Here is a 144,179-nt window from a genome sequence, read left to right on the forward strand (position 1 = left end):
ACCGAATATTTGGATTTGTGTTTTTTCTTTGTAATGGAAACGAAATATTTGAACAAAATACAATAACTGATTTTACACTGGCTATTTGAATTGTTTCTCGCTGCACTGTAATACAATTACAAGATGTATAACACTTAGAACACATACATGCTTTTTGACGTGAATTGTATTTACATTGTGCTCGCATATACTTTTCTACATTTGCATAGAACTATATGTAATCTGCCATAATGATGAGAAAATTTGCCATGTCCTTACATTGTCAAAATATTGGATTACTAAATGTTTTAAATCGTCGAGTTTTTTTAAAGAGATGATAATTTGCAATTTTGTTTTATTTTTTTTTGGGTGTGTTTTCGCAATTTTTGTAACTTTTCATCAATCTTGAAATATTCTCCTCCCCCCCCCCCCCACCGCTCCGGTGGCCTAGTGGTTAGAGCGTCCGCCACGGATGTGGGAGGTCGTGGGTTCGATCCCCGATCGAGTCATACCAAAGACTTACGAAAATGGTACTAACAGTTGCCTCGCTTGGCGCTCAGCATTAAGAGGTTAGTGTTAGGACTGGTCGGCCTGGTGTCAGAATAATGTGACTGAGTGGGACATCATGCTACATGTCTGCGGCATGATGCCCCAGTGCTAGACATCACTATAAACTGCCACATTGCAGACATCGTAGCAATATTACTGAAAAATTGTTAAAACTACGTTAAAAATCCAAATCACATCACACACACGCCCTCTCTGACTGAAGAGCACGAAGAAACTTGTGAATCTCGACAACTTGAGTTTCGAGGCAAAATATAAAACAATTAATCCTAGGCGGCATGTTCATAAGTAGAACGAGCCAGAAATGTTATTGTAACTTTGTCACGCTCTACTGCTTTATCAGAAAGGCGGACAGAGATATTCATCGGAAAGAATAGACACTTACAAGAAAATATAGCTGTTAACATTTTTAAGCAAACATAATTAGAATAGAGATAAAATTCCCGTTTCTAAAATTAAATCGTTTTCTCTCAGCGATAAGATCTCTCTCTCTCTCTTTCTCTTTTCACATTCCGTACTGTATGTTAATGTCTTTTCTATTGTTGAACAACCTGTCATGCTCTGTAATTGAAAGGTGAGGAAAAGTTTAATGGATATATGTTTGTTTTAAATTGGCGTCGGTATTCACAATAAGCTATTTTGACTCTGAATCTCATTTTTGTTAAAGAATGTGAGAAAAAAATAATCGTCCATTATGTGTGTATGTTTAAACGGAAAATTCCACCTTCGTGATCAGAAGTGTGCATGAAATACACGAACTTGACGTAGAATTCTGACTCGCTGATTGGGTTTTCCAATCGTAGAGCATGCATTGGAAGGATCATAATATTCACACATTCCTATATATGTATGATATGGTTCCCATTGCATAAATCGATGGAGGATATTTTTATCTTCATCACGTGACAGCTGTCTTTCTCATATGACTTTCTACTGCAATCAAAGTACACCAACTACTTGATTTTCGTTATGACTCGGGCAGTCTTTCCCAATAATTTAAGATCAACATTAAATTTCAACAATTTACATCCTAAAATGTTTACATTAAGTCCCCAGACTAGGCGTTGTTCACTGACTGTCCTAGCCAGATGTCCAGATTATATGTTCATTTTTTGAAATAAAATCATCCTATCTTTATTATTTGTAAATGGGAAATACATTCTAGATAAAAGTTAAATCGTTGACTATGTATGTATTTGTTAACTGTCTCCTTCAATCGTGGTATAAGCATTTGACTTTAGTTTCGGACCTGTTCGCATTTGTGTCATTGCTCTAACTGTCGTCAGTTCACAATTTTTGGACGTTGTATATGGCCATCATTTCCACGGTGTAAATTATCTTTATTTGGACAATGAAACGTCACTTCAAATGTACACTGAATTTTTCGGTGTAAACCTATCATTGCACTGTATCTTAAATGAGAAAATTGTTAATTGGCGTTTTTTGTTTCTTTCAAAGATGCACCACTATCCACAGAACATCAAACTGACTTCGAACCTAATTTTTCTTTTAGGAATGTATGTTGGCTATGACAATCTTTGGATGAGAATTTTGCAAAGTGTCGTGTCTGACGCAGACTTCTTACTCTACGGCGGAGTTTCCGATCTAACATCAATGCATATATATGAAGGATTCAATTAATCTTGCACAAAATATACGTTTCGTAGGTATCGCTAACACTAACGCTTACTTAGTGTGGCTTGGTAACTCGACTCATCATGGGTGTGTGTAGATAATGGTTGGTCTAATGACTCGAATCATCACAGGAGTGTATAAGCAATGGTTTACCTAATCCCTCGACTCATCACAGTAGTGGGTAGCCAATGGTTGAGGTAATTACGCGAAGAAATTATAATGTCAGCAAAGTGTACTTTGCGTAAAGCAGACGAAGTTTGCTTATTTTCATGTTTGAATCGAAATAAGAGCTTACTAAGAGGTATATATTTCAAGCGATTTACCATTAATTCTAAGGTAATCGATTATAGAAATGTGCATAAAAACTGCAACTTTTTACCATTGTCTTGATCATTAAAATTACTTATACCTCAAGTCAAAGGAAAATTTATTGTTTTGAAACCTATTTTTAAACAGTGTATCAAGTTGCACCAGTATCTATGGATCTCAATAGAATATATAAACAGTGTTAGATAAAAAAAAAATATTATCAACCCTGTTGTAAATACTTTGACTGTTTTATTCGTAGCGCGAACTTTTGTGACATCTACTTAATTATCCATGATTAAACATTTTCTTTGATCGTTGGTGAAGACTGCTTTAGAAATTGTTAAAATAAAGTTTGAATAAAGAGAGATCACTGTGATAAGAAATGCTGCTATTATCTGTGCATACGGTAGTTGCAATAAAGTCAAATTCAAGCACTGTTCGTTTTCACACAGTGATTTTGACGAATCACTTAAATGCCCTATATTTCAGTAACTAAACATTATGCATTGAATAATTCATAATGAGCGGCAATCTTGTAACGAACAGTATTTTAGAGATTCACACAGACAGACAGACAGACAGACAGACAGACACACACACACACACACACACATATATATATATATATATATATATATATATATATATATATATATATATATATATACATACATATATACATAATGGTCTTAAAATAATAAATAGAAAAGAGTGAGAAGTAACAAGCTTTGTAAAATTCAACAAATATATTTTCTCCTAGAATAAAAAACTGAATATGTAAACTTAACTTACGGCATTGTGAATGAAATCACAAATAATCATAGAATTACTAACACAAGTCCTAATTAATAAAGTTCTGAATAAACTTTAATGGTATTCCAAATAATTTCCAATGCTGAAGTTGTTAATGTACCTGTAATGGCCGGTAGTCTCTAATGTACTAATGTACCTATGGCCTGAATTGTAATGAAGGGTCAACAGTCTTTGTTTGAATTCACTATAATTGTCATCCACTGTATCTGTCCAAGAATATTATATAGCTAATTGTATTTCCAGTGAAAAAATTTATAAAATTCCAGCCCAAATCAAATACTCAACACAACAAATGATCCTGCTACATGATTTTAGAGCACGAATGCATAATTTCTAGATTTCCAGAACAATCCAAGCTTTAATTAGACGAGATCTGTTACTAAAATTATAATAATGGTAAACTTAATGTCATAGACGAGAGAGAGAGACAGAGAGAGAGAGAGTTCCCAACAAACATACCGAGTTATTCACGATAATATCTGCGATAGCACGGTAAATATCAACGTGGTAAAATTCAATAAAACGTTTTGTTTGAAACTTTAACTCAATAGATCACGCATAACCTTTATATTCGACAAGTTTATTCTGTTTTGCTTAAATCGTTCAATATTTCTCCGGTTAATGTTTTGATGACCATAGGACGTTTGATTGAGATTTTCAGTCTTGCGACGTCTGCGAGAGTAGCGACATGCGTATGAACTTTTGATTCTCATTGTGAAATTTTAAACGTCGTCGTTCCGTTAATCCATTTCCACGGACGGCATTGGTAAAATGTTCAAATATACGCTACGGCCAAAATAATGTGTGTTTCTTCTTGCACTGGTATTAAAATTGGGGTAGTCAGGTGGTGTATTAAAACAATTTGATATTTTTTTAAGCATCAAACGTATTTAATGTGATTCTTTACCCTTGGGAAAACATTGCATGGGTTGGCAATGAGAAACATGGACAGTGGGCCGACCGGAAACACGTGCATTGTGTAGCTTAAGAAAATCAATGCATATTACCATCACTCGTCGGAGAATGTTTGTTAAAAGTTTGGCTCGTTCATCGTGTAAATTCAATGCATGAATGCGGTCACGTAATATGCATATTTATAGTAAACTTGATCAATCACAGTCAATGAACATGGTAATGAATTTCTGGACAACTCAATAACGTGTCCTCAACGACGTATTAGACTGACTTCATTAAGTCATGAAAATTAACAAAGTAATTGAGTCACGTGTATGGAACTAATGTGTTGCTATTAATGTACATACGTGACATCAGAGTTTGTCGGCGTAGGGATAATATCCATAACTGGATTGTAAATCGCCAGACAACAGAGTCTCTAATTCATGGACTATGGCACAAAGTATGGTTCCATTAAGTTCACGGTAAGCTCCAAGTTCCTGTATTATACCCGGATTGTGTTGTCCAAGCTGACGCGTTCAACTGACTCACGCTGTGCTATATAAATCTCACCATACTCGTTTTGTATCATTGCGGTATGACCTGTGCTCATCTCACGTTGTCCTGAAATTATATATATTATGAAAGTCATGTTATATAAGGACACGAAATATATTTAACAGGAGATAATTCAATCGATTACATTCTTTATTGATGTTCCGATGTTTTGTGCAGAAGTTTTGTTGGATTGATTTATCCGGACTTCCCCTAGGCCTGGACAATTTAATAAATTCCGGAATAACTATGCCCAATTTTTTCTTTCTAGGACGGCCTTCTATGTCAGAAAGCATTAGTTTATATATGGCAAATTTATATTTTCTATTGTTTGAGGATATAAGCTTAATCCAGTATTTCAGAACGCACTAAAATCTTTTGAACTTTAGGGGTGTCCTCTCCAATTCGCCATATACAAAATTATTTTAGATTGTTTAAACCCCATGATAAGTTCTACAAAGGTTTAATTGCAACCTTTCAATAGGAATTGAAGAAATTTATATTTTCTAGAATGAACATGTTTTATCTCCTCATATATCGCATGATGGGAATGGTGTCTTTGTTAGATTCCAAGTTCGCATCTACCCAACATTTCGGTGGAATATTACTCAGAAAAACAACAAAACAAAAAAACCGATAAAAAGTTATTATTTTTTTTTTTCTGTTTATTTTTGTGTGTTTAGATTGTCAAATTGGATCATTTTTAACTCCAATACACATCCTATGTTGTTATCTTTTTTAAATATTATATTTTATCATCTTTAAAAGTTTTGAAATTCTTGAGGAAATACACCATAAATGTGTATTGTTGACAATCATGTATATCACGAAGTTTTATTTCATAACAATGCCACAAAATAAGGTTTTACATGGTTTAACGCCATTTTCAGCACGTGATTGGGGTAATCTAGTATTAGAAGAACCCGAGAAAAACACCTTCTAGATCAGAATATTGGGATATACGTGATCAGATATCAACTTAAGTTTCCATTATAAACCAGCTAAACATAAAAATGTCTGAATTACACCTGTGCATATAGTATTTATTAGAATCTTTTGATTTCATATGACACTCGTAACATCTTTTATTTTGCTACTAGTTTAGATAAGTTACCATGCAAAAGAACGTGTATTTACAAATAATTGTGAAATTGACATGGAACATTATATATAAAATAACTTCACATAAGTATTACCAATATATGGTCATAAGCAAAGTAATAGAAAAAAGCGAAAACCAACACGTTTTGTGAATATACACAAACCATTTATTTCCATACAATATAAAGTGAAAAATGTAATACAAAATAGTTTCCGGTATTGCGAATTATATCCGAAATAATCCGATAATTTTTAATTCAAGTCCGAATGATAAAAGTTTTGAATAAACTTGATTGGTATTCCAACGTAAACTCAACGCTATAAGTTTTTATGTGCCTGTTATGACCTGTGTCGTATTGATGGTCCAACAGTCTTTTAGCGAATCACAATACACAGTCCAAGAATATATCCTTATTTGCATTTCACTATAAATCCAAGTCTCTATTTCCAAGCATGCTATTTCTGAAATCACTGTATTTCCAGAGAAGAATATCTTGAATGAAATAATTTGAATAAATAAATTCCAGCTCAAATGAAATACCAGACACAACAATAATATAATTGATTCTGCCAAGATCTTACGGCGCAAATTAATGATTTCTAGATAACCAAGATTACATTGTCCTCTACTTGACATGCGGTCGCAATTAACATTTTTTTAAAGAAAAACTACTATTTATTGGAAAAATTCATTCTGGAAGGGTCCAAATGTTTACAAGATTAAACCTTAGTTATGATTAGAAGATCTGTTACTAACTACTGTTATCATATAAAATGTGGTAAACAAGAGGCAAATCCGGCGTTTCGTTTGGGATTTACAATGCCCTGGACTCAAATTGAGATAAGCATGTTGTTTACATAAACGAAACCAATAATTCAGGTCAGGTAGAAAATAAACTTGATTTGAGACAGGATCAAATCCGAAATAGAATTATCCAAAGAAAATAATGAATTTAAAAACAAAAACAAAACTCTAATTGAGAAAAAATGCACTAGGCAGTATGTGAGCACAAACTTCAGTAGTCAACTAACTGAGAACAAAATGCACTAGGCACTATGTGAGCACGAACTTCAGCAGACCTCTAATTGAGAACAATATGCACTAGGCACTATGCGAGCACGAACTTCAGTAGACCTCTAATTCAGAATGCACCAGGTACTATGTGAGCATGAACTTCAGTAGACCTCTAACTAAGAAGAAAGGCACTAGGCACTATGTGACCACGAACTTCAGTAAAACTTTAAATGAGAATGCACTAGGTACTATGTGAGCGTAAATTTCAGAATATATCTAATCGAGAACAGAATGCACTAGGCACTTAGTGAACATGAAGTTCAGTAAATCTCTAACTGAGAATGTACTATGTATTCTGTGATCATAAACTTCTGAAGACATCTAATTGAAAACAAAATGCTCTAGGCTCTGTGTAAGCACGAACTTCAGTAGACCTCAAATTTACAATGCACTAGGTACTATGTGAGCATGAACTTCATTAGACCTCTAATTTAAAACAAAATGCACAATGCACTATATGAGCACGAGCTTCAGTAGACCTCTAATTGAGAACAAATGCAATAGGCCTTATGTGAGTAAGACCTTCAACAGATCTTTAATTGAGAACGAAATGCACTAGGCACTATGTGTGCTCGAACTTCAGTAGACTGCTAATTTAGAACAAAATGAACTAGGTACTATATGAGCATGATATTCAGTAGACCTCTATCCGAGAACAAAATTCATTAGGACATATGTGAGTATGAACTTCAATTGACCTGTAACTGAGAAATAAATACACTAGGCAATATGTGAGAATGAACCTCAGCAGACCTCTAATTGACAACAAAATGTACTAGGTACAATGTGAGCACAAATTTCAGTAGACCTCTGCTTGAGAACAAAATACACTAAGCACTATGTGAGCACGAACTTCAGTAGACCCCTGCCTGAGAACAAAATGCACTGGGCACTATGTGAGCACGAACTTCAGTAGGCCTCTAATTGAGAACAAAATACAATAGGTACTATGTGAGCATGAACTTCAGTAGACCTCTGATCCCGAACAAAATTCACTAGGCTCTATGTGAACATAGACCTCTAATTAAGAACAAAATGAACTAGGCACAAAGTGAGCACAAACTTCAGTAGACCTTTAAAATCTAAATGCATTAGAAACTGTGTCAGCATGAACTTCAGCAGAACACTAATTGAGAATGCACGAGATACTACGTGATGGGGAACTTCAGTAGACTACTAACTGAGATCAAAATGCAGTAGGTAGTATGTGAGCTTGAAATTCAGTAGACCTCTAACTGAGGACAAAATGCACTAAGCCGTATGTGCGCATGAACTTCAGTACACTGCCTACTGAGAATGCACTAGGCACTATGTGAGCATGAAGTTCAGTAGACCTCTGATTTCTAACAACATGCATTGGGCACTATTTGAGAATGAACCTCACTAGACCTTTAATTGAGAACAGAATGCACTAGGCACGAAATGAGCATGAACTTCAGTAGACCTCTAATAGAGAAAAAATTTACTAGGCACTATGTGAGCATTAACTACAGCAGACCTCTAACTGAGAACAAAATGCACTAGGCCATATGTGTGCATGAACCTCAGTAGACCTCTAATTGAAAACAAAATGAACTAGGTATAATGTGAGCACGAATTTCAGTAGACCTCTGATTGAGAACAAAATGCACTAGGCACTATGTAGGCATGAAATAAAGTAGACCTCTAATTGAGAACAAAATGCACTAGGCACTATATGAGCACTAACTTAAGTAGACCCTTAATTGAGAACAAAATTCACTAGACACTATGTGAGCACGAACTTCAGTAGACTAGTAATTGAGAACACAATGCACTAAGTACTATATGAGCATACATTTCAGTAGACCTCTGATCGAGAACACAATTCATTAGGCACTATGTGAGCATGAACTTCAGTAGACCTCTAATCGGGAACAAGGTGCACTAGGCACTATGTGCAGCGAACTTCAGTCGACCTCTAAATGAGAACAAAATGCACTAGGCACTATGTGAGCACGAACTTCAGTAGACCTTTAATTGAAAATGTACTAGGTACTATGTGAGCATGAACTTCAGTAGACCTTTAATTGAGAATAAAATGTACTAGGCACTATGTGAGTCCGAACGTCAGTAGACAACTGATTGAGAACAATATGCACTAGACACTATGTGAGCACGATCCACAGTAGACATCTAATTGGGGACAAAATGCACGAACTTTCGTAGATCTCTAATTGAGAATGAACTAGGTACTAAGTGGGCACGAATATCAGTAGACCTCTAATAGAAAATGCACTAGGCACTATGTGAGCACGAACTTCAGTAGACAATTAATTAAGAACAATATGCACTAGACACATAGTGAGCACGAACTTCAGTAGATCTCTAATTGAGGACAAAATGCACTAGGCACTATGTGAGCACGAACTTCAGTAGATCTCTTACTGAGAATGCACTAGGTACTATGTGAGCATGAACTACAGTAGACCTCTAATCGAGAACTAAATTCACTAGACGCTATGTGAGCACGACCTTCAGTAGATGTCTTATAGAGAATGCACTAGGCACTATGTGAGCATGAGCTTCAGTAGACCTCTTATAGAGAACAAAATGCACTTGGCACTCTGTGACATGAACTTCAACAGACCTCTTATAGAGAACAAAATGCACCAGGCACTATGTGAGCACGAACTTCAGTAGACCTCTAAATGAGAATAAATTGCACTAGGCACTATGTGAGCACGAACTTCAGTAGACAACTAATTGAGAACAATATGCAATAGGCACTATGTGAACATGAACTTCAGGAAACCTCTAATTAAAAATAAAATGCGCTAGCCACTTATGTGAGCACGAACTTCAGTAGACCTCTATTTGAAAATTCACTAGGTACTATGTGAGCATTAACTTCAGTAAACCTCTAACTGAGAACAAAATGCAATAGGCACTATGTGAGCACGAACTTCAGTAGACAACTAATTGAGAACAATATGCAATAGGCACTATGTGAGCACGAACTTCGGTAGATCTCTGACTGAGGACAAAATGCACTAGGCTCCATGTGAGCATGAACTTCATTAGACCTCTTATTGAGAATGCACTAGGTACTATGTGAGCATGAAATACAGTAGACCTCTAATCGATAACTAAATGCACTAGGCACTTAGTGAGTATGAACATCAGTAGACCTTAGGTTAGGAACAAAAGTTATATATAGAATCCTAGCAGAAGATATGACAACATAGCTATATAAAGAGCATACTACGTTGGATTTAAATCCTCGGTGGAAATGTTTTCAGTTTTAATATAATTTAAAATTTAGTATGACCCAACTTTGATTAGCACTGATGGAACATTTAGGATGGAACCTACTTTGATTAGCACCGATGGAGCATTTAATATGTAACCTACTTTGATTAGCAATGATGGAACATTTATTATTATATGCTCATTTTTTTCCGTTAACTTTACATTGTCAGAATCGTTTAGTATTAACCGATACTGAACTCGCGCGACAATACACATGTAGCATTCACGTGCATAAAGGAACTACTTTCTATTGTAAACAAACAATGGACGCACACGTCAGCACTTTTGATTTGTACACAAATCATGTACACTCGCGTAAGAGGCTCTTTACGTTGTGGTTGTTTAGATTTATTTCTGAATGAACTAAAACAGATGTTTCGTGGACTGCCACATACCAGCTGCTTTGGCACATTCCGCGTTGATACAATGTTACGGATTTAGGCTAGCTACGGTATATAACAGACAGATAAGGTCCTTACAAATAACATACAAGTGACGTGTCATATACTCTCTTCTTTAGCTGGTGATAAGAATGGCAAGATAAAATATACGTACAGTTTTACATCCCGAATTTCCTCAAAATGTATTTTCTTAATTTTGCCAATCCGAATTACATGAGCCATGTCATAGGTTTTCAATCTGGATTACACATTTCGAAATTGTACTGTAATTTCGATGATAAGTGCAATTGTATCCTCCTTACTGCACTCAAAATGAAATAAGCATTAAATTCCATAGCGTCTTTTTGATAATTGCAATTGAAAGACTACATATTTTCCCACGTTATGATTTCAAACATTCAATGACAGAAACAGAAACACATTTGCAGACGTAAACACGCTTATCCTCGTGTATTTCATGTGGAATCGTCACATACAAATCCAGTCGATAATCACGAAATTTCCTATAAACGATAAAAATACCAAAATCTATTCATTCCAGATCAAATGGAAAAGTCGTTGCAATGCACATTCATTCACAATATGACTGCAAATTTCAATTTTAACTAGACACGCCATTTTCTTTCGAAAGTTATGTCGAGCGCGCGACAAAGTTCAAATTTATCTGGACTGAGTTATGTGCGCAGTAATAATGTTGATTTGTGTAATGATGAATATGCGCTTGTGTATTTAGTTTGGAATGCGGCATACATTCATTTACGTTGTTTCTTGTAGTGTATTGTGTTTATATATAATTAAACCTTAGGTAGAATAAAAAGAAATGAGCATATAATAAAAATGTTATTGCATTTGTATGGGAAAATATGACTTCGTTTTGTCGGAAGGATATACCGCACTCCCAAGGTCGTGGAGTATTCTATCCCAAAAACTCGTTCATATTTTCCCATACAAATGCAGTAACCTATAAGTATGGAACCTACTTTGATTAGAACGGATTGAACATTTAGTAAGGGATCTGTTTTGATTAGCATTGATATAAAATATAGTATGTAACCTACTTTAATTAGCACAGATGGGAAATATAGCATTTAACCTACTTTGATTAGCACTGATAGAAAATATAGAATTTAACCTACTTTGACTAGCACTGATGAAAAATTTATGGAAAATGGTTAATAGTAATAATAAGTTGAAGAGCAACAGCAATTCAGCATTATCATCACTATCATCATCGCTACTGTGGTAACCTTTTTTCAAATTGTATGTAGTGTATAAAAACTGAAAATTTTCACATTGGGGCGATTTCTACAAATGTCAATATTGTATCATTTTGAGAAATTTCAGACGTTCTTTTAACCTGGATTTTAAACACCCCCCCCCCCACACCTATTATAAAGTGCAAGTGTATCAGACATGTAAAATTTGAATTAAAGGAAGTCGCTCATACCTTATGCAGTGAGAACTTCAGTATTTTGGTCTGCATGATCAGCGAAAGAGGTTCATTGCTAATATCACATCCCTGTTTTTGTATTCCGCTTTTAAGTGGATTGGCTTGTAATGAAGTATACCTGTGATATTTTCACAAAATGTCATATATGCCTTTGAAGAAAAACGAATAAATACATAATTTCATACTGCCAATGCATAGTTCTTTTTCTATGTACTTTTAGAAATTAATATAATTGGTTATTATGTATTAATTGCGTATTAAACAAATCTATTTATAAATTTGCACAATTCCTTTCATATCTTAAAGCAAAATACCACGTGACATCAAACAATTCAAATACGATATTTTCGCTTCCAGTGTACGTTAATCATCATCATCATCATCATCACAACAACAACAATCACTACTGCTTACTTTTTTCATACTACTACCGTAGCTGTTGTTATTATTACACCTACAATAATAACGGTAGCAGCAACAGCAACAAAATCAACAACAACACACACACACACACACACACACACACAGCCTATGGGATAGGATCATAGTGACCCTTGACTATAGGGTGATAACTACGACATAAATTATAATGACTATGGTAGTGATGGGGCGGTGTTGACGATTCTGGTGACAATGACTAAGACTGCAACAGGGTGCTTTTAAAAGAAGTGCAGCTACTCGAATATACACTTTACAAAAAAAGGACACGTTAGTAATACTTTTAAAACATGGTTATGTAGCAGTCGATTGATACCATTCAAGTTTGATTTAGTTGTACGATACAATCAATAGCAAAAAGCTGTACACTCGAAATTTCACAAAAATACAGTTAAGTAAATTGGAAAGTTTCCTTGAGTAAGTTTAGATCATGGGTCCCCACCCAGTTTTAGCCGTGAACCTCAAAATATAGTTTTTTTTCTGAGCCTCACGACTCCGCTACCGCATTTTGATAAGTTTTGCCACCCTCAAACAAATACCTGGCGACCCTCCAGATCGTTTCCTGGACCCTGATTTGGGTCAAGACCTGGGGGTTGGGAAACACTGGTTTAACTTATTCCCTTAGAACTTTTAAAATATAGAGATTGGGGAGGGGGGCTTTCGGCCTTTGGGCCCCTACCAGGTGCCATCTCACAGACCCCTTGCCTACTTGTTTACGTCCCACCCACCTACTGAAAAAGAAAGAAAAAAAAGAGAAACAATATTACTGGTTCCATACTTGTAAAACTAGATGAAAGTAGATAAACACCACATTAGTTTATGAGTCCATAGTTCCAGAATATCGCATACAAATAATCGATACCCCCACCCGCTTTAAGTAAACCAGACCCATCGACATGCTTGGAAACTTCCTTTTAGCTTTTTAAATGTATCATTAACTGGTTTTTGTTTATTAACTTGGAAATCGATATGCAAGGCAAAAATCACAACTTATTGCGTACTGATTCTGCCTAGTTTTTGCACACGTGCCGCTTTTGTGGCATCAGAAAGTTACCTTGAAATAAGGACATCATCCGTAAAATAAATAAATGACAGCCCGTCCTTTGAATTTACAATTATTTTCATCATTAAATGTTTGTTGTTAGTCGCTTATTTCCATTCACTAATGAGTTGGAGACGGTATCAATGCAGTAACAGTCATCACGTCTTTGTCCTTACAGGCAAATTACTGCTTATGTACTTGCGAAATAAATTCACGTCAAACTTCATACCTCAGAACCTCATGTACCTTTCTTTGGTTTCTCGAACATGAATTCGTAAGCACCACAATTGCCTTTTAAGATGCATAGCTGTGTTCTTTAATTTAGAAGAACACATCAGGCCCGGAGGAAAACGAAGTGAACTGTTAATGAGCACAGCGGACAAAGGGCGACAACTCATTGACAACTTATCAGACCCTGAGAAGTTAACAACAAATGACTACTCTAATTTAAAAACCTTCATGAGATTCGTAGTTGCAGAAAAGGCTGGTTTGACAGTATTGTGTAGCCACGCTTTATGTATATTTTCCCATGTGATTTTCTTCTGTGTAATTTACATTCTTGCTTTTCTAATTCATTCCATTGTTTAATCTAATTAACTATTTTAAATAATTGGCTAGCAAAACAAGACTAATTTATTATTCATACACATTTAGTCTCTCGTTTTCCTTTCGTCGATGGTCGTTTATTCGTTCATATTCATATTGTAGTTTGATTTCGTCCTCTGAGACTTAATTATTGGTACTTTCATTTTAAGAATAAACAGAAAAGTATTTACCACCAAAATTTGCTCTGTTTCTTCACAACCTCACGATCACTTGCTATTATTGACATATTGTATTGCATGTATTAGTTTTAAAGAAAGGACTAGGCACAAGTTCTTTTCCGAAATAAATAGAAACACAAATTATTTCCTTCTTGAGGTCGAACTTTTAAAAAAAATTCAAGTGATATTTGCATGAGTTTGAGAACTATAATGATGTAAAGCAATCAGTGTTCGAGGTACGAAATGATAAAGGAATAAAGAAAGGTATAGTCCCTCTGAGAACAAGGTCATAAGAAAATTGTACAGATACATCTATACAAATACATAATAGTTCTTTTATTGTATATTATTTAACTTTTCATTGGCATTCAAAATTCAAACTAATTTAATCAAATTAGAACTGTAGTATACATATACACACATATGCAGACATGTACACTATATAGGCATATACACACATGTAGACATATTCAGTATAAAGACATATACACTATAACGACATATACAAACATATAGACATACATATATTTGCATATGCAAATACATATACATATACACATGCATATATACGCATGCAAGCATTTCTTACACATACGAACGATTATTGGGCAAAGATGAAAATCAAGGAAATCCTTTGCGGAAAATAATAATAATAATAATAATAATAATAATAATAATAATAATAAACATTGCTCAAATTTTAAAATCTAGGCAATGATATTAAATAAAGAAAAGAAACACTTGCACACTCACATTTAGATTTATCTTTCTCGAAATCTACTGTTAGATCTGTAGGCTCAAAAACTGTTAGTGGACCTGCTTAAGAAACGTCAGTATTAACTGGATCATCAAGAATATCGTCGGCATCCAAAGGATGTCTAGGTCAGTATGAACTGGAAGTTTGAGTAGGTTATTAATCAGAATAATTCGAGAATAGTTGTACAGTTTACATTCAAAGAAATAGTGATCAGGTTAAAAAATATCTCTGATCCTCACCTCATGTAACTTAGCCACTCCCATAAAACATCAGCATACTCTACAATTGGTCTCTCTTTATTCTGAACCCCAGCGTTCTCATTATTTCAATCATCTTGGATGCTCTCTGAATAAGTTATTCAATGTGGTTTTGCAAACTTACATCTCCCGTCAGAGGAACTTCAATGTGTCTGTGGTTTTCTACAAAGGCGATTGATGTTTTTCCTAAACATAATTTCTGATGAGGAATTTGAGTAAGTGATGCAGTTTTTAAAAACAATACAGCGTTTGTTTTCGATGGATTTGAATATACAATACATCTGGTATTAAATTTTGTTAATATCTAATAAAACCTAAGACATAACTGTTCTGACATGAGATGACTTCTTCAGTTCTGAGCAGTTTTCTTTCCACTACGCACCAAGCTTTCACATAGAAAGGTCCAATACTTGCCCTGTATAATATGAAACAATCACCTATTAACCCTGTATAACATGAAATAATCACATATTAGCCCCGAATGACATGAAACATTCACGTATTAGCCATGTATAACATGAAATAATCACATATTAGCCCCATATAACATGAAACAATCACCTATTAGCCCTGTATAACATGAAATAATCATCTATTCGGGAATATGCTAATTTAATGAAAAAGTCAAAATGGGATGGTTAATGGTTCTCGAATTCGTCCCAAGTTGTTGTCGTCGTAGATCGAAAGAGAGGGAGAAAAGGTGTCATTCTGACTTCCTTAAGCGGCGGTGTCACTCTAGCGATCTTGGTGCTTTATCACTAATATGTGCGAAGAGTTACTGGATCGAACTGGAAAACAAGAAGTTGTGCTCTAAGTGTACGGCAGCAATTCTTTTATTAAAATTAAACAAACTACACTAGATATAGAAGAAAAATTACACACAATTCATTCAATATATATATTAAAAGTGTTTCATATAATTAGAGCTAACCAACTTCACACAATTCTATAATTTCAGTATTTCAGCATTAAAAGCCAAATAAATTGCAAATAGTACAAAAATCCTCAAGAGTAAAATATGAAAAATGAATATCAAGGTTATTTTCAATCAATTCATATTATTAAAAATTAATTCTGAACTAGAATATTATTTCCTGTAATTTCGAATGTATTTATGTTTCAAAAAATATTTTTTGTAACATGAAGTTGGTACATTTCCATTTCTACAAAAACTAAGCTTAATATTCTAAATTAACACAAATTCCAAATAAATGTAAACAATCCAAAAAAACACCATACTTAAAAATTCATATTGTATAGTAATAATACGACTAATAATAATGTTACAAGCTTTCCAGAGGTGGATGAAAAATAATCTCTAAATGTGTTTCACAGAAAAATCTTTAACTATAACTAATTACATTACTGTTGCCTGGAAAACAGGAAGTCGTTGTCTAAGTGTACGGCAGCAATTCTTGACGAAGCCGTGCGGACCAAGACTATATACCAGGGGTGGGCAAACTACGGGCCGCGGGCCGCATGCTGCCCGCCAAGGGTTTTCATGCGGCCTAGGAACAAATCGTCATTCGCACTGACTCTATTTATGTTACTCTGTTTATCAAATAAATGTGCTTCTTTTGAAGTTTAAGTTTTCAAATATTAACAATATATTAACAGATGAAAATTAATTATGATGTTATTTAGAAAAACCTTTTGTTTTTGCTATTTCAAATATTAATTATTTTACGTAATGAACTATGCGGCCCGTGACAAGGTGTAAATTTGTGTATGCGGCACTTGCACTGGAAAGTTTGCCCACCTCTGGTATATACAGTGCCAGGTTTCAGGTCGTTGTTCTCTTAATTATTAAAGTTGGGAATCGCATGCCATTTCGTACTTTTGCAAACATTACTTGATTTTCATATAATAATTTCAAAATATTTGGTATAACAACATGAGAAAGAGGGTTTTGCTGATATTACATAACTACTGGACTCTGATGTTATAGGCATGTTATAGGCATGTAGGTTGCCAGAATTGGCTAGTCATGTGATTATCAATGCAAACGGCGAGTACCGGGTCTAATTTCATCAACATTATAATTTCGTCTTGTCTGTCAGAGGATTAAACATATAACTAATGTCATGTTCATAATTTATCAGACAATATATCATCTGCCTATGGACTTAACGCAGATACGGCCATTGTAAGTCCTTAACGTTTGCTGGGTCATCTAACAAGCGGCAACCCTATGTCGACACTGCGCGGTGGCGGTAAATTCCACTATTTGATAGGCAATGGGCTCAAACGTCCCGCCGCAACGTAAATATCAAAATATTTTAAATGGGTAGAAGGTGTCAGATGAAACTTGGACTAATCTCGGAAATGCAAATTGTTTGCAAAATACTTACTTATGACCTGCACACGAATAATATGAATTAATGACAAATGAAGTAATTTGTATGCTTGTAAAAAATTAAATATTAACTTTGGAGCATTATTTGCGGTCTAAAATATTTTCACACTAAATACAGTTTTGCCTATTAATTCCAAAGTAGCAATTTCAATTTAATATTCTACATCAAAGTTGACTGTAAGCTTCATCATTATTCATCGATGCGTACTAAATAAATTACCCTTTTATATATTTGTACAAGCTCCTACTTCGCACCTTTAAAGTAGTTAATAAATTATGTCTCTTTGCAAGAGAGGTAACTCCATGCCCCGAAAATGACACATTTTTATTATATTTCGCTACGGTGTGTCCCTGAAAATTATGTCCCTTAAGCATCTCATCATGCGAAATTTGGAAGATTCCAAATGCAGATTTTGTTGTATTGCGTACATTGTGAATCTCTCGGAAATCAAAATCTGCATTTTAATGGTGATTTATATATTTTGTTACGATTGAGAAAGTTTGCACTGACTGTTAATATAATAATTTTTATTTAGCAGACACATTCCCAGCATAAGATAAAAACCAAATATTGCACTTGTAGATCTAAATGGAATGATTTGCCTTAAGAAAGAACAGGGGCAATTTTCACCCACTCGCAGTGAGAGAAGTATTTGGAATACTGCACATTGACACGATAAATTATAGTCCTTTCAGAAATTGACACTGTCGAGTTATAATAACAAAGGCGGATTGCGACTAATACTGATCTCTCTCTCTCTCTCTCTCTCTCTCGTCGAGACCCCTTCGTGGTAAAACTTGGCTTGACTCCAAGTTTTAGTCGAAAGTTTTATGAGGAATCAATGAGTTCTGTTTGCACATTTCTAGTTTAATTTGAGTAAAGGTTATTTTCAAGTATGAAGTAACATGTATCACTCGACGTGCTGAGTAAAGTTTTATCGCGGTGTGGCAAAGAATTGAACGCATGCCACGTAAAATGAAATATAACGCCTTGTTTCCTCCCTTGCCACTCAGCCAATGTTTTATCACTATGAAAAGATAGAAAGTTGAAAGAAGGGCCAGGAAGTGGACAGCAACCCATCCGCCAGTGGAGCGAAAACTAACACTCCTATATGCATTAAACCTACTGAAATTCTACATAGAAATGCAAGGTCAAAACACGAATAATATACGAGAAGACTGCTAGATAATGTATGTAGCGACATTGTATATGCGTATTTATTATTTAATTATGCCCCTTTCAATTACTATGCATCTGTTTCACAAGTAAGAATTAGTTCAGTCACTGTGTAAAGACAATAGAGAGTCAACAGTGCATTAGAACTGTTATCGTATCACCTTTAGTCCTGAACGGCAAACGTCGATAATACACAAATCTCTTGACGACTCTATTTACAATCAGTGATCCATATTGCATGGGTGGTTTGCCCTTTATTTCATGTCGTAAGCCGAATTCTGAAACTATCTGCATCTATAACACATTTAATTAGGTTATCGCTTAGTTTCTGAACCCTTTCACAGCGAACATATTCCTCATCGCAACAGTTGTAGATAATACAATTTAAATTGTACACGTAACAGATGTTAGGTTGCATGTTTACAAACCAGTCTGAAAGACAAACATTTCATAACGCGTTATATCTCATTTGATTTCTATAAGATAATGTCAGTTGTTTTTATTTTTCAAAATGAGAATGATATTTTATTTTTACTTAATATACATACTAATTCTGACTTGTAACGATTTAGCTTGTATTCTATTATGTAAAAATAACTATTCATGTATACACCATTTTCGTCATTTTTACATTTTGAATTGACAAACAAACCTTTCCTAATGAATTAACTCTGATCACAGAATTCAGTCATGCCATTATTAATAATTTATCTGACAAAAGTGTTTATTTATATATGACATAGTTTGCTGTAATTTAATTTATACATTTTATGCTATAAAGGTTGCGACCTATATATATCCAAACACCTGCTCTTTAAAAGAAAGTTTTGCGAGTATATTTCAAAGCTATGAGGTGCAACGTTGATTTTCAACAAATACTTCAGGCTATGCCGAAAAGACAAAAGTGGCACGCTTTCTATAGCTTGGGTTTCAAACATTATACATTTCAAAAGACATAAATTTAACAATAAAAATGAAATAAGCGTAGAGAGGTTATTCTTTCTGGTGTGACACATTTATACGCCTGATATTTCTCATTGTATACACTATGGAAACGTTAACACATAACAAGGGCACATGAAAACATAATATAACTTGGGATTTAATTATGAATTCTACATTGTTTTCTTTAATTTATCATGGACAATGTTTTTAACAGAACTTTGAGTATACTTTGCTCACCATGTAGATACAGAGGCTAATTTCGTTCATAGATTTGTCATCTTGTTCATTTGCTGTCAGTTGCTCATTACACAATGTCTCATGGAATGGACAGAGAATGTGTTCTATTCTAATAATGAGGACGAGTGTAATACTCACTCTGCTAACATCGCTCTTTGTACATGCCGGTAAGTTGTGAAAATTATCTTCCTATTCGATACCTAATTTTATTATTTTCGATCTCTCTCCAACCCCCCAACCCCCCCCATCTAACCATTAATACCATATATCTTTCAACTTATCTCCCCTTCGGATAAATATATACCAGTAAGGGCTAGAACATCTAAATTTCTAAATGAATTTTTAAAAATCTTTATATATTTTTAAAGAAATGAGCATGCACATTTATATAAAAAAATCACGAAGAAACGATGTTGGGGGATATTTCATTTATTCCGTTCGTGTGTTCGTTCGTTCGTTAAACCCACGATTTCATAGACCCTATTTCACTAACAGTAATCAAAATTGTTATATGGATACATATGAACCAAAGTAACAAAACTACATCATCAAAATATTTCAGTGGTCTCCAGATGTCATACAAATATCCGGGGATTTTCATCTATCAATTCCGATAGGACCTAATTTACTTGGACATTATTTATTTACGCACACTGTTGAAATTGGTAAATGGACCTCAAACAAAATATACAACCATAAGGTCAGTGCGATATAATATTAACACTTTAATAACTTTTCAATATTAAGTTACACATTTGTTACATCCTGAATGTTCTGGACCCTATTTTGTTTTTGCTATTTTCGTTGTTGGTGTTGGTGGTGCTGTTTTTTATTATTATTACTATTATTATTATTATTACCAGATGGTGCCTGTTCCTTCCCTAGCGCATTACAAGGCACATGGACAAGCAGCAACTACGGGGCTTTTACTATTGGATCTAATTACCTCTATATGACAAAAGTAATCATAACTGGGAGTACCGGCACGAATTTTACGTGCGTTTTGAACTCCGAAAACTTCTATGTTGTGCAGTAAGTGTTTCTCTATCAAATGCCTTATATTGATATTTAGACATTTCCCTCTAGGTTACGTTTTGTAGGAAAAATTTTTAGAAGTAATTGGATACAATTAGAAGTACTTGGATACAATTAGAAGTAATTGGATACAGATTTCTGATGATACTTGCCATATTTATTTTAAAACACATATCCTTAATAAAAACATTCTATTTGGAAACAAATGATTATTTTACTGCTATTGATCCGCCCCAAAGCAAAGACGTCCTTACATTGACAAATGGACATACAAATTGTACAATATAAAAATACATTCATTTGGATTAGCTGAAACAAATATACAAAATAATGTGCATATGTAAGACTAACTAGTTATAGAGTAATATGTTGCATGAACACGCACACACACACGAACGAACACACAAGCCTTCACACTTTCTACTGTCAAGCCGGGATCTGATTTATAACATAACAACGTTTATAGGGGTTTCACGGTTAGTATCTCCCCTTGAAAACACCAGAGGGCATATCGGTGCAACTCACTTCCGGATAGTTCAGTCAATTAAGATGGCAGATGTAGATCAAGAAAATGTGACAGACCGCTCACATTATGTAAGCAGGATCGATATCTCACTATCTTTAAAAGGAATTCTATCAATATTTGATCAATTATTTTTACATCTTTTTTTCTTCACTAACTTGCGCTGCTCACAACTTTCAAATAAATATTCTCTGCCCATTTCAGAACTTCATTATCTTTTCATTACAATCTTATGCTCTAGTTTGTATTATTTGATTCTGCGAAAGTTTATCGCTGCGTAAAAAGGTCTTGCAAGTTATCTCGCTTGAAGAATAATGATAATATGTTTATTTTGTACAGCTTCAATCAAAGCAGTTAATGGAGGATGAACGACAACGAGAAAAATATTCTAACTTCTTAAGGTTTTTATTATTATTGATTTAGACTGTTGCTTTTCTATTAATGTTCATTATATTTTTCATGAAACAACTTGAGTTTTTTTCTTCAAAATGCACAAATGTCAACTACACTTGAACAGACAGGCGCACGTACGAGTCTCCTTGATGATTATTTTAATTTTATTTCTTTGAACAGTTGGAAATTTCAGAGTATACAATTTAGAGAAATATCGATGTTAGACACACTATGCATGTATAGGACATTTGTGGCTCTCACCTATCTGCCTGTCTGTCTGTATGTATAACTGTCTTCTTTTATCTGGTGCATGGGTATGTATATCCTCGAATGAATGTGTTCGCGTACGTATATTACATAAACATACTTCTGGTTAAAAACGAGTATAAAATGAGACTAAGTTAGAAAGAGTGACTGATAGATAAAGACAATAAATATGAATATTTGTGAGTATCCATTTATTATTGACATGTAGAGTATGTTCTTACAAGCAGTCTCTTTTTTAAATCACATGTTTGCAATTTTACATCCGGTCAAGTGTATCAATATTGATTTAAAAGGCTAACCTTAGTAATATGACGGAATCTGTGAAATAAATGGATATTTAAGACTTACATATTTGATGCAAGGAAAGTTAAACAGAATTAAACTTATTTTAAGCGGGCTGTTCTAGATGAAGTTGCTGGCGGCAATCAGAAATGTTGTCTAATGACCCCAGCAAATTTGAGAGTTATTACGTGTCAGCATAAGCAAAGAAAAATCATGCTGAAAGTTATTGCATGTACCGTCCTATATTTGATGTTTCAAAAGTCAAAAAGAAAATTAAAAAAAACAAAAAAACAAAAACGTCATTAGGCATGTTCTTTAATCTGAATATTGTACGATATTTATGATAGCTAATGTAATTATTACTCTGCTAAGTTCCTCTGAATACATTAAAATACTGTGTTCCATTAAAAAAAAACTTTCTAGTTTAAAATATTCAGCATTACAAATCAGCTGACGTATTGAATTCGTGTTATAATTTTCTTATCGAACTTGTGTTATAACTTTCTTAACTCATATTATAAACGAACTATTACCTTGCGAAAGTAACTGAGAAAGAAGGATATATCAACATATGAAAAATGCAAATTGTTAAGATTGTTTTCGTTAAAGTTATATAACCAAAATTGTGCAGTAAATGTTTAAAATCGGAAAGCAGCGTGAAATGTTCCTACAACTGTATCTGAAATTATGGATAATGAATCTTAATTATCAGGTATGGACAGTGTATTTAATTTAATTATTATCTGATATCATTTAAGTATGGAAAGTAAATATTATTTAATTATCTGATATAATGTAAGTATGGACACCGAATCTAATTATCTGATTTAATGTCTATAATTATTCTTCAGGTATGAACAAAAGATGTTTGTCATATATAATTGATTCATCGGTTTAACCATAATGATCTACAGCTAAGATACCTTCCTTTGTTGACTTTATGTTTCGCTAACCATGTGTAGAACGGTTAACTATCCGGAACTGGACTTTTTTGTGGGCATGCGCATTGGACCTAAGGGAGATAATTTTAGGCGCTACGATCAGTAACTCCGTTGCAACCATGAAACCCGTATAGTGTTTTGCTAGTTAAGTTATAATGCTGGTTAACGGATGGTCTGCAAAAAGGCTTAAAGCATGTTTAAAGGTCACCATGACATCATTACTGACTTGGTTACTTTGATGTCGCTAGTGGCTGATCTGGCCAATTTGCGCTTTGAACTGTATGTTGCACATTTACAGGAGCTGCCTCCGGGGTTGTTTGGTCAATAAAAGACGCCCTGTTGTTATAAGAATTGTGTTACTTGCGCACTTGCACAGCTTGTGCAATTCTCCTTAGTTCAAAGTCTGTAGCCCCAGGAATGAGACTGCGCCAGAGAGAGCAATCCAGTGCAAGAGCTTCTCATGACTCGGGTACAAAGTTAAAGTGCTACAAGGATAACTTAAGGGAGTTTGACGCCTTCTTTCTGACAAATGAGATTGCTTTCCCTCCTTCGGCCTACCTCAGGCGATGTTATTTAGTAATCGCTCTTCCGACATCTTGTTGACTTGACCGCGCATCTCATTCGTGATTTCATTAGCAGAATGTGGATGCTTGGGATGCCCGCCCGTGTGAGAACCTCAGTGTATTGGATCATATCAGCCATCCTCTCCTTATCAGTTATTGATATTAAGTCTGATCCTACACTTTGTTAGTTTTCTGACAATGGCTGTTATTACTTTTGGAATTTGGACGATGTGGCAGTGTATAGCCGAGATCGGCGAATGTGTCCAGTACCAGGAGGGTTTGGTCATTTACTGTGATGGTATGCTATACATAAAGCTTATATGGTGCAGTTTGGTGATCACATCTGACTATTTATTGCTGACCGCGAGACCGAAACTGTCACAAGCTGAAGAGAAATCGTTTGTATTCTGATGCATACAATAATCAGATTTGAATAGACTACTGCAACTTCTTTTTCACCGTAGTCTTTTCAGTTTGAAGAGTTCGTCCATCAGTCCGGTATCTGATGTTGATCCTAGTGTAATTGTTACAGAAGACATCAGTAAGCAAGGCAGAAAATATGATGTTAAAGAGGGTTGGGGCCATCACATAGTCTTTCTTGACTCAATTAGTGACTGAGAACTGGTCAGATTACGTATAGTCGACCACGGCACAAGCGAGGATGCCATCGTGGATTTCCAAACCTGATGAATGTTCTAAGAGCATCCAACTTTTGCCTTGATTTTCCAGAGACCCACACACACGACAGACTCTATTAAAGGCATTTGTCAGGTCGACAAATATCATGTAAATTTTGTATTTCTGTTTCTGGCATTTCTCCTTGATTTGACGAGCTTCAAGCATCATGTCTGTGGTCTCACTTTATTTCTCGAAGTCACTTTGACTCTCAGGCAGAAACCCTTGTTCGACATGATATACAAGGCGATTTCTGTCAGCGTTAGAGAATCTCTCAGTTAACATTGCTCAGTTCTCGAGATGTTGTTGATGTCTGCCTTCCTAGATGATGAAGTGCTGTCTTGTAAATATCTTATTCAGTAGTCCTTTTATAAGAGCATCGTTCTTATCAAACCAGTTTTGATGTTTACGTGTCTTGAGATCCAAGGTTTTGGATGCAACTTTTTACGCGGAGTCTCTGAAAGATGCCCAGTTTTCTTCAATATTTTCAGAGTTCATACCAATTGTTTCTTGTGGACTGCACATTTCTTAGTCAAATTCTTCTTTACCATGCTCCTGTTTCAATTTGAGACATTTAGTACGTTTTGGCACATATTTCCGTTGTGGTCATCCGCTATCTGATTCTGGATATTGAGCTTTTGGAGACCATGAGCTTGTGGTCAGTCCAGCATTCTGCACTTTCCATTGTCTTCGCATTTCAGACATTCTGCCTGTCTCTACTCCTGACGAGATACCACTGCTTGGTATGTGGGTGCATCTATGAGGTCTTGTTGCGGTTTGTCATGCGGATGAATGTTGTTGAATGGGAGGTTGTTTTCAACGCAGTTCCTCATGCGAATTCCGGTGCTGTAGCATATGTGTGTGTGTGTGTCTGTGTGTGTGATATTTAACGTAGCTTTAACAATGTTTCAGTCATATCGCTACGATGCCTGCAGTGTAGCACTTTATAGTGATGTCTAGCACTGGGGAATCATGCCGCAGACATGTAGCATGTTGTCCCACCCAGTCACATTATCCTGACAACAGGCCGACCAGTCCTAACACTAACCTCTTAATGCTGAGCACCAAGCGAGGAAGCTGTTATTACTAATTTTGTAAGTCTTTGGTAAGTCTTTGGGATCATGATGCCACAGTGGTAGACATCACTATAAACTGCCACACTGCAGACATCGTAACGATATGACTGAGTAATTGTGAAAGCTACGTTAAAAATCCAAATCACACACACACACACACACACACACACACACACTACAGCACCGGAATTCTAATGAGGAACTGCGCTGAAAACAACTTCCTGTAGCATGTGCCAAAGGTATTTGTTTCCCATGACAGTTGTCGATTTTCGGTGATCTGTACCAACTCGTGCATTGAAATGAGTAAGGATGATGAACTTGTCTGCCTTCGGTACTTAGCGATAAAATACTCCAGATCTTCAAAAATGTTGTTTTTAATCTCATCTGAGTTGGTGTCTGCATAGGCACTGATGATAGATATGTCTTTTTTCAGACGATCGGTGTCTCATCTGCATTGGTCTGACATTCATGCCATTTATGAGATTTTCGAGCTTGCTGGCTACATGGCAAACCCAACACCAGCTTCCCTCTGCTTTTATTCTGAGAACCCAGAAGAAGGATTAATCGGCTTCTGCTTAGGTGAATTTTCCTTCTTCATTTAAGTGAGGCTTTCTGGATGCTAAATATGGGCAGTTTGCTACAACCAGAGCTGTTCTTCTTTGTCTATCTGCTGAGGCACGGTCCATTTTCGTATGCACACTCTAGACAACGATGATCAGTTGTATCATCCTTGTCTAGTCTGATGTTCGACCGTTAATGTGGGATTCCAGTCACCCGATGTCTGCTGACGAGGGCTAGTGTGCAGCAGGCAAGGTTTAGGGCGACAAAATTCAAACGGATGATCTGTCACTTTGTCCTGTTTTACTATATGACACGTACAAACTAAAACTTGTATAATTTTTCTATCTTTCCTCTAAGAAAATTTGATGATTAGCTAACAAGAAATTTATTTTGTAATTAGTGTGCGTGATTACCTCTGAGTTAAGTGAGTCGTCAGTTATAATTCGCCGTCATGTTATGTGTTTGCCAGTATGGTCGTTTCTAGAGATGAACACCGATATTATTTAAACAAGTGTATTTATATTAAATGCAGTAGCTATTTATAGAATAATTATTTACCAAAAGCTGATTTTCTTATTGACTATTTTCACCAAATCAATGCAGCGTATATGTCCAGAAGATATCCTCTTCAAATTCCGATCAGCAGCAGTTATGAATTCTACGGTGTTTATTGAACTTACTTTCTGTATTCTTCTATAATCGTATTAAATGTGATTTTAAAGCACATAATGAATTTCACCCTGCCTGTAATAATGCTAGGCTCTCATTAAAACAACCGTGGATGAAAAAAATTGATGGTTAATATCATTCCACCTTGAGCTGTCTTTCACGAGATAATCGTTTACATAAAGTATTAAATTCCATCTACATACCTAATGGCTTTACTTCACCACTTTTTCATTGCTTTTTTAATTCACATATTTATTGTCCATGTCTATTTTAATTCATTTGTATCGATTTTTTAAGATAGTTTTACATAATCTCACATGTTTCTTTAAACTAAATACTAACGTTATTATTTTCAGATCAATTCAGGCATTTGTGCCATTCACAGGGGCTACCACATACTACCAAGCTTATATATGCTTTGATATGAGGGCTGTTACGTCATACTCCTACTATTATTATCAACAGTCGGGTAAGTTGCATTCATGGCACATGAAATAACGGGTCCTCGGCGTCTTTCAAACGTTTTCAGTGCCTAATTATCATTTAGTGGGTGTATTTATGACGAATTTGTATGGAATTCTTTTAACCTCCGTCCGTCATAGACAATGAAAATGCACTGACGTCACACACATTTATGAAACTAAGGTCCCAATTTATTTTTTGCGTCACATTTACCCGGAAATAGCTAAGATAACCCTTTTGGCATTAAATGTTTACCCATGTAGTTCAACATGCACAGATACAATATATGAAACTGTACTTTTTAATTAAAATCGAAATTCAAGGTTTATTTAATTTACAATTTGGTGGAATTTTGATGTTGTTTGTTGGTTCCCGGTGGAATACTGATGTTGTTTATTGGTTTCCTGTGGAGTATCGATATTGTTTGTTGGTTCCCTGTGAATCATTGATGTTGCTTGTGGGTTCTCTGTGGAGTATTGATGTTGTTTATTGGTTTCCTGTGAGCATTGATCTTGTTTATTTGTTCCATGCGGAGCATTGATGTTATTTCATTGTTCCATGCGGAGTATTGCTGTTGTTTATTAGTTCGCTGTGGAGTATTGATATTTTTTAATGATTCAGAGTGGAGTATTGATGTTACCTATTGGTGATTGACGTGAACCAGGATCGCGACGTAGCTACATAACAGGCAAAAATGATCCCATTATTGAAAGGTTCAGCTATGAATGATATCTTTGTAGAAGTTGTAATACAAAGACTTGTCTGTGTGTCGCACACTTAACTTAGCAAAGCTTTTCCAAAACAGATTTAGCAAGGTAGCTTTACTCTGCCATTGCCCTAAATGTAGATTTGATTTGACGTTTTGACTGAAGCTTGCAGTCTTTCGTTTGTCTTTCTTTTTCATTTAAAATTTGTACAAAAGGAAGAATCATAAAATACAATGGCCGACAGTTTCTTATTGCTATTATTGATTTTTGCTATCAACTGTAATTGTTCATCAGAATTCTCTTTTGTAAACTGTAAATACTGTCTTAAATTTAATATCTGCGTTCAACAACTTCGGTATTTATTTTTGTCGATTGATAGAAAAAGGAAAATGATATGATAGACTTCTCTAGGAGAATGTCTAGTGCATTCACAGAGAAAATAAGAAGTGATAGAATTCTCTAAGAGAATCTATAGTGCTTTGACGGATAAATTAAGGTGATGTGATATAAAAATCTGTTTTAATTGCTATTTTCTATCGTCACTACTACTTACTCTGGAAAACAAATAATTCCCACCATTTTAAATTCTGAAGCATTTTGTTTTGTTTTGTACTTTATAAATCAGCACATTCTGTAACCATGTAAGCTCTGTTAGCAGAGGATCGTGCTTGTATGGGCTGCGAATTCGTTATCCGAGCAGTCCAGCTAGGGTTGGCTGTCTCGATGCCATGATAAATCAAAAGATACTGAAAGTACCTTTAAAGACAACAACAACCCCCTAAAAACAACCAACATAAACGTTCATTTGGTTAATCGCCAGAGAGTAAATAAATTTTGGCTATAATTTCTTATCGTAGTTTCCTTCCATAATCTAAGCAGGGAAGGCAAATGTTTCTTATGCTTTTCTGATCGCAATTTGCTTCTATAACTTAAACGGAGAAGGCAGATGCTTGTAATGCCTTTGTAATCGCAATTTATTTCCATAATCTAACAGATAAGGAAACTGGATTTAACGGCGAGAGAATAGTTGCTTTGGCGAACGGCACAACTGTGACCTCGACCTCACAAGTATGCAAGACGACCGTGGATGTATCGGAGTATCACACTCTAGTCAAAAGTGGTGAGTGCATATTTAAAGATGAGACACTGTCTGATTTAGACAGACCAAGTAAAGACTAGTTTATAGCTATCACCATTTCCCATTGCCATTTACTTTCTTTAAAAAGACTTTTAGGACAGAGGAGTAACAAGATGAGAAGTTACATTGCCCTTGACATACATTATGTGCAGGATTCTAAATCGAACGTGTTGCAAAGTAAGAAGAAAATGAACTAACTTGGGGCTTTACTTGCAGAATCTGGAGGATCGGTAAACACAAGTCTTATTTCTCAGTTGTGAAGTTTTGAATCAGCAGCAGAATTTATTCACTAGAATTCTTCATTATCATGAAGACTAAAGTTTTACTACCGTAATATTGATCGTAAGAGGTTTTGTACAAATTAGAATGATGAATCACAGAGAGTGATCAAAGCGCAAAAGAATCCTGGCGGATTGTGTCTCTCCATATTATTAACATCTTACTTGCTGTACTTCCTTGCAGTTCAAGAGACGTCAAAGTCTTGCCATATTTGACGCTTATCCCATCGTTACTGTGCTGAACATGTCACCCAATCATTTAGCATATTAATTTCTTTTACTTTTTCAAAGTTAACGACAACACAGGTAGCGCTCTGTCAAATTCGTCCCATTCATTCGGAATTTTACATATGCATCTGATCTTCATTTAAATTTGTCTTACAGGTGCTGGATACTCAGCCTTGGTGACCTGCCCGGATGTAATGCTGGGAAATTACAACTACAAGTATACAGATACCACCGGTTCATACTGTACTAATACTACAGTAATGGATGTCTGTTCCAATAAGTCTGTTATAACTTTCAACTACACCCAGTGTTCTCAAAGAATTGCATACTCAGGTAGGTCAATTTAGCAATTAATTATAATTAACGTAGTGGAACATGTGCCCAAGACGTTCGGACGTTGTATCGAATGGAGTCTAATATTGAAGATGTATCAGGCGCATACACTTTGATCACAATTTTTCAAAGACAGTTAAAGCGCTCAATATCTTGACATTTTTCTGCCCCTCAATGAGCTTGAGCGTATATATACTTTTTCTTATAATTTAGTGAAAATCGTTAATCGTTGCACAACTAATATAGACACACATAATCTAAACGACGCAACTATTCGTGTCAGGTGACCATTGAAAGAAAGAAAAACTGAAAAATCCAGAAACCACAATGATCATTCATGACCAGTCTTCGGTCATTGTATGTGCAGTTTTATTTTGTACTGCGATATTCAGGCCTCAGTGTTTACTGTACATGTTTAATTCGGGTCATTTTGGACATGTTCTAGTCGGTTTTGGAAAACAGTTTAGTTTTGTCTGGTATCGGATGTTATGGCTCAAGTAGGATCATAGTTTGCATAACATACCTCATTAATGACAAGAAGCAGCCTAATTACTAAAGTTGAATATGTTGGTGTTTTAATTCAGTATGCTTTTCGTTTCATGCGAGACACAGAGTTTAAGCTGCAATTAATGTAAATGGCACAATTAACCAGTTTTGTATGCAAATCTACAATATTCACGGCTACACAGATCTAGATATATTTCATCCAATAAATACCGACATAATTTAAGCCATAATTTGCAATAATTTCGTCAACACATAATGTACGAACAAAAAGGACCTTTCCATTATTAGTTCTGATTTGTTAGAACCTTGCCCAGTGAGAAAAAACTTTGTGTTATAAATATTCGTTATAGCCTGTAGAGAGCCGAAGGCAGCTATAAGCCAATTTTACTAAAAATGCTTGCTCCACGAGGCAGTGCGCATGGACTAACCTAGGCCCAAAAATCATCCCTTCATCCGTGATGATACTGATTTTCGGGTGAGGGGCTGATATCACATATTCATTAAAAGCTGCAATTATCTGCATGCAAATTACGCTGCACACATCGATGTATATTGTATGCACTTACCTGTATTTCTCGTGGCTGTGCAGCTACTGTCAGCTGAAGGGTTCTTTTGGTGACATGTAGATTATATTTCCTGAGCAAATCATATGTTTGGTGACTTGTAAATCCACCTGGAATAGCACAACCATCTGTCCTGTGGCCATTTTGAATTTCGCGTTTGATATGGCTGTTACCAATTACCGGTATGTGTCTAAACTGTACGTGGGTTTGTTTTGGAATGATTTGCATACAACAAAATTGCATATTTTAATAAACAGGTGACATCAGACACACAATATCGTCCATCAGTATCAACACAGATTTGTGGGGTTGGTTTATCGGACTAGGACTAACCTTATACTCTCTCTTATGGACGAAAGTTTTTTTTTATACAGCATTCATTTGATTTGAAATCTTAAGTATAAGCATTTCAACGTCCTAAACATTATACATAATAATGGAAACATCAAGTGATAGCAATATTTTGTGGCTAATAAGTGAGTGACACACCACCTCAACAAATGCTTCCTGTTTTTGTCTGACACGATCGTATATTATAGGTAAATATGTTTTCATTATGTCTATTTTATCGGCTTACGGACCATTGCTGTTGTTCGCAAATACGAGAAAATGCAGTGTTTACTTGCTCAATTGACAGTTCAACTTCGATTAGATTTCAGTCAATAAATAAAATAAATTTTAAACATTTTTTATTTCGAGTATTTATCACGCACTCTGCGATTCATGTGAACCAAACAAAAAAGGAAAACGTGGAAAGGTTTATGAGTTTGTTTCCTTTCTCGTTTCTATGGGAAACGTTCATATGAACACATTTTATATCATATCATAATATATTATAAACATTGAATATATAGCAACTTTAAAGTCACACATTTCACTCCTTAATGTATCCTACCTCAATACTTTTCGTGAAGCAAAATTACAATAGATGATAACACTAGTGAGTATGGCGCAGATCAACATAAACAATCGTCGTCAGTCGTACCAGACACGAACGATTCCCAGCAGTCAGTATAAAGCAATCACATCCGCCCTACTGGACACGATTGTTACTTACCTATCGTTACAGGGGAAATAAATATTTGTCATAATCATATGATGCATTGGAGATAACACGTGCCAGCCAGTAGGCTAGTAAGAGCTTTTATATTATTGACAAATGACTAAAGTTTTCATTGGCTGATACGTCTCTAATGTTTAAAATCGATTGGAGGGTAACATGTCTTATGGATAAACATTAACTGTTCACTGACATGAGGCTGTGTTTGTACCGAAGGATAAAATATAAACTTTAGCTCTATCTTGCGGTGAAACAGGATTTCGAGTCATCAAGAGTCATCAAATGCTTTGTCTTTGAAAAAATAACCCCACCTAAAACGATTGAACTAAAAGATAAACATTCGATGCTCACTAGAAGAATCAATATTATTCGATCCGTTCTGTAGTGTGCAAAAATCTGTAGTATTTATGAGAGAAATCATTTATACAAATATTGTTAATTTTGTTATTAATATTTAAGTATCAAATTTTACTTTTGACACAAGTACTTTGAATAACCTTTACTCAAAAATGGAACACGTATTTGTTATGTCGCTCTGGCCAGAATCAGGTTTTGGTAGATGCATATAATCTATGTTAGACAAAATTACTTTGAGTCCTTTCGACTATAATTAAGTGCCAGTGTCATTTGTTACCTTGATTTATTTTCTCGCTATTCCTACAATACTGCAATACCATGATTCGTTATACTGCTATTTTATTCAGGAGAAACTACACAATATTTCTTTTCTTTCGCGGCATTATTTGTGTCTCTCCCGGCTTATGCAAGAGATAGTCGATGTCTTCATATTTTATTCTAGTGCGATGACGATGACAATGAATTATTATTATTATTATTGCAGCTAGTGGTATTATTGGTTGTATAATTACCTTATCCAGTAGCTCTACCACCTATGTGACAACATACAACTTTGACACGAGTGTGGACGGCTCGACAACTTACAGATTTACATGTTGGGTATGACACACACACACATACACACACCCACACACACACCGAGGATAATGATAATACTCAATCAATTTCCAAAGAATTATTCAAGCCAGTCGATGATGAAACTAATAAGCTTGACTTAATTTGAATACATTTTTGAAATTTTGGATCAAAAATCGATGCAGACTTTAATCTTTGCAAAGTAATATGGGATTTGTTCATTGTAGGATCTGAGTCTGTATCTCAAGTTTTGATTATGTTGAGAGTTGATGCTTTGTGTTAATCATGTATCACTTTGATGAATATTTGTTTTACGAGCCGTAGCATGCATACAATTCAAAATTACTAGCAAATTAGTCATGCTACATTTCAATATTTAGTTGAGCACAATTTCAAGATTCAGCTAGTCCTTGCTATTATTTCTTATGAATGTGTCATAAAACAAAAATTACATTCGGATGACGTGAAATGTAAGATTATTACTTGTGTAACATCAACAATTTTACTACAGTATAACATGGAAATTAAGAGATAGGTGTTACATGCAGGAAATATCATATCAAGGACTCCATCACACGAATCGTAATTAAACACCTTTCGCCAACCCACATTACTTATTCGGCATCACTTTCTGATAGTGACGTTCAATACCCTACTTAAAAACATGTGATATTTTAGTTTGTAATTTTGAAAACGTCATCTCAGCTAGGTGTCAAATACGAATCGTGGAAAAGTCAGCATCTTGAGTCTGTATGGGCAACGTAAAGTATTTTAGGAATACAGGCAATGAGTCTAATCTAATCCTTGGTTTTAGCTATGTTTATATCTACATACATTAAATAAATATAAGTTTTAGAGAAAGAATGAACTGAGAAATCCATATTATTATTGTTTTTAATTCCACTGGACCATTTATTTTATGACTCAAAAATATATAAGTAAATATTTTGGTTCTAATGTTTGCTTAGTAGATATCATACTTTCCGCGTATAACAGTAACATAATTAATCCAAATAACTGAGGCACATAATAATTCCTATTGATAAAATTGAATTTTTCTCTATGATTATTATAAAATCCTAAACTTGTTTAGGATTTCTGAAATGTTTTACTTGGTATGCATTTGAATATAGAAACTGATAGTTGAATATATGTGTTCAAACAGGCGATGGCATACAATGGAAGTAACGTAATAGCGAGCATAAAACCCACTGATTGTGATAATCAACAGAGTCCCACAACGCTTCCTACAGGAGGCGCTATAGTTGCGATGACACCCTATTGTAAGTCTCTCTCTCTCTCTCTCTCTCTCTCAGCCAAGGCTGGAAAAACTACTGATTGCTTAATGTTTGACTTCTCTGTATATGTAAGGAATAAAGAATGCACATAAAGCAAACCATTTTCTGTCTAATATCGAAACCATCTATGATTTTTTGAAAAGAAGTCTTAAAAGACAAATTAATGAAGTCTTACATATCTAACAAAATTGCTTTATTACCTAAGAATGCATCGATACTAAAGTAAATCGAAGCATTGCATTATTTATTAATGTGGGCAGAAAAGATGACCGCTGTCTGTATATAATTCCAAATCTCAGTTTAAAAAAGCGTTGCATGTCATTATTCGTTTTTCATTAACTCCCCAAACATTCTTCTAAGATGGAGTTATGTTATGTTAATTGTTTGTCATTATTATATCTTTATCTGAGCAATACAATTGCCAGATATGTAATATTAAAATTATCTTTCCCTCCGTTTTCAGATACATGTAAGTGCGCCTTAGAAATCTGTGGTTGAGTTAGCAGTGAGGAATCTCAGGACAGGTTTCTTTTAAAGAGTTTAATACGACTTTTCGTTAGCTCGATAAAGTTTTCTCAAAATTAATTTTATCGTCATTGTCTTGAAGGGATCTTAGAAATAAAGCTTCCTTCCAAGATTTATCACTCCTTCCTTGAACACACAAGGGTAAGTAGTCGACCGACTCTATGTTATGGTCATTTCCATAACCCGAAATTCACATAGGATGTATAAAAAAGGCAACCTTTATGAGAAAAGGTGGTGATTTAAGAATGGAGACATTTCGAATTTTTTCCTGTAACACTGGGAAATACCTCAGGTATTCCGATCAGCTTGACAACCCTTCAATATTCTGACTGATTCCTAGTAAGCAATCTTGCAATAGATGTTATGATTATAGTCACCTATGCATGGTGTATGGTATCCTTAGCCTTCTGGTTTCAGCCACCACATAGAAGACTTCAGACTAATACCTGAGCTGATAAGAGTCCCTAGTAACATATGATCTACAATCGACAAATATATATATATATATATATATATATATATATATATATATATATATATATATATATATATATATATATATATATATATATATAATACTAATCATATGGCAAATAACAGTCCTTTCAAGTGCACTGGATCCTGCAAGGGATCACGTGGGTCAGGGATTGATTAAGATAAATGCGTTGTCAGTTTATTGCATATATATATATATATATATATATATATATATATATATATATATATATATATATAAATTTAGCATCATACTATATCCGATATAAACAATCAATTTTTGGGTCATAAATATGAATATTAGCAAGTCATGAGAATCTCAGTGACCTAGGTATATTTATAGTTACATCTTATACGACTCAAAACTTTGCTTCCGACAATTAAGAGAGAAATCTTGTAATTTAAAAGTATGAGGTGCATATGGAAGATTTCATGCTTTTGATTCATTTCACATGGAGTTTTAAAACGTTTTGTTTTATTGTGTACGTTGGATGCTTTTGATTCATTTCACATGGAGTTTTAAAACGTTTTGTTTTATTGTGTACGTTGGATGCTATTAGAATTTCTGGCCTGGCAGATATGACAAAAGAATTTACAACGTGGCCAGTTTGGGCTGACAAAAGAGATAGATATTATCATAAGATAAAACAGACGATCTAAATAACGTTCAGATTTCATGGAAAATATCTAATATTCAGAGTGCAGTTGAATATTTCCTTCGAAGAATTGTCTCATATTCAATTTAAGAAGATACAGCTAGATTTGAAGGGATTTTTTTTTTATATATATACTTAACAGGTGTCCCGACGACGTCTACAAAGTCTAAGACAGATTATACAGGGCTCATTGTGGGACTTGTTCTGGGTTTTATCATCCTTATCATCATTATCATCCTCATAATCTACTTCTGTTGTTGCTGGTGGCCACCTAGGAGGAGGAATAAGCTAATCAGAGCAAAGAAACAGTTGGAAGTTGGTGAGACAGATTTTAAAAAAATATTTTCTATATTCAGTTTGTATTTTTGTTTTACATACAATGCGTAGGATAAAACAGTATAAAATGTAACAATTACGAGAAGAGCAATAACAGCTACGGATACTGTAATAATAATAATAATAATAATAAGTAATGATAACAATTATTCTAGTAAATTTAATAATTCACCGTAGTATGATTGCCAGCGTCGAAGATAAAATCAGTATGTCATATTAAGCAAGACACATAACAAAACTACTAAAGCTGCAAATGATTATGGTGTTGATTATAATCATCACCGTCATTGTCGTTATCATCATCATCACCATAATCATCATCATCATCATCATCATTAGTGTTACCACAGTCATGTTAGCACGATCATTGTTAGCAGCAACACCGTAATATCATCATCAAAAACATCGTCATTTTCATTATCATATTGTTCCTGCGAGGAGATACAGAATAATAGTTTCAATAATAAAAGATAATTTTGTTATATATTTATCTCATCTATTGTGTTGATGGGTGGCAGATGGTCTAAAGCGCTCATCATTGCCGATCACTGCCATCTCACCTCTGTCGCGTGGATTCGATACTCGGGCTAGACCAATGTAGGTATATGAGAAAGCAGCCAGTAGCTCCCCTTGGTCGGGGGTGGGTGGGTATTATCGGGATTTTTTCCCCGATTCTTCTTCTACCCAATATATTGTCCAACTTGTGTAGCCTGTCTTGAGCTGAGAAATGGCTTTAAACTCAAAACAACTATTGCTACGATTTCTTTGTTTGTACAGAGGATCATCCAATGGCGGAGAAGTCACTGGAACTTGATGCCCCTATTTCCTTAGATCCTGTCCCAGACTCAAAGGCAAAGCCTAATAAGGCCAAAGGAAAGAAAGGTATTCCTCTGTTTCTATTTATATGCAGTTGATAATAATAATTACTGTCTTTAATAAATACTAAATCCGTGGCATACGATTTTAGATCTAACTGATGAAAATCCAAGATCTTTCCCATAATCAACCTTTTGAATTCGTTGACAACAAACCTTTTTCATGTTAAAAAGCAGCCGTATGTCTTGTTTGCATGTTTGGATCTGTGTTTGATCGTCCGACAACTATAAACTACATTATTTCCATTGCCTGTAGAACATATTGAATAAAGATGGATTATTTACAAGTGTTGCTTGAGTCCAAAAGAGCCAAAGAACTTTATAGATTGCATTCTTAATTATACCGTCAGCACAAGATACTGATACCATAGCATATGCATCCTGTTAATGGTTGAATGGTTGACCAAAGTGCTGTTCCTGTGACAGTTTTGTAGATATTAAAACATCGCTATTGCGAAGATCTCAAAGGCAAGCGAGATAATTCAAGATTTGAGGCGGATTCTTAAATGCGCTTATCATCTCTTTTGTTGATACTCCAAACATCAACATTCTTTTTCTTCAGGACAAAATGGAATTCCCGATCCCATGAGAGAAACCTCAATGATGCTGAATTTGAAAGAACGAACATGGATTTTGGGAGAGAAGCAGATGGCTAATGGAAAGCATATTCCAAATGGAATAGCAAATGGAGGCCCCATCCGTCATGGTGGCTTAACTGTAGCTGACTTGGAGACAGGATCAGTTATTGGTCCCAGTTTGGAAGAAGCTGTACTATCCTCTAGAAGTAACGCCGAGGTTAGACTTAAATTTAGATCTAGCACTTACAAAGGGTACAAATAAGAGGTAAAGTCTGGTACAAGAAACCTTTTCATTTGCATTTATTAAGCCACAAAAGATAGTCTGGTTTCATTTTAGTGGATATTACCCATGATTCTTATGCATTCAATGTACAGTAATTTGCCGTCCGCATGAAGTTTGCTGTGTTTTGTTTTTGAGTGGTAATGGAGGGCTGATTTGGCTGTGTTTCCTCCATCCACCAAAAGTTTCCATCGCCATATTTGCTTCTTTGTTTTTTTTTTCCAGATTGACGAAATTTGCATTTTTGAACATTGTTTTTGCATACAAAACATTGTTTTATAAACTGGAATAAACCCCTCCAAAATATAACAATTCTACATCGAAATACGATTAAATAAATCATTGTTCGTCCTGTATAATTTTCTGGGCCTTTTAAATTGAGGTTTTGAATGTATGGCTACGGTTTTATAGAATAAAATTTATATCCTGGCTGTATTTAGATGCTTTACTTGTTTAAGTTTAAAACCTATCTATCTCTATGATAATATAATTCTTAAAAATTATTTCTTATGTGCTTACTTTATGTTACACTAAAGTTACTTTTGTAACAGTTTCAGTTTTCGTGAGGAAAGATAATTCACATATTTTTGCTTAAAACCGTGGAAGGAATGACTGCATACAACCGAAAGGATATTGTATTTTTCGCATTAAAATTAGGGCAGAAGTCAAATGTACCTTATAATGTGACTTTCAGATGACATTAGCCTCTTATCGGGATTATTTTCCGACTTTGAATAGGAAATTAACAGACAAACCATGTTCATTTTCTTCAGCACGTAGAATTGCACCATATTTGTCGATTTGTCAGGTGTGAACTGCTATTGTTTTCCTATAAATCGAGAGAAATCAAAGTGCTGATAATACTCTAGCTGAAACATTTTTTTGCAACTGGCATAACATATTTACTACTGATTATACAAGTAAATATACGAGTCATCATTGGGAGAAAACTTAATTCTAGAAATGAAAAGGAAGATGAGTATCAAGGAATTATCGAGTCATTTGCGTGATTCTGTAGTCCAAGTTATAATAAATGAGACAACACTGGCAGGTACTTGCAGTCTATTTCAGGAGACACCATCAAATTCATTGTTTCGCATATCAGCCTGTCACGATGTCGGCATCTTGGACAGGAATGTATCCACTACATCAATGTCATATCACTGAGTGAGTTTCCGGAAATCTCGACTTATGAGTTTAATGTCATTACCTTTTGCCTGATCTTCAATTGTAATACATTGCATACATCAACACACAAAAATAATGCAACATCTGGGGTTGGCATTCCGCCTTCGTGCTCCGATGAAGATCACATCAATAATATGCCAATATTAGCCTTTATCTATCGTGTTAGTATTTTCTTTATGATACAAAAAGATCAGTACAAATACTGTTGATTGCTAAAAGTTGTGACCAACATACTCAAGGGCAGAAAACTCCATATCTATACCACCAAATATCATCTGCTGCCTTTTAATATTCAAATAAACGGGCATAGCGACTGAGACCAAATGAACCGTAAGAATTTCAGGGTTTCATAGGGCCAAGAAAGGATTGTGCATGGTATATATCTCGCTCACCACTCTGCTTGATTATGTACATTCACCATTTTTATTTTAAGTAGATGCAAGAAAGTATAATTTATCTTAACATTTTGAACAACGAATGTTGAAAATGAGAGACGAAGGTAAGTTGTTTAAAGTCTATCGAGTTTGCTTTTAATCATTATTATAGCTACCCGTATACATCATTTCTTTTATCGGTGACATAAATTTAAAATGTATATTCGTTGACTTAAAACACTTTGAAAATCGCACTTCTGCTGCTATTAAATCTAATATCACATTTCACCTATGACAGAGATAAATCATTGTTTTCACGGAGGATATCCCAATTATTATAAATCATTAATAAACTTAAAATATAAAAATGGAGAGAGAAATTATGTTTCCATTTGGCATTCATATAAATATAAGATTTGAATTAGAACAGGAGTTGTAGTAACTATAGAGCAATGTTACGCCTTACTACAACATCTAACCTTGTTCAGTAAAGCTTTGACTTATAGCCCTGTGGTATGGTGACGCCTACTATTCGTTTGATCTAAAGGTTAAATTAACTGCTAGCAGCTTCATTTGACTATTAAGATTCAACGGGTGATATCTTGGAGTTTCCAACCATCTTGTTAGGTTAATCATAGTTTACAATAACTCGCTGAATATTAAACATGAAGAAAAGGGTTACACCACGCCATATAAAATTTCAGCAACGCATTCAACTAAAATCTTCATAAAATGCCAATCTAACAGACGTTTCATAATTTATGATTTTTTCTATTACGTATCCCAGATACTTTGTCATCACTAATGATGAGAAGTAATGAAGGACCTAATAGTAATCACTCTTCTTCATTCTTTCTCACGTGTCCATGCCTACAAGTCTTCAGTAATTTCATAACATTTAAAAATAACAGAAAAGAAAGTGAACAATTTTTTTTTATTACAAACAAACTAATCTGTATCTTAAAGAAAATAAACGATTTTTTATTACAAACTAATCTGTGAAAAGAGACAGCAAGGTAAAAATAGTTGAGTTGATGGTATTTTTGTTTTGCTTCTTCAAATAGGCGAGATGCTAGTACTTTTGCTGTACACCACATATGATACAGTTTTCTCCAGACACCACTGAGTATAAAATAGGTTTCACCTTGTTTGTTAGGATAATACGTATCTACAATTTCTAATAGTTGATATAATTTGCTCTAAATCTGGAATTGTTGATATTTTAATGAACAGTCAAAAAAAAAGATGAAATATCATACCGCACATTTTCTATCACAGGAAATTCAAACAACCGCGAGGGCGAACTGGGATTTCATGCTTTCGACTTGTTCTAGAATGTGGTCATACCGGATATCAAACATTACGAGAGATAATGATATAGATAATTTACAACAATGTAACTCCTCCTTAAATTTAATGCTTAACTCGATGTACTAAATTCTACGAGAAAAACTGATTTTTAATCTTCAGAAAATATTCGAAAAAGAGATGAAAAATGTACTGTTTGAAGATATTATCTAAAACGGAGCTTTAAGCATCATACTCATCTGATGAAACATCTACAAACAATGACGTTGTATGTCTATAAAGTACGTGGTTTTAGAGACTTCTTCATCACATAGTCTCTTGACTAGTATTATTATGACAAACAGTCTCTGACGGATATCGAGAATGACAGTATGAACTTAATTTACGGATCCCTGCCATTTCATATAGGGCATATTTCTTTCACTGTCAACATGCAACTAAAGTTAATTTGCAATGTATTAAACTCCGTATTGTGGTTTGTATTATACAGTCAAACAATACAATTAATTTGATTTTAATATTTCAGTTTAAAACATCAGCAAAAGGGAGCAAGGCAGAAGAAGAAATAACCCGGTCCATCACATCCATTGCATTTACCACGATCAGCAAGGGTAATGCAAGAAAAGCTTCGGGGTCTAAATTTGCTCGCGGAAAGACATCCATTGGCCCCATGACGGTGATAGAGGCAGATGAAAGTGAGTACCCTAGTATGCAATTCCTAAAAGTTTTACATACACCACCTATCCTGTTTACACTCTTTAGTTGATTATGATATCTTAATCAGTCAACGTTGTTTATGATTTCTTTCTGATTGCAGATTATAGACATAGGGCATTTCGAGTTTCTATAATATATACAATGTTAAGAGATAAGATGATAAGCATTTGTCCTAACTTCACATCTTGAAGAACAGGGAGCTGAAGTTTATTTTGCCATTTGACCTTTCTGGCTGTATTGACCCTGCAAGCAGTTCGAAGCCCACCAAAAATACCACACAGCAGGTTATGAAGGAACAAAAACTCTCCTGTTCTGAGCGGTCTGCGAGTCTTTGAGAAAACTTTCATAGCGTTTATAATCACACGAATATATTAAGAGCTTTTAGGATTCTTCCGTCTGCTTACATTTGGCATATTTATGCCAGATTACGTCAAGTTTGAATCTAAAATGGCAACTGTTTTGAGAAATTAGGTTACATTTATCCATTATCTATTCATTGCACCTATCGCCACGTTTTACTTTTCATAAAGATTATGTTTATATAATAAATCTATCATATTCAAAATAAATCAAAACATTGGTAATTCACACTTATAAAAAGCACGGAACTAAATTCCCAATTCTACCGTAATTAAAAGATTGACTAAGGTGATTTGTGATCTGTCTTTTCATAGTACTACGTATTTGTTCAAAGTCCACTTGCTAAGTAGCTATATACTAGAATATATACTTATCGCTTTAAAAGAGAAAAACGAAACAATTTACATTTTCGCCCTATTTATATTGGTTATCTTTCCACGCCTTGTTCATGAGAGTTAAATGTTAAATCAGTCCTGTTATTCCTCAAATATATTTCGTCTCAGTCGGCAATTAGACGTTTCTGTGAAAGAGAAACGTCCCAAATACCACTATAATTTGTTGTTTTATTACAGAACTATTTTAATACACACATGACAAGTATATTGGAAATAGACTGGTGTGACAAGATGACTGAATGTACAAAATTTCGGAGCTGGTTTGAATTTATTTTATTGACAAAATATGATACATTGGGATAGGGCTTAATTTTAAGCAACCTAGTTAACCCTCTCCCTTCATGATGCAAAGATTTCAATATATTTTGGTTTGACAACAGTGTAATAAAAAAACAGTACTGGACAATAATGAGAGAGAGAGAGAGAGAGGGGGGGGGGTATGTGGTCGGCACAGGGACAACATTTAAGTTTCAAATACATTATTGAAATAGTCTAGCATGATTTACATATTTCGCTACTAGTAAAATGTTATATTTTTCCTTTGCATCGCACTTTCCCCAAAGCAATAAATCTTAGCTAACAGATGGAAATGGGACTGAGAGAAACGTTGCACATTGTCTCATTTCGTTGCTTGCTACACTATAGTAGTAGAGAACAAGAAGAAATTTAGTGTAGTTTCTATCCAGAAACAAAAAGGACTGTCAACAAACTGAAGATCAGCTTTTAATGGTGTTACATTATGACACAATCTAGTATGAATAATATCGAAGGCTTCAATGACTGCAAATATGTACTTTACTGTATTTTATATTTGAACATATTTACTTTTTCAAAGCCCAATACAAATGCTACATCGAGATAAATGGACAACGGTAACAAAGATTGCAGTGTATATCAGAAATATAGCTAGCTAGCTGGATAAATAGATTTACACTTAAATATATCGAACTATACAATAATTGTTTCTTGTAACAAACACAGGGTCTATGACTGAATTTGTAGCTGCGGAATCCGGCACAACAAGTAAGCCAAAGAAAAAGGCTCCACAGCTTACACGTGGAAAAACAGTAACTACATTGTCCAAAGCCAAATCTGTATATTCTTCGCAAAGCAAAGGTACGTGTATTATACGTACAATTGAAACATTTTGTTCTAATTTGCGCTATTTGTGCCGTAATAACACTACTAATGAATACTAATCCCAACTTGCAATTCAACGTTTTCTTTGTCCGCCTTTGATGCATTCCTTATACATTGCGATTCATTGTCGATTGATGTCATCAGACAAACATTTCTAGTGTTCGAAAATGATTGTTCATTTGTACGCTTTCTCATCATTTCCAGTCTTTATAACCTTTTACGTTATGTTTAAACTAACTGAAATACTTTGAGCAATAAGTGTTAGCCACCAAGGCCTAAATCAGTACGTGTTTCATCAAAGGAAGAGTTACAGACAAAAATATTAGAAATGTGGACAGTAACATGCTGGCAACAATGCTATATTCGCAGAGGAACGTGTTTAACATAATTACCCTTGTTAAGTCGCAAAGTAGACTGTTTATCATGCATATCTACAATCTTCTTTTGTTAGATCGTTTTTATAGTGATTCAGCTCTAAGAGTAAAATAAGCCAGTTCAAAGATTTCAAGGTACTGGAACAAAATGAAGGCAGATAAATATTCTGTATGATATTAACCACTTTCTGTCACTAATAAATATTTGTGAATGTTGTTCTTAACAAGCATGCATTAACACGTGTTGTGTTGAATTGGATGGACCTAACCAATGAAACTGACATAAGGTATATTTTTGTTTAGGGTAGAGAATATTTTCATCAAAGTTTGCCTTTTAAAAATTATTGTGTATTCTAGAAGTGTGCATGGTGTGCAATGGTGTGCACAAAATTAGTTATTTAAATTATATCAGCACACTTACAGCAATTATATCAATAATATTTATATACAATGGTAAAGTGTACTACTATGTATGTAGGTGGGAAATACTTCAAACATAATTACCCATCTTAAACATTTTCTACAAATCTGTCTAAATATAACCTTTCCACGTGACAACAACGGAACCTTATGTCAAGCAGTTACCGAGAAAATTCGTTTCTCGTGTGATTTTTAATACAATTTCGAATCGTGTTGATCAAGAGTTCAACGCTTACTCTACATTGGCTTTTTGTCAAAGCTGGATTAATAACAAACTCTGTAAAATGACCCCTTCAGTTGACACTATCCGTAATTCGTATAAAGTTTTTGTAGGAATGATTTGTGTACAACAGCGTAAAGAAACAATTTGTTTTGTGATGGAATGCGTGCTTCTTTAACTCTTTCAACAAAGTCGCAAATATGCTGATTTTAACGTTTCCCCATGCTCTCTCAGTTACGACGTTTAAAAAAGTAGACTTGTATCATGTATATAAACGCCATCAAGCCGCGTTAACCAAAATAACACGAAATAAAAAATCTACCTTTAAATTCTATCTCGAATTCGATTTTATCTTACAGTTCCTCCATTCAATCTGAAACGGTCCCTGTCGAGTGTAAGCAGGAGATCGGCAAAATCGCCAACTAAAATCAAACGAAAACTCAGAACTGTTAAGAAGAAAGAACATCCCCTTAGTGAACGGTCCTTACATAGTATATCCATAGAAGCTCCCAAAACTATAGACATATCCTTACCGAGTTATTCTGAGAGAGCACAACCAAGTGTTTCTGAGAAAACACAACATTCTGTTGCACGGCCACCATCAAAAGCAAGCAATAAAGACCTCCCTTCCGTAGAACGTTCGATATCCAGTCTAAGCAACTACTTCAGAAATTCCAGGTCGGAGTTGGCGAATAAACGGGTTATATTGAATCGACTAGACCTAGGCGTTTAGATGGACATAAGGTACAATTTATGTGGATTAGGGATGATATCACCTTAATGTTTATTGCCTTTCTAATCATTGTAGATTCTAAAACTGCATGTGATATGCACTTGTGAGCACAAAACTAACTGTTTCACACATATCATTTTTGATCTCATAAAAATATATTTATAGTCTTATTATCACACTAACTTCAATAAATCATCGTTCTATTCACAGTACAATAAAAACTCGCACATCGTTATTAGATTTCTTCTTTAGACGTCAATCCATTTTATGGAAGACAAATGAAATAATCGAAATTCTCTGTATGTTACACAGTTGCTTAAATAAATAAATAAATTTAGCATAATTGCATTATAAATTGTTTTGATTTTCCAACTGGATCTTATTATTTATGTCTTTGAAAGTCAGTAATTTTTTCCTACAAATTATCAAACTCACAAGTCTGTACATTTTAGGATTTTCACATATACATCTTATGATTCTTTGAAATAAAATGTGCTCTTTTACCGGATGCATCAGGTGAGTGGAAGGAGGATAGAGAAGAGTCGCCAGATTCTGGTCTTGAAAGAGATAATTCCAGCACAACTGATGATACAATTAGGATCACGTCTCCCAAGAAAAAGTCTAAAAAGAAAGACCCAACTGTGAGGCATAAGTTCTTCCAATCCAAAGGACCGTTCGAACCTGTGAAGCACGACCCCGTTGGAGAGCGCCTTCATAAGGAGCATACGAGGTCCTCTGTGATAAAAATGAACAACAATTTCGCAGCTTCGCACTTCTCTACAACAACCCCATGGCACTAAAGGGTTCTTAATTCATAAATGTTGCAAGATTTTGCTTGTAAATAATATAATCACGATTACAAGTATAGCCAACAAAAATATTGGCATTATAATCATTGTGTTTTGTTGATTGCTTCTTTTGTTCTTGTTGTTTTTGTTACATCTGAATTATTATTATCGTTATCATTGTTATTATTATTATTATTATTATTAGGTTTTGATTGTATGAAACATACCTTACGCTAAACATTTAGAGACCATTGTAGATTAAAAGTCATATATTTCTTCCTAACCAAACCATGTGTATTAGGGGACAAATACGACCGGTAATAATACTTTATTGTAACAATATGGTTCGTTTAACATGCAGGAATTGTGTTTACTTCACGGATCGTGAAGGATAAGAAAAATATCAAAATACTTTAAAATACTGCCACAGATATTCACTGAGACAATTTTAACTATAGGTGCTGCAATAGACCAAGTGATGATATTTGAACGTATTCAGTCGTCACAGGTACATGTATATATTCAATTGTATGCAATCTATTATTAGAATAATTGACTTCGTTACGGATGAATTTTTTTTTTCGCCCAAAATTACAATGCAATCGCTTCCATAGAGTCCTAAAATCAAGGGGACATTTGTTTTCGTTTTATTTTTAAATAAACGTCTACAGTATTCTGCATCCTTAAGCAATGCGAAAGAAAACTTAAACCTCATTATGATTTTAAACGTAATATGTCATCGCAATATATATATATATATATATATATATATATATATATATATATATATATATATATATATATATATATGATGAAGGACAACTTTTCTTGAGGATGATCTGAAAACTATGTATCAGCTGCAAATCGGATACATGCTTTCCGAAGTCTCGATGTCAAGGAGGTAACAACGGTAGAATAAGGAGCAACATAAAACTTGTACTTTGTTATGAAATATATGTTCAGGTTATATTATAAACATATATTAAATATAGGAACTTGATCTGGTTGCACATCTCGTCTCGTTTGAAAGCAGATCATCATCGTCACATCAGGTCTCGAGAGATCTGATATCCTTCCGCAGTCAAATTCGAGGCGCTACAAGCACACAGATAAGTCGCTAAAATGATAACTGTTTTTATAACGTCTTTTCTATAACAATATTTAAAAATTCTATTCCTTTGATTTGAAATTCATGTATCAATTGAAGCATTATATAGTTTTTTTTTTTCATTTTCCCTCGTACTTCATTTGGAATCAATATGTCAACAAATACAACACATGAACAAAATTCTCAACAAATCTATTCCTGTTGATACTATACATTTCTTAGCCTTGTTTAGAGGGATGATCGTGACAATTTGTTCAGCCAATGCAATCCATGCTTAATAGCTTGCCCATAGTGGAGCACAGCTTGTTAAGGGCGAACAAATGGTTTCATCTCAATAGAATGGCATCACATTTTAAATCATAATGAATCAAACAGGACAGGGAAACACAATCGCATAAGAGAGACACGTTAGTTTTCCTACTGGATACGAGCAATTCTGTGCGTCAATCACTGATATTGTTATTGGTATGAAGTGTAATAATGCCACTATTTTATAGTATTCTGTACAACATACATAATCATTGTTATTTGTAAGAAGTATAGTAATATTTTTTACTATTCTATACAAAATTGTCTGTTATAGCAAAGTGCACTTTTAGTTTCTCAACGACAATGTTTTAGCTTGATAAAGAGGTAATAAAATAGTCCGAAGGTTTTAATATTTTTGAATATTTATTATTCCTTTCATCATTTTACATTCATGTCGCACAGTATTTGAGAAAATATCACAACGATGAGATTTGTTTTGAAATGACATTAAGCTGAGTTAAAGTGCTTTTTTCAACAATAGATATTTATCAGACAGCAAACTGTGCAGACATTAGACTAAGTAATTGTAAAACAAACTGTGCAGACGTTAGACTAGGTAATTGTAAAACAAACTGTGCATACAGGAGACTGTAGACTTTTATACAACAAAATATGTATAAATTAGACTGTAGACTTAATGTACAACAAGATATGCATGCATTAGACTGTATACGTATTGTACAACAAAATGTGAAGACATCAGACAGTAGACGCTTTGTACAACAAAATGTGCAGGCATTAGATTGCATACTTTTTGTACAATAAACTGTGCAGACATTATACTGTGGATTTATTGTACAACACATTGTGTCAACATTAGACAGACTGTAAATTATTATATAGCAAAATGTGCAGATATTAGACTATATGCTTACTGTTCATAAATATAAAAGTATGTTCTTTTTATTTGGTTATAAAGAATACAAACGTCAACAACATTAAAAATGAAGCGCGTGTTTTATGATCCTTAGTAAGAGTGATAATTGGTCTTACTATTGTTGTACCTGTGCAATGTACCACATTTGTACCTGTGAAATGTACCACTATTGTACCTGTGCAATGTGCTACATTTGTATCTGTGCAATGTACCACATTTGTAAATATTCTCAGATTGAACTTCTAATTTATAAACGTAAATTTTATTGCAGAATCCTATAAACGTATGCACTCATATATTGGATCTCCACCCCACAATAAAAGGCATTTTTGCAAGAGATTAGTTGCATATATCGTTGTGCACCTGTATGACTGCGTATGAAATATTGTTATAGGGCATGAATTTTTATTAATTGCGTCGGTTGTCGTAATTTTCATCATTACAAATAAACAGATCATTCATGTAATTCTTGTTTGTTTTCTTCACTGTTCGGTTGACGGAAAATGGCGTTGTTATATGATACTCATCTTGTGTTATATAAACCACATAAAAAGACGTCAACATACGACATTTAAACCATAAAGATCTATATGATCATAGCTACACTCTGTCTAAATATATTTTATACATGTTTTCCGGCTTTAAAGTTTCAAATAGTAATTTTTGTAGAAATGTGGTGGTAGCAGGCACGTTTATTCAAGAGAAGTGTAATCAAGCAGAAAAGTACAAATTTTCACAACACTTAGGCGATGTGTGTTTTACATGGTGTTTCTGCTACAATTGACTGATTGTGCAAAACTGGTATCTTTTCAGATACGTAACTTTACGTTCTATAAAGTAAGAACAATTGTGAGAATTTGGAAGTAGCGATCCTAATGAAACGTTTACACTAACAATTTTAATCAGATTATCAATGCATACAATCTATAATGCATAATTACATCTTAGTCCCCAAATTATTGCAATTTATGCACAACTATTTTTCTTCTGCTAGGTCCATATCTGTTTTAAAAGAGAATTGTGTTAAGAAATCACCTGTCTTTACATATCAACTGTTTAAGGCAAACCAAATTATTCAAGTTATAAAATCTTTCAAAAAACCACATGTCGTTATGGACCATGTTTTCCATTACTTAATGGTGACTGAGAGAGATATTTCTGACTGAGTATTGCATATTTGCTGAACGGTACAAAATTTAAAATGTACAGGTGGTTGGGCTTGCTCCAAAAGGTTTACTGGGCTAAGGTATTCAGTACCTGGTGCTTTTTGAGACGCATTGGCTTGAAGTCAGTGACTACAACAAAAGGTCTCTTAGCGAAGAACATTCTCAACAAAGCAGACCATTTAAATTCAATAGATCGGAAACACCTGGGCATTTGTCTCTTTCATTCATCTGTATAACTCTGAATTGATAGATATGTCTCAGATAAATAGTTAATGAAAGAAAATGGTATACAGCGATTACATATCACTGTTTAAAATGAAGTTAACACAAAGATCTTTGGATAATAGTTATATACCAATATTGAAGCCTGATACACACACACACACACACACACACACACACACAGACACCCCCATATACATACATACATACATACATACATACATACATACATATATATATATATATATATATATATATATATATATATATATATATATATATATATATATAAACTTTTTTAAAGACATTTGCAGACCAAACCAAATTCATTGACTCTTCCCATTTGTCAACCGACCGTTTTTAATCCATGCCACTAGGGATAGATAAAGGAAAGTAACTTTCAAAGAAACGTAGCGAATTTGAATTATTATAGCTTTTGGTGTATTTGCAGCTTTCATCAGAACATTAAGTATATGTGATCAAGGCATGCACATGATGTGTCTAACAGCGTTCCTTTTTCACATTTCCCTGGCAGTCACAATTCACTCTACACATTTCTTGCTTACTAGGTAGAATAACCAAAGATCAATTTTAGTTCGTTTACGCTGGGCTTTTATTAAGTTTAATTATGATACCAATCTTTCGGAAATTTCTACTAATGGTTTTGTGTCTCAGAAATATAACATTAATTATATTCTCAGCGAACCTTGATTTCATGCGAATAAGAATAGGTGGAAATTTGCTTTGTATCCTTTTCATTCTTTCTCATTCATGGAGAAAGAAGTTTGCCATGACCAGAAGCAACAGGCCAGAAGATGTTCGCTTAATATCTTTGCTAAAAGTTAACTTGATTTATAGAGGAAAGACACAAACTGAATGCAGAAAAAAAGTCTTTTAGCAAAACAGTTGTTTGGTTCTAGTCGGAAGCGGGTTAAACAAACGAGCATCTTTAAAGGGTCTTACCTCGCATACGGATAAAGCTCCTTGCTATTATGTCATTGTTCTTTTCATCGCTGTTCTCGTTTAATATTCTCATTAAAGACATTTGGGAACATTTATAATTGTTTCATAAATTGTTGGTTCTCTTACAGGCGGTAAAGATCAAAACTTAATAATCTTATTGATCCAGCTGCTGCCAAGAAACCGGTAACATGTAGGATTTACTTCTAGGTACAGAAATAATCCTCCCGTGACTTCGCTTTAAGTGGTCAAAACAACAGTCTAGAGGAACTAAACTGAATAATTCCATAGAAACTTGGATCCGACACGGGTTTGTTGACATAATTTCTCTCGATGATGACATGAATTTATGAATTATATATTCGATCTTGAAATGTATTCGTGTATTTCCTTACATATATTTGCTCTCACATTTCATATCCATCAAAACTGGATTAACACGAGGATGATCAAAAAAAAAAAGATTCCACTTTATCATTACTCTGTTCTACTTCGTGGCTCAACGGTGTCGTCAATGGTTTGGTTCATTTATTAATTTGAAGGGAATTTATACTTTCAAATGTCGAACAGCGAAATGAAACGTGAAATATAATTTTTAACAAAAATTATCAGATCTGAATCACTGCAGAGTGCAAACTGTTTTAATGTATATCATTTTAACACGAACAGAATCATAAATCATTACCGGAGTTCATTCATCATTTGCAGATGCATTTCTATAGTTGCTGGATAATGGAGAATCGTTTTGTCGCATGATTTCGCGAATAAGTTGCTTTAACGGTTACTATACTTAGAACATAATGTTTGAAAATGTGTCTGGTGCTGACACATTTTGGCAGGAAACACGCTATATTTATCAAGAAATTCAATCTCAGGCTCAAAGTCCTAAAATTGTATATGCTACTTTGAATAAACCCCCATAACATTGAAATTTAGAATGCTAAGTAAGTAACGTAACTTTACAAGATCTAAGGAAAAATCGCAGATAAAAAGTAGAGTATACCGATTTCCTTCAGTCTGAATTTAATTATCATTGCAAAGATTTTATCTTTATTGGGACCTAATTGACTGACGAGATTAAGCAATAGGTTGTTTTCTTATTTACACCTAATATCATCCAGTAAGGTAACTAATTTACATCTCCTCGACAATTCATGCTACCTTCTCTTTTCTAGCGACAGGCCGGTTTAGAACGTCGGCCTTTAAATTTACATGATTCTGATTTTCTTCTAAATAACTTTAAAGACTAACAGAGTTATGGGACTTTGGGCACAAGCTTGAGTTCCATTTTCAAAAAGTTTTGAGAATACAGGGTCAAGGGCCTAAACTGGAAAATAACTGACAATATTACAGTTTCTTTTTCTCAGATTATTAAGTAAACATGCATGGCAAAGGATTTGCTTAGACAATGAAGCGGAATCAATTTGTCTATATTGGTCAATCAATTTTGCATTTTTATAACATGCGAGCAGTGGTTTGAGAATGATCTGCAGGGATTCAGATAGCTTCTCCTATACTTTGAAGAATTAAACATTATTACACAATGTATATATTTCAAAGAAGCGAGTTATCTGAGAATGTCGATAATTTTACAAGTATTTTTCTTTTCAAAATTTTAAGTCAGCAAAATTGGGAAGGCAATTCAAGGCTATTTCACTCTTGGCTTAGCTTGATCGAGCATGTTTTCAATTAATGGGGACATTTTAAAAACATCTTTGATTCGGTAAGAGAAACATTTGACTGAAGTAAAAGATTTCAAATATCTCTTAATTTATTCATATGTTGTATATTATCAATTCACAATTTTAGATCACGTCGACAGAAAAGAAATGTAGAAATTCTTCCATATTTTATAAAATTAAAAGATGTTCGGCCCAGGCCCCTTTACGAGCGAGGGATCTGGGAATATATCCCCGGTCGCCCCCCTCCCCCCCCGCCTGAAAGTAATCGATATGTATATATAAAGCTTTCCTTCGAAATAAGTAAAATTAAATGTGTTTCCCCAGTTCAAATTATTCAGGAAACGTTAACTGAGCAAAGAAAGATAATAAACTCAGTTACGGTGCTTTCGCCGGATGACCTAATGGCATATCGATGATTCTAAAGGAACAAAGTTCGTTGCATTTTCATGGAAAGTATACTTCATTACCTGAAATGACAGACAAAAATATTTTAGAAAAATAGCAACGTATATTTAAATTTGAGAAAAAGAAGTTAAATGTGACTATACTTTTATAATGTTAATGACCGATTATAACCCAACAGTTCAAGTCATATATTATTTAGAGGAAGACGTCAACATCCGGAAAATAGTTTTATTGAATTTAAAAAATTCGTTTATCATTCATTTTTTACTTTTTTCACTTGAAACATCGTGTCTAGCCAGTTACTAGGCTGGTTGATTGCGGTAATTTGTTCAATGGAAATAGTCTGTTACAATTAATTTAATTGAGCAGTACGTTTAGTCACAGTTTTATTGCATATATTACGGTATATTTAGGTATATGCCAACCATTTCTGAACTATTGGCCAAACATCGTTATGAATGCAATAGAACTCTTGTCGTGTGAGCCATTATTTAATAAGTATTGACTTCAAAATATAATCCAATTCGATAATCGAAAGCTGCTAAATTGCTAAAATGTGTTCTACACTGTGTATGTGACATACTACCTAGAGTGTAGGTTGTACTACGTGTATATGTGACATTCTACCAAGTTGTTGTTGTTATTGTTCTTGTAGGGTTTGACGCCATTTTTCAGCATGAGATAGTCTATACATGGCGGCCAGTAGAAGAACCATAGAAAACCCCTGTAGAAATCATCAACCCACGAGATGCTACTGGCAAGCTTTCTCACGTACTCACGTTAGCCGAGCCTGAGACACGAATCCACGCAGACAGAGGTGAGAAAGCAGTGATACGGAACGGTGAGCGCTTTAGACCATTCGGCCACTCGGGGCCCTCATACTGCCTAGAGTGTAGTTTGTGTTATAGTGTATACGTGACATTCTATCTAGAGTGTAGGTTGTACTACAGTGTATATGTGACATACCTAGCGTGTAGGATGCACTACAGTGTATATCTGATATACTACCTAGGGTGTAGGTTACACTACAGTGTATATGTGATATACTACCTAGATTGTAGGTTGTACTACAGTGTATATGTGACATACTAACTAGGGTATAGGTTGTACTACAGTGTATATGTGACATACTACCTAGGGTATAGGTTGTACTACAGTGTATATGTGACATACTATATAGAGTGTAGGGTGTACTACAGAGCACATACCATACTATCTAGATTGTGGGTTTTTATTATCTAATCTGGGTCAAACACAATAACGTTATGTGTTTCTGTTAAATTTTCTGCGAAAGAATCCTTGTTTAAGAGAGCTACATATGCACGCATTTACCACTGTCAAAGTAGCGGTTTTGAGTTACGAATATGCATTCTATAATCTCCGCAAATGGTTATACAGGCGCGATTTGTTCTTCCTTGGTAGTCAATAAATTTCGGTGTTGAAGGTGAATTTCAGTATTCATACTAATACGATACTACACTGTGTATGCAACATTTGGACTATTATAAGGTGTTATACAATCTCTTGAAGATGTGTGAATCTCTTGCAGTGTCATGTGTGTGTCATGTATCGTACAGTGGATGAATTCGGTCGAAAACTCACCACAAATTATCAGTTTTGCATTGAGTAGGCTAAAGCTCACAAGAACTTTGAGAAATGGAAGAAAGAAATACCGTTGGCACCATGTGGTCTCCTCGGCAGTCGTGGATTATGCTAGACTCACGAAGCTGTCGTTTGAACATCTCTCGAGTGTCGGGCGAGGACCAGTTGTATGTGTGTATCAGAGATCTGATGTAATTCTGGTCATTAGAGATGCTGTCGTAGCTTGGACGGCTTTGACAATACTTGAGCTCTACTTTGGGATAATATAGGAGATAACTTAAGCACATTTCGTCTCTAGTCGATGGTCCACCCTAGATATGAAAAAAGATCACATTTCCATATCATTAGTTTGAAATACATGGGGGAATATATATATATATATATATATATATATATATATATATATATATATATATATATATATATATATGATCCGCCATAAATAGAAAAATATTTGACTCTTGTACATGTGCTGGGGCGAACAGTAAATATCTACACAAGAAGAGTGTCAAACCGGAAGTAAAAGCCCGACTGTTTGGCAAACATATATTTACCACTTTATCCTCACCTCCGTTTGAGCCTCGAGAGAGACTATCACCTTACACACACCAAGGCATAAAGAAGACAGCATTTTCTCACATTCCTTGTACCAGAAATGAACTACTTATCATGGTGTGAACGAACTCTTGTTTTCTTTTCAAAAGATCCTAAACCAAATTTAAGAAATAGTCAATCTCCATACCACTGAACAGTAGTGCGGTTGCGTGAAATTTACAGCATACAAGTTCCTCTTTTTGTTTTGTATATGTGCCCTTGTTTAGTCTCTTACAATGCTAACCAGTTTCTTTGATTAAGGTTACGCATACAACTATTTCTAATGGCAGTGTATCATTTATGTGAACAAGTAAAATGATCTAATAACAATTATCCGATTAATGAAAAATGGGTTCAAAGCAACATAGATAATGCGGAGTACGAGGGAACAAAGAAAACAAAAGGAATCATAATGTTTACAGACCTATTCCCACTTTCTACGAGTGCTTTAAATTTTCGGCAGGTCACAAGTCATTATTGGTAGAAGTACAATATGATGAATCCATTAACTTCATTCAAATTAAAAAATGACAACAAATATTTAAATTAAGAAGAAAAAACGGGTGGGGAGGGCAAGACTCTAGTATATGCTGATTTACAGTACATAAAACCTTTATAAAATCTGCATTCTTTCCACATATAATTCGTGATTCCGTCTACACAACTACTATTTTACTCCAAATGACCTATAATCAATGGAGCTCTTCAATCGATAAAATCTAGATTACTTGCTATGTGTCAATACATATGTTGCATTCGTATATAAAATTAGGTTAAATTTATGTGTATCCATACAATTTTGTTTGTGTTTTCCATTTTATACATTTTTATCACTGCTATACCACCCGCTCCTTCAAACATAATCTGACAATAAAAAAGTAAAAATTATTGCGTCAGTCGAAGCCCCAATACTCATTTTGAAATGCCCATATAATGATCCACTGGTTGGTTTTGTTTGTAGCAAGAGCCAAATATTTAAATGATGCTATTTCCAATTTTGTCTCTGGGTAGATTTTGCATTGATTATGACATATATTAAGGTGCATTTACTAATCTAAAATGAAATCTTTTTTAATGCTATTTATTTTTTTCTTACTAATATACTTTAACCAAAGTCTATTCATTTCTGGTTGTTGAATGCTTCTTACCTTAGTTGATATCATAAATTATTGATTGCAATGGACTTTTATTTTTTTTCTATGTCCTTAACCGTTTAGTGAACAGAGAACATTGGGTCTAAACGTAGTATTGCATGGTAGCTTGAATTTTATTAACATGTAATATTTTCATTGTGACGTCATAGCGCGATGTTCAGTCCGGTACAATACCGGTACATATTTCTTGCTTGGCCTCGTCCAGAACTGTACACGTACTTTAAATGTGTTTCGGAAGTATTTCCCAGTGCTTTTAAAATATGCTCTTCCAAGGAATATTGATCGAGGTGGAGCCGAGTAACCTGAACAATCTTTATTTAAGCCTATGTTGGATCGAAATCTCAAAAATGACATCCATTGATGAAATAATCTGTTCTGAATGCATACATAAAGGCTGACCCGTGCAGTTTTTACAGCCTTAATTCTTACAAAATGATTTTTGTATTTTATTTATGAGAAAAATTAATAATTTGTCATTTGTTATACACATACACACAAGAAGCAAGAAACAGTCAGTGTCATCTTTACCCCACCCACCCTCAAAAGGGGAAAGAAAAGTTTATGGCCGTTTAGCACTTCGATATTCATTAGATATAACCTGGTGAAACTATAATTATTTTCCAAAGTCGAATTAATGGTATCCGTACACGAATTAATGATATCTGTTCCCTCATAGGTAAACAGTACAAACGTAAACAATGACACGATAACCAAGCAGATATGGATCTGCCATTGTGGCTCATTTGGTCTCTGAAGATTTAGCATTATTGAGTAATTAGTTGCGCTTCAAAAAAGAAAAAAAAAGAAACAAAAATAAATAAATAAATAAATAAATAATAATAATAATAATAATAATAATAACAATAGAAAAATAAATAAATAATAAATAAACAAATTTGTAATCATCTTTATTCGTTCCATTATATGTACTAATGCAATGCTAAAAGACTTGTTTCAGTAGAAATGTGACAGTACTAATTTCAGAACAGTATCCGTTTATTTTCATTAATGTTCTATAGCTGCGGAAGATGTTCTCAGAAGTATTATTTTGAATTGAATTGTAAACCAGTCAAATAAAAAATAAAAATAAATGGCTGCTACAAAATGTTAGAAGTAGTTCTAATATACAATATCCAATATATGTCATAAAACTTACAAGTTGTCTGATTTTACAGAACATCCCATGATGATTACATAATTTATACTGTGATTTAGTTAAAAATCGATGGGAAAAAGACTTTATATAATTGGCTTATCATCAGATTGCTATTGTATGGCAAAATATTATTCACAATTAACTTTTGTTCTTGAGTTGTCAATATGGCATACTTTGTTTTATGAAGTACCTAAGCTAACTCTCAATGAATATTCATCTGAATGGAGTGGTCTCCACAGCCCTGATTGTAAATGATGCAACCCATGGTACTGTGCCAAGTGTCACCAGTTTAAATGGTAAAATGGTTTTAGTGCATACTAGATAGTCATTTATGGTTACATGCATACATTTGATACAATATTGCTTTTAAAATTACTTGTTGCTTTGGGGTTTGTTTTGTCTTTTTTCCATTAATTTTACTGCGGAGACGGAATGTCATTCATTTACTTTGCAGCTAAAACAGATTATCAGAGCTGCCTAAAAAAGAGAAGGCCAATTATTAGATACTATATAAATTTTAAAATATTTAGAATCAACAATTTTTAATGCTTAAAAAGAGGACTTGGCCATTTTTAGAACATGGAATAAAATATACCAGAATACGGCATGCACAGTTCCAAGTGAATCCCGTCATATTGTCAGCTTTCATATAGATTATCTCAAGGGTTTGCTCTATAATAGTCACTGCAATGTAAAGGTTTGCAGCTGTAAGCTTCAAAGTAGCAGCAGAGGGGGCGAACAGACCACTTGTCTGAAACCTAATTTGCTTAAAGTATAAGCTTCTTCCGAAATAAAAAAAAGGTCACTACTAACCTGACCGAGAGTTGTGTTTACATACCAGAGGTCCCGCCCCCTCTGCTGCTATCAATTAAAAATTATCGCATTAATAATGCCACCAGCTAAGCAATCTCACACTGCTAGATTAGCTCGAGAGAGACTAAAAGCAATCAAAACATTTCTTCCTGTTCGTGATTCTGTTAGACAAAAATTGCAAGAACGTCAAGAAGCCCAAGTTGAATTTACAGAAGACACGGAACAGTTGTTTAAACCCATTACAACAATTACTAAAAAAGCTGTATGGGGAGATTTTAAGGATGATGAGGATGACGAGGACGAGGAGAAGGAAAATAAGAAGAAGGGTATTCTTCAAGTATTAAAACAAACCGCTTCGCAGACTAAAAAATAGCAGAAAGAACCAAGAAAACAAAAAAGATTTTACGAGATCTTCCAACTGAAAAAGCTGCAGCTCAACCTCTACCTGATGAAGAAATTCTTGAAGGTATTGGTAAAGTTCGTACTGAAATCGCCAACGTGAAAAAAGAACTTGCGTCTAAACCAATAACAGAAAACATTAAAATAATCGAAAAATTTAATGAAAAATTTATCAGAGAAATTAGAAATGCTGAAGAAGATGATTTACCTGAAAAAATAGTAATTGGTATGTCTGATAAATCCAGTATTTTAAAACCCGGTCATGAAAAAATAAACCATAATAATCTTATTAAGTTGATATATCGCATATATAAAAACAAAAGGCAAGTCAGACATGATGATTTGGAATGTGCAGATCTTTCTGACAAAGTACAAAGACTTTATAGAGAGAGAGTGAAACAATCAGAACAACAACAATCTTCTCCACCGCAATCCCCCCAGCAAGAATCTTCTTATCAATTTCTTCCACCTCTGCAACAGATAGAACAACAGCAATCTTCTCCATCGAGCGGGAGTCAATTGAAGAGTTAAAAAGAGAAAGGGAACGGATGCTGGCAGAAATGGAACAAGAAAAAGAAAGAGCGAGACAAAAAAAAAACAAGAATTGATTGAGAGAGAGACTGCGCGGAAAAAGAAATTGTCTCTCTTATCAAGTAAAAAAGATTATAAAAAAGAAGATCCTGGCGATGATGCACCAGGTGCCACTGGAAGCGGTTTTCCTTTGGTTACTCAAGAGAGTGGTCTTATTGCCTGTCCTAACAGTGTTCTTTCTGACGTAGAACGACTAGAAATACTGATTGGAGGAAAACGAGCTGGGAATAATTCTTCAGAAATTGTTAATGAAATATCTAATATTTGTCGAAGATTATTTCAAGGCGATATTATGGATCGCAGTATTTATCATTCTCTTATTGATGAAATTGCTGATGATTATCACAGCTACTAAGCAATTAATTAATCAGTATAAAAAATGATTATACACACTGCACAACTTGGAGCGATCATGCTCAGGGTAGTAAACTCACGACTGCCAAATTACAAAACAATTTACGGAGATAGACTTGGTGATGTTGTTCAGGGTCTATTTAGAAGGATGGCTCCAAAAGCAATACCGATTGCAAAACAATTAGGGATGAAGGCTATTGAGGCTGTTCGTGATAAAATTCCTGGCGCTATTGGTAATCTTGCCAGTAAAGCGTTTTCGACAGTCAAGGACAGACTAGCTCGATTAGTGCGAAGAAAACCGCAGCAACCAATGAAACTGGCCAACACTGAAGTTATGCCCGCAAATGTCAGCAAAATAATAAATCAAGCCGCAAATCAAAAACTAGCGGAATTATCTGAAGAAGCAGAAAGAAATATAACTGCAAATTTAATGTCAGGAAGTGGTCTTCGGCGATAATTTAGATCACCATTTGGAAAATTGATAATTATAATAAAATGTTCAAGCGGATATCCGACCCAGCATTTGACATGGATGCACCGGTCCTCAAAGATGAATCAGTACGTGATTATCAATTTTATTCCTATGACGCAAGACAACCAAATCAGCGGGGGAGATTCGAATTACAGGTTCAGGATACAAGTAGATATTTCTTGCCCGCTGAGGCGTTTACTGAAGTAGAAGGTGAACTTGTAAAGGCGGATGATACTAACTACGGCGTCAATAACCGAGTTGGTTTTGTCAACAACGGGATTATGGCACTGTTTAATAGCGCCACATACATGATTGATGGAAAAAATATTGAATCAATTCAGAATGATGTTAATGTTGCTACAACAATAATTGGTCTAGCGAGATATTCTGATGATTACACAAGATCAGCTGGTCCAACAATGATGTTTGCCAAGGATATTACCAACAACGCCGATCATGTTCAGTATATTAAGTTACAAACATCACGAGATATTGCAGTTAATCCACAACCAGGTGATTTTGAACATGAAGATAGACCAGGTGCTGCTTTTGATATTATAAAAAGTGTTAATGCAACTTACAACTTAGGATTTGCAACACGTCGAGCAGTGTTGTCAGGAGATAATATAAATTTTTCATGTGCAATTCCACTGTCTCACATCTTTGAATTTTGCAGAAATGTTAGAAATCATCTTTGGAGCTAAACACACAGTTGTGCTCGCAAGAAAAGGTGACGATAATGATGCAATCTGTCGAGGTGTTGGTGTTGCTGATGCTGGTAAAGTAAATATAACGAAGCTTTCATTGTGGATGCCAGTAATGATTCCATCTATTGCTGAAGAACAAAATTACTCTCTTTTACAGATCAAGGCGGTAAATCATTGCTATCATGGTTAACAGTAACCACAGATGCTGCTCAAAATAATGCTAATGGTTTATTTACATGGAATATAGCATCACAGCAAGGTGTTTCTGCGCCACGACATATTTTTATTGCGCTGCAAAATAATAATCGGACGCATAGTCAAGAACATTCACATATGATATTTGACAAACTTGGAGTTGATGAAGTTTCCTTGCGGATAAATGGACATCAAGAACCGGCTGAAGATATATAGTTAAATTTTGGTCAAAGTCACGTAGCGCGTGCATATCATCGTTTGATGTCATTTATGAGACATGATCAAAACGTGGATACAGGGCTGCAAATATCACAGTTAGATTTTATAAATCTGTATCCGATTTATTACTTTTCGCTGGAGCATCTTGATTTATGCAAGCAATCTGTTGTTGATATGCACATTCGAGCTCGTGTTACTGACCTACCAGGTGGTGGTATCTACAGAGCAATCGCGGTTATACTCAGTGACAAAGCGATGTTACTTGAAGGTGGTAGTGGTCGAATGAGGGTTATTGATGCACCAGTGGAAAATCTTTAATCATGTTATTTAAAAACACGAGTATTATCATAAAATGCCATATCATCACGTTAGTGTCAGTCTGACTCCTGGTCAGATTAAAAACCTTCAATCAAATTCAGCAAAAAACTGCGGAATGAAATTATCACTAAAGCGAGATCAGATCACGGGTGGTCAAAATAAATTATCATTATCAGAACGTCAAACTTAAACATTTCAACAACGCTAAACAATCAAAGACAGGTGTCAAACTTAATCTCTCTGCGGGTGCGGTTAAAGACTCAATTAAAACAGGCGGTATTTTTCCACTTCTCGCGGCTATTCCAGCATTAATTGCCGCAGCGGCACCTGCCGTAGCAAAAGCAGCCGCATTAGGTGCTGTTTTAACCGCTACTGGAATGGCTCTAAAGAAAGCAACAGGGCGAGGATTAAAAAAAAGAGGGACCGGATTAAGATTGCCGGGATCTCGTTGGGGAAAAGGTCTGACGCTTCCAGGATCACTTCGTTAATTATTTCAGCATCAAATCTTGATTTACTTGATGCTGTTAAACAGCTAAAAATAAAAAACTTCAGAGGTGTTTTTATGCGAGATCAATTGCCGGACCGACCAAACAGCGCTGAAACAGGTATTATTAATCTCGATCATAATTCAGGACCTGTTACTCATTGGACCACATACGCAATTGATCCACGTGGAATCGTTTATTTCGATTCGTACGGGTTAGCTCCACCTCGTGAGTTTATCAAGTATGTCACGCCACTTCACGCAGCGGTTTGGTATTCAACGCTACCAACACAAACAATGACGGATCCGCCAATATGCGGCAGTGAAGTAATTAATGTACTTGACGCTATATCAAAGTCCTCCGCGGCACTTCATAAAGTCGTGCATGATTATACAAGTAACCGCTTCGTTTTGAACAAATCTTAAATTATAATGGTTGATATTTACGGAAGATCTTCTTCTACTAGTAAGAAAAAAAAAATCCGACATTAATTTGTCGAAGTACTCGCTGATATTATGAACCTGGCTGGAGTTGACCCAGATGAGGTTGTTATTTTTCAGGACCGATACGGAAAACTAAAAACGAGCAACATCAAATGGAATGATATAGTTCGACGAGTGCTCGGTGCGGTCACGGATAACATTCCTGTGTTTACTGACGGCGGTAGAATCAGGGATTCAAGTATATCGCTTATAACCATCAGAGATGAAATTGCAAAAAGTGTTGCTAATCGTGTAAGAAACACAGGCGACATAATGAGAGGTGAACTCAGCATGAACGGAAACAAGATAGTAGTTTTAAGAGATCCAACATCCGACGAAGATGTCGCGACGAAAAAATACGTCGACGTCAACTACAATACCGTTGACGGTAAAATATGCACGTTGCGGGCCAAGCAGAGGACCGTAGATGGTAAATTATCCACGTTGCGGACAGAGTATGATGTGCACGTAGGCGCTTTTGGAAGATTTCGAAGAAATTTTCAAAAAAACCGATGAAGTCATCGATAAATTCTTCGGCACTCCGCACGCCGTTCACATAAAACTTTCTGATATCAAAACTAACCTAGAAGCAACTAAAAAAACATTGGAAGATGTCGTAAGTGGAATTCCTGATATCGTTAACAAATTTAGTCTGATTAAAATTTCAGCCGGAATAACTCCCGGGCATATTACCAATATCGTATGCACAGTATCATCTAGATTCGCAACATGGTCACAGCAAAATAAAACTATTAAATATACCGCAACAGTCACTGGCGTGTACAGGCTGTCTGTGTTCAGTGCTGAAAAATTCGAGATTTTTGCAACGTACCCATGGTGTCATTCCACTGACAAGTTTTCTGGAGTTGTGTTGATCATATTAAATAGCGGAAACGAAGAAGTATTTATTCTCGAAGCAGCTGATAAGAAATTAACCGCAGGATCTTTCTGGTGGTGTCTAGAATGTGTAGCTGAAATACCTTAATTGGTTACTGTATAAAATATAATGAGTACGTCAGCATCGCAACATTACAGGTACAATCAAGCACGTGAATGGCAAACGAACTTAAAAGATCGAGTCGAACAATATACGGTAAAAATAAAGAAATATCGACGACGACTAGTTATCGTTGACGTAATCGTTTATTCAGTATCCGCTGTTGTTGTGTCCACCGGCGTATTATTATCAACGATAACAATGATGGCGCCAGTAGCCGTAACAATCTGTATTTCAGCTGCAAGATCAATTGCAGATGTGCTAAATATCATTGCAAAAAAGATAAGTACTTGCACGAATAAAAAATTATCCGATTACATGATAAAGTTGCACACGGCGACGGTAGCATACTCAAAGTTATCTTCGTTGTTATCAACAGGTCTTAATGATGGAATTATATCTGATTTTGCGTTTACAGAAATGATTAAAATATACAACTGTGCTGGTATTAAAGGCACAAATGTATTAAATAATGACATCACCAGAGCTACTCCAGGAGATCGTGACAAACACAACTCCGCACAAGACCACGATGATCTCAGTAAGTACGATTAATCCTGAATTTAACTTTAGTTTTCCAACTGCGATTCCGATAAAAGAAATTTCACTAGCACAATTACGAGTATATTACAGTTGGCCAAATATCAGATCGAAATCATTTAATGGTACACCAGCAAATAATTCGCTTGTATTTGCTAATAAAAATAAAGATGATGGAACACCTGATTGGAACGTGGTTGGAATATCAACTGGCAGTTATGAGATTGAAGAGATCAATGAAGAATTTGCGCGTAGAATAAAATCAATAACGGGAAAAGAAGCAAAATATCAATTAACGTTCATGAGCCAACTTTATCAGCAACGATTGAAATACATTCACCTGATTACGCCGTTGATATTTATCAATCATTGATAAGATGAGTACTAGGTTGGCCTGAAATCCTGCCAAAATATTATGGACCACCAGAACCACGTCGGGATGATTTTACAATAAATGAAAAGAAATTTATGACAACTCCTAAATACCGAAATTTGTATCCGTGGAATGGAACCGGTGAATATAAAGTTTATACTTGAAATAAGATATTTGGAAGTTTATGAAATGTATTCCGGCCCTATTAATTCTGATGTCAAACAATCAATCGATTATATACAAAATTTGTTTTTGTCGTTATCGCAACATTATAATGATGATATAAAACAACAGATCATTGAGTCAATAAAACATCTAAATCAATTGGAATCAGATTATAATTATGTTAATGAAACTTTCATTAGGGAAGTACTTAATCATGCAAGAGAAGAGATTGCTGCTCGTGCTCTTCCTTTCCCCCGCCCCAGAAAGCCATTTATCAATTATTACAGAATAACAGAAAAGGAATATGAAGAAAAAGATTTTACATTTAAGGTACCAACATTTAAAAAAGATGAACTAAAAAAAATTATTGATACAAATTTTCCTAAAATTATCGAATCATGGAGAAAAATAGCCCCACCTCCTCTTGTTTTCAAACATGATAACGATCCATACGGCCGCGGCAGACATGTTTCACCAGGAATCGTTAATATAACATCGACAATCGCGGTTAATCTCGTTTGTGATGTGATCGATGGCAGCTATCAAATAGATCTTGGAAAATCAAATCAGGCTCAACAAGGATACATTTTATACACGCTCACACCACAAGTACCCCCTGGGGATTTGATCGTGCAAGTACCAACCAATCCTGTATATCTGCGGTGTCATAATAATATGTTAACACGAATAAATTTTAAACTAACTGACCACCTTGGATACTTAATTGACCTGAGGGGAGAGCAATTGATTGTGAATCTGTATGTGAAATCTTAATGATTTTTCAGAAATATTTTATTTATTCAGAAATTGATGGGGTGGTTTGGTACAAAATCGATCAGTTTGTTAATTCTGATGGGGTGGTTGGTACTCAAAATCATGTAAATCAATCAGTTTGTTGATTTTGATGGGGTAAATGATACATAAAATTGTGCAAATCAATCAGTTTGCTTGTTCTGATGGGGTGGTTGGTACTTAAAATTGTGCAAATTGTGATTATTATAATCTGAAATATTTTATTCTGAAATGATTATTATAATCTGAAATATTTTATTCTGAAATATTTTATTTATTCAGAAATTGATGGGGTGGTTGGTACTTAAAATTGTGCAAATCAATCAGATTGGTTGTTTTGATGGGGTGGTTGGTACTTAAAATTGTGCAAATTATTCAGATTGCTTGTTCTGATTGGGTAAACGGTACTTAAAATTATGCAAAATCAATCAGTGCTGCAATAATTATTATAATCTGAAGTAATAATTATAATCTGAAATAATTATTATAATCTGAAATATTTTATTGTGAAATATTTTATTTATATCAGAAATTGATGGGGTGGTTTGGTACTTAAAATCGTGTAAATCAATTAGTTTGTTAATTCTGATGGGGTGGTTGGTGCTTAAAATCATGTAAATCAATCAGTTTGTTAATTCTAATGGGGTGGTTGGTACTCAAATCGATCAGATAAAAAAATTCTGAATAAAAAGTAATATTTCAGAATAAAAAAATATATATATTTCAGAATAAATAAATTTTAACAAAAATAAACAGTAGCAATGATGAGCGGTTATCATTCATGGTTTTTCCTGCCCTGGCCTGTGTGTCTCTATGGGATCCTTTGTTTGAGACTTTTGTCCCGAGACTCTGTCGGTTGAGACTTTTGTCCCGAGACTATGTCTTCATTTGAGACCTTTCTTATGGTCTTTTCTCGGCATCCCATGATCGTTTCTTTTAGACAAACATTTTTTCTAAATGTTTTTTTTTTTTGTGGGCACCCATGTGACTTAGAACTTATACATCCACGCTACTATTTATTTTGGTGGCGTCATAGACATATCTCCGGAGAATTTTTCTAACCGAAACGAAATGCTAGAATATTCAGAAGATTGTCTATGCGCCATGTACACCCCCCAGGAGAAAATCCCGGGGTTGCTAAAACGCACTCACACTACGGTTTCGTAGTGTGAGATGTACATGGGCTGCTGCAGCCCCCACTTTTATATAGGAAAAACCCTACCATAGGTACCGTCAACAGTATGTCCGTTACGAGATTTGAACTGGAGACCCCCAGAATGAGAGTCAGCTGCGATACCATTTGCGTCACAGTTCCTAATCTGATTGTATACGCTTTAAAAGTTATTATATAGTTAAAACCATCACTGAAGAAATCTCTATCTCTACAAACTTAATATTAAATCATTCGATAAAACAAATGAACTCAGTATAACTAATTTTTCAGTTCTGAACACAGATAAAACGTACAAGTCAGATTTAAAAAGTTAGTTATTTTTTGGGATAATATATGTACCTGAAAAACGTTCTGGCTACTTGCTATCGCAGAAGACATATGCCACACTGTAACCCGGAAAACCGAACGAATTTAATTAATAAAATATATTGTTTGTGCTAAATACAGTCACTCTGACATAAAATAAGGAAGATAATTGATACTATTCCTGTAAGACTTTTCAGTTCTGAGTACAGATAAAAAGCACAAGTCAGATTTAAAAAGTTAGTTATTTTTCGGGATAATATATGTACCGGAAAAACGTTCTGGCTTGTTGTTATTATCCCAGAAGACATACATCACTATAACACGAGTATCCATAAATGGACCAAACTGCTACACTGTAGACTTCGTAGCGAACCAGGAAAACCGAACGAATTTAATATAAAAAAATATTGTTTGTGCAAAATACAGTCACTGATATAAGGGAGATAACTGATACTCTTCCTGTAAGACAACGGAAAATAACTGATATTCTTCCCGTTAACCAGCTCTAGACAAATCAGAATTAAATAAGTACAGTTTACAGCCAATAACTCCCATGTACATTGAAATCAATGGTTAATTGACATAATGAATAGATCGCAAATTTGAAATAGATGTACTGTCCATTTCATTTAAAGTTGGAGGGTATAACAATTTTCAGATTACGATCGTAAACACGGTCAAAGGGAAGTAACTCAATTAAATGAGTATACTCAACGGAGTTATTCCCCTTCTTCAGGTAAGTAGTGTGCTCGTACACTACAGACCCAAATATTAAATAAAGAGTTAATAAATATAATTCGAGGTAATTTGACGATTTATCTCCATTATTGATATTGGAAGATGATTCTTTGATCATATTTTTTAGAGAAAGCGGATCTGGTTATATTTTCCGCTACAAAATGTATTGAAAACCTTTCAATATCAAAATATTTGCCAGCTTCATACATCGATTGAAATATTCTCTCTTCAACAGTCTCTAAATTTATAGATAAGACTGCTTTGGCACTCTTATTATTACAACCGGTGTTTCCAAGTCTACAATTCTGACTTTGCGTGACAATCCTCAGATTGGATAAATCATTATTAAGTTTGATTCCATCAATATGATCAATAACAAAACCATCTTTGATCAACCCCTAATGACACTCGTATATGAATCGATGACAGAAATAATTTTTCCTCCCATCAACAGTAAATCTTAGATAACCAGTATTACTAATAACACCAACTGGTCTCTTCAACCTGCAATTTCTGATCACACCATTACGATTTGATTTGTAATTCTTGGTGATAGGATGCTTCAGAAACTTGTTCATACTGTACTCCATTTATATAATAATAGTATTTGTTTAAATCATAATTTGCCAGAAAACATAATTAGATAGTCCTTTACGGATTTTATAGATCTGTCACTGTCATTATTTTTTATTATAATATCTTTTAAGTTCCCTGTATCGCTTACCACCACAACGAGCACATAACTGAGTCTTCCCCAGGACTCCGACACCACATCGCATACACGGTATTGGTCCTAAACTACCATTAAGAACACACTGTGAATGTTGTCCGCAAAATTCGTTTTTACAGGATTTATTACAGCGAGTCAATGAACCGATCATCAACCATTTGCATTGAGACATTATATATAATATTTTTCATTTAAATACTGTTTAAAATATAATATGAGCGAGTTCGATATATTGTCCCGACCTATCGATGCGAGATCTGGTTGATCCGAAAAATAAAAGTTTGATTAATAAAACTCACGGCGCCAAGAAAGAATTTCACACAGATGGTGCATCTCATGTATGGTCAACGTTCAAGATTATACGCAACGGTGTCTTCGACGCTACGATGAATGACGAACGAGCAGCAACTATCATTAACTACATTGATAATCGCAAATATCTTTTCAGAATAAAATTTGTCGTGCTAACAGAAACAGGTAATTGGATTATCCGTGATAAATATAATCCTGTACACAAGGGTTATAAAACTGTCGTACTATGTAAAGATTCCAAACCAGGTCTATTGACTGGCATTGACAAACCATATTATGAGCGAGCGTATCCTGTAACAGCAGTTATTTATGGAATCTATGTGATAAATGAAAAACCCAACGTTGATTAACTGGCGCCGATGAAATTTTCGTGGAAGCGGCTTAACGGATAAAAGACGTAAAATAATAAACACGTGGGGAGAAATGGTTAAAGATACCGGGGCGTCAATCAAAGATGTGGCTGAGTTAGGAAAAAACTAAAGTTCCCAATAACCGTAGCGACGATAACAGGAAAAATATTGTTTGAATCAAAATATAAATCAAAAGGAGCTTCGATCGAAATTATTGATCATAACGCACACGCGTGGACTAGCGCAGTAACAATGTTTCCACGAAATCGAACTGTTAAAATTTACCGCGAAGATATGTTTGATTTTATTAACGAAATAAGTAAAGACGATCCTGTGTCAGTATGATCATTTCAGAGTTCTAACGACGAATCATGCATGGAAGAAAAAAATAAATTTGATCAGTTTGTACGACCTAATGGCGTTATTTATCGAAAAGATCTTCTCCACGAGAAAATGAAAAACCTTGCACTGCAATATACTGATGATACCGACGAACTATTGAGCAACTGTTTTACTGTTCCGTCAGTTGCGTCTCATTTTGCTAGAAAGAAAAATTCGTGGTAACAACTAGATTTGATTTTCTCAATGACATACTATCCAGTTGTGTCGAATACGGACAGGGTGGATTATGGAATACTAAATACGATCACAGAGATGTTATTTCGGTTGATATGGTCGCGTGTTATCCCGGAAGTTTTCTCGGGTACGGAGATTGTTCTGTGTGCTTTGAGCGATTCGATCATCCGACGCATGAAATGACACGAGTATCGATAAATGGACCATTACCTGATTTTGACCTGACTGGATTCGCTCGTATCGAGTCATTCGAGTTTGCTATGGGACTTCATCTAATTTGTTATATTTGGTTTGGAAAACATTTTTTAGAAACAATGTGGGTACCAATAGTACTGTTACGATATATGCTTGATTGTGCGATGTTAATATCGTTGACGATCAGCGAAGCAATTATATCGTATCGGAAACAAACCGAAGTTTGGTTACCACAACAAAAACAGTATTCTGGTGATGAAAACCCGGATAAAACAGATTACGAGAATAAAATTACGAAAGATCTTGGCAGAAAAATAATTGGCAAGTTCACTCAAGGAGGATCATACGATCATAAACGACATTGTACAAGTTTGATCATGGACGATGCTGAGTTAGAGTTTATAATCGCTGATACAACGAAGAAAAACACGTTTATAAGTCGAGAAATAGCTTTCTTGTCAAATGGATCTAAACTAGGTACAATTGTGAGCTACATGGACGGTGAGTCACTTCAGTATACTGATTTAAGATCGTCGATGCTCGCATACGTTTCGATAAATCTGTTATCGATGATAAATAAGGTTTCGAAGTTTGCTGTCAGAATTGCCACGGACTCGTTTTATATCAATAAAGAATATTCAGGATTATTAGAACAACTACATATCGATACTTGTGCACAGTGGGGTTCGTGGAGAACAAAAAAAGAAAACATACTCGATTATTCCGGATCCTCTGATGTTACAATTAAAGATATTTATTGTAAAAAATATCAAACATTAAAGCTATCTTCTGCACCATCGGTGTACGATCCAATAACCAGAAATAAAACGGTTTATCTGAACGGACTGGGAGGTTCTGGTAAGACGACTCGAGGAATCGAATTATTTCAGAATTCAGATATGATTGTTTTAACTCCTACACATAGGAGGAGTACAATCGTGTACTTATCACAGCTTCTTCCGATGGAAGGGTGATGCATGGACTTCTTCAAGGATGGGTGAAAAATATATTCCGAGGATTATCGTTTGGGATGAAATATGTACAGTACCGTTAGAAACATTAAAAACGTTTCTTGATTGGCTATTAACAAGAAATACTGCTGTGATAATGTGTGGCGATCACGGTCAACCACCACCTTTTGTTGGACCATCTCCACATAATTGGCTGAAAGATTTTGTTGACCACTTCGAAGAAGTGGCTGATGATCATAGAGCATTTGATCCAGAATTAAGGGAGTTTAAAAAATTAATCAGACTGCGACCAAATAAAATTCAATGTGAAGTAATGCGTGAAGTGATTTCAGAAACACCCATGAACGACTTTTTGCGCGCGTGGAGACCAAACGATTTGATAGTTGCAAGTAGAAAGATAGTCAGAGACACACTTCAGCAGCGGTTGTTTCAGTTACAACGAGAAAAGTTTCCAACGTTGCCAGTTCCATTATGTTATCGACCAGCAGATACACGACGACAAAATATTGATGTTGATATACCAGGACAGACCGAGAAACAGAATTTAGTGTTGAATGATATTGTCGCAGTTGATGTCAATGTTGTTGAGGATGCGCTAAAAGCAAATAAATCCCCGTGGACGCCAGGATACGCGATGACGATTCATTCATCTCAAGGATTCACTATTACTGATACAGTAGTTTGGATCGTCGATGATCGTATCGAGTGGTCAAATTTGGTTTATCTCGCAGTATCTAGAGTCAGAAGAATATCTCAATTACGAAGGATTGTCCTGGACGTGTCAGTGATCAATGATGATGATGATGTTGACGGTGACATAATAAGAAAAAAAGTAGCTGGTTATAAACAATGTGATCAAAAATAAACGCGACTTTGATGTTGACGTTGAATTTATTAATACGCTGAAACAGCAGCAGAATAATCAATGTGCGAGTTGTAATTGCATAATGTTATGGCGGTATCTGAAAAATGATCCAAGACAATTTACCGTAGATAGGAAAGATAACCGTCTTGGTCATACACGAGAAAACACGATGTTGACCTGCCTTGAATGTAATCGCCGTAGGAGTGCTAGTTAAGTGATTGCGGTGGCAGTTGTGTGTCCTCGGGAATTATTTGTAGTTGTTCACGCACAAATCCACGTTGAGGAACAGTTGAATCTAGTCTGTAGATTGCTGGTCTACCAGTGGATCTTGTTATGTTAGATATCTTGTGTGTCGTAATACTCCAAATAGGATCAGTCGCTCTTGGACTATAATAAATTGATTCCATTTATAAGTAATTATCAGCTCCTAATACGAGTTTACCTTTCATCGCATATTTTACTAACCAATTAGCTAATGATTCTCTGATATTTTTATTTTTTATGGGATCTAGCGAATTAATCAACTTCACATTGCAATATGCCTATGTTGTAGATCTTTATTTTTATAAACCATATCATGAACGTGACATTCTTTATCAATATCATTTATGGGATAGTCAGCTGGTTTTGGTTGATCCTGATTGTCAAGCCTGATATCAAGTCGAGTACCAGGACCACAATAATTATGTCCTGGTAGATGTTTTTCTCCAGGGTATTTAGCCCATGGGGTTCCTGGGAAATTTGACATTAATTTAGCAATATCACCACCATCTTTTCTGGGTAAAAAAGAAAACTTTTTTCTGTTACATACTGCACATCTTCCACCATATGCTATTCTCGCATTTTTTGTTGTAACCGTAGATAGATCATTAGTTGGAGTTTTAACTCTACAACGTAAACAATATAGATTCATATTATTTATATATGGATATAATTGATTTCTCAGCGACACGAAAACAAGAGCCAGTTAAACACCATCCTGCGTTGCCCAATTCGATCAGAATGATAATAATAGGTCTATCTGCATCGGGTAAGACGCAATTATTACTTAATCTGATAATGAGATGGCTAAAATGGGATAAGTTATATTTGGTAGCACCATCAGTTGATATCAACGATGTTATGATGTACTTAAAGATTTGAATGAAAACGCAAGATTACTGGACGAAGATAAGGATGTTATGGAGTTTATAACCGATATTGATGAAGCGCCGAGCGTTGATGTTTTAGACGGATTTATTAATAATTTAGTTGTATACGATGATGTGATGCTGGACAAATAATCAAATCCTGCCAGAATTTTTTCGCGTGGCAGACATAAAAACACTGATGTAATTTATGTTACTCAGCGATACACACAAATACCAAAAGTGATCAGAGATAACTGCAATATTTTAGTTATGTTTAATGGAGTTGATACGCACACGTTGCGAAATATTCATCAAACTTGGTGTAGCGGTGACATGGATATAATTAAATTCAGAAATTTCTTTTCACAAGCACAATCAACCCAGCACGGGTTTATAACAATAAATTTACATGATCCTAGAACAAGATATCGTATTGGACTTGATAAAATTTTGGATAAATTGATAGCAGCAGAGGGGACGGGACCTCTGGTATGTAAACACAACTCTCGGTCAGGTTAGTAGTGACCTTATTTTTTTTTATTTCGGAAGAAGCTTATACTTTAAACAAATTAGGTTTCAGACAAGTGGTCTGTTCGCCCCCTCTGCTGCTAAAGTGGTTTGCTTAGTGACTTGCAAGGTACTAAAAAGAGTTCAAGCAAAACATCTTCTCTGTTATTTTATTGTGAGCGAGTTATAGACCGACTCATTTGGAAGATGGTGAAGGTCTAAATCCACTGGATTGGTTTGATCCAGGAAGACGACTACAAATCTTTGAACTCAGCTGGATATAACCTTACCATGTGTGCATATAGAGTGAAGGAATGGTTCGGAAAAATGGCCTAGTTCTTGTCACAAATAGGGCCCGCTCTTCTGCTCATACCTGGGTGTTGCTTGTCTACCAATGTAAGTCTCAAGAATGAGCAACAGAAGAGGCAGGTGTTTAGGTAGGCATGAACAATCAGTTGCAAAACCTAAATCAGATTATATCTGACCGTTGGAACCTAGACGGACTGGTCACCTTTGTCACCAAAGGGACACTGGCACATCATGTTACCTTAGTGTAGGCGTGTCAGATCATCCCAAGGATCTACAGTATTGAAATATTGGGTTTCCTTGAGCTGTGGCCAAATGAATCCACTATTTGTGTTTGTGTTATTACAGAATTAACACTGGTATTAGGTGGAATGTTAAATTATTGCTACTTATATACGATAATAAATATGTTGTACGCGGTGAACCCAACAAACGTATATGTATGCGTAATGACTTCCATTTACATGCTGTTGGTTTACTGGTTGATAATTCATCACCTCTTTGCTGATTTTTCGGTTTATCGCCTTAAACATTGATACTAGTAGTGCGGTTATATAGGTTGATATACAAAAGATAGAATCAATGTGACTTCTTGTATTGGATTTCCAAGCGGAAAACGTATCTGTTTGTTTCTGTATAGACGCGAAAGAGGAACTGCTGACATTCTCTTACTTATCTGTCTTGTGAAGTGAGTATGTATTTCAGGGGTACACGTGTGATTGTAGATTGACTTGAATCACATTCGTTTGGGATTAAGACATTCCCTGAGACAGACATTTGTTCCATACATTATAGGACAACATATCCTAAACTATACATGCGCGTCAATTCGTCAAGGTGCAGTTTGTACTATGTTCTGACCGTGCTTTTGTACCCTTGATATAGATTTGCAAGTTGACGGGTACATACTTGTGGTACTCATGGAAATCTCACGTCAGTTTATCTTTGAATAAATCTCCCCATCAATGTGCCTCGCGTTCTGTGGATTATGAGCACATACTAAAGGTTCAGTGTAAAACAAAACCACTGTGATTGTTTTACATCAGTTGTTTATATTCTCGTGGCTTTTCTATGTATCAAATAATGGTTCAGCTTTCGTTGGTTTCGAACATTTCTGAAGTCGGTTTACGTAGCGTTTGGAGCATCCTTGGTTTCGAAAGATTAAACCTTCCTATTCCCTTGATATTACTACCGTAACCATTTATCTGCAAATGACGTTCAGAGCTGCCTATTACGCTCTGGAGTGTGCATGGTTGTTAATCTCAAGTCTCCTTAAATACGGGCAAAATTCTAACCAGCCAAGAGAAAGGATCGGGATGGAGAAGATGGCGGACTAGTTGTCAGGATAATCTAATGTTCCTCAAGAAGTTTTAAATATTCATCTGTTTTTCTTTAAAATGTTCTTGTTTTCATTTGCCAGAAAATGTCTAAGTCCCTGATTGTATATCGGAGCACTCATCTGAAGAAAGGTTTGTGAGTCGGTCCACAACAACCCAGTCATAGTCAAAGTCACATGTTATTAAGGCTAAAAGAAAAACAGGGCAAGACTTTTGTGTCCTCTGCCCAAGCTGGGTTTACAACAACTCGTATTACGAAGTGGGTTTCTTGACGGTTGTCGCTGAAGCTTCTAACATGTGGAGAGAAATTTTGTCCTAAAATGTGGTCTCCTCAACTACAGAGATAAAAAAATATCTTGTATGTAGTCATGAATTGTTTGCTAGTGACAGAACTGTATATGAGACGTGGGTTGATCTAACAACTTTGGACCAGTTTTCGTCTCGCCATTGTTTAAATATGTCTAAGCATATCGGTAGTTTACGTTCATTATAATACATACTATATGATCTAAAGCAGATAACAAAGCAGTCGATGTAGGATATGATCGGTCAGTTCATTCATTACGGTATCTCAATGTATTGCCAAATTAATTTTAACGGATGTACGTCATGGTGTACATCCATATCTTCACGATAACTTTCAGAAGGTAATGTCTTTTTTAGATTTTTGTAATGATGCCACCCATGTCGAGATGACCAAATTTCCAAATTTTATTGAAATATTTGTTAGTGTATAGAAGGTTGCATCAAGTGATGACTTCCTAAGATAGAATACATCATAGGATTCTGATGAATTTGCATGGGCTCTATCAAGAGTCTCATGGGTTCTATCAAGACTCTCCTGGGTTCTATCAAGAGTCTCCTGCTTCACTAAGAGCAATTTGTTTATTTAATCTTCGGCTTTAACAGATTTCAAACTTAAAGAAACCCTTTCCTTCAAGTTTCTGCCACCGCGGAAGGTTTTAGAATCGTTCTGTGATAAAGAAATATTTGGAAAATGTTTCGGCAAATGTGTTTGAAATATCTGGTCTGGCAGTGAAAGATATCGTAGGTTTCTAATCGTAATTGAAAGAGCTATCTGTATTTGTTTCAGTGATTTTCCGTACCATATTTCATGCTGATATTTTAGAGGAACATATGTTGAAAACTTAGACATAGTATCTCCGTGTTGCCCCTTTGTTATAACAATTGTTGACAAAGTTCGGCACATTGCTGACAGGGAACTCTGTATATTGTTACGACTCTATGATCTTAAAATAAGTAACAGAAGGAAGCGCAACCATCAAGTTTAGTAAAACTCAACAAAGAATATATTTTAATATGACACAACGTGAAAGTTCAAAAGACACGGTAAATAAATACCAATAATCCTCAATGTTGTATTGCAAGTCCAAGAGTATAGAATGTTCCGAATGAATTTCAAAAGTACTGACTGTGTAGGTATACCAATAATTCGGAACCTGCTGATGCACCAATTTTTTGAATATGCCAATGTATCAAATAGTCTTAATAGTACCAGATATAATTCACATTAATCAAAATGAAGTGCTGTAGTCCAAACAGTCGATGAGCACTTTATAATTCCAAAGAATAATTTAAACAAATGTATCCTCTGAAATTATATCTGTACAAGCAAAACCCTCTGATAATAGACTGCTAAAGACTGATACGAAACATGAATGAAGAATTTGTTTACCACATCCTGTATATACAATCTGTCAACTGACCTATCGCGCAAGAGCATTTTCTGGAAAACTTCACAAATTCGTAAACAAGGTCAGAATTTGGGATACAGTTTTAGTAAGCAACGTGACACAAATCAGGTAGAGACAACTCTCAGTCAAAACATTATTCAGGTAGGCAAAGTCTCTACCCTTAATAACGGACAAAGGTCAAGCACATAATATAAATTAAACAAACAAAACAATAAAAGCAAATCACAAGAGGCAGACCTAAACAAAATTATGTCTGCAATTCTGCGTGTCCCTTCTTCATTACAGGTATGAAATTAAAATATGTTTTTTAAATTCTAGCTTTTACCAATTTGTTCATTGTAGATTTAAATTATGTTCTCGTTTGCTATGTCAGCAATATATCCATAGTTTCAAGTTATATCTGTGAACAAAGCCCATAATCTTACTCAACATGATGCTTTAAACACAGCAGAATGCAAAATAGAGAAAAATATAACTCCTTTCACAATACAATATAATCCTACATTACTTAATATAGGCCGTATAATTAATAAATATTGGAGTCTCCTAAATATATCAAGTAAAACCATCGTCAAATCACTTTACAAAAAAACAAACAAAACCAATTCTCGCTTTAAGAAGACCCAATAATTTGCAAGATTTCCGAATTAGAACTAAACAGACAGAAAATTAAAAAGACAATTTTCGTCATCCAAATGTAACAGAAACCGGTGCTCTCAATGTGCAAACATAAGAGAAAGTACTTGTTTCAGTAGCGCTAATACAAAAGAGGTATTTTCCCTACGTGATAACACTAACTGCATATCAGTTGATGTGATTTATTTGATAACCTGTAAAACATGCAGCATGCAATATGTTGGACAAACACTTCAACAAGTTTCTAGGAGAATGAATAATCATCGCTTTCATATATAAAAAAATATAGAGATCCTCAGTTTTCCTCTAACATTTCAACACACTTAACACCAGTAATCACTCTCTACTCGATTTTTCTTTCATGACAATAGCTATTGTGCATGGTGACATGAATAAACTCATACAAGAAACTTATTGGATTCATAAGTTAGATACTTTGTATCCTAATGGCCTTAATGCCAATACACTATATACAATTGCATAATTTTTAAATTGATATATTGTACATCCTTTATAGCAATAAATTTCTATGCATGATTGTTTGTCTCTATTTTTTAAAAGTTATATCTGTGTAAATTTAAAGTATATAATGTAATGGATTGCTAAATCATAATGTATATATGCATAGAGTAAATATATACATTCTAATTCATAACAATGTTCAGCGCATTCAGTCGTGATTCTTTAGAATTTTGTGTTTGTACTGGCATGTTCTGTTCTGTGAGGGTGCATTTTCATTGCTTGCTTGCAGTGGCAAGGTAAGTACAGTACACATGCAGTTAGGACTGTCATCAAGTTTGCAGGCAATTACATGCTTTGCATCAGATGCATGCATGAACATCGTGATTAGAATGTTTTTGTATGTCTGTGTGCAGTAACATGTGTACTTACAAGAGTTTCGATCCGTGCCAAAAAGGAAAACTATATGTAGATTAGTGTTAAGTAATAGGGACTAATATATCTTTAGCATGAAGAGTTCATCCGTTTTGTCACTGCAATCCAACTATAACGATACTACATTTAAACATGCACAAATGGGTTGATAGGGGTGACAAAAAGAAAGAGTGCCAGTTTGGCAGTTACATTCTGGAGATGGATTTAAAGAAGCAGTAAATGTTAGCATTAGTAGATTACAATCATGTGGGGATTCTGACAGTATGACGCTTAGATCTTATGTCAAGCTAGTCTTACCAGAGTTGGAGTTGTTCTAGCAGTGGAGTCATAAGTACACTCAACCATGAAGCTTTCTCCCTGAAAAAGTCAAAGACGCTTCAATTTATGAAATCTTTGTTTATAAAAGAACAGTTGCATTTGATATTATAGCGATTGTTTAGAGTCAGAAGCTCTCTCGAATCCTTAATTTTCTTCCACTTTTATCAGAAAACATTGACTCGAAAAGGTACTGTCATCTCAAAAACATTACTTTGAAGGAGAAAGAGAGAGTTTATTGTCAATTTATATAAACTTTCTTTGTTTGCCTGTACTCACATGCATGTATTTTCCTTAATCACTTTAATACAGCACAACTCTTTTATCGTGTACACTATTAAATGAAGACCAGCTATAAATATGACTGTTCTTTTGTATGCAAATTATTAATCTAGATATTCTAGAATCTTCAGATTAGATAATACTGCATAATAGAAAAAGCGCAGAATGTTTATATTGCGTGCAATGTATTATGGCTACTTGCAATATACAGACTGTTCATTGGGTATGGAATAAAACTCTGCATCTATCAGATGACTTTTCACACGAATGCAGTTATAAATTAAGATCTAACACTGTTCCCCTGACACCGTGAGTAGCTTATAAATGTTAACTGTCACAATAGTATTGTTATGATGGAATAAGTCATTACAAACAAGGGGTTCCGACCAATGGTTTGCACAAGCATAAGGCAAGTTTGGTGATAAGGTGCGGTTCCCAACAAGTTCGAAGAAATATAGTTTACTTTCTTTCTTCTATAAATACCACTAGTCACCAAAATGCTGTTCTAGTGATGAGCATTCAATGGCTATATTTCCTATCACGGAAAAAACAATGTATATACTGTAACCAAAATAGATCTGCTGTACCTTTTAAAATTCCTCCCAAAGATGTATATTACAATTAGTAAGATGCCTTTGAAAAAAAATATCACCAAAAAGAAGACTTATAAACAAATCGTTTAACGTACGTGTTTAATTGTAATTTCATTTCTAAGCAGACGAATCTCCTGGAAATTGAAGTCGTAGTTAGGATCTGTTGCTAAGGGAAGCAGCTCGGTCTCATTTCGAAAGTGTCTAGTTGTGATGGCACTGCCAAGAAGGTGGGCATGTTGGAGAATTCCAAATACTTTGATTTCCGTCAGATTTCCAAGGGCCTGGAATGAATCAAAAATATTTCCTTTGTTGAGATATTATTCTGGCAATATTCGAAAAATGGTCGATACAATAATCGGGGTGAATTATTAATTATCTAATGGATAACATTGCAACAAAGAAACATAAATGTCCATTCATTGTATTGGGACGTTTCTACGAGCTCGTACAAAATGATTCAATTTTTTCCAATAAGGACAGGATAATGCTTAAACTGGCCGTCATACGAAAGGAAAATCTCTCTCTCTCTCTCTATTTCTCTCTCTCTCATGCACTCACTATTCTTTGATAAAATTGACACTAAGTTCCTAAAACTGTCGAAAGATAACAAAAGGAATACGAAAACACATTATAGTCACCACAAGACAGAATCTGCACACAAAAACACGAATGCGTATATATAAGCAAGAAAAAGTAAATAACATTAACCTGAAACAGGGTTCTCTAGAGCTTTGTTATACATAACGTTTGCAAGTACTATACATTTCAAATCCAGAATGGCCATACGTGTTTGGAATCAGGCTTCTACGTATAGACTATCCACAATTTAGTGAGCGGAAAATGTCCATGACTGACTGACTATCGAACAAAGTCGTAAATTAATTAGCATTCTTTTGCTGTGAATTATTTCCCACACATTCAAACGGTCTTGCATTTAAATCAGTTGTTAGTTAAAAGACACAGTTTTAGCTCACGTGATCTATGCACTGCGACGGACAATACCCTCGAGTGAGAAATGCACTTTCAAATGGCGGAGTAATCTGACTCCAATTTTCCACATGACCTAGTACCATTATATCGGCCTCCTTGGCACGAAGATTTTTGGTCAAAGTTATTCTTATTCCGGAGTCGTCAATCATGCCTAAGTGAGAAAAATATAACTACTGATAGATAGATTTCACGTAAATCTCTCTGTCGACGTCTCTGTCTCTCTGTCTGTCTGCCTCTCTCTCTCTCTCTCTCTCTCTCTCAGGATGTACCCGTCTGCTTACTTCTGTGCACGTATTGCAATGTTTCTCGAAAATAGACCTTGAAACATGCAGATAATTTATTAAAAGAGGAAAGCTAAAAGTGCAGTTTAGGAAATATTTTTCTCTTAATACATATTACCTATCAAAAGCTGTGATAGGATATTTCAATCGTCTTTTCGCATTTTTATTTGTAAATATGACGTAAAATATTGAATAAAATCAAATTCAATACCTCCACGACTTCAGTTAGTTAAACTACCCGTAAGCAAAAGTGGACAAGTGATATTCTACATTTTGAAATTTTGAAGGTTTTATAACATACTGGAAACACAAACATTAATTCTTTATCGTGCCTCAATCATCATTATATCATTTTCTTTTTCATTCTCTTTTCTTTCGTATGGTTTATCACTAACAGTGACATACTTTGTTAAATGTGTAGTTTCTATATTATTCACATAGCTAAAAGACACTGGGTCACCTGACTTCTGGACTGGATTATCATAGTGTGTTTCCATGATGTAAAAGTCGGGATCATCTGGGTCTCCCACGGAAACCCCCAAATGGTCTGGGTAGTAGAAAGACTGAAAATAGAGATAGATTTACCTGTGGGATATTCCATTTACAGACTGACTGCAAAAAACACGGTCGGACTAAGAAACAGACTGGCAAAAAAATGGAAAGACACACACAAAAACACACAAAGATAAATAATCAGATCGTTTCTTAGTGATGCTATTTTATAAATGCCATATACCAAATCAACGGGTAAGAACAAGAACTGAAGAGAAACAACTTAAGAGAATATCATATGATCATAGTTCCTAACAGAATAGCGATTGTAGTAGTAGTAGTAGTAGTAGTAGTAGTAGTAGTAGTAAGTGTATGTGTAGTATTAGCATTTGCTGGCGATAATCGCCGCATCACCAGTTATATGGGTAGCAGCATGGTATTGTGCAGTTCTATTTATATAATAATGATGATGACGTAAAGAAGAGGAAAGACCTTTCCCCCAATCGCCCAGGCTATAATGACGTCATAGCAAGGATTCAGTTCCTTCGGAATCTCATCATAGCACATGTAGCTGATCCCGTCAAACTTCGGATCGATTCCTTTACATCTATATATCAGAATATGGTGCACGTGCATCTCGTTGCCTGGGGTGATTATGGGCTCCACCTAATTTTTTTAAAAAGACCGAAAAATTATAGAGAAATAATCGCTCTGATGAAGACAGGAGCAGATAAGAATTAAACGAAGAAATTTTCAAAATGGTGATATGAAATATTTGACGCACCAAGAGGAGGGTAAACTGATAGTATCATGATAATGAAAAGCATTACATTAAATTGTCAGAAACAAAATTGCTGAAATTGGAGGAAAGAAAAAACAAAATATGGACTTGCCTACAAATCATTCCCCCCCATCTGGTGGCCTCCCTCCAAACCCTCGATTTTAACTTTTGGCCTTCTGGTCCTTGCATATATTGAAATGTTACATGACTGTGGATTAACAGAGCAATTATAAGTGGAAACGTTTGTGCGCAGAGGGAAATCGATTGGTTATTGAAAGAAAGAAGGGGTGGGGTGGATCTACTTGCTCTGTGGACTCGTAATCCTAATTTGGTGTACGGACAATTTTAGGTCAGCAATGCAGAACACTTACTTTAATCATGTGACGCTTCCCACCAATATTTGGCATTCGAAAACCCCGGCAGTGGTAGGTGGTATTCGCCGTGGGAATCAGAAACTATAAAAAGAACGTTGAGAAATAATGATGTAGAAGTGGAGATTGTGATAATTAGAAGCATATTCATACTTAGAATGAATAAACGAATTGTCTTTGAGACTCGGAAATGTAGAAAAACAAATAATAATAAATCTGGTGTTAACCACCCTTCACGTGCTTAAACCACATGTATCGAACCTGGAACTTTGAAGTTTTACAATACTGTATTGTAGTTAGAATGATATAAATCAACGCTGTGTGTATTATTATCAACAAAACATCGTATATCTCAACTTTAAGGAAAAAGGTTTAGTAGTTAAGTGAAGTGTTCTGAACTTGCAATCAATAAGAACCCTGCCGTCAAGATGGCCAAGAGCACATTTTGACAAAAACACGGGTGAGTGTAGAATTACTCATGCACTCGATCATGGAAACCTGCTATTAAAATTGTACTAAATTTGGAACTTCCCTACCACAAACTTATACCAAAAAGACGGATCGACTCCGATGACTTTTCAGCCACGTTTGAGTCCAGATGGCAACATATTGGACTTTAATATTGGGGTGGCCACCATAGCCATTTAATAGGATAGTATTATTATCACACTTGAAAATGTAACGTTCGAGGCCACAATAGTTCCTAATTGAAATTTAAGATTAGGGCTATTATACCTACTTAATAGAATGGTACAAAAGTCACCTATAAGAAATTTATCAGTTTGGAACCCGATGGCTCCTATGGGAATTTTACATTGGTGGTCGCCAAAGTATAATACGGGAAATTAATAGCACTAGGGAAATATAACGGTATGGGTCACTGTAGCGCTCTATGGGACTTCAATATTGTATACATTGTAGACAATATTGGCAACTTAAGTGAATAGAAGAGGAAGGCTATAAGAGTGACAAAAAGCAGAGTAGTAGCCTTGAAATATAGATGCAGAGCTAGAGGCAGAGACAGGGTGAAAGACGGTCAACGAAAAGAACAATAATTACATACAATCTACATGTTAATACTCATAGATCCATCGATTTTCTAACTAAACAAGAATGAAGAGTGAGGGTTGGGGTAATTCTTCATCTTCATAGTAGTCATCGATTCCGTGGGTTCCTGTTGATGAAACATAACGTTCTTAGGGTTTCTGTGCGAGAGTTAATCGTTTGATACAGATTCCAGGTGTCCAGGAGGACGTTTACAACCCGTATGTCAGAAAGTGATGGAGATCCCAGTTATTCATTAATTCAGATCAACATACTTGACGGGAAATACTAGGCGATATGATTAAGCTTGCTTTTGTTTCTTTAAACTGATAGTGAGGCAAGCAGAGAATCACGAAGTATGGTTTCTCTGATGCAAGAGGATTTAGATGCATTTCGTCTCGATTAGGGTTTCAAATTTCCTGTAAGTCTTTATATCATTCATTCCAAACGTTCTCTTCATCGATGCGAGTTCAAACTTCTTCAAGATAATACATCAACTTTTCTGCATGCTTTATCATCAACCACTGGTCGTGTTGTATTAGGGTTGGATACACGCTAGCGGCACTTCGTCCCAAATTCAGAGAGGTTTTGTCCTGTGGTATTAACTATACCAAAATAACTCTAGAATATAATCTTATCCTCGATCACTTGACTGACATCCTTCAGCGAAATGTGATGCAGCACTGCATGCAAAAGTAATGGTAATTTTATAACATGTTCCCAATTTGTCAATGTCTGACGGTTGGAACATTGTTAATGTAAACAGCGTTCTTATCATATATATATATATATATATATATATATACATACACACACACATATATATATATATATAATTAAGAAGTCTGTGATGTTCGAAATGTATTTGTTGTTTGCGCTTCATTCTTATAAAACTTCACAATGTAATTGTAAAAATGTTCTCAAAAACCCAAAGATAAACTCTGAATGCACTCTTGTAAAGTATCAATGGAAAAATGTCTAGGATAACTGGACTACATCTTAACTACACCTAGATATTGTAGCATGAATATAAAGGATATATCAATCTCACACATGCTTTTTCATTGCCGTTATGCCACGAATATGAATCATTAGACACTCTCAGAGACGACCAAGTGAATGAAAAGACAGAACTGCGGCCATTAAGAGTGTGACTCTTAGGCTGAATCGTTGTGTTCCAATTCGTAGTGTGTCAAACCACAATAAAACACTAATAAACACTACTGCGTCTCATTCTCCAAAGTACACAAAAGCCAGCCAATTATGGCGTCATCCGTGATTTCTCCGTAATAAGATGCGTGTGGTTATCAATCGGTTAACTTTAGCTTCTGTGTAAAGTGTATCTTGTAGCAGTGATGATGATGCTTCCGATGACATAAAGAGCTTTGTACGGGGATCACATCACCTTCTAGGGTAGAACAATACAATGCATCGATCTTGTCGTAAGCACAGCTTCATATATTGGTCGTTGTTTGTTTTTTTTTGACGCCAAACGATTTCCCTCCTTGGAACTCTCCCGTTCAAAACCAGGAATATGATATTCAAAGAGTAAAGCATTATAATTGTGTATGATTTTCTGACAACATGGTTACTAGACAATCATATGTGGTTCATGAGTTTTGATGAGAAAATCTTTGCCTTGGCTAATTTCAATGATACTTTTGGCACTTGTACGATAGATCTGGGTCAAGTCTTTCACTCTACATTTGATGCTCATTTATAATTTCTTTTCTCGGTACTGGTATCTATAATTCAGTGGTCCACAAGAAGCAGAACGGAACAGAGTATCTTCGTTATGTTTGTTGTTCCATGTTTCTAAACGTTGGTCTTGGACGTTGGGATCATAGTATTCATGGCAATGGATATACATAAACCTTTTTTAAACGGGCTTCGGGATATTGCAGAAGGAGCAGTGATCACGCTGGCAAGCTCACTGATTTCAATAAAATGGATTACCTCTTCGTAACTGGAAAAAGATCTAGTCATCATTCTTTGTCTTCATTATAAGTATTTAATTGGATCCATCAAGTATCCTGTCTTAGGCATAATTGAGAGTTGTGCTTGTATTCATCACAATCAACTAAGTCTTCCCTCTTTGAACTTGACGTGTTCCAGTTCTATTCCCTCAATGGATCAACACCACTGTTGGGATTGGTCTTTATTGTCTTTGCTTAGAAACCAACAAGGACATTCACATATCTCGCAAAAGTCATCGGACTCGATCCGTCTTTTTGGTATAAGTTTGTGGTAGGGAAGTTCCAAATTTAGTACAATTTTAATAGCAGGTTTCCATGATCGAGTGCATGAGTAATTCTACACTCACCCGTGTTTTTGTCAAAATGTGCTCTTGGTCATCTTGACGGCAGGGTTCTTATTGATTGCAAGTTCAGAACACTTGCGACATAATGGAAACAGTAGTGTTCCATTGCAATGATGAGGCAACACAGGATGGTACAAGTCTGTGGATGGAAGATAGATCATCCTTCATATTCACGAATATGTTCCACGTCGGTGTGCAATGTCATAACTGCAGTGTTACCCTTGAGAATATTCAGCACAATTGTAGACCCAAATATAGAACAAATTTGTGATTTATCCTTGCAATGAGATTCCTTGTACAGCAAAAGTATAGCACTGGTCTATCCTCCAAAGAAAATGTCCAGAGGTTATAACGGTTCTATATCAACGACATACTAGTCGTCCACGATATGTTTAAATTCCATGTATGTTTTCAGAAATCCATTTTATTAGTGATCCCACATTTTCACTATTGGTATCCTTGAGTTTCCAAAATTTGATGTAGTTGTTAAGCTGTGTCTTATAGGTTTCCCATATTTCCGGATTTTCAGTCATAATAACACTTGTCACTTCAGAGACCTCATGAAACTTGTTCACAATATATGGGTTTTTGCAAGTCTCAACCTCCTATCAAGTACAAACAAATCGCATCATTCCCACCGTTTCCGGCATGTAATACCAACTTTTCTTGTGTCGCACATAAGTAATGCAACCAGCTCAAAGCCTTTATTGAATACTGACAACTCAGCTCGCGACAGCCGTGTGATCAACGGTATCGAAAGTTGCTTTCGGTGCAAAAATTCATACATTTTAGCAACGATAGAGACTTCACTAAATAGGTCATTACTTACTAAGATATATAAGAAACAACATTTTTCATAACAACTTTGTAGAAAGTTATATCAGATGGACATTACTCTGGTATTTCGTATTTACAATCACGGTCGCAAAGATTGTGGTGTATGTATGTATGACAAATACAATTATCCATACCTCTACTGCCTTTGCTTGTCTGTTTGTATGTGGGATAGTAAGGAAAATGTCTTTAAAACTAATTAACATTGTGCAATTAAACAGATAATGAACGAAAATACGACAAAACAGTTGTTACACTGCATGCGGTTTTGAATCCGGAACTCATTCATCCGTCGTGGCTTGTTTCAATGTAAACTGGTCTTTGTTTTTACTATCCTCTTATATGTGTCTGTTTCATTCTTATAGCCATCCTGTTATATTCACATAGGTAGCAATAGTAACCACTTATGTGAGGTGACCATAGTAACATCCTATTAGGTAGAGATAGTAACCCCAGTGTTAAAATCACATATTGGGCCATATTGGCCTAGACGTAGCACCCCTTTTGGTGCCAGATGATATAATTTTATTCAAGTCATAAAATATTAGTTGTTGTAAATTTCAAACTCAAGACAGTTCAGTCATCCGTTTCGGTTCCTACTCAAAAGAAAGGATAACGTTCTCACGTTCATCCGAAATTCAAGTGATAGATTTTTTTTGTAATTCACATATTCCCTGTTTTCATATAAGATGGAACCTACCAGTTACGATTGTTTATTACAGACTGATCTCATGTCGGCTACATTCACGTCCTGTTCAAAGCTTTTGATGAAATCTTGAAAAACTAATTGTTGACCCTGTTAGTAAGCTAAGTTTTACAACTGTCACATGCCGTAGAGACCTCATTTGTACTTTAAACATCGGTTTCACTCCAACCAACTGCGGGGCTCCGAGTGGCCGAATGGTCTAAAGCGCTCACCGTTACGGATCACTGCCATCTCATCTTTGTCTGCGTGGGTTCGTGTCGCGGGTTCGACTTATGTAGGTATGTGAGAAAGCTTGCCAGTAGCTTCTCGTGGTTCGGTTGTTCTTTCCGGGGTTTTCCCGGGTTCTTCTTCCACCATTAATGCTGGCCGCCATGTATAGCATATCTTGTGCTGAAAGATGGCATTAAACCCTAAAACAACAACAACCAACCGACTGCATTGTTTTCTTACAAACTTTTATGCAAATATTTTATTCATTCTTTTTTTATCCGATCAAGCAACGATAACGATTAGTGATGGTTCATATTCGATGTGAGAGTAATTTTAGAGAATAAATGGCAAATAAAACAGTTGAACATTTGAATCAAACAGACTATACCATATGAGATGATAATACTCATCAACACACTAATGATATAGTCTTTTATGTGAAGAAATACACTCAAATGAAGATGTATTTTTTATTTTCTGCGACTGATTACTTTACAACCGCACAAGGTGAGTTTTTATTGCTGCGTGGATGTGTCGTACATTGTAGGCCACTTGCTGTCGATAATTATGGATAACTAGACCGCTGAGGTGGCCTGGTGGTTAGAGCGTCCGCCTCGGATGCAGGAGGTCGTGGGTTCCATCCCCGGCCGAGTCATATCAAAGACTTACAAAAATGGTACTAACGGCTTCCTCGCTTTGCGCTCAGCATTAAGAGGTTAGTGTTAGGACTTGTCGGCCTGGTGTCAGAATAATGTGACTGGGTGGAACATCATGCTTTTTGTCTGCGGCATGATGCCTCAGTGCTAGAGATCTCTATAAACTGCCACACTGCAGACATCGTAGCGATATAACAATTTTTTTCTAAAGCTACGTTAAAAGTCCAAATCACACACACACACACACACACACACACACATTATGGATAACTACTACATACATTTCCGTTCAGAAAGTCGTACGTCTGGATGTTACCCTGATCTGCAGATGATCTTGCCGACGAAACAGACGACACACTCAGCAAGGACAGGCTCTTAGTTCCTCTGTGTTCCGGACCGTGGTACATCAGGTTGTCATCAGAACCAGGATCACTCGGATGGTACGAGTAAATTAATCGTATGGTCCCATCCTTGTAACATACAATGCAGAAGTCAAGCATCATTTGTGTAAATCATTTTTAAACGTATGATTGTGAGTCAAGAAATGTATTTATTTCTAAAAAGACATAATATGAGAACAAACAAATTAAAAATCAAGTCAGTGATTACGTATTCGAATGACAGCGTATACAGATGATGTTCATAAGAGCAATATTTTATAAAATCTTCGTCCAATCGAGTCTTCAGCATGTAATCTGACTTTAATATGAGAACAGAAACTCAGATTTTAAGTCCTTAGGTATGATATATTATAAGTCCTTATGTATGATAGATTATAAGTCCTTAGGTATGATAGATTATAAGTCATTAGGTATGATATATTATAAGTCCTTATGTATGATAGATTATAAATCCTTAGGTATGATAGATTATAAATCCTTAGGTATAATAGATTATAAGCCATTAGGTATGATAGATTATAAGTCCTTAGGTATGATATATTATAAGTCCTTAGGTATGATAGATTATAAATCCTTAGGTATGATAGATTATAAATCCTTAGGTATAATAGATTATAAGCCATTAGGTATGATAGATTATAAGCCCTTATGTATGATAGATTATAAGTCATTAGGTATGATAGAAATGTCTTCTCGTTCCTTGTTCAAAGCATTAAATATGGGATAGAAAGAAATGCCTCAATCTTCTTGTCTTCGGCTTTGTCGCAGGTGTCTAATTTTCTGACAAATGTTAGCACAGTTCCAAAATCGTTCTCCTCTCCGTGAATAAGGAACCAGTCTTGGTGCTTGTCAACCACAGGAGGTGCATGCATAGTAGTGTGATAATCCTAGCGAGACAATGCATTGTTACAAATAAATAAAAAGAGTAATGTTATGTACGATATAAAATGGTTGCATTATGGGTGGTTATCTATTTTATATGTAACTGTTGGTATCTTGAGCAAATGTTCTGCGCATAGAAAGCTGAGAATACTTATCTAAATGCGCTTATCTAAAGAGTGCCTGAAGAATCATGCTCCAACCCTGCCCATGGAATCAAAAATATTTAGAAAATGATTTCCAGTTGTAGAAATGCGCTGATGGATTTTCCAAGGTACAAAAGTAGAAATTATAAATACCTTAATGAAAGCATCTGGAATTAGCCACAGGGAGTGCTCAATATCAATCGGGGGTACAAATTTACGCTAGAGTATGCACTTTTGAAGTCTGAACAATATGTGATGTACAATCTTATTTTACGCAGCTGATTAAATGGCCAAATTGCACAAATCTTATCCCACTAACTTTCAGTAGATACAATATACACACGTTAATTTCAATAAAGTGCATCCAATATATAAATGACATTCAAAAGGCTTGGCAATATCTATGTATACGCATTGGGCGTACGTGTCATTTGAGATATGTCCTATATTCCAAAGTATCAAATATAATAATGATATTAACGTATCGCGCGATTGCATTAATGAGTTGCGTGATGTGCAACATTTTCAATACTACTTCTGACCTGAAATCTGCTTTCCTACAGATTTAAGTGAGTTGAGTTTTTAACCCGTACTTGCCACTCACACGGGCATATGTACTAATCCAAACGATTATTATAAAATTTTTGTGGTATGTTACAAACACGACAGATGCACAAACTTCAGTCTGGTTTACATAGCTTTCTCACAAGAGGCTTGTGTGTTGCAAGAATTAGCACCAGGTTAACTAATGATATTATTAGTTTTTAAGAGGTTACAGTCCGTTACTCACCAAATCCATGATAAATGGTCAAAGTTTATTCTGTCGCTGATGGTTTTCGCTTGCACAGAAAAAGTTATAGAATATATTGTGATACATTAAATTGGATTAAAGGTTATGGTATTTATTCATAATTTTAAAATACGATAACATGTATTTGTATTGATCTTTTCTATATGCAGATGAATCAAAAGTTGCAAATATTGCATTTTCTACCTCCCGCATCAGAAACTACAACAATTGGTTTTAAAAGCATACTAAAATTGCATAAATTATACATTTGTTTTGACGTTTTGACGCTAAAATACGATCTTCGAATCTCATAACGCCTTACACATTTATGTTGTATCCATTTTGAATTTTCCGTTTCCGTTTCATTTTTGAAGCTGAAAATCCCGTAAATTATCTGTTATTGTTGTTGTTGTTGTTGTTGTAGGGTTTAAAGCCACTTTTCAGCAAAAGACAGGCTATATATGGCGGTCAGCATTAATGGTGGAGGAAAAACCTGGGGGGAAAAAACCCAGAAAGAGCCACCGACCCACGCAAGTTTCCATTGAAAACAGTTTATTCGTTGAAATTTTTTTATCAGAAAGCTACAGTAGTGAACACACTGAACTTTCTTCAATATGTTATCAAAACACAAGTATATATTTTGAAATACATTTACGAACCATTAGTTTTACTGTGGTGGCATCGGTACAAAACCGAGAACACAAAAGTTGCTGAACAAGTCCCATGAGTGTTCCGTAATACAGCGCTTATGGGTGACGAACAAACTGAACCACCGAGTCTTGAGTGTGCACAGGGCGCTAGCGCTAAAGAAACGGTTGATGTGTTTCTTAATCCATTGAAGTTATAGCTCAATGGATTCGATAGCAGCCCCATTCACCAGCTGTCATGATTTTGACCGGTGATAGCAACATTCGTCCGTTCTCCGCAGTCACTCATTGCTGGATCTGCGAAGAAGCTTTTCCCGCCACCCATACAAACGCCCGTGACCATTGTCACATCACTGTCGCGTACAGAGGAACCGCACACAACGCACGTAATTTATAGTTCAGAATTTGCCAAACAAAACAAAAATCTTTTTTATTGCTTCATAACCTGCGTGGGTATGATGGTTATTTGATTATGCAAACAGTAGCTACATCATCAAACTCAACAATAACTATGATCCGCAGCAAGATGGGATAAATAGATGACGTTTAGTGTGTGCCGGGTGCCGGCTGAATTCGTCCTTGGACAAGTTAGTGAGCGGCCTAACATCGGAGAACTTCGCAATCACTCGCCATCAATACTGTTTCCATGGCGCTAACACCCCAGAGATTGACCTGCTGACCAAAATAGATATATATCCGTACAAGAGTATGAGTGAATGGGTCAAATTTGCTGGAACTCAGTTACCACTAATCAAAGGGTTTTAATCACTGATGCCACGTGAAGGTGTATTAGAGAAAGATTACGAGCACGCAAATCAAGCTTGATCCGCATTCGAGTGCAAACACATGGGTAACTATAAGATACGATTATGCGTTCCACGTATCCGTAACAGATGACGCCTTTACATCATCAAACGGACTTTCACTTTTCACATTTCATCAGCTCAGACTCGGTAGTCTCCTACTTATTCAAATGTTTAGAAAAGTGACCACTCCCCATTTCAGCTAATATTGAAATCTACACCATTTTAAATCACTATTTCACAACATTATTACCCATATCCATACATGATCCCGTATAATGCTAAGTATTCACCGTCATAAAATAGATGCTTTAGGTCATTTGGATGTTTCGCCAGCTTGATTTCTAGAAAGTTTCCCATATACGTCTCGATATTAGCAAATATATTTTACTATATCAGGTGCAGACGCGATAGCTTGCTTGCATTTTGCTTTGAATTTTGGCACACCGAAAAAATATATTGCTAAAATAAATTAAAATAGTTTATTTTTCTCAGAATTTTCTGACAAGCTGAATAAACGTCTTGATTTTAGCTGCACCTTTTGTAACTGGCTCGTGTAATTACCTCAGCGTACTATGTATAACTCGAAAGTATCGATCCACGACTGCTGCCTAGTAACTGCTATATAATCATATCGAGTAAAGCTTCACTTCCTTGATTATTAATGCTAAGTATCCACGGGTTGCACGTAGTAAATAGTTTGCTTGCGAGGTCATGGGATAGAGGCTGTGGAGATTATCGGGACCCCAAAAGGCAAACAAAGGCATAACCAGCAAAATGCTGCTACGTCTTGTTTTCTGTCTGTGGACTGTTGTTCTCTATCATCGTTCATTTTTCGTTTGACCAATGCAAAAGTTTTAATGTTTCACTCAAATCAATGCATAACTCATCTTGTAGAATTGTAATCCATGTACTGTTAAAGTCTTAAACACCTTTCTGTTATAAAAAAAATTGACTTTCTTCTATAATATTAGAAAATGATTTGTCATCTACTTTTACACCATTTGTTTACTCGGACCTTTCTTTCAATAAGTCAAATTTAGGCTTGGTACGAATTGGCTTTAAATTCTTTGTTTGTCTCTTACCATTAATCATTTTCTTTCTTTCAAAACAGGGGCCAGTAGCCTAGCCGTTATGGATAACTGCCATCCTCTGTCTGCGTGGGTTCGAGTCTCGGGCTTGGCCAATGTGGGTATGTGAAACGGCTTGCCGGTAGATTTTTGTGGGTCGGTGGTTCCTTCCTGGGTTTTTCCAGGTTATTCTTCCACCATTCATACTTGCCGTCTTGTATAACCTATCTTGTGCTGAAAAATGGCGTTAAACCCTACAACAACTTCCAAAAACACTAGAGTTAATTTATCCCTACGACGAAGTAATTGTTCATATAGACCATTCGACCACTTGGGGTCCCTACAGGTTGTAATTAACAGAGTTATATATATATATATATATATATATATATATATATATATATATATATATATATATATATATATTCTTCTATTTTTTCATCTAACCATATTCTACGACCCTTCAATGTCCTTAATACTCTGTAAATCATCATTTACCAGACCGATATCGCTAAAACAATAATAAACGTTTGTAATTACCTTAAAATGAGCGATTCCATTCTTTACCCACCCCACCACAACATCAGCGGGGTACATGTTACCGTTGTCTGACAAGCCGAACCCGACATAACCGTAGGTTTTCACGTGAACTTGAAATGTTATGTGAGTATCGTTCAACTTCCAAAAGAGGAGATAGTTACCGTTGTTATCCATCTGTACAGAGTAGTTAAAGGCTTCTGTGTGAGTAAATCCCATATAGCCACTGGTCACTGTAATACATAATACAGTGGAAAATGTAATAAGGAGACTTCGTGACATCCTGAATTTTAATGTCAGTGACTGCCAGGGTGTAATATACCTGTTTTACAAGATAATGAACCGCTATTGGAAGGTTTATCTGATCAGTAGCATTAATGTTTACATTTGATAAACGCGCTGTTTCAAGATAATTATTGGTCGCTTGAACCTTTTGAATTAGTCATATGATGTCTTACTCATATGATATGTGAAACATGTTTCGGACAATTTTCTATCAAGAGAGGTATAATCTATTTAAACGGTCCAAGCTTATTACTTTCTCATTGAAGTAAATGCAATGATTTTGTCAAATTGTTTATTTCTGTTTTTGTTTTTGTTTTTTCGTTCTTTATCGGGGTTTGAAGCGGTGTATTTGTTTCCGTTCTTCATCGGGGTTTGTGGCGGTGTATTTGTTTCCGTTCTTTATCGGGGTTTGTGGATGTTTATTTGTTTCCGATCTTAATTGGGGTTAGTGGCGGTTTATTTGTTTCCGTTCCTAATCGGGGTTTGTGGTGGTTTATTTGTTTTCGTTCTTTATCGTGGTTTGTGGCGGTGTATTTGTTTCCGTTCTCTATCGGGTTTGTGGTGGTGTATTTGCTCTTGTCTGATATTGTTTTTGTTTGTGATTTTATTGTTATCGATGATGGTCAGGTTTGTGTTTTGTTTTCGCAATGATTTGTTTTCACTCCTATACTTAAACCTTTGCCTGCTTTTTCAATCGTTTATTATATATTGCATTTGTGCTATAAACGTTACACGACTTTCTTCTTGGTGATTGCAATGTGGATTTTCTAAATGCGTGACCACCTGTTGTGTCCGAAATAGTAGTCGTAAAAGCAAAAAAAAAATAAAAAAATAAAAAAAATGAATAAAATCCCCTAAACAAAAACAAAATAATAATAAAAAAACAGGCTTAGCATAGATAATGATTGAACCAAACTGAGTCTCACGTGCCAGAACCTGTCTCCTGGATCCCATGATTCTCTTGACCGAATACGTAGGACTGACTCGGGCGTACTCCATATAGAGAGAATCAGTCATCATGGTGCTAACGCATTCGTTCTAGATGCACCTGTGAAGGTCAGTTGTACTTTTAAGCGACATGTTTGGATTGCAAAGCAGCACATTTTGATTACGTGATCTAGTTAAAGAAAAACATTAGGCTTAAACGTTTGATCAGACATTTGATGTTAACACATACTCTTCTGAATCTTGCTAAATGTTGTATCCCAATAAAAGGGGCCACGATTAGATCCCATGATAAATTATATATATATATATATATATATATATATATATATATATATATATATATCCCCACGCCTCATACGAAGATCTTAAGATGCAATTTAACCATACGAGATAAATTTCGCTACTTAACCAACGTGATTTACATCACGGTACCCATTCCAATCCATCGTTAGTAATCTACAGAAACGTGTCCAAAATAAAGCAAATATATATAAAGCTCTTCACTCGTGCCTAATAGACCAAAACAGCACATAACTTTAAAATAAAAACATGTCACAATCTAAAGTTTCACCTTTAAATTTAATAAATATAACACATGACGTGATAAATAAAGAATCTTACAAGATTTTGTACTTCAAGCAATCCAAAATTGCGAGCCATTGCGGGCAAAGGATTTAACTTATTCCAATAATTTTTCAAGCTTCATTTAAAATGAGATGTGTGTTTTCTTGTCCTATATAAGTAGCAGAAGTCTCGAGCTAAAAGGTATCGTTTTCCTTACTACAAGTTGAAAAAGCTCTGGTAATAAAATAGGAAAGAAAAGACATGTCAGAAAGATAATACGGTATCGATTTATTTGATCTATCTTACAACGTTCATTTATCTTGCAACCCTCACGTAAGCATGCGTTAAATAGCATGATGAAAAATTTGGTGCCTTCACATCCGAAAATATAACGATATATCTTACAAATGTAAAGATACTGAAACAGATATGAAAATTATTTTGCCTTGAACTTTCTCTACTTGACACTTAAGTATATAATAAAAATGTTCAGTACCACATAATAAAACTTTCGTTGAATTTAAAGTGTTTTGTTTTTGTTAAAATATATTTTACTGCCTAAAGTATGTGCACACAGGGGAAAAGGATTGGAAACAAGTTTTTCCTCTATATTATAAGCGTAAATAATTATGTTTTAGATATAAGCTCCAAATAGTCAGACGAGTTTGAAATTATCACATAATTTGTGACATGATGTTCATTCCAATTATGACGTCAATATGAAATACTTAATCGCTGAATATGAAATGAGTTATAGCGCGTTTTGTTTCAGTAATGTTATGAGGTAACACTACTCTTAAAATAAATAATATACATACAATGAGATGAAGAATTGTAGAAAGGATCTTAATGCGTTATTAAAAGTAACCTCAAGTATAAGATCCTATATTTTCCACAATGTGACCAAGGTGAGGTTTATGTTATTTATCGGAAGGCATTTGTACATACACTTAGCCCGATATCAATAATTTACTAAGGTATTGAGAGAACTAAGATAAGATGTAGGAGGATTCAAAATAATACACGCCACTGAATATGTTTAAAATACAAATACAACCGGTTGAAGATTGTTATTACTGTTTTCAGTATTATTATTATTATTATTATTAGTGTTGTTTAGTTGTGTTGTAACTTTGATTGCTGCTATCATCATTATAATTGTGTAGCTTTAACCTACTCGTTCTGTATTATTTCCATGTTATGTATATTTAATTTAATTGCTTGTTTGTTAGTTTAAAATTTTATAAATTTCATATCATGCTATTATATTGTAACATTGTATGCTGGACTGGACCTTGTCAAAAATTGGGTTAATTTGCGCTTGACGTTTTATTATTTCGTTTTATGTCAGCACCTAATACATAGCCAAACTATTTTATCTCTGTATGGGCTTAATATCAGATCATTATTAATAGTATAAGTAAATATGTTTATGTTGGTCTAAGTTTTGGAATGTCCTGAGTGTAATCCAGGCTATGGTTTTGATTTTTAAACATCTGGATCATTCTAAAAAATTTATGTCCATTAGGTAATGTTTTATTTTTAGAAAATAATAATTTAACCTCAGGTCAAGTAGAGAATTATATAATCTTGTATTTGTGACGGCTTGGTCATTCGTGCTTTAACATCTAGCACTTTCAAGTTGTATTATGTTGTGACCAGTTATGTTGAATTTAATTTTCTTCAAATTATTGAAATCTACTGATTATATTCTTTGGAAACACAAACGCGTTCTGATAAAATTCTTAGATAAAGACATTTACTGGAATTTATCCTGAAGTTAAACCTGGAATGATATTACTGTGATTCAACAAAAGACTGTTGAAATAATAACACACTATAAGCTATCATAAACACGTCATCGCCTTCAGTTTTTGGATTTCTTCGGGGCTTTACTGAGTTTGATTCAGGACTTTAAATTATCAGGACTTGTGTCTGTAATGCTTAGATTGTTTTGCTATTTAATTCGCAATATCGTCAGTTCTTTTTTCTTATTTTTACTTTGGGGTTTGTTTTTTGTTCCTTTCCGTGTGTGGATATTATATTTGGGGTGTGTTTTTGCTCCTTCTCTTGTGTGGGTAGTATATTTGTGGTTAGTTTTCTTCTTTGCGTGTATGGATAGTATATTTATGTTTAGTTTTTGCTCTTTCCCGTGTGTGGATAGTATATTTGGGGTTTGCTTTTGTTCCTCTCCTCCGTAATATAGTATGTTTGTGGTTAGTTTTCTTCTTCGCGTGTTTGTGACTGTATATTTTATGTTGTATATGGTATATAAATCTTAGTCCACTCTTTTTTCCCGATTGAGGTCATCCCGATGCACACCTGCACACCCGCTCTTTGCTCCCTATTGACGACACCTCACATTGTTACCAATCTTCATTATTGTGACGTCACCTTACATGTTCCTACATTGTTGCAACATTGTTACCAATCTCCGGTACCGTGACGTCAGACGCTATAGAGACCCGACTTTCCCTTGTCCGTAGACAGGCCCAATATGCATAATATATATATTCCATATTAAATTCCCATTGTCCCTAATCGTGCTCAGGGTGATCTTGTCCGTAATCGTGCCCTGGGTGGGGGTGGGGTACGTAATGTCTTTTCCCATTGTCTGCAAACAGCCCCCATACACTGTTTATGGGCCTACGTGAAAGCAAGGGAAAGGAAATGTCAAAAGCACTCACACCTACTAACCAGAATACAAACATACTGTCCATCAGTTACAAGTATTGGCCAGTGCATTTGTATTTTTCCTACCTGAATCCAATTTTCTATGTTTAAAACTACTTTCTTTTTCTTGTAGAATATTTCGACGTTCCCAACACTCAATCAAACGTGGCCATTTCGTTTTAAGGTGTCACATTTTCTCGAGAGCATCCGGTACTGCGATAATTGATTGTAATGGTAAAACATTCAGTTTGGTGATGGGTAAATATTTCCACATAGGTTCCTTCAAGGGTTTTTGATAACGTTTCACGACACTTTGGTCTCAAGATTTCAGAAGCGAACAATGAAAGTATCTTTTTTAAATTCCTCTTTTAAATGTTTGGATGCAAAACACTTGCACCAATAACCTTTATGATTACAATCTTCATCTGCACAGTAATATGAAATATAGTATTGCTTTTTTGTTTCGTTATTTGTATTGTGTGATAGAATTGTTTGATATATTGGATGTTCCAGTATTTATTCTAAATGGTACATATATTCAGACCAATCTCATGTAACGTCATGCTATTAGACTATTATTTGTTTTAAGTTGGTCATTTTATAACTGAATAGAAGAATTTAATTCATTCATACAATGGATTTATTGAAGGATGCGTAAATGTTCGAACTCTAATAATATAGTGAGATTATTGTTGTCACATACAGATTCACGTACGAACCTGGTTATTATAATAATATTCTTATATAGTAGTTCTAAGGAAGTAGGTTATTATGTAACGATGAAACTTTAGGTTTCTGCATGTGTAGCTTATATTGTTGCATTTGTACTTTACCGTATCTCGTGTACTACACTGCTATGGTCAGTATATATTTAGTTCATTTTCGATTCGGGAATCGTATAACTATGTGGTGTTTCGCATAACTTGTGTGATGCTGTCCGTGATGACTTTGGTTCGGAGGACGAAAGCGGTTTTCTCGCAATGAGCGACCAAAGCATCGGGAACTCGTCTGCAGCAAATAATAAGGCTCTTCGGCGGTCCTTCGGCAGGCTGCGAGTTAAGGCATTGTGCTGAAAGGTGGATTTTGTTTCTCCAGAAAACTGAGACGGTCTCCTCCAGTACAAATATAAGAACTTTGAATCCATAGTATTTAGGTATACTTTATAAAAATATTTTTCGAAAGCCAGATCTGAAAAGTCACATGGCGCGTAAACATTTATCAAACCTTATGAGGATTACTAAAATGAAAAGAAGAGGCTGAAGTGTCACACTTACTTTCCAGCATTGCAGCTTTACCATTAAGAGCTCTAATTCCAGCAAACCACGAGGCATTTAGCAAACTTTTATGTCAGAAAAGCGTTATGATCCGTTTAAGTTTGTCAAAGAAATCCATGCCCAGATTTGTTCGTCTAGGTGTATAAATGTGACTATACTTATGCAACAACATCGGATTTCGCGTAGGTATGATTTACTATACTTCTTTTCTCAGAGCGCGCCCAAATTAAATGACACTGCATGCTGTATTGTCTTTGTAGTTGCTGATTATATGCAACCATTCTACGTTCTTCAGTCGCTAAAAAGAGGAAATCTCCGAGTCTCTTCCCCGATACATCGTTTTTACCCTGAGTAATAGCAGAAAACGTTGCAAGTAAAGTGACTTTCAACCAGTCTGCTCTACATTTAATGGTGTATTTTCCTTTTGGTTTCAAACTAAATAGGGTTAACAATCTGTATAATTTGATGCAATACTTTCCAGTCATTTGGTAGTTACTTTATTATTAACTAAGTACGTATGCTCTGTTAAATGACTCGCAAAAGTGGTTATATCTCAATAGATCTTTGAAGGTGGCTCTAGTAGGAGACGTTCATGTCCACCGACTGTTTTACATTAGCTTAGGTTGAATGCGAGAGGCCCTAGGAAAGGATTTAGTAGATGCAACGTACATATCGACACCTTTCCTAGTGGAACCATTATATAAGAAAATATTTGCGTTTAGCTTCACTTTTGTTGATTTTTCCTAGTATCAACGTTTGCTGCACCAATCGGGTGTATTAAAGCTGTCGCCTTTCGGGTTCGAACGTCAACGACTTCCTTGAGGACCGGGAAACGTAAATACCAGAACAAATGTATATGACCTCTATAATGATGTCGTTCTTCCATGATTGAAAAAAGCCCCGCTATGACGTCAAGCGAAAAATCCTTTGTTGTCATGCCTTTACACCAACTTATGAAGTGCTTAGCATAAAATCACTCACTGGTGTTGATAATAGCTGGTAGCAAGGTTCTTTAAATGGCAAAGAATGGGGAATGCTTGAAATAAAGAAGCAGCCACAAGTGTACCAATGGATGGCAAGTCAAATCACTGAACAGAATTCAGACCGACTAAATAAATATATTTCTCGTCAACAGCATCGAGAGAGAGAGAGAGAGAGAGAGAGAGAGAGAGAGAGAGAGAGAGAGGCGATGTTTGGAAATATTCTAAATCGAGACCAAAGGGCAGAGGCAGCCTTAGTAGTAGGAGAAATCTGATGCGAACATGTACTGACTATTTTGAGTGACATGTGTCTCTTAAATAATCAGCGTTTACCTCCACTAATTTCGAAATGTGTACGACGTTATAAAAGTAATGGAACATTTTATCGAAAGGAAGATTGGTAAAAGTGTCACAATGGTGAACAGGTCAAGTTCACGTCCCTCAACAGCAGATTCTAACTGCATTATAACATCTACGTGCTTATATGTTGTAAGAAGTAAGGTAAGTCATCTTCGCTAGCCAAGTTCCGATATGTTAACTCTATCTACAATTTGGCGGATCAATCAGATATGTTTGTGCTTCGGGTCTGAGAATTTCATTGGATGCGGCGGCAAGCTACCGCGTCCAGTCCAAATCAAGTTGAAATTTGAACACTGTTCCTACATGATCGAGACAAGAGGAGCGCACAACTTGAATGGACTCATATGTAAGCAATTTTCCAATGCCAGTTCGTATAATGGCTTCTCTCTGGTAGGTTGTCATATTTTCCATGTTAATATTACAAGGGATCATTTTGAAGTCAATTGCCTCCACCATTTTCGGCCCGAGTACAATGCACTGCTGTTACACATGAGACTGGTTAATTGGCATTACATTCTAATGGAGGCGACTATAAAAATCAAATAGATGTCGCTAGGTCAAAGCTCTGAAACACCTGATTCATACGCGAAGGTGTAGATAGGTCAACATATCTGAACCATGGTTAGCAAAACTGAAGGTAGATGAGTACACGTCGCAAATCCGTTATTGGCTGCATGCTGTGTAGAGAGTTTAAAAAGTTTAAAGAGATAGTTAGAAAAACACGATTAGTTTTATGTAATCAAAGGTAATGTACTCAAGCTTCATTTATGAGGTCGCTTTGTTTAGCAAATAGGATAAAGTAACGTGGGAAAATAACAAAACGCATACATCTTTCATCCATGTATATGAAAAATTGCAACACGACTTGAACACACATATTTGTTATTTTCACATGGCCGGCGAGAGAAAAGGGGGTGGGGGTGGTCGTGTACGTGTGCCTGTGTGTGTTGACTATATGCATACATGTTCTATAACGGTTACATCAATCATACGGCTATATAATGAACGAAACGAAATCTAAACAACTTAATCTCTTAAACAATTTACTGTTACAAAGTGTGTGGCTATGGGAATAATATCCGAGGAAATTTTGTCTGTTTTAAAATATTCTTCATAATATTGCTTTCCCGTCTCCTAAAAGTAATAGCGAACTTAAAATCATCGTTTGCATCTCAGATTTATTTACATATCCGTATGTTAAACAAATATGGTCCGCAGTGTTGATACATGTCTCTGTTGCCATCTATGGGCATGTAAATGATGCTGATGGAATATAATCGTACGCTGGAAAATAAATGAACGAAAACATTGTATATAATTTTCTTGCAATAGCTTCAATACTTTATTATTGATATTGATGGAAGTATGCATTTGACATACATAGGAAGCTTTAGCTGCTTGTACAATATTTTGATATTAATAATAATAATAATAATAATAATAATAACAGCTCCGTAGAGGAAGCGAGTGAGATATTGCATCAAACATACATTCCATCCAGAACGAAAATGTGTCTCTTCTTTCAAGCTTATAGTTGGTCACAAATGTGAAGGTAGGTATATGCTAAGAATGAAACAACATAGAATTCTGAATATTTATGTCTTCCCTGCTTCGCATGCATAGTTAATACCGAAAATCCTTGACAAAGCCAGTTTATCAAGGTCATTACAGTAGCAATCTGCTTTTATTGCTGCAAGCAGAAAGGAAATGAATGTAAATACACACACGAAATTATATTGACATGCACGTAACAGTGTCTCGGAGATAGTGTAACAAGCATCGTCACGCGACAAGGTGAGATAACTTTATAGCATTAACCTTTTCACTCCGTGACTCATAAAATGACACTGACTCTAATATTAAATAACATATGACTCGCTTTATTCATTGCTCCAAAAATAGAGGATCAAAACTCCTTAAATCCTTGGAGAATACATCACTGTGCATTAAAATAATTTCATTCCATCGGAGACATAAATATATATTTATTCTATTGCCACAGAAATTAATGTGAAAACATCTCGAAGTCTATCTCCTATTTGCATCATAGACTGTCCATTTGAGGCATCATCTGACCATAAATACTGGCAATGATGCGCTGTTCTTAAATATACAAATCCTTACATACTTCTAAAATTAATCTTCCTTCAGTGCATTCCTTTGTCTGTATATATTTAACACATTCGTAATTTTAAAATTTGTTGACATTTTGAATCAGACAAAACAGGATAAAAACCATCAAAAGTAAAATGTATAAAACATTGTCAGTCTGTGTTTCTTTAAGTATCGCGCCAAAACTTAGTAGTTAACGTTATGAAAATATAGCCCACTTAATGAAGTATCGAAAGTATTTGTGCAGATTCTATATATATCACGTCTGACTAAAGTAGAATGTCCATAGGACAAATAAGATCAACCAATGTGAACTCAAGCATTGTTAATTTCCCTTTAGAGCATGAATTTTGCTTTAAAACAGCTGCTTTATATGTTGCTGCCGATTTCCACTCCGTAACCACTCTGCATGCACTAGCAGCGGAAGGAAGACATGTTGAGGACATTGTTCTAGAATTAGCACACTCGGAATATATATATATATATATATATATATATATATATATATATATATATATATATATATATATATATATATATCATCCCAAAGGAATAACATAAAATTAGAGTCTAGCACGGTATAGTCTGTACTAGGAGAGACTGTGGCGTAAAAAGACTCTAGATTGCATCTCGAGTTTGGCACATCTACTAATGCAAAAGATACATCACATATGTGCAGAGTCAATGAACATTTATAGAATCATTCATGTATTTACACTGAAAGTAACTTAAGAAAAAAAGATAAAAATTACATATTGTACATTGCGTCATGCTATTTGCTATGTTACAAACTGTCCAACAACGTGTTTGAACCTGCTTTTCGGCAGTAAGTTTTGTGTTTCGTATGTATCGGATCTTTGAGACATCGTTTTCGTCCAGAAAAAATACAGATGACAGAATAAAACATGACAAAGCAAGGTTCAGCAAGTCCAGAAAACTAAACAATATCTAGGCACTTTTTTTGAGGGCGAACGTCACAGTCATATAACAATTACAAACACAACAACGTAGACAAATACATATTTGCAAACGGCTCTTTTACTGAAACGGAAATCAAAGAATATATTAATAAAACATCCTTAAAATACACAAGTGAATACGGTAAATATTTTACATATGGAAGGATAAACCTGAAGGTAGCCAACACAAAATGTCATTCTAGACAATGTCCAACAACTGGAAAAAGTGTGCTTCAGATCTAGGAATCCATTTTTAAGGCGGACAACACAAGCAGAAACACAACAACGTAAACAAATATATATTTACACACTATTGTGTTATTGAAGCAAAAATCAAGGGATATTATACTAACATATCTTTTGAAAGATATGAAAAGATGCATAACGTTAAAGGCATACAACCTAAGATTTTGACTTTTTCTGTTCTTGCAAATGAATGATATTATGAAAAGTATAGTGCAAATAATGAGGAATTACACGTCATTCAGCTTCATAAAGTGCACAACTGTCAGTTTAATCAATGAAAATGTAATGATTTTCTAGTCACGTATTATAGGGATTGCTAATTAATTATGCGGAAACGGAATTAAGCGATATTACCCGATGTCGCAAGTGTCACGTGACGCGTGTCAAGCAATATGGAAGTCGAGGTAAACATGTTTTCTTTTGATGAAATTACTGCTTTATTCTTCATATTTCTTCGTCTGTCCTTCTCCTTAGTTCTTTATAGTCACGCGCAATATATGTATTGATTATAGATTTCTCATTGTATATAATAAATTACAAGAAGTAGGCAAAAAAGGCAATATGATGGAGTATCATGACAATAAGGGGTTCCTTTAAGAGGCAATTCTTAAAATTCCCATTCCGCATTACTTGTCGTGTTTGTGAGACTGTGTGTTACGTTGCAAGATAAACTAAATAAAAAATATGATAATTCGTATCACTGCAGTCAGAACCGCTATTAAAAGATCTCGCTAAAGTCGCCTCTTTGGCTCAGAATGAAGTTGATTATCTTGTAAATTTGCATCACAACCTCAGGCTCACGTATCCGATACTCGATGTGATTTGCGTATGTTTTTATGCTTCAGTAATAACAATAATAATAATAATAGTGTTGTGGGCAAGCTCCATTCTAAATAAATATCCATTTCATGGCTTTGTCAGTTAGAAACATGTGGTTCATTGTTATGTAATAGAAGTATTAGCTTCGACAAAAGTACAATTAAAAATAAAGATATTCGCTTCGACAAGAGTGCGGTTAAAAATAAATATAATAACCCCCCCCCCATATTACAATTGAAAAACTTGTAATTTTTCTGCCTTTTATCAATATGATTTAATTATAGGTTTCTGATAACATCACTTCATAACAGTACTGACAGCCCAGACCAACATCAAGCAAGAGATGTTTGAAGAGGTATTAGAGGAAGGGAGTCTACTAGAACGGGTACAGAAAGTGAGTCTAGTAGAAGTACAGGAAGGGAGTCAAGTAGAAGTACAGGAAGGGAGTCGGGTAGGAGCAGCAGAAGAGTTACAAGGCAAAGGAGAGGAAGAGGAAATCAAGGACCATCACTTAGCAGGACAAAAGTGGCTACTACAGCTGAAGCCAGGGATCATCAGTTGAAGGTAAACATGTTTTTGTTACCCATTACAGTTAGCTTTTTTATTAAGACTTGTAAATTTATGATATTTTTGGGGTCATTTTTTAAATTGTTGAATTCATTTCTTGTAGGAACACAGCCAAAATGACAAAGGAAGGAAAAGATAAAATTTAGGCTCGAATATGCCAAAAACACCCCAGCATAGTCTTTGAAGTGATAAATGGCTCATCAATGGAGCAACAGTGATACCATCCAAGACCAAGAGGTGAATCACCAGGTTGGTGCATATGTAGTAACTGCTGTGAAATGCCAACTGATGATGAAAAGCAGTGCTGCAAATAAATAATGCCAAACTGCTATTCAAGGCTTCCTGTAAGTAGTTTTTTGGTAAATTGGCATTGTAGTTCTACTTTCCATAAGTCTCGTGAATGTAATCTGATTTGATTGCCCATCAAGAGTTAATATTTTTGTTATTTATAATTTACTATTAGTGAATTAAGCAGCTGATTGAAACACTTGTTTATCATTATATGTTTGCTTCATTACATAACAGAAAAATCATTATTTTCCCACAGAACATTTAATGCTTTTATTTTTTGGAATATTTTATACTGACAATTTTTTATAATTTCTGCAGGAATTCGACCTGGTTCTTTTAGACGATGTCGTGCTCCTTGTTGCACAGAAGTATAGGCAATTTCGTTCTGGCAGCAGAAGAAGATAAGGATTACAACTGGGGGTAAAAGGCATGCTGCGTATAGGCAGTTTATTTTATGGACTTATGGATACCTTGGTGCTGGCAACAGACATGTCATTCCAAGCTGCTGTGTATGGCGTATAAGGGATAAATACCCAGATTGTTTTGGCCAGTACTGTGGCTTTACTCAAGGAAGACTTGGATGATCTTTCCAGTGATATGATGTGTGAATAATATAATCTAAATTGGGGTTTGCACAAAGACAAGAAAATTCCAATCAAAGATTGGGATTTCATTGTCTTGGTACAAACACTGACTTAGATTATTTTTCTCACCCATTTTTTCCAATTAAAATAACCCTGCAAGTTTGTAATACATGTATAGTTAGCAGATTCAACACATATTAGGCAAGTACTATTATTGCCTCTCACTTTATAAAATAAGAATAATTACCTAAATATAATATAGCTTTATATGCTGCTCTTAGAAAAAGGAAATAAAGAAAAGAGTTATAACTGTTACGTGTTGGAAGTACTGCACAATAAGCATTGGGAGCAATGTGCTATTGTGTATAAATACAGCACATTGATACAAATATATGAATGAGGGCAATTGGGTGACCTGTCAACACTAATTACTCAAGTTCATGCATTAGAAAATAGAAAAATAAAAACATTTGATATTATTGCTGTATTAGGTCTCACTAGATAGTTTCGTATTTTGACACCTTCCTAATTTTTAAGGTAGAAGGCATGAACCTAATCATCACAAGCATATCATTTATAAATTCACACAGAAGCTAAATCTCTAAACAGGTTGAGATTTACTTTGAGTTAGGCTTGAAAATGGGTTGGCTTGTTGTTGACTGCCTGTCACAGTTAGACGAGCATTGGAGATAAAATGCGTAACTTGGGCTGCAAATGAGCAGCTTATTTGGCTTACGTATTTACATGTGTCTGCTACAGAGGTAAATATCTAAAAATCTAGATGGCTGAGGGGTGATGAAAAGTATGCTAATTTGTTATAGTACTATTGAACTTGATTCATGCATAAAGCCTCATACTGATTCTTTAGCTGCCTTGTCACAGGAAAATATTCAAAATAAGGGTTGGTGGCAGTGTTGGTTCAGTATAAAAGCCACCAGTTGCAATAGGAATTAATCTGATTGCCTCAGTCAAAATATCACATGTATGCTTTGTACAAAAATCATTAGTTTATTTTTATTTGTATCTTCAGTGTAAAATTATTCTCATTTTTCTGCAATATGTCCTTGTCGGATGAAAATTCATCAGATAAACTGTCCAGTGAGACCTTATGACATTTAATTGAAGGATGTCCTTTAAAAGTAATAAGTAATTAATTAATAGCTTATATACTCCTAACTTTTAACTTTCATCAACATTCTATGGTATGCAGCAGCATGATACCGTGCAGTACAATGCTTGGTGCACAGTTCTAAATAGGTATATAATGACTTTGAGGAGATTTTGAATTGATGACTTACTTAGAAATTTATATTTTCTGTCCTGGAAAAGTGGCAAGTATAGCTATTACTAATGTAGTGGTATGCTACATAGAAATCGTGTGAAATATAGCGAGTGCACAAGTTTTCATTTCCAATCTCAGATGGGGCAGATTCAGATGTTTGAAAAGTTTTGAAGAGAAACAAAAACAAGTTTGGCATAATACATTTCTGGTTGTTGCTGGCTTTGCAGTAGTTCTTGAGAGAATTTGGTTTGTTTTAACCAGTGACATTTATTGCCTGTGGGTCTGCAGTTCTGCCAAATAGATCAACCTCTTGTATGTGTATCTGTCTCAAAATATTTCGTATGGTGTGTTAACAAAGTTGGAGAAACTAAGTTGATTTATGAGCTAAGTTCTTAAAAGTAGACAGCCAGGCTGAGATAAGAAAAGCAACATTAGCAAAACTTCTAGATTTCTTTGTCACATGGGTGAGAAATTCTATTATTAGGCATACATCTTAATTTGTACTTGAATACTTGTCCTTAAATATATTAGATATTTAGAACCTGATTTTAGATATTAATTTCTTGGTAGGATTCTCTTTCTTAGGAACTCGTGATTTTATTTTAAGTTGTATAAAGCATTTCTTTTGTATTATGCAATTTTTATTTTGCATCAACAAGTTTTGTTAACATTTTATTAGCTACCTATCTACAAAGAATGATTATATGTACGGCTCTGTTTTAAAAGCACTGTGATGAGACCATTTACTGGTATTATACAGAAGATTTATTTAAAAACTAGGAAGAATTAAAGTTGACTAGCGTTGTCTTGGGATGCAAAGGATGTAAGGCACAACAGTAGAGGGTGAACATGATTGTATTCTTGCATATACACATCAAGTCAAATGATAAATAACGCATATTCATGCTGAGTTGAGAAAGGAAAACTTATTGTAGTGTTTCATGAATACAGATCGGTTTGTAAATATCAGCAGAACTACAAACACTATGATACTATTCTATCAAGCATAATACTGCTCGTTAACTATGGCAGTTCAATACAAACAAAATGGCTCTGGAAACTTCCAATAAATTTTTAAGACTAAAATACTAATTCATCAAAAGCGACCTTGAATGCTATATCACATATATGCATCAAATGCCATCTGATTACAACTAAAACAAACATACTTGATACCAATTAAAGCATCAAATTTTCATTTCTTTCAAACGTGTTCATTCACCACAGAAATAATAATACCCTTTATATGAAAACCCTAATGAATGTACACAACTTCCTACGCTGTAAAACTAACTGTTATATATTTTGAAATTTACTAAACTTATATAATTACAAATGTGCATGTACAGACATAACTTTAATTCAAGAGTATAGTCAGGTATCAAGAACTGATACATATCATCTAAGAAAACTCTTTCTCTCTCCACATTATAACTATTGCTACTATATTATATGATTCTCAGAAGTTTGTTTCATATTTATAGCTGGACCTATCTGCTGAAGTCACTGTCATTGCATCTAGAAGTGACTTGTCCATCAGTCTCCATCTTGCCATTAATGGAGAGTTATTTTGCACAGTTTATGAATTGTTCCAGAAAAGTCATAAAACTGACTTTTATATGAGGAACTAGTCTACCATTACTATAACAGATTGATTACAGACATCCCAGTCCAAAATACTAGCCATTACATTGATGTTTTATTATCCTGTGTTGGTTTATATGCTTTTGACTAAAGTGATTACCATTTGCTCAATGACAAACTTTAGTACATCACCTAAACAAACTACTACACAGAAACAGATATTGTACTTAAGCCCACCCCCATGTGTGTTTCAGATTGCATTTGTTTTAATATTAGGGTAGCTAGGTACTTTATATATATAAAATGTATATGTAATTATGCACAACAAATTTACTTGAAGGAGTCAATGGTCACAAAATTGTTTGTCAGTATACCATATTTACCAAATATATAACCTGTTATGAGTAATGTGGATTATATATATATATATATATATATATATATATATATATATATATATATATATATATATATATATATATATATATATATTATTGTGATTGAATATAACTTATTGTGATTGTTTGAATATAACTTATTGTGATTGTTTGAATGTGGTTATCTTTCTAATGTAAACCTAATACTATTGATCACTGTTAGTGCACGCATGCAGCACAAACCAACATTGATGTGATAGGCAAAGGACATTAGAGTTTCAGTTCATTATCAGTCAAATGTCATGTACATAAAGAAAGAGGGATACATGTTATTTTCCTGAAGTGGCATTAGATTGAATTTCGATATTAGGTATTACTCAGGATGATGTATATTTTTGGCCAACATTCAGTACATGTTGAAACATCACATTTTGTATATTGAATTTTTTTATCATAATTTATATTTGTTGTTTATCAAGAAAATAAACATACACATACATTTGGGTCATTTCATTATATCTGAGTAATTAAGCAAAAGCCAACTTATTCATCAGCGCAGTAATCTGTAAATGTGAATATGTGACGACTTCTACAATTTTTATTTTATTTTAAGAAATTCAACCCTTTTACAAAGCATGCCTTTTCTTAGTTTGTGCTTTTCCTGTCTGTCATTCTTTTGTCCATTGTTATGATGCACACCATTTTCTTACTGGAATTTTCCATGAATATGTATGTGCAATACTGGGCTGAATGTCCAGGGCTGTCCATTCTACCATCCCCATAATACCAGGATGCAGTTCGAATTGGCCCTAAGTTTCATATAAGCATTTGTAATAAATAATAATAATAGCTATCTTATAATAACAACTGCCATGTTGTTTTTGAGTAACCAATCATCATTTAGCCTGAAATTAATGACCAAATGCTGAAATGCAGCAATCCCCACTTAAATTTCATTTTCCCACCTAAATTTCAAAATACGCTTACAAGACGAATGATCAAATTTCAAATCAAAGTGTAAAGATGAGATAAGATACAAAATATTTTGTATAATGTTAAGAGGTCCTGAGTAGCAAGGTAAGCACATTAAACACCTTGATTTGTCTTCGTTCATCTTTGAGCAATAATACTGATTACAATTGATATCAAAACAAAGTCCTGAACATGACGATAAAACAACACCAATCACTATGTTTCTTTACTTGGGTTAAAGGTGTTTTCATGATATTTGGAATTTTAAAGGACATGTATATCTTGGATATAGCTATAGGTTTCAGATAACTTTGAGGTTTAGCTATATTAACTGAAATTTGACTTACCAAGAATTACAACTTCCTTTCCAGGTAATGATTGTAATATGTGTTCCTGATGGTCAATCCAATATTGGTCAATGGATGGAATTAAATATGTCCTTTGAATTTTATGAAATGTCAAAACTTAAAATAGGTAGCTTCAGAAATTTTAAAAATATGACAATATTCTGAAAGGTACTGCCAGACATTAATTAGTATCGCGGATGCCAAAAGTAAATCACCACCATGTAGTTGCCTATTCAGCAGAGGCTGTGAACACCATTTCTTAACACAATGTCCATTTACACAAACCTTTAGATACATATGACACCTGATTTATTTTACATACCATAAAGAGTTTTTTTTTTATATATTTAGTGTGACAGTTTTGTGTACTAAATAGGGACTTCTACCTTCCTACATGTTTTTTTTTATTCTGCCATTTACTAAATGTGAACCCACTGACATTAACAGCTAACATACATGTATATACCAGTACAGTATGCATAAACAAGTCTAACAATTCAGGAACATTAGTTTATACCTTAACTGATATGATGACAAAATGTATAGTAACATAATGTGAGTAACATCCTCCAGTTTGCAAACTCTGATACATTTCAGAGCACATCTAACAGTTTTGCTGCTAATGGAGTAAATGTATCTTTGTAAAAGTAAAAGAAATATTGATAAATCTGATGAATCTTAGAAGACTTAGAAGTGCACTGTAATAAACTATAAAAGTACTGTCACCAACAAAGTTAAAGGTATCTTCCACAGTATGAATACGCCAAATATCAGGTCCTTCTATTACTGGCTGATCACTACCATCATCCTCATCATCTGTGTCATCTTCTTCTTTAGCATCTTCCAAACAAATGTTACTGTCTGGCCTTAAAGATAAAAATGAAATATTTATGACATTTCATAAAATGCTGTAAGAAGAGAAGGTTATATCTTATGAAGTTTTAGTATACAAATCTAATTGTTGGATTTCATATAAATATTCAGAGATTCCGATGAAAAACATTTCCAATGATATTATCAGGCAGTATGATAGTAGCTTCATTATCTTTTCACTATCTGTTGCACAGTTACATACATGATAACATTTTAATCACATACAAATTCTTTATTGAAAAGATACTAAAATTTTCATTACCTGAATGAAAGATTTAAACTTGGCTTATAATCTTCATCTGACATATGGTCATCTGCTTCAAAGTTACTCTCAGAAACTTCCATTGTAAGACCAGAAAAAAACATAATAATATTCATTCCCCTCTCTCATACCAAGCTTTCAAATTTTGGTAGGTTGGTAGGAAATTTTTAGAAATTTTTGTCTGTGTGGGAAAGCGCATCAGGTATGGGAAAGTTGTTACTTTCAAAAGAAAAAGTATGATTAAAAAAATAAGAAAATATAATTTTGAGTCAGCAGCTGTTTAGATCAGTTGGACAGGTAAGTGAGAAAAAAAAAATTCTTCAGAGGCCATCTATTTACAATGTACGCAAAAATCTGGCAAAGCTTGTCCCCTTCCCCCCATCCCTGTACACATGCATACCTTTTTACACACACCCACCTGCGTATGTACGCTTGCCGCACTACCACCACCCAAATTCTATAGAACGGCATATATTTAATCCATGCAGAAATGATCAAGGATTAATAATTTTAATGTGTTTAATAAAACAGATAGTCCACTAACATTGAATGTCTGGCTGCATGGAAGAAATAATCTGCATAACTTTAACAAGTTTTTCTAGCGTCCGCTATAATTAAAAACACTGACTGAACCCTGTCAAACAGGTTCTATATTAGACAAATTGTTATCAATGCCCCCCCCCCGTTTCCTATGCATATGTACATATCAGCAGACACCCCCCATGTGTATGTACTAAATGGATGGCCCCTATCTAAAGCCTTAGTGTGGTTTGTGTTTACACTACAATGTATTCATTTCCTTCCTATGACAGTCATCTTCGTGATTTCAATTATGCATCTATAATACTACTATATTTAAGATATATTGTAATTACACATTCGTAACTTGTAGAGAAAAGAAAGCTTTTGTAGGAGCAACTTTCTCATTCATACACAGATACCATCCACTTTATATATATATATATATATATATATATATATATATATATATATATATATATATATATATATATATATATATATATATATATACCACTGTTTTTAGTTAGGTTACATATATCATGCAAGTATCACAATTGTTGTTTTTTTTAGTTTACTACACAAATACTCTCCTTTTATGTATGTATCACAATTATTGTTGTTAGTATACTTACTTAAATGGGTTGATACAACTTGTAGACTTTCCCATCATAACACTTTCCTTCTCCTGAAATTCTTCAACTCCAGACAAGGCTGAATCACTAAAAACAATATTTTGAAATTAATAATAATAATAATAATGAGGACTTTGTATAGTGCCTAATCTTTAGAAGCTCTAAGCGCTTTACAACATTAGACAACACCTATAAGATATATAAAAAAAACATATTATGATATGATTACAAAAACAAACACCATGAAATTAGAAAACAAAAAAAAACATGCTAAGAATATTTAAGGTAGGAAACAATTTTAGGTGTTAAGTTTGTTCTTGCAGTTGAAATAAGTGAGTTTTGAGAGCACTCTTGAATGGGATTACTGTTTCTTTGTGTCTAAGTTCAGTGGGCAATTCATTCAACTTTGCTGAGCCCTGGTATGCAAAAGAACGCCGTCCGTATGACTATGTTTTCATAGTGGGATTAATGAGTATACGATTGTCAGAAGAGGAGCGTTAAGTATCTTGCTGGTGTGTACACATGGGTGAGGTTGGATAGATATGTTGGACTAGAGTCCGACAGTGAAATGTAGCACAGAGAACAAATCTTGTGTTTGATTCTGGATCGAATGGATAGCCAGTATAGGGTACAGAGCAGTGGGGAGGCGTGATATGATCATGGTACTCTAAGCATGATATGAGCAGCTGTGTTTTGAAGTTTCTGGAGCAGATATTGAGATGAACCAGACAGAATTGAGTTACAATAGTCCAGTCTTGAAAGTACTAATGAACACACAAGTGTTTTAGTGGCATCAACTGAAAGATATTTGTGAACTGAGCTGATGCGTCTCAGCTCAAGATACGCAGCCTTGAATATGTTCATGACATGTTGGTGCAATGTGAGAGTACTGTCCAGAGTAACAGCTAGGTTTCGTACTGATTGTGTGAATTTAATGTTGGTGTTGCTGATATTTATTGTTTGAGGTAAAGGATGTGAATAAGAAAGTTTTTTTGCAGTGATCAGAATGGCCTCAGTTTTATCATCATTCATCTGCAGCTTGTTACATGTCATCCATGATTTCACATCAGAAATGCACCTCTCTACACCTTGGACGGTATAATCAACTTAAGTTGGGTGGCTAGATTTGTACATTTGGGTGTCATCGTCGTACAATTGGTGAGACACTGGATGATGATCTATGACACTTGAGTGTGACTGAGTCTATAGAAAGAAGAGAACAGGTCCAAGAACAGACCCCTGTGCAACACCACAAAATAGATCAACTGGGCTGGAGTGTATTCCATTTGCAGATGCGATTAGTGTCCTGTTGACCAAGTAGGACTTGAACCACAGTAAGTCTGTATCATGAATGCCAAATACATGCTGGAGATGGTGAAGTTATATATCATGGTCTGTTGTGTCAAATGTTGCAGACAAATCAAGGAGGGTGAGGACTGTAATCTTTCCGCTGTCCAACGCAGAGAGAATGTCATTAACTACTTATAGAAGAGTAGTTTCAGTACTGTGGCATGGGTCATATGCAGATTGTATGTTGCTAAAAAGACTGTTTGAATTCAGATAAGACAAGCTGGGATAGAACAACCTTTTCTAAGATTTTTTATATGAATGGGAGATTAGAAACTGGGCGGCAGTTCTTTAAATCGCTATGGTCTAGTGTTGCTTTTTTCAGCAGAGGCTTTACAATGGCAGTTTTGAAAAATGATGGGAATTTCCCGGATGAGAGAGAGGTATTAATAACATCAGTTAGTGAAGGCAATACTGGATCTAAGCACTCAAGTAGCAGTGATGTTGGAATTGGATCAAGTTCACATGACTTTGGTGCACACTTCATAGGATTGTTGGTACGAAATCCATAGAGACAGGTTCAAATGCTGCTAATGGTTGCCTCTCAAATTCTGTATCCCAACTGTATGGTGACGACAAGTCAATTGAAATTGTGGTGTCAAGCTTATCTTTAATGGTTTGTACTTTGTCACGGAAGAAATTCGCAAACACGTCCAGAAGGTCGACTGGAGAGAAGGTAGGTGGAAGTGGTGTAGATTTGTTCCTTGACATTAGCTTGTTAGTAATCTCGAAGAGCTCTTTGCAGCTGGAACTTTCCATGATTTTAGACGTGTAGTGGGCTGATTTCGCTGCATGGACTATATGACATTCTTCTTAGCGGCTTCATAGATTTGCTTATGAATAGTGAGTCTAGTGGAAAGCCAAAGCCTCTCAGCTTTACGGTGGTCTCTTTTAGCAGTGCGAAGCTGGTCTCTAACACAGCTATACCATGGAGAACACTTTTCAATTGATGCTCTGCACTTGGTAGCTGGGGCATGTTTGTCGAGCAATGAACGCAGGCAGTTATCAAGTTGTTCTGCTGTAGGAGGTAAGCAAGTTGTTAGGTTTGCTTGGATGTCGTGCATTAGTTTGGTTCTATTTATCATACGGAGGTTTTTCTTAGTAGCAGTTCATTCGACATGAACAAAGCATCATCATTTATCATGGTTATTATGATGGGAATGAATGAGATATAATGCTTCAACAAATAATAATAATAATCATGTTTGATTTACAGAGGGTAACTCATTTAGTTAAGGACTATTCTCCCTTGAGGCCCTATAACTAAAATACCCACTGCATGATGATGAGCATTTGGTTATAAAGCAAATATCATTTGCAAAAAATGACACAAGGAACTTTTCTATCTTCTGTTTTAGTTACTTATGCACTCTCTTTTCCACAAATGATTCATGTTCTTTGTTATTTATGTTTACAAATGCCAGCAAATAATTTACAACTAAAATATTATTCTAAATCATAGTCTAAATATAAAATAATGTACCATATTTTTTAATGTATAATCTTTACCAACTGCAAACTATTTCACAAATATAGAATGATAAATTTCCATGCAGTAAATAAATTACTTAGATATGCATTTTCCAAAACATTTTTAAACAAGTAAATATACATAAAACTAAAATAAAATGTAGTAATACTTACACAGGTGCCATATCTAATTTTTGATGTGGTTATATCAGACACAGCAGGAATCCGTATCCGATGAACTATTGGCCCAGGTGTATAAATTGTGACCATGTCTTCTGTGACATTCCACTCTGTTTCTGATGAATCTTACCGATTTCCTTGCACTGCCATTCAATTCATAACTAATGTATCCAGGAAAAATAAATGTTTCATTAGACACAATAATGCTATATACGTTACACAAATGTACATGCATAAAATGTTCTCAACTGTATTGCATTACTTTCCTTTACAATCATTACCATTTGCATTGTATATTTAAAAAAATAAAAATAAAACTGGTGATTGCTTCCCTCTAAATAACGTTTTATGGTTGCTGCGAAAATGAAGCTGATCCTTAATTCCCCTTTGGTAGCCTCAAAAACAGCAGCAATACATGTTATGGTTTACACGTGTGTCAAGCGATATGCTCTGTACAGGCTATATTGATGCAGGGATGAAACATTTTATTGCAAGATAAATAGAATAATGTCAGTTTATATAAAACATGTTAATTTAAAAGCTATGATAAAGAATTAACTATAAGAAATAAATGGCGGTATTACAAATTGGCTGTTCATTGCATAATTGTCACTCACCTATTCAGCAAGAATTTGGCGACCTCTCGATTATTTTTCAGGCTTAAAGTGGACTTCATTTCATTCCATCGTTCATACTGATCACCAATACATATGCGCGTGTTGCCAATATTTTCCCAGCGAGCTTTTTACTATTCTTTTCCCTTTCGGAATCGGTAAGATTTCGCTTTCTACCTACTTTCGATCTAGTTGCTTCCTCCATTATTTTTGTAAACACGCGTTTGCGCATGGCTGCAATTTTTCATCTTCGGGAGAGGTCAACTAAGAGGTTATATGAATATAGGCGTGGCAAACAGCGAGTTTTTGTCTGCCAGACAATAATGAAGAATCGCGTTTTTTATCACAAAATTTCCGATACTAGCCTGATTTCGGCCTTGGTAAGAACACGAATCATAATTATTAATCTAAATAAGTAATAATGAACTGAAAAAAGAACTATATAATTTTTTTCGTTTTTACTTAGGTTGTATGCCTTTAATTAGTTTTCATTTTGGCAAATCATATATTATAATTTAACAAGAATATTCATTAAGTTTCAATTGCACACAGGTGATTTCAGCAACTAGCAAGATGCATGTGATACATGTAATTGATTCCGAATGTCCAAAACATCTAACAATGTATACATATTAGATCTCCAACAAGACTGGGCAAACACGGATTGACGTCGTTGTATTTTCGTTAGGTGCATGTAAGAGTCAAACTCGAAACAGTATGAATTTCGATAAATATCAAGTACAACCAATACTTGACTAACTAGTTCTTAAGAACACGTTATCAAACATTAATTACTAACTTGAAGAGTCTTCGATGACATATAACATGGAATAGTAGTAGTAGCAGTAGTTATTGAAGGACCATGGCCATGTCCGATTGATAAAGTGTCACCATGAGCAAACATCTTGGACAAATATTTCTCACTTTGTAAGAAATATGATGAAATTGATTTAATAATGTTAAGATTCATTTGGATCGCAAACCTTGAAGTAAAAGTAATCAAGAACAAGGAAATTTTGCAAACGAAACAAAATGTTATGAAATCAAGAGTTTGACACAAAGAACTGAATACAACAATTAGATTGCCCTTGCTTTTATTAAAAGTTATACAGGTCTTGTACGCTCATTTACTCATCTTAAATTAAATACAAATGTTAATTTTAAAATACAATACTAATTGTGCTTAACCAAAGTCTATTCACTGCGAATTATTGGATTTTCTGCACTTTAACTGTTGCTAAGAAACTTCCAGGCGAAAATTATTGATCGCTATCGACTTTTAAAATGTTGGTCACATAATAAAATAGGTCGAGTAAAGAGTACGTCGAGTAAAATCGTCACAATATAGGGTCGTGAGATTTGTTTCATCAACATGTGTAGTTTATCAAATATAATCATTACAAATAAGTTAATTGCACGTTAAGGACAACTGGCGGAAACTGGAAAACAATGCTATCAACGACCCTAATTATATTAGGTGCCATAATATATATCCCGCTCTGGCTATTAGTGGAGAAGGTACCAAACTAAATGCGGTATGGGAAATACTGTTAATGATAACAATAATAATAATAATAATAATAATAATAATAATAATAATAATAATAATAATAATACATTTGTGTTAATGAGTATATAAGTTGGTAAAAACGTCCACAAATTCACTCTCTCTCTCTCGCTGGGGCACCATCTAGTCCTTGTTTTTATGGCTCTTCCAAGGATATGTACATGTTCGAAAATTCCGAATGCCTTGATTTCCGTCAACTTTCCAAGACCCTGCAATGAACATTGGACAATCTTTGTGACTACAGTTGGCTTTAGTAATTATTATTCAAATTATGTTAAATCACACAAGTTGCACATATGCACATATCTGGAGCACCATCTTGTCTCCTTGACAGATGTGAAGTATGTTGGATCCATTTAGTTTCTTTATGAAGTCATCTCTGACTTGAGGTGATGTCCAATTGAAAGCTCTTAGCAGAGGCCGGATTTTGTTTACATCGTTATAAATGGTGTCGTATGTTGGTGAGCTAATGCAGTTATTTAGTTCCATCTTGGGTAGTACAAGATAAAAGACTCGCACATTTCGTCTTGAATTGAACATCCGCCCTAGATACGAAAAATGAATACATTTAATTTTCCCATCTTTCCATGTCCACATCACCAGCTGTTCACACAGCACTACTGAGTACTGAATAGACAGCACTCATGGATCTGATTCATAGCTATTGCTCTTATATATATATATATACATATATATATATATATATATATATATATATATATATATATATATATATATATATATATATATATATATATATATATATATATATATATATATAATTGTTATGCATTGATGTCTTAAGTTTCGATTACCATAGAGAAATCCGTGTTTTAACGCCTTCGTTTATATATTATATTCATCCCTTTTCTTTTGTTCGGCAAATAAGAATATCACACAGGTTATGTTGTCAATATTTATACTATACAAACACAAGACGTGAAATCTGCCTTGGATTTATATCGTAGCAATACGTTCCCATGAAAATTTAAATGACAAGTCCATTATTATTAGTGTTTCTCCATTACAAACTAAAAATGTCTCTCGAAATACTCTTGTAATCTAATTGATGTTGGGAGATGGGGATGGTAGGGCGTAAAGGAGCTTAAATTAAATCTATTAGAGTCTTTACATGAGATATAATAATGGGTACAGAAAAATGTTAAGTATTTTTCAGAAGAGAGTAAATAATAATACTCACTATAGTTGGTTCAGCCCTTCCAGTTGAGTCGTATGTACACTCAACAATGACACTCTCTCCCTGAAAATATTCAGGCTGTACAAATTCATAATCTCTGTTAAGACGATAGAGTACTAGATACTTTCAGTTATTACAATGTATCAACGTATTCTTCTTTGGTGTGCATATTTATTATGAACTTTAACCTCTGTGAAAAATCTTGATATAGTTAAAGGAAGGTTTAATTATTTCCTCGTCCATCTTGTTGACACATCAAATCCCATAAGCACTCACTATGATGTATATATGCATAGGCGTTCATATTGAAAATAACACTTAGAAAAATCACGTAACCAAAATGGTTCTCGTCCTTAGCACTTAGATCCTGTTTCCTTGGCACGATATAGCCAATAATACGATACAAATGCCATCAAATCAGCCGACCGGCCTTAACCACTCTTTCAGAAACATTGTTTAAACTGGAGTTGAAAGCATCATCAAGTAGTGTACAGAGTACAAGAAAAGCAAAGAGACCTACTCAGTCCGTCCACTGGGACACTCAAACTCAACGGGTAGGAACCAGTAGATATTAAAACCTACAACAACAACAACAACAAATAATAATAATAATAATAATAATAATAATAATGATAATAATAATAATAATAATAATAATAATAATAATAATAATAATAATAACTCTATGGTAATTATAGATGGCGTTTATATGTGTCCTTAAATCTATAATGTTGTCCTTTTGTACAGGGTCATTCAATATTTTTTAGCCATTGATCTAGTCCAATCGAGAGTGTTAGACAAAATAATTCTTATAAATCTTCTCATTAATCCATGAACTTGGTTTTGATACCTCATGCAGAGTTTGAAGGTATTATGCTGAATTTAGTATTTCGACGAGTTTGTCTGTGCTAATATGTTCAGTGAAATGAAAGGGAGTGTCACTTACGTGTCGAATTGGAATTTCTTCACGGAGCTTACGTATTTACTGGAAATAAAATCATAGTTGGGATCTGTTGCCAGGGGAGGTAACTCTGTGCCATTCCGGAAATGTTTTGTCTTTATTGCTCTTCCAGTTAGATGTACATGTTGGAAAATTCCGAATGCCTTGATTTCCGTCAAATTTCCAAGACTTGCAATGAACATTGCACAATCTTTTTGATTACAGCTGGATTTAATAATTAATATTAAAATTATGCTAAATCACACACGTTAAAAAGCCATGACTTCCGACATCGAAAGTGAGAACGTGATTCATTTTACTATTGACACTTATTTAACATATATTTGCAATCTGATCAAAATCAGTGATACAAGTTAGACCCAATTAGCCGCACGTGCAGATTCGGCAAAGTGACGGTTGAAATTGAGTCAGGAGTTCACAAAGATTGCAAAGTGAATTAATAAAATTATTTAACTTGTGGGCACAATTTATGAAGTGGAGATTAAAGATTTTAAATAATTATTGTGTGTGTAACTTAGATTTTTAACGTAGCTTTCAGAAAATGTTCAGTTATTTCGCTACGATGTCTGCAGTGTGGCAGTTTATAGTGATGTCTAGCACTGGGGCATCATGCAACAGACATGTAACATCATGTCCCACCCATTCACATTATCCTGACACCAGGCCGACAAGTCATAATAATAACTTATTAATACTGAGTGCCAAACGAGGCAGCTGCTAGAGCCATTTTTTGTTATTAATTAGTGTGAATGAGGAAGATCCTGTGATATCTGATTCTGATTATTTTATAGAATATCTCACATACTTTTGATTCCTTGACTGAGATATTCCCATTTCTTGTCAAGAATGAATATAGTTTATTATTTGTCTTAAGTTCTCTCAGTTTTCTTTTATGATTATACCTAGTCTTGGTTAAACCTTCAATACTGAAGGTTCCGTTTTCATGTGGGCTTCTTTAGGGATTTTTTTCTCCTGCATAATAATAGCTCGTGTACAATATGAGGCAAACTTCACAATTATTTGTGCAATGCGCCACTTCTGATTAATTCATCTAAGATTATGAAAGCGGTCGATTTTATCAAGCGGCACATCAACACCAAAGTTTTTGTCTTTGAATTAAAGTAGTTTCCAGAGTGTCTGTGTTAAACTCAGCTGGGTCAGCAGAGGGGAATGGAATATCTATGATACGGAGGTTGTTGTGCCTCATTTACTGTTCAAGATTGTCTACTGCATGACTACTGGTCTCAAGATATTTAGCCTACTTAGATGCCGTCTGTTTCAATTTGTTAATCTCTTGGTCCTTCTCAGCCAACTTCTGACTTAGGGGTTTTAGGTGATGTTCCATGGCAGCCTCAATAGTTGATGAAACGCATCTCACACGACCACCGTTATCACTGGGTTCAGGGCTCCCACGATATATGGAATAAAAGATCTCAAGAAGTTTGTGGTATTCCATGCGTCCGTGATAGCCTTAGTTAAATCCAGATTGTAGGTTAAATCTGTTCCCTCTGCAGTAAGGATGGATTGCTCAATTGTAGGTACTTTATTTGGAAAATCCATATTGGATAAAGCAGTGCACGCGACTCTTCAACAGCAAGAGCCCATCCAACCGTGTTCGTTCTGTTATAGCTGAATGGAACAGTTGATTCTTCCGTGCCTGGTTAAATGATTAAAAACTTAAACTAGCGGTGCAAGTCCACGCGATTAGGAATTAAAACAAAAACACCACGAAAATATTTCATTCCTATCGTGATTAAATTAAGATTGGTCAACGAATAAGTGGCCTTCAGCGACTGGAAAATAGAAGACCTCTGCTCGAAGGCATTAGAAGACTCATTCCTAGTAATCAAAGGCCTTTTCTTTTTTTATACGGTCTCCAAATGCCTTTTTCAGAGCCACCCCAGATGCAGTTAAGACAGCACCTAACGCTGCAGCTTTTGCAACCGCTGCAGCCGTTGCTACCAGAAACTCTGGAATCGCTGCAAGGAATGGAAATATTCCACCAGTCTTTTGCATTTATTCACGTCTCACTTGCATAATTTTAATGTCTCTGAGGTTTTAGTGTGTTTGGCTGCATTAGACTGAGCGAGTTGTGTTTGGGTCATCCACAAGTTGATATTTCCAGTCAGTTTAGCCGAGAAAAATTCAGTATGAACCGAAGAGATTTGAAATTGAAGGCGAGGACGTGTCTGTTATGGCCTGTGAAGTCCTGATATATCGACAGTCTCTTGTTGAATCACATAAATATTATTCCAGGTTTGAATTCAGTATATATTCCAAGGAATGTCTTTATCTAAGAATTGTCAGAGCACTTTTGTATTTCCAAAGAAATTTAATCACTTGAATTCAATAATTTGAAGAAAATAAAATTCAGTCCAAACTGTTCACAACATAATATAACTAAAAGTGCTAGATGTTAAAGCATGACTGGTAAAATCCTCACAGTCACAAGATATAAACTTCTCTGCTTGACCTCAGGTCACAAGTAGCATTTTCTAAGAACAACCACTACCTAATAGAAAATAACCTTCTAGAATGATCTAATGAGACTTGTTTATTTACAACACAATAGCCTACAAAATTCACTTAGAAATCTCCGAAACCCTGACCCTAATCAATATATCCTTCTTTGTTAACCTGAATAATAATCCTGATAATAAGCTCATATACATAGAGAATAATGAAGCTAGTATTAGTTGTTTACATAATTGGCATTAAAAAAATTAAGAAAGATAATCATGTCATGCAGAAATGAACTCAGTTTTGGACAAGGTCAAGTCCAGCATACATTGTTACATTACAATAACATGTAATGGAATAAATAAATTTAAAAACTAACAAACAAATAAATAAATTAAATATACATAACAATATCACTATGAGTCTATGGAGTGGCATATCCAGTTCTTCTCTGAAACGACAATAAGGAAATCTGAAAACATATTCTTTCTGTAGTAGTAAAAATTTCAAATCAGTTTTGAAATTCCAGTGAGATCATGCATCAAAATGTACCCTTCAGTGCATCAATCACTTGCTGGTAATTGACAAGCTCCTCATGTTCAGCGACTTTAAAGTTATCCCGAATTCTTCTCTAATACATTGTATTTTTCAACAGTAAATTTCTCTTCTTTAGACCATATTTTGTTCTTTTTAATTTGGATATTTTCCCATTTATAGAAAAGGCTGTTCTTGGCAGACATACATTTTGCCCTCATCATTTAATCGTATCTGACTGTCGTGGATAGATGTGTGTCTGTAATGGACCTGTTTTCAAGGGTCCTTTCATACTTTCTTTATGCCGCTTCTAGTGAAACATCGCTTTTCCATTTTATTTCAGTCCTTTACTACCCTTTTAAAAAAATATTAGAATTATTTTGCCTAGTTTTATATATATATATATATATATATATATATATATATATATATATATATATATATATATATATATATATATATAAAATTGACGACCATATTTTGACAGCGAGATCAGCTGTAAAATATTCCGAATGAAGCAAAGAGAGAGAAAAATCGAGAAATGAAACATAAAAGACCAGTTATGTAAAGAGCTGATTTTAAAACAATGTATAATAATTTCCGGAGGCGTACAAAAGAAAATACAACAAGCACTGTTTCTTATGCACTCCGGAAAAAATATTTCGTATACAAATCATTAAACATTTGTATAAATCCATAAGGAATATCCTCGTTTGTGCCAATGATTAGTCTGTGAAGAGATACAGACCTCGATAAGATAGGGGCTTCTGGTTAAATAAATTTAACTAGGCAGTATGTTTGGCAAGCAAGCAACTGAAATTTATATAAAATCGTCACAATGCATCCCCATCCTCTCACCTGCCAATCAGTAACCGTAAAGTTTGAAGTAAAATTTAAAGTGCTGATACAATGTACACTATCACTGACGCAACGTTTTAGATTTATCGTGGTAATATGACGTGAATTACGTTGGGCACGTATATAGGGACGAACGCTAGAACGCATGTACTGAAAAACTGTGACACTATATCCCCTTTGTTATTTGCTCAAGAACAATCATGAGAATGTGTAATCTGCTAGTGATTAATCGGTAGTGAAAAAGGATTAATATCTTTGTCAACAGAGCGCCATCTATTTAGTATCTTATTCCTACCTATGTTGCCAACCAGGAAAGGTCTTCTGGCTAAATCGTTTACCAACATATGGCCAATGTACAATAACAGAACAAGTTATTCAAGAAAAGTAAACACGAATAATCAAAAGGTAATCTTCGGTCTGTCTCTATCTCTCTCTCTTCATATATAAATAATGTTAAGTGACATGCTTTTATTGCTCATAAAGAGAGTATAGACGAATTATTCTAAGAATTTTAACGGGTTTACCATCTGATATATACCATTTTTATACATCGACAAATGGAACGTTGAAGGAGTATTTCACATCAGAAAGAATTACTGAACAATTTAAGATTTTGAGTGTGCCTGAAATGTCCCTGACTAACACGGAAACTGGATGAAGCCTCATATCTGAAGCTAACGACTACAGATATTGTCGATAAAGCAGAATTGGTTAATACCCCGAATCAGTTGTAACAAGACATTTTTATCAGATGAAATGTTTGTATCGTTAGGGCATTGTATAAACAGGTGGAATACGTTTCTATAGGAAACTGAGATTGGCTATTCCAATTCAAATAGAAGAGCTGCGATTGTGTTGCATATTTCCTAAAATGACATTTCGAAAGCCATATCTGAAAAGATACGCGTTAAAGCCACCTAAGGTTGCATCACATGGCATGCACCCATTTTTACAACCTTGTTAGGATTACTTAATAAAGAATCTGAAGTGTCATCCGTACTCGCCATTCCCTCAATAGCCCCACCGTTGCGGGCTCTAACTTCAACGAACCACGAGAGATTAACATTTTAAGATATAGTGTTTAATGTCTAGCACATAAAATACGTTGATTGCAAGTCTGCTTAAAATCGAGATTTCAGATATACCGAGATCTGACGAATATCTATGTATTAGCGGTGATGTTACGTTGACCATACAATTCACCAACCAAATTGCAGGTTTTAGGTTTATGGCAATAACATACGTTTATTTTGAATGTACCGTTTATACGAAAGCTCTTCCTTTCACGAAATGCAATGTTTTGTCTTATAAGTTACTGACATTAAATGGACCAGGAAATTCAAAGGTCGGTAGATCATGGCTTTCATATCTTCTATGTATATGGTGAATTTCGATTTCAGTCAGAATGGGCTGAATGTCACGTGATATTTTAGACTTGGTAAGAAGAAATGTAATTAATCTGTGTGCTAAATAGGGGATCTTAGTGGTTTTATACGAAATTTATTCAATGAGTAAAGCAATATACAAGCAGATAGTTGCAGTTCGTATTAGTGAAACAAGCTTTATTGACATCGTGAAAAAAGGATAGTTTTCAATTCTATTTATCATATACTCTGAGAAACATTACAATACTGTACGATGTTAACATGGGGGCGATGTAGGATACTACAACGTCAACATGAGGCGATGTATGATCCTACGACGTTAAAATGAGGCGCTATATGACACTATGACGTTATAATGATAATACGACAAACAGTTTTATAATGTAAAACTGTAATTCTAGGGAGGTTAAACGTCATGTGATATATTCCCTTTATCGATGACGGTAAATGTTTCAGTCATTTAAAATGTAATGTAAAGTATAATCCTGCATCAGCTTTACTGAGTTGGATATTGTCTTTAACATTAAGGATGTTAAATGATCTACGAAAAGACAATTTATTGTCTTAATAATCAGCAACTTCCCCTTTAAATTAAAAAAGTGTATTACGCGATAGCATTAAAGAATCTTTAATTGAAAAGGAGAATTTTAAAAGTGAAACCAATGGTCAAATGGTCAATTCCATGTCTGTCAACAGCCGATTGGAACAGCAAAATAATAGCCACTTGGCCTTGTATCGATGTATGTACGGTTGGTGAGTTAACGTCACAATTGTTTTCTATGTTGCATTATTTGTCAAATGTCATCTGAAGTTTCATTTATCAAAGTCCGTTGTTTAGCCAATAAAGACAACAAAAAAAAACCGCAGAAAAGAAAGAAATGCAGAAATTTCGACATCTTGAAATGGATTGTCTTTTATCGTTGTATATTAAGATTTGCCACATGATTTCACCGTGACTTTACTGTCGTATGGCAGACGAGAGATAGTGTGTGTGTGTGTGTGTCTACTGATTATATGTATGTATTTTCTAGAACTGCTACATCAATCCTACGGCTATATAATGAATAAAATGAAATATAAGCAACTGAAACAAACCGTTAACTGACATAATGTTACAAAGTGTATCGATATAATCGAATTTTATAGGATTTAAAACTGCTGTTGACAACATTGTTTTCCTGTCCGGAATAAGTAACATTAAACTCACGACCATCACTTGCATCCAAAATTTATTAAGATATCTTTATCTTAAACAAATGCAGTCGAAGATGTTTATACATGACTCTGTTGTCATCAGTGGGCATGTACATGTTATATATGTCTCTGTTGTCATCTATGGGCATGTAAATGATGTTATGCATGTCTCTGTTGTCATCTATGGGCATGTAAATGATGTTATGCATGTCTCTGTTGTCATCTATGGGCATGTAAATGATGTTTTGCATGTCTCTGTTGTCATCTATGGGCATGTACATGATGTTATACATGTCTCTGCTGTCATCTATGGGCATGTAAATGATGTTATGCATGTCTCTGTTGTCATCTATGGGCATGTACATGATGTTATGCATGTCTCTGTTGTCATCTATGGGCATGTACATGATGTTATACATGTCTCTGTTGTCATCTATGGGCATGTAAATGATGTTATGCATGTCTCTGTTGTCATCTATGGGCATGTACATGATATTATACATGTCTCTGTTGTCATCTATGGGCATGTAGATACTGGTGGAGTATAATTATTCTTCGGTGGTGTTTCATGGAAAGTGTACTTGAGTGTCTGAAATGGCAAAATCAAAGAAAACATGATATATTGTTTTCTTGCAATAGCTACAGCACGTTTATATTAATATTGTCGGAAATATGCATTTGGCAAACATTAAAAGTTTTTGCTGCATCCACAGTACATTGAAGAAATGTTCCTTTCTATTGGTGTAAATAGATAAGCGATATCTGTGAGTGTACACATGAAGTTGCATGAAAATGTACGCAACAGTGTCTGAGAAAGTGATTTACAAGCAGCGCAATTAGAGAGAGAAATAACGTTATAGCGATAAACTTTTAACTCGGTAACCTTATCGAATTTACCCCAATACTACTATTAAATAACTAACGACTTGCTTATTTATGGCTCCAAATTGCTTAAATTCATGGAGAATACTATACTGTGGATGAAAATGATTTCATCGATTCAAAGAGAGCAATGTATAATTTTCTACTGCCAGATAAATTAATGTGAAAACTTTTAGAAGTCTACCTGCTATTCGCATCTCAGACTGTACTGTGATGCGTCATGTGGTCATATGAATTTTAATTATGTTCTGTTTTAGAAAGGGGGAAATCTTTGTATACTTCTAAAGTTAACCATTCACCGCATTCTCTAGCTAAATATTAATTTCAAAATTGCTCGTTACTCTGAATCAGGCCCATAGAACGAAACAATCCAAAGTTTAAATTGCTACCTTCAACACATTGTTAATTTCAAACTATTGGCGACATTTGGAAACAGACAGAACAAAAAAGAAATAATCAAAAGTGAAATTAGTACAAAATAACTAATTTTTCTTGAAGTATCTCCCCAAAATGTTATTGTTCACATGATCATTAAAAATTAAACAAATCAATTTTAGCCCCCACCCACCCCCACACCCCCAATGATACGCCCATTGTGTTTCTGCAAATACTATACATTTGACGTCTAACTAAAGAAGTATGTCCCAAGATAAAATAAAATCAATGTATTTGAATCAAGTTACTTTAGAGCATGCATTTTGCTTTAAAACAGCTGCTCCTTGTTCTTCCACCGATTTTCATGCCCTAACCGCTATGCATACACTAGAAGAGGAAGGGGAGCATGGTGAAAATCTCGTATTGGAATCTGCTCAGTCGAATATCAGTAATCCCAAACGAATGACACAAAATCCGACTAGAGTACAGTATGGACTGTTCTGAGAGAGGATGTGGTAAGAGAACCAATACGGCATTACGAGTCTGCCCAATCTACTAATGCAGCAGGTACAGTGCATTTTTTCAGAGGCATGGTGACTTGAAAGAATCACAGATGTGATCACCTATATTTTAAGTCGTAGAAAAAGATAAAAATTACATATTGTACATAGGGTCATGATATTGGCTATGCTACACACTGTCCAACAACATGTTTGCACCTGCTTTTTGGCGGTATGTTTTGTTATTCATATATATATAGGATCTCTGAGACATTGTTGGTGTCCAGGAAATAAAAGAACACAGAAGAAACAAGCATGACAAAACACGGTGCAGTAAATCTAAAACATTGGTCAAGATAATACGAACTTGAAGTAGCAGAAGAAATTGCAGCCGTGTGTGTCTGATTTTGTGAGTCGGATTTATAATGTAACTTTAACAATTTTTCAGTCATATCGCAACGATGTCTACAGTGTGGCAGTTTATCCTGCCGCAGATGTCCCACTCAGTCAAATTATCCTGGTCCACCAGTCCTAACACTAACCTCTTATTGCTTTGCGCCTAGCTAATCAGCTGTTAGTATCATTTTTATAAGTCTTTGGTATGAATAGGCCGGGGTTCGAACCCGCGATCTCCCGCATCCGTTGCAGATGCTGTTCATTGCAGTCGAATGGATATGTTCAACTAATAAAGTGTCAAATACATGGATAAATATTTCTCATCTTCTTAGACAAAGTTTGTAGAAATTTGTTTAGTGATATTAAGATTCATTTGGACTGTACGTCAGTGACATAAAATATACAAAATCTATGTAAATGAAAACGAAATTTCTCGAATACATGATTCCTACACAAGAACTTGAAAGCAAAAAGCAAATTGTCTTGGGCTTAGATACTCCTAAAGACCTTTAGATTTGTTACCTCCAAAGTGATTACCAACTAACTCTAGAATTACGCAGCGTTTTGACGTAATTAAGCCCTACTTCTAGTGATCAAATAACCGACAAAAGTAAATAAAAATGAAAAACAAAATCTGGAGGAATGGTGAACAACGTGTGAACTTGAATATTTCCCGTCCTCTACTGAATCCCATACTACCTCATGATGATGATGAACCTATAGCCGACAAAGCTCACAACGCTTCTGAAAATAGCATAATTAATGACTTGTGATAGTGAATATCTGATGGCGATTGCTTTACTATGTACAAAGTCTCAAAGCAATTTAGAAAGAGCTACAATTGCAGTTGCATACAAAATTAGGTTGCACATTTCATCCATCTGTAAGTCAAAAGTGTAATAACTCTTACAAAAGTAATGGAATCACAAAGAGTTTTCAATATGAGGAATATCATATGTAATCCATACAAATCTGCAAGGCAGACTAGTTGTGCTAACATTAATGTGCAAGACAAGTAAAGTAACCATTCAACAAAACTTGGAAGTAAAATTTTATTTACCAAGCTTCATGGCAAACCATCGTGAACTGCGAGGCTAGGTGTACTAACTATAATGTTTGTGGGACTGCATCAAACAGCAAGAATAAATGTGCAATAACTCAAACAAAAGCTGCAGAAGCAAAGTGATTTGACGAGGAGTTCCTCATCAGGTAATGAAGATAACATTTACCAAGTTTCATGGCAATCCAACAAAAACTGCAGGATTAGTTTCGTAAACCAGATTGTATAATGCAGTGTGAGGAGACAAAATCGACTTTAGCAAAATTTGTGGGAGAAAATTTGCTTGTCAATATGCGCATCTTCAGGCGATAGTCATGCTATTTAGCATATTCCATTGAAATCCATCAAAATCTGTGGGACTGTTTGCGCTATAAGATTATATCATACACTGCTACAAGACAAAAAGACCAAAACAAAAATTGCGGCAGCAAAGTTGTCTGATGCTATGAATATCTTCCGAACATGACAGTACTATTGTGAAGTTTCATAGTAATCCGCCGAACCAAAACACACGACTTGTTGCGGTAATGATTGCCGAACGAAAGAACGGACACATGCGAAAATACAAAACAAACACGTAATATAAAAATATGTTAACTGTATGTCTCCGTTTGCTAAGATCAGTTAAACAAACGTTAATCAAAATATAATCCTTGCAAATGCGTGTAATCGTTACGGAAAACTTGAAGTTAATTTCAGGTTAGAGACAAATGGCGGAAACCGGAGCACAGCGCCATATAGGTCCAAAACTACAACAGTTGCTATAATGAATATATAATAATAATAATAATAATAATAATAATAATAATAATAATAACAATATATACCTGAGGCACCATCTTGTCTCCTTGACAGGTATGAAGTATACTGGACTTGCTGAGTTTCTCTCTGAAGACCTCTCGGATTTGAGGAGACGTCCAATTGTAGGCTTCTAACAGGGGCCGGATTTTGTTAAAATCGTTCGAAATGCTATCGTATATTGGTGAGCTGATACAATTCTTTAGCTCCATCTTTGGGTAGTACAGGATAAAAGATGCGCACATTTCGTTTTGAGTTGAGAGTCCACCCTAGATAAGAAAATAAATAAATGTCATTGTCATACCTTTCCACATCCTCTGCACTAGGTGTCCCCCCCCCCCGGCACTACTGAATACCGAATAGACAAGTCTCTGAAAACTTTTTAATAACTATCACTCTGTTACACATATATAGCAAGAACTGCACTGCATTTTTGTTTTAAATTAACACGAGCTTGTATATTCGGCTTCCGTTCTTGTATTAATATCATCCGCTTTCTTTGCTTCGCAAGAATATCAGAGAAAGTCTGTCTTCAACATTTATACTTGACGATGTCAAGACGGGAACTGCAACTTGGATGGATTTATATCGTAACAGTACCCTTCTACTAATATTTCTATGAAAATGCATTACTACTTATATTGCTGCATCAAATGTTGAGAATCTGTATCTCGCAAATTATGTCATGATGGAATAGCAGTTGTGTGAGGGGGATAGAGGGTATATAATTGGGTGAGGGGGATAGAGGGTATATAATTGGGTGAGGGGGATAGAGGGGTGTAAAAGAGCTTTAATTAAATATATGAGTGTCATTACAAGAGACAGAATAATGGGTATGGAAATATGTAAATATTATTCAGAAAAGACTAAATAGTAATACTCACTATAGTTGGTTCAGTCCTCCCAGTTGAGTCGTACGTGCATTCGACAATGAAGCTGTCGCCCTGCAAATGTTCAAGCTGTACAAATTAATAGGGGACCAGAATACTGGATTCACTTGCTATATATTAACGTATCCTTCCTTGGAGTCCCTATTTATTATCATTTTTCAACATATGTGAAAATTCTTGATACAGTTGTTCGAAGTTTTCAATTCTTTCCTGGTCCATCTTTTTTGATATACCACGTCCCATATGTACTATTATGATGCACATTGTATAGGCATTCATATTTAAAATAAAAACACCTACATAGAGCCCACTAGCATACCTGTTCTCATCCTGGGCATTTAGCTACCATCTCCTTGGTACGACATAGCCACTAATATGATAGAAATGCCATTAAACCACCCCGCCAATCTTAACCACACTTTCAAAAACAATGTTTACACTTTAATTGCACGCTCCATCAAAACAAGTCCAGAATATAGCAGACCTACATAATCCACTCAATTTGGAAACCAGTAGATATTAAATAGGACATCTTCACGCACACAAATTATTGCTTTAATAATAATAATAATAATAATAATAATAATAATAATAATAATAACCATATGATCATATATATATATGAGCTTGTTTTGTACCTTATGCAGGGACAGACTGCATTAGGCAGAATTTAGTTTCTATATGCTATGGTCTGTGCTAATATTGACAATCAATCAAATGATGCGTCACTTACATGTCGAATTGGAATTTCATTCCGAAGCGGTCGTGTTTGCTGGAAATCAAAGTCATAGTTGGAATCTATTGCCAATGGAGGTAACTCTGTGCTATTCCGGAAGTGCCTTGTCTTTATGGCTCTTCCTAGGAGATGAGCATGTTGGAAAATTCCAAATGCCTTGATTTCCGTCAAATTTCCAAGACCCTGCAATGAACATTGGACAATTTTTATGATTACAGTTGTTTCGTCTAATATATGTTCAAAATATGGTTAAATCACACAGGTGATAAAGCCAAGTAATTCAACGTTGGAACTGATAATAATAATAATAATAATAATAATAATGAGTACTTTGTATAGCGCCTAATCTTTAGAAGCTCTAAGCGCTTTAGAACATTAGACGACACCTATAAGATAAAAAAAACCATATATGATGATATGATTACAAACACAAACACCATGAAATTAGAAAACATAGAAAGAAAAAAAAACATGTTGAGAATATTTAAGGTAGGAAACATTATTATGTCTTTAAGTTTGTTCTTTCAGTCGAAATAAGTGAGTTTAGAGAGCACTCTTGAATGTGATCACTGTGTCTTTGTGTCTAGGTTCATTGGTCAATTTATTCCACGTTGCTGGACCCTGGTATGCAAAAGAACGCTATCCATATGACTTTGTTTTCATATGTACTTTTCCTCTTTTGATCAATTACAAACGCTGGTAATAAGAGTTCACAAGGCCCAACACAGATCAAATTTGTATGCTCAAAAATCGTACAGTCACTCCTGAGAAAGTACAAATTTGTTGTTGGATTGCGTTTGACATTTAATATAGGTCATAAAGGTATTTCAAGAATATAGCTTCATTGATGGTGTTTTGTTTGCACTTTATATATATATATATATATATATATATATATATATATATATATATATATATATATAAAGTTGCTTGTATTTTAATTAAAACATGTACTCACATGATCTACGCATTGAGACGCACAATATGCTTGGCTGAGATAGACTTTTTCAAATGGCGGAATATTTTGCGTCCAGTCAACTTGATGACCCATCTGTATCATGTCAGCTTCGTGTTCACGAATATTTCTAGTCAAAGTTATCCGCAGTCCAGAGTTGTCTATCGCGCCTGATTGGAAATAAATATGATCACCATAGAATAAATAAAATATATGTGTGATAGTGCGTTTAGGGACTGTGTGAGTCTTCCAACCTACGTACTGTTCGTATTATCAATACATTTAAAGCTGAACAATGGATCCTCAGTTGTATTTTCATGCTGAATTTCGCAAACATGCATAGCCTCTATAAGAGATTAGTAATTAAGAGAACCCACTCTACAAGTATATGCTTTAGAAAGATGTGTAATATATTTCCCAAGATCTTTTCCACCTACGTATATCTGATACAAGAAGCGTGCAAATGATTACGACTTTATGATCTAAGACAATGTAACAGAAAAGAGCGAAAACCGACCAGTTTTGTAAAATTCAACAAATAATGTATGTTCCTACAATGCAGAGTGAAAATCCAAAACGAAGTTATAGTATTACAAATTAAATCTTTATTTGCCGCAAAAGTTCTATCAACTGTCCAAATGAATATTGTTCTAACTAAATAACAGTTGTATTAAAAAAATGATCCAGCGATAAAGAGGTTTTCATGCCCAGAGTTTTGAATGTGCTGACGCGCCAGAATGTACTAATGTACCAGAATGTACTAATGAGCGAGTGGCTTGAAGTGTTACCTTTACTGAGAAAGATCATAATGATAAACCCACATTCATAGAGAGATATTAAATATGTTTTATTTGTTTACAAAATAAAAATAGCATAAATGTCCCTAGTCATGTACACAGTAAAATTGATTTTGGGCAAGGTCAAGTGATTTTGGGCAAGGTCAAGTCCAAACAGAAATTATTGATAACTGTTAATCATTTAGAAGAAAACTAACAAATACAAATTAAATAGACAATACAATCTGTGATTGAGGATAATGCAACACTCGCGTAAAGTAGTCATAACTAAGTGATACTAATAAAGGAAATCAGTGACTAAAATTATAAAAAGCATAATTCGGAATTGTTTCTTTCTATTAAGGTAAAACCTACATTGACATCTGATTAATCTGTCCTGCACATCATAACGATAAAGACAGCTAAAGCGCAGCAGGTCGACAAATAAATATTTCAAGTGATTATGAGGAACGTTTTCTTTAATAACTCAAACATTTTTTATTTATTTATTTTTTGATTAATATATTGATTATTTTTAAGCAATACCTAAATAATAGTTGATTACTTGATCAGTAATTCTAGATATTAAACTTCAGATGAGATAGACTGTGTTACCTGATTTCTTGGCGGGATTATCGTAATGAGTTTCTAAGATGTACATATCGGGATCATCTGGGGCTCCAACAGAAACACCCACGTGATCTGGGTAGTAGAAGGCCTAAAAATGAAATAACAATTGCTTATTATCTCATTTTGATTTAAGAAAGAAACTGCAGTGAGATAACAGATTGACATTGAAAAATAGACTGAAATCTGAATGAAAGACAAATATTGTCAATATGGTAAGCTTGATATATCTCCGTAAATTTCAATATATTTTCATACAGTTGGCAAGAAACAAAAACGATAAAAAGGATTCTAACAATATAAATACATAACAAACATTTGTATCCAAAGACAAGCAAAAGTAACATTATTAATATTAATTGCTGTTTTGATGATTTTGATGGTGGTGGTGGCGGCGAAGGCGTTGGGTCTGTAGCAGAAATCTTATTGGTTGAATGCTAAACTAGTAGAAGATGCAACCTAAACGTTAATAGTGAAGTATAGTCATTAGAATGGTTGATTGAATATAAAAAAAACGAAGAAGATTTAATTTTTTTTACTTGTCCGCCAATTGCCCAGGCAATAATGGTATGATAGCATTGCTGGAGTCCTTGAGGAACATCACCGAAGCACATGTAGTTGACCCCGTCAAATTTTGGGTCGATTCCCGAGCACCTGTATATCACCATGTGATGCACGTTCAACTCGTTTCCAGGGGTGATTACAGGTTCCACCTTGTTTCGAATAAAGAACGACTACGATGAAATTTGACAGTAGTGGCAATAATTGTCAAGGAAGTTTACAAATCAAGATAACTTAAGACCTTTCTTACCGTGTAAGTATTAAAAAAGCAAGATAAAATGATAAATGAAAAAAAGTTATACATAAATATTCTTGCTTACGAATTTATTCGCCGTGAGTGAATTGCACATATCCTGTTATCAATCAGTTGAATCATCTTCTGGTCGGAAATATACAACAAAGTCATGATTATTAAAACATGAGAAATGTGTTCATGGAATAGGACTGACCCACCACAGTACTGAGGAAATTAACCTAAGCTCAAACTTTAACCGGACCAATATAAGGGCGGAAAGATTGAATTATTTACTGACGGACGAACAAAGGAGCGCTTGAAACCCGTACCATATTCGTTGTAGGATATAAATATAAGTACTTTTCCTGATAGTACATATCTATAGGTTATTAGCTGAGTATTTATAAATATTGAACCATAGGTCACGTGGTGCAGGATGCTCGCACTTGCGAGGGCATACTAAAGGAAAGCGATAACAATATTTTTAATACTAAGTTATTAAGTGTTTGATTATATACTTAAATATAAGCATAGCAACCCTGCAATTTTCTTAAATGAATTACACAATTGCAACAGCAGAAGATGTTTCTATTTTTAATTAAACAGTCAATACGTCGTTCCATTAATGAATGAATCCTGAATAATGCGCGGTAATATACACTACTTCCTTCACAGCTATGGCGGAGAGCGCATACATCGGGTGTTTCTCATTCAACGCTAAACGAAATTAGAAATGTCATGTAACCAACGAAACATAACGAAACAATAGTGTCAGTAAAATATGACATAATTACAATATCAATGATATATATATATATATATATATATATATATATATATATATATATATATATATATAAAGACGGACACCTGTATCAAGAAAAGTAAATTTGATGAATAATAATAACAACTGCGATGATTACGTTTACCTTTATCATGTGATGCTTCCCGCCAATATTAGGCATTCGGAATACTCGGCAGTTGTAGGTTGTATTGGCTGCAGGAATTAAGAACTATAAAAAACGACAAGGAAATAGTAAAACCAAAATTTAAACCAAAGCACCACAACTGAAGAGAGAGAAATGACACAAGGGTTATGCTCGTCAATTTGGAGCTGTGTGGACCTAGCGAGGTTGCTTAGGAATGACTACGCATATCTGACATTATTGCTTTCTTCCTTCCTTACATACATGCATACATACATACATACATACATACATACATACATACATACATACACACACACAAACACATATATATATATATATATATATATATATATATATATATATATATACTTACATACATACATACATACACACACACACACACACACACACACATATATATATATATATATATATATATATATATATATATATATATATATATATATATATATATATATATATATATATATATATATATATATATATATATATATAGTTCGTCCATCAAGTCAATGAGAACCACTTTAGTCATCCAGTGTTTTAGCGGAAACAAATGGTCTGTGGGTGCGTAGGTGGCCGATAAGACCGATGTGCGCTCTGAATGTTCTGTGGCATTGTGGACATGGGATCGTTACTGGCTGGGGAGTTCCTGGACTGCCTCATTTGTTCTGCCGCGGCTGTCCTATTGGCCTCACAAGTTCTTCAATGACATCTTCAGGGTGTCCTTGTATCGTTTTCCCTTGTCTCCTTTGTTGCGTTTTCCTTTTTCAAGCTCGCCATAAAAGAGTGTTTTATTGAAGCATGGGTTATGGCATGCGAGCTAAATGGCCTGCCCATCGCAACTGTGATTGCATCAAGATGTTGTAGATACTCGGAAGGCTTGATTGGGCAAGGACCTCAGTATCAGGGATCCTGTCTTGACACTTGCTGTTTAGGAGTCTTCTGAGGCAGGTAGTGTGGAAGTGGTTCGATTTCTTTTCATGACGCTGGTACACTGTCCAGGTTTCCCAGGCGTATACTAATACAGGGAGTGATGTCGCTCTGTACACTTTAAACTTCGTCTGAAAACTAATGCCTCCTCTGTTATAGACCTTGGCATGTAGTCTGCCACATGCTGCGCAGGCCTTTGTAATCCTGGCATTAACTTCGTCATCGATTACAACATTCTGGGACAGAGTGCTGCCAAGATAGGTGAACCTGTTCACTGCGCTCAGTTTGTAGCCGTTGACTGTGCTTTTTGGCTAAGCATACGGCTTTCTTGGGACTGGCTGATACATTTGTTTCTTCTTCTTTGTATTGATCGTAAGGCCGAAATTTTTGCAAGCATCAGAGAACTTGTCGACGTTGCTTTCCATGTCACTTTCAGAGCCAGCGTTGAGTGTGCAGTCATCAGCAAATGGCAAGTCTCTGATGGTGGCTGTTGAGAATTTAGTTTGTGCTTGGAGACTCCTGAGGTTGAACAGTTTGCCATGAATTCAGTATCTGATGCTGATTCCCACGTCACCATCACTGAAGGCATCAGTGAGCATGGCTGAGAACATGAGACTGAAAAGTGTTGGCGCTAGTCCACAGCCCTGCTTCACTCCGTTTGAGACAGAAAGAGATCCGATGTCTCACCATACCATCGTGAAATTGCTCCACCTAGCTGATAAATTTCCTTGGGCATCTGTACTTGGCCATCATCTTCCACAGGCCCTCTCAGCTAACATTGTCAAAGGCTTTGGTCAGGTCGACATAGGTAAAGAAAAGGTCAGTACTCTGCTCTTGGCTGTTCTATTGCAACTACCTAGCAGCAAAAGCCATGTCGATGGTTCCACGGTCTTTTCGGAATTCGCACTGGCTTTCTGGTAGGAGTCCATGGTCAAGGTGTGATGTGAGACGGTTGAGGAGAATCCTGGCGAGTATCTTGCCTGTGATGCAGAGCAAAGAGATACCTCGATAGTTGTCAAATACCTGACAATTTCCTTTGTGCGTATACAGGTGTATACTAGTAGCATCCTTAATTTCCTGTGGGATCGTCTCTTTATGCCACATGAGATGAAACAATGATAAAGATTTTCAGGCAGAGCTGCACCGCCTTCTTTGTATATCTCTGCTACGATTTAGTCTGAGCCAGGAGCCATACTACTAGAGAGCTGGACGCATTGCTTTCTGGGTCTCTAACATGGTTGGTGGGTCATCCAGTGATTCACTGACTGACAATAGGGGTAGCCTATCAATGGCTTCACCACTGATTGATGTTGGGAGGTTCAGGACACAGTTGAAGTGAGCAGCCCATCTTTCGAGGATCTTCTCTTTGTGTGTGATGAGTGTGTTCCCATCCATACTAAGGAGAGGCGATGATCCTGATGATGATGGGCTATATACGTCGTTCAGCACATCACAAAACCTGTTCATACCACGCTTGACAGCCTAGCTTTGGATCTTATCAACTTTGTTACCTAGCCAGGAGTCCTGTATCTGCTGGTATTTCTGTTGAACAGCCTGTGGATGTTATTGAAGGCATCTTTCTTTGAAGCAGACTTTGGATCATTTATATATGGTTTGTGGAGGCGATGTTTTTCATCCGACAGCTGCCTGATGTTTTCGCAATTCTCATCAAACCAGTCCTTGTGATTTCTGGGGGAAGGTCATAAGATCTATGTGGCTGTGTTGTAGAGCAGCTCTTTAAGGACCGTCCAGGAAGCCTCGAAATTATGGTTGTCCAGAGGGGTGGAATGAAGACGGTTTTCTAGAGTGCTAACAAAGGTCAATTTGGAGGCTGAGTTATTGAGCTTGGCGATGTACATCCGGTTTTGAATATTTTTGCCTTGCGGGCGTCTTTTAGGTTGAATACGGATGTTTAGCTTGGAGACTACAAGGCGGTGGTCAGTCCAACATTCTGCACCACACATAGACCTGGTCACCCGTACATCCTGGCTATCCCTCTTCCTGACTTTCACGTAGTCAATAAGATGACATTGCTTAGAACGGGAATGCATCCAGTTCGTCCTTTTGCGGCTAGGACGGCGGAAGACTGTTGGTGATGAACAGTTCATGCTCTACGCAGGTCTTAAGCAATAGATGACCAGTGCTGTTTCAGCGGCCAACACCATTTTTCCAATGATTCCTTCCCATGAGATGTTGTTAGAGCCAACTCTTGCATTGAGGTCAACAACGATGATGAGCTTGTCAGATTTGGGAACAAAGATTATGATAGAGTGGAGTTCTACATAAAATTTGTCTTTTTCTTTCATCTGGACTCGCCATGGTTGGAGCGTAAGCACTGATGATCGTGACATGAAGTCAAGCTAGCTTGTTAACAAAATCTGTCTTCATTGCAAAACCTACTTCTGCCTCACGTCGCTCCTCACTTCCCCTTTCGCAACCAAAGAAGATGTAGCCAGCGCCCCTTTCACAACAGTCGCCGTCCCTTTCAAGGCGGGTTTCACCAAAAGCAGCAATATCGATGTTATATCTGGCTAGCTCCCTCCGAATCAGAGCAGTTCTCGTCTGAGGTCTGACAGCATCACTTTTGTCCAAATGTGTGCCCAAGTTCCATGCGCCGAGAGTGAGAGGAACGATTTTCATCTTTTTCTTTGTAGTGTTTCCACTGCTGGTGTAGGGTCCTCTCCACCCGCGGTTAGCTGGCTCGAGAGGGATGGAACAGGTAACATTTTGGGCACCTTTTCTAGCCCCTTCCTCATGGTATGTAGGGGAGCAGTGGGAATCTAAAAAGGTCTGCTCAGTCGCTCAGGGGTTGACGAACTCCACTGCTGCACCGTGTCAGTGAAGAAAGGCTATATGGCCTGAGCCGCCTGTGTGCAGATTTGCCGTTACGGCTACCATCGTACCCACACCTGCCGCTTCGTCGCTCGTCCGTCGCCACATGACTTTGGGAAGAAGGATGACCAAGTGACCTGTACGTTGACTTGGTTTAAAGTAAGGAAGAGTTGTGTGTTGTATACATCACTCTCTTTTCCAAGACCATCTGGATGCATTGGCAAGACAAGGTCATGACGGCTGGAGATGGAATCGGATGCAGTGAATGACCAGGACTACCTACATGGCTCGTCCTGCTGTTTGCGCTCCACATCACATTGCTTGCTGCGAATCGCCTTTCTGCCCGTTGAACTAGATATTGGTTTCTTCGCGCCTTCTGCCGAATGCAGTCTTTACATGCTTGGAAAGGCAAACGCTGACTCATCGAAGGTTAAAAACCCGATGGATACACTCACCTGGTTTAGCCCGCCAGTCGAAGCGGTTTACCGGGGTGTGGCTACTGCGCATGATACAGCTTCTTGAAGCCACATGTGAGAGCTGGGTGCATGTGGATACCAAAGGTGGCCGAGCTACGCCAAATGAGGAATGACAGTTCCCTCATCAGAGGTGCTACCCTTCCAATACGCTCCAGTACACCCTACACACATACATACATACATTTATACATACATACATACATACACACACACACAGACAGACATACAGACAGATAGACATACATACATACATACATACATACATACATACATACATACATACATACATACATACAAACAGACAGACAGACATACATACATACATATAGACCGACAAACAGGGCAACAGGGATAAATTAGTGGATTAGGTGAACTTCTAAACAACAACACAAAAAATTCGATTATCAATCTATGTATGTATATATCTCTATACACACACACACACACACACACACACACACACACACACACACACACACAAATATATTTTTAATCGGGTACACAGTTTCTCCACTATCTAAAATGTTCAAGCATGTCCAAATTTTCATTCATTTCATAAAGCTGATAAAACAGTGATTTGCAGGTCTAAAAAATCAAATAACTGCTGCTAATGCTGAGCCTTAGCTTGCTTAAATAAATAAAAACGATTCTCCATTATTATTACTATGATTATTGTTATTATTATTATTATTATTATTATTATTATTATTATTATTATTATTATTATTATTATAGTATTTGAATTACCAAATACAACAGATATACAAAAAAAGATATGTACATTTCCGTTTAGGAAATCGTAGGTTTTGATGTCATCCTGATTTGCAGATGGTCTTGCTGGAGTTGACGATACACTCAGCAAAGACAAACTCTTAGTTCCTCTGTGTTCCGGACCGTGATATAATAGGCTGTCATTAGAGGCAGGGTCTCTCGGGTGGTAAGAATAAATCAGTCGTATGGTACCATCCTGAAATTTCATTTTTCGTGTAAATGAAATGGATTTCTCATTTATGCAGTGCTTGACATGTGTGTAATAATGTCGTTCGTAAATGTATGGTACAAGTTTACTTAAGTAAGATTTAAACATGAATACGAAACCAATAAACATATTTTGTTGGGTGTTCTTTACTTTAAAGAAACCAAAGAACAAAAAGTTAAAGATTATCACCAACATTAAGGGTTGGTATTGAATGATTATCACAAATCTACGTGAACAGTCTACTCATAACATCCTACCTTCATGATTATGTAACAAGTTTGTCTCGTTTGAGCTTAAAATCAAGCATACTACATTTAAAGGTATTAACAATTGCCTAATAATGTGAAATTTAAAATATGTAAGGGTAATTTATTGAACATCAATGATGAGCATTTGGTGAAAAATGGATAGCTGATAAGACTCAAAAGAACTTCATGAGAAAATTCACATTAAAAAGACAAGACACTGATGTTACCTCAATTTTTTTGTCTTCGGCTTCGTCGCAAGTGTCCAATTTTCTAACAAATTTTAGAACGGTTCCAAAACTATTCTCCTCTCCGTGAAGCAGAAACCAGTCTTGGTGCTTGTCAAGTACTGGAGGCGCATGTGCAGTTGTATGATAGTCCTGATTGGATAATGTTATTCATAATCAAATCGAAAATTCACCAAACGATAAATTTATATCGATATAATATTTAATACCCACTTTTCGTTAACCGGTTTTAATGAAAGTGAAACAAATATGAGATAATTAGAGCTGGTTTTCATGGTTAAATATATTGTGGTAATATCCGCAGTTTGATCTGTTGGGCTTAACTCAACCTAGAAGGTACATATACGACATTGATTTGACTGTTTCAACTTGTGTACAGAAGATGAAATACAATCTTGACAACACGCAGTTTCAAAGCCTTTCAACACCTTTTTACAACATTCATTTCCTACTCTGAGATACTGCTTACTTACAGCTCTCATCATTCCACCCTGGGCTAGCTCGTGCAATTGGGAAATTCATTCTTTCCATCGTTTCGTATGATAATTTTATGAGAGTCATGATATACATGTCAGTTTCATTCACTGGGTTGACACTAGCGGCTCATTGAACTGTACCAATAGGTGGTCAACGTATCTCCTTAGATAATGAAATCAACACTGTAGCCAGTCGACGTCCAATAATTAAGGTTTCATAAGAGTATGGTTCTTTATTAAATATTTTGTGTTAGCATTTTTGTGCTATATCGCAAATGTCCAAATGGTTTAATTCACAAAAGAAATATCAAATATAACATTGTTTCTGTCTTATTAAATTCCAAACATCAACTGGATTATACTTTCATTCAATGTCTTCCTTACATTCGTATTTAATCACACATGCATTAATAAACAGAATATAAAATTATATTAGCACATAAGTATCATCAAAAGTGCTGCAGCAATAGATAGATATATGTGAGACATTTCTAAAAAAATACCTTAAAATATGCGACTCTATCCTCCATCCACCCCACTACGACATCAGCCGGATACATCTTGCCACTGTCGGACAAACCGAATCCGACATATCCGTGGGTTTTCACATGGATCTCAAACGTAATATGGGTGTCATTGAATTTCCAGAAGAGAAGATAATTCCCGCTAGTATCCACTTGATTGGAATAGTTAAATGGTTCTGTGGGCGTAACCCCTAAGAACCCACTTGCATCTGTGAGGTATGATGCAATCGCAAAAGCAGCGATCAAGTAACTCGCCATCCTGTTCTGTTTGGTTCTAACAAGATCTGGTGTTTTATATATACCTGTATCAGTGAGCTAGGAACACATCTTACAATACAGGCGGCAGATGAATACTTCTATATCAACAATGTTTACTTCTGATAACGTCACTGTCACGCGGATACGATAACACTCGTCAAAGTGCAAGGTTAAGCGCTTAGTTACATTTACTACGCAGTAGACGTTACCTTCATAGTTTAGGGGAAAAATATTCAACTTTTGACTCAGGAATATATAATGCAAGTTCACCTTTAACAATAAAATAAAAATTTACTTTTTTTAGATCTTTCAAATATTTTGTTTTAATTTATCGTTGTTTTCTAGTGTTTCCGACGAAGGTGTTGTTCAGTAAGTTTGGTTAAATTGTGCTTTTGAGTCACACACAAAAACGGACAAGCAAACCGGCAGACATTACCATAACATTGGGGACATCCTCCACCAAACGTTTTTTATCTCATTTAAACGAAATATTTGTGTATTTAGCTTCTCTCACAAACGTAGATATGATACTGTTTTCACTACTACTTCTTCATTTATTAAGGAATTTGAATGTACAGATATGCAAGCGATAAATTGGAGAATGATGTTGTCCCGCAACTAGGACGTTTAACGATTAACATATGTTCATATTCATTGGATCTTTAATGTAGGTGCAAGACTTTCACGGAATCCATGTAAAGTGAACTATCACGAAAAATCTGTATAATATTACATGCTTACATACGAAACATAGATTCGCAAATACTGTTAGGAATATAGGTCTTAAGTTATCTAGATGAAAAAAGAGAAACCAACAATGTTGAACAAAATCAACAAACAATTTATTTCTATAATACAGAGTGAACATTGATTAGACACCTTCAGT

General features: G+C 35.1%; 3 protein-coding genes across 4 annotated transcripts; 1 reads left to right on the forward strand and 2 right to left on the reverse strand.

Annotated features, from left to right (window-relative positions):
* Positions 1–19,947: 19,947 nt before the first annotated feature.
* Positions 19,948–46,378, forward strand: LOC149778489 (uncharacterized). The gene is made up of 13 exons (XM_089938344.1): positions 19,948–20,189; positions 20,886–21,054; positions 27,364–27,476; positions 29,171–29,296; positions 29,977–30,153; positions 33,125–33,240; positions 34,382–34,499; positions 36,333–36,509; positions 37,304–37,408; positions 37,964–38,196; positions 41,656–41,824; positions 43,583–43,717; positions 46,005–46,378. The coding sequence occupies exons 1-13, from the start codon at positions 20,120–20,122 to the stop codon at positions 46,286–46,288; spliced, it is 1,992 nt and encodes a 663-aa protein (XP_089794470.1). The 5' UTR covers positions 19,948–20,119; the 3' UTR covers positions 46,289–46,378.
* Positions 46,379–51,537: 5,159 nt separating this feature from the next.
* Positions 51,538–93,645, reverse strand: LOC149778490 (DBH-like monooxygenase protein 1). The gene is made up of 11 exons (XM_089939354.1): positions 93,307–93,645; positions 89,169–89,318; positions 88,312–88,500; positions 82,261–82,344; positions 81,601–81,774; positions 81,077–81,179; positions 80,320–80,486; positions 79,441–79,626; positions 78,453–78,512; positions 54,679–54,918; positions 51,538–53,067 (listed from the first exon to the last, which is right to left on the reverse strand). The coding sequence occupies exons 1-11, from the start codon at positions 93,583–93,585 to the stop codon at positions 52,999–53,001; spliced, it is 1,701 nt and encodes a 566-aa protein (XP_089795480.1). The 5' UTR covers positions 93,586–93,645; the 3' UTR covers positions 51,538–52,998.
* A 32,961-nt stretch (positions 93,646–126,606) lies between these two features.
* On the reverse strand, positions 126,607–143,384 carry LOC149778491 (DBH-like monooxygenase protein 1). Of its 2 annotated transcripts, XM_089939360.1 has the most exons (11): positions 143,015–143,381; positions 142,018–142,167; positions 141,345–141,530; positions 136,305–136,388; positions 135,119–135,292; positions 134,568–134,670; positions 133,180–133,346; positions 132,219–132,404; positions 131,480–131,539; positions 130,625–130,864; positions 126,607–127,173 (listed from the first exon to the last, which is right to left on the reverse strand). In XM_089939360.1, exons 1-11 carry the CDS (start codon positions 143,291–143,293, stop codon positions 127,102–127,104), a joined length of 1,701 nt encoding a protein of 566 aa, XP_089795486.1. In that variant the 5' UTR covers positions 143,294–143,381; the 3' UTR covers positions 126,607–127,101. The 2 variants fall into 2 exon arrangements, with proteins under 2 accessions (XP_089795486.1, XP_089795487.1); XM_089939361.1 differs by lacking the exon at positions 142,018–142,167 and having other exon boundaries at positions 143,015–143,384.
* Between the last annotated feature and the right edge of the window lie 795 nt (positions 143,385–144,179).

The sequence above is a fragment of the Sinohyriopsis cumingii genome, chromosome 17 (genome assembly GCF_028554795.1).
Source record: "Sinohyriopsis cumingii isolate HCF-2022 chromosome 17, ASM2855479v2, whole genome shotgun sequence".
NCBI lineage: Eukaryota > Metazoa > Mollusca > Bivalvia > Unionida > Unionidae > Sinohyriopsis > Sinohyriopsis cumingii.

What these genes read in the sequence shown, in the direction of transcription:
- LOC149778489 (XM_089938344.1), top strand. Translation starts at nt 20,120, where the DNA reads ATGTGTTCTATTCTAATAATGAGGACGAGTGTAATACTCACTCTGCTA. An exon ending in GAAAACTTCTATGTTGTGCA is followed by an intron (nt 21,055 to 27,363) that starts GTAAGTGTTTCT and finishes TATTATTTTCAG; the next exon opens with ATCAATTCAGGCATTTGTGC. An exon ending in AAAGAAACAGTTGGAAGTTG is followed by an intron (nt 36,510 to 37,303) that starts GTGAGACAGATT and finishes TTGTTTGTACAG; the next exon opens with AGGATCATCCAATGGCGGAG.
- LOC149778490 (XM_089939354.1), bottom strand. Translation starts at nt 93,585, where the DNA reads ATGTCACGAAGTCTCCTTATTACATTTTCCACTGTATTATGTATTACA. An exon ending in ATGGAATCGCTCATTTTAAG is followed by an intron (nt 89,319 to 93,306) that starts GTAATTACAAAC and finishes TTGTCTCGCTAG; the next exon opens with GATTATCACACTACTATGCA. An exon ending in CGTCGCAGTGCATAGATCAC is followed by an intron (nt 79,627 to 80,319) that starts GTGAGCTAAAAC and finishes GATTCATTCCAG; the next exon opens with GCCCTTGGAAATCTGACGGA.
- LOC149778491 (XM_089939360.1), bottom strand. Translation starts at nt 143,293, where the DNA reads ATGGCGAGTTACTTGATCGCTGCTTTTGCGATTGCATCATACCTCACA. An exon ending in CCTGGGCAATTGGCGGACAA is followed by an intron (nt 134,671 to 135,118) that starts GTAAAAAAAATT and finishes TTTCATTTTTAG; the next exon opens with GCCTTCTACTACCCAGATCA. An exon ending in CGTCTCAATGCGTAGATCAT is followed by an intron (nt 132,405 to 133,179) that starts GTGAGTACATGT and finishes TGTTCATTGCAG; the next exon opens with GGTCTTGGAAATTTGACGGA.